The 139,646-nt window shown below is 45.9% G+C and overlaps 6 protein-coding genes and 2 long non-coding RNA genes across 26 annotated transcripts in view; 4 read left to right on the top strand and 4 right to left on the bottom strand.

Moving 5' to 3' along the window:
* Positions 1 to 5,696: 5,696 nt before the first annotated feature.
* Positions 5,697 to 14,457, bottom strand: BAX (BCL2 associated X, apoptosis regulator). The gene is made up of 6 exons (XM_053361342.1): positions 14,246 to 14,457; positions 11,390 to 11,437; positions 10,896 to 11,063; positions 8,457 to 8,592; positions 8,243 to 8,347; positions 5,697 to 6,479 (listed from the first exon to the last, which is right to left on the bottom strand). Exons 1-6 carry the CDS (start codon positions 14,323 to 14,325, stop codon positions 6,378 to 6,380), a joined length of 639 nt encoding a protein of 212 aa, XP_053217317.1. The 5' UTR covers positions 14,326 to 14,457; the 3' UTR covers positions 5,697 to 6,377.
* A 2,117-nt stretch (positions 14,458 to 16,574) lies between these two features.
* Positions 16,575 to 32,814, bottom strand: SLC6A16 (solute carrier family 6 member 16). The gene is made up of 11 exons (XM_053360615.1): positions 32,511 to 32,814; positions 31,210 to 31,367; positions 29,436 to 29,562; positions 28,409 to 28,584; positions 27,478 to 27,588; positions 26,080 to 26,321; positions 24,300 to 24,489; positions 22,389 to 22,590; positions 20,868 to 21,027; positions 20,538 to 20,700; positions 16,575 to 18,752 (listed from the first exon to the last, which is right to left on the bottom strand). Exons 1-11 carry the CDS (start codon positions 32,704 to 32,706, stop codon positions 18,486 to 18,488), a joined length of 1,992 nt encoding a protein of 663 aa, XP_053216590.1. The 5' UTR covers positions 32,707 to 32,814; the 3' UTR covers positions 16,575 to 18,485.
* Positions 32,815 to 32,849: 35 nt separating this feature from the next.
* On the bottom strand, positions 32,850 to 47,068 carry LOC128399313 (uncharacterized). Of its 2 annotated transcripts, XR_008327207.1 has the most exons (5): positions 46,938 to 47,068; positions 41,710 to 41,776; positions 38,769 to 38,910; positions 35,615 to 35,808; positions 32,850 to 33,361 (listed from the first exon to the last, which is right to left on the bottom strand). It is a non-coding gene; the product is annotated as an uncharacterized LOC128399313 (long non-coding RNA). The 2 variants fall into 2 exon arrangements; XR_008327206.1 differs by lacking the exon at positions 35,615 to 35,808 and having other exon boundaries at positions 46,938 to 47,050.
* A 30-nt stretch (positions 47,069 to 47,098) lies between these two features.
* Positions 47,099 to 75,144, top strand: CD37 (CD37 molecule). Of its 3 annotated transcripts, none has more exons than XM_053360617.1 (9): positions 47,099 to 47,273; positions 60,851 to 60,925; positions 61,116 to 61,188; positions 61,999 to 62,123; positions 63,285 to 63,359; positions 65,081 to 65,185; positions 66,162 to 66,371; positions 68,449 to 68,532; positions 74,096 to 75,144. In XM_053360617.1, exons 1-9 carry the CDS (start codon positions 47,205 to 47,207, stop codon positions 74,171 to 74,173), a joined length of 894 nt encoding a protein of 297 aa, XP_053216592.1. In that variant the 5' UTR covers positions 47,099 to 47,204; the 3' UTR covers positions 74,174 to 75,144. The 3 variants fall into 3 exon arrangements, with proteins under 3 accessions (XP_053216592.1, XP_053216593.1, XP_053216591.1); XM_053360618.1 differs by lacking the exon at positions 47,099 to 47,273 and adding an exon at positions 58,001 to 58,156; XM_053360616.1 differs by lacking the exon at positions 47,099 to 47,273 and adding an exon at positions 60,434 to 60,604.
* LOC128399314 (uncharacterized) lies at positions 47,269 to 49,407 on the top strand. The gene is made up of 2 exons (XR_008327208.1): positions 47,269 to 47,357; positions 49,149 to 49,407. It is a non-coding gene; the product is annotated as an uncharacterized LOC128399314 (long non-coding RNA).
* A 2,971-nt stretch (positions 75,145 to 78,115) lies between the features above and the next one.
* Positions 78,116 to 100,803, bottom strand: TEAD2 (TEA domain transcription factor 2). Of its 7 annotated transcripts, none has more exons than XM_053360885.1 (12): positions 100,701 to 100,803; positions 91,180 to 91,389; positions 90,149 to 90,213; positions 89,945 to 90,007; positions 86,593 to 86,718; positions 85,758 to 85,816; positions 85,535 to 85,596; positions 85,301 to 85,434; positions 83,506 to 83,676; positions 82,145 to 82,300; positions 80,240 to 80,395; positions 78,116 to 79,542 (listed from the first exon to the last, which is right to left on the bottom strand). In XM_053360885.1, exons 2-12 carry the CDS (start codon positions 91,325 to 91,327, stop codon positions 79,429 to 79,431), a joined length of 1,254 nt encoding a protein of 417 aa, XP_053216860.1. In that variant the 5' UTR covers positions 91,328 to 91,389; positions 100,701 to 100,803; the 3' UTR covers positions 78,116 to 79,428. The 7 variants fall into 7 exon arrangements, with proteins under 7 accessions (XP_053216860.1, XP_053216863.1, XP_053216865.1 ...); XM_053360888.1 differs by having other exon boundaries at positions 86,593 to 86,712; positions 100,554 to 100,701; XM_053360890.1 differs by having other exon boundaries at positions 82,238 to 82,300; positions 100,554 to 100,701.
* On the top strand, positions 100,740 to 116,874 carry DKKL1 (dickkopf like acrosomal protein 1). Of its 6 annotated transcripts, none has more exons than XM_053360881.1 (8): positions 100,740 to 100,823; positions 105,984 to 106,161; positions 108,197 to 108,331; positions 109,432 to 109,530; positions 114,106 to 114,201; positions 114,718 to 114,865; positions 115,384 to 115,546; positions 116,363 to 116,874. In XM_053360881.1, exons 2-8 carry the CDS (start codon positions 106,024 to 106,026, stop codon positions 116,703 to 116,705), a joined length of 1,122 nt encoding a protein of 373 aa, XP_053216856.1. In that variant the 5' UTR covers positions 100,740 to 100,823; positions 105,984 to 106,023; the 3' UTR covers positions 116,706 to 116,874. The 6 variants fall into 6 exon arrangements, with proteins under 6 accessions (XP_053216856.1, XP_053216857.1, XP_053216855.1 ...); XM_053360882.1 differs by lacking the exon at positions 100,740 to 100,823 and adding an exon at positions 103,877 to 103,934; XM_053360880.1 differs by lacking the exon at positions 100,740 to 100,823 and adding an exon at positions 104,087 to 104,249.
* Positions 116,875 to 118,417: 1,543 nt separating this feature from the next.
* The window catches only part of KASH5 (KASH domain containing 5), a 23,921-nt gene continuing 2,692 nt past the window's right edge, over positions 118,418 to 139,646 (top strand). The window contains exons 1-15 of one of the 5 annotated variants that reach the window (XM_053360739.1): positions 118,419 to 119,124; positions 120,467 to 120,636; positions 121,289 to 121,405; positions 122,251 to 122,431; positions 123,229 to 123,390; positions 123,837 to 123,954; positions 124,346 to 124,396; positions 124,794 to 124,871; positions 124,985 to 125,041; positions 127,638 to 127,697; positions 129,988 to 130,052; positions 132,174 to 132,261; positions 132,659 to 132,766; positions 138,872 to 138,921; positions 139,492 to 139,602. In XM_053360739.1, coding sequence (XP_053216714.1) covers positions 120,561 to 120,636; positions 121,289 to 121,405; positions 122,251 to 122,431; positions 123,229 to 123,390; positions 123,837 to 123,954; positions 124,346 to 124,396; positions 124,794 to 124,871; positions 124,985 to 125,041; positions 127,638 to 127,697; positions 129,988 to 130,052; positions 132,174 to 132,261; positions 132,659 to 132,766; positions 138,872 to 138,921; positions 139,492 to 139,602 — 1,322 coding nt within the window. In that variant the 5' untranslated portion in view covers positions 118,419 to 119,124; positions 120,467 to 120,560. Of the gene's footprint in view, positions 119,125 to 119,662; positions 119,806 to 120,466; positions 120,637 to 121,288; positions 121,406 to 122,250; positions 122,432 to 123,228; positions 123,391 to 123,836; positions 123,955 to 124,345; positions 124,397 to 124,793; positions 124,872 to 124,984; positions 125,042 to 127,637; positions 127,698 to 129,987; positions 130,053 to 132,173; positions 132,262 to 132,658; positions 132,767 to 138,871; positions 138,922 to 139,491; positions 139,603 to 139,646 lie in introns of those variants that run through there. The other 4 variants (XM_053360743.1, XM_053360742.1, XM_053360740.1 and 1 more) reach the window with 4 other exon arrangements.

The raw sequence follows: 139,646 nt of genomic DNA on the forward strand, positions 1-139,646 counted from the left end.
AAAAGCCACCTGATAATCCGGATGACTTTTAAGCACCCACCCACAGCCTCTTCAGGGATGGCACTGCAGACACCCCTGCTTTGAAGATCCTTCCTTTGCTTCCCTGGGCGATGACTCTGTATAAAGAGTAGAAGATGACAAGGATCCAGCCCCAGTTGATCCCCATAGCAAACAGGTGCTCAGACACCTCAGCCAGGAGTTTCAGTGGGTTGTGACCTGCCACGGGTTCTGTCATGCTGAAAGGAGTGTGGAGTCAACAAGCTTAGTGAGGGGCCCAAGACTGAGGTGGGGGAAACCTCAGGCCCAGGGTCCAAATGTGGCCCTCCCGGACTTTCTGTCCGGCCCTCGGTACTCTCCCCGGGCCATGCCTGCTCCCCTTCGCATCCTACTTTGCCTGGGTGGAAAGTGTCCTTGAACTGCAAACATGCCTCTGGAAAGGGATACATATAGAAGTCTCTGATTTTTGCATGCACTGGGCTGCTGCCTTCCTTAAAGCAATAAGAGTAGCATCTGTTGCTCCACCCAGTACTGGACCCCCACCCCAAGTAGGCTGCGAACAAGGAACGGAGGCTGTTGGGGCAAAGAGTTACCCCGTCCCTGAATTAGCAGAGCTTAGGATTTGTGTCTCCGTCTGTCCCCTTTTGCCACTAACAGCCTCAATATGGTTTAAAATCAAAACACAACATCGAAACAATAAAGCGATAGAGGTAAATGCAGCAAAGCCAGTAGCTATATATAAAACCATGAAAGGGCTCAACATATCCCTATAAGCAGAAGAGGGCAGGTCAGAATAAAATACCTGGAGAGGATTTGCTTGACAACTGGAGGGTGAGAAAAGAGAGAAAAATGAATGACTCTGGGTGCTATCATGGAAAGTGTCCTTTCCCTAGCGGCCACCTGCTGAGAGGGAAGGAGGGAGACCCCTGGTGGTCAGGCTGCATTCTTGCATGGTCCATTGTTTAATACAGGGGTACCTCGGGTTACAGACGCTTCAGGTTACAGACTCCGCTAACCCAGAAATAGTACCTCGGGTTAAGAACTTTGCTTCAGGATGAGAACAGAAATTGCGCTGTGGCAGAGGGAGGCCCCATTAGCTAAAGTGGTACCTCAGGTTAAGAACAGTTTCAGGTTAAGAACGGACCTCCAGAACGAATTAAGTTCTTAACCTGAGGTACCACTGTACCATATTGGCTCGAATATAAGCTGTACTCCCTCCCCGCCCCCCAATTCTGATTGTGAAAAGTTAAAAGTGCGGCTTATATTTGTGACCTTACCAAAATTGGCTTGGAGTGGGCTTATCGCAGGATGTTGCCTGGTTTCAGCTGGGCCGGCTCCGAAAATGGCGGCGGGGTGAGGGGATCCCTGAGAGGGAGCCAGAAGGCGGCGAGGAAGGGAGGAGCGTGGGTGAGAGAGCAAGAAGGTATGCTAGGAGGAGTAACAGGAGATGCAGCCGGTGTGCTGGGACTAGTACTATCCCGAGGTGCTGCCTGGCTTTAGCCTGCCGAGGGGCGCATGAGTCCCACCAGCCGCCGCCTCTCTCGTCCCATTGAGGGGCCATGGTGGTGCTGACCTCTGGAAGCACTGCTGCTGGAGTTAAGGCGCTGCCTCCTTGGCCCCCGCTCCTCCTCAGGTATTGTCTTTTTTTCTTTCCCTTTTAATTTTACAGGTGTGGTTTATATTCAGGTGCGGCTTATATTTGGGCCAATACGGTAATATCTCTGTAGTCCTCAAACCAAACTTGGGTTTTCCATTTACCAAGCAAGCACGCACACTCAGGATCTAACACAGATAAAGCATAACTAATCTGGGTTAAGTGGAACCGAGTATTATGTATTCTTTATGTAAGAACACATGCAAGGGTTTGCTAGATCAGATCAAGGCCTAGCAGCCTTTGGCAATAATCCCAGAAATCAGCAGGGACCTTGGTGGTCCATCATATATTAGTCAGTTGGCAGGTTGTACTCATACAGTTTGCTTGTCATTTCCTCCCTCAGACCCTTCCCCCCCTTTATGAATAACTCCCAAGACTTGCAATTTAATTTTAAAAAATCTTTTAATTCATTGCCACACACCAACAAAAAACTGTAACTTCACAGTTAACAGATCAGAAAAGATGTATCAAACTTTTTTTCCTTAAAAAAAATTATAAAATGGGTAATTTGATTTATTTTAAAAAAGTACAGAAACTATTGCGTCGGTAAGGGGTCAATTGCATAGAGACATGTGAATCAACTTCAACTGTTAAGACAGCTGCCGCCACCCTTCAAGTTACAGTACAAGGCTGGCTTCATGGCAGCCAGATGAGATTGCTGTTGGCTGTACCCTCCATTGGGGCCTATTACCCCCTGCTATGCTCCAGGGCTGTGGATCTCTTGCAGGGTATGCCAAAACACAGAAATACACACTGTTAAATGTTTATTTCCCAATGAAATAACACGGCACTCTGCAGAGACAGAGGGGGCAAACCTACTGACAAATTCTGAGGCCTCGCTAAGGGACTTGTGTCTCCCCTGTCTCAATGACATTTTCACTTCACCCCCCGCACCCTGAAACAAAAGCAGCCATTGCTGAAGGCCTCAGGTCAGCCTGAAGCAGATTTTGTAGGAGGGTGGAGTAGGAGAAGGCTGACCCACTGCTGCTTGCTGGCCTTGACGCTTTAAGGACTTCTGCCAACAGCTCACCTCCATTTCAGAAGCAGGTCACGGCTCAGCAGGAGAGACTGATTTACGCCACATTTGCAACATACACTTAAAGCAATGCTATGCCACTTTTAACACACATGGCTTCCCCTAAAAAATCCTAGGAACTGTAGCTAGTTAAAAGCACCGAGAGCTGTTTGGAGATGTGTTTTCCCCCTCACAGAGCTGCAATTCCCAGAGTTCCCTGGGAAGAAATATTGTTAAACCACTCTGGAAACCACTCTGGGAGGGGAATAGGTTTCCTAGCAACTCTTTAACTCTCAGCACTCTTAACAAACTACAGCTCCCAGGATTCTCTGGAGGAAGCCATGGCTGTTCTAACATGATTTAAGAGAGCTTGAAATGTATAGTGTGGGCCTGGTCCCTTGGCACAACCCATCCAGCAGGACCATTTGTGTGTTCAACTCCTCCACCACCATGAGATTAGCTGGCAAATGTGGACACCCAGAGAACCTCTCAGCAGTTGTTTGCCACAGCCCCTTTGGCACTTGCCCAAATAGATGAGCAGCAAGTCCACTGGGCATCAAGAGAACAGCTGAAGATGCTGGTAGAAAAAGAGATTAGTCACAAAAAGAAGAAGAAAATAAAGAATGATGCTGGGTGGGGCTTCGGGAACAGAAATACAGGGCAAGACACACACCCAAGAAGGGGGCAAACCCAGGGTCACACACATATACAGGTCTTGGCATATTTGTAATGCAACCCACAATTAACAATCAAGGCTGCAGAGTAGTTGACACAAAACCTATCCAGACATGAACTGCCCCTCAGGTGGTGATGTTTAAACCCAAGAGTTAAACCCTCCAACGTTTTCTTGCACCATTAACCACGCTTCCTTAATACCCCAGAAGCCCTTAGAAGAGAAACAAACAGAAAAAAACACCCCACATATTGAGATTATCAAAGCACTGAAAACCCATTATCTCAGAATCCTCCCCTCCCCAACCTCCCAGTTCAATTCATTTCCACTTTCAGACTCTACAATCCCAATCAAAGTCATGACATTAAAGACTCCAAATATAAGACTTCAGACGCCCATCATCCCAATCCCAACAGCAATATGCATTTTCCTGTCTGTCCCCCCACCCCACCCCAATGGGGAAAAACTCAAGCCCCTCCCTTAATGACGTTACACTCCCGCAAAGCCAACCCCTGAGGTAACAAAATCCCCCCTCCCAATATAATTATTCAAGTACATTTGGTTCTCCCTGACCCGCCTCTCCCACACCACTATGGGATATTTCATGCTCCAAATCTTAAACTTCCCCCTCCTCGTTTCCCCATCAGCTTCACGACGCAACATAGGGCTGAACCGATTTGCCCAACGGCTGTAAAGGAGGATTATTGGGGGCTTCTAGGTGTCATATCCTGCCCCAATTGTATGTGATGTCAAATATGTGTCCAGCTGGGGGTGGGGGAAGGGATGTATAGGCTGCACCATCACTTTCTGCAAGAGGCACTGTGCGAGTTGCGGGGAACGAGTGACCTTGCAGGTGTTGTTGCATTCCTGTCATCAGCCCCAGCCGGTCTTGGCCAATGGCGGAGGATGATGGGAACTGCAGCCAACAACACCTGGAGGGTTACAGGCTTGCCACCGACACTGCACAGGCCTTGGCAACCACATGAGCCTTTTGCTTCTGCTTATGGAATCACCTAGCCTTCCCTTGTGCCTCACCAGCACACCCTGTTGGCTGAGGGGGATGGGAGCGGTAGCTCAGAACATCTGGAAGGCAGCAATTCAGATACCCAAATGCTGTTCTCTGTTGGACCCTTCTCTGCTGTATGCCATCACCCTCCCCTTCCCAAGATGGCCTCTGAGAAGCATCTGCTGCTGGAATCGGGGACAGAAGCTTTTTTGCCAATTTGACGGTCTCAAGCGGTATTATCCAGTTCCTCAGCAAAGTTAAGCAGTTGAGAAGGCCAAACTGCTCCAGCCATTTACTTGTGCCTTATTTTGAGCCCCTGTTCTTCCTCGAAGCGGGCACATGCACCCAGCTCTCTCCTGGCACCCACGCAGCAGGAGGGATGGCTTGGTGACTGAAAGGTTGCCTAGCTAAGAAGACGACTACAGGAAGTGGATTTTGCCAGTTACGGGGCAAAGCAGGCCCCCAAACCACCCAATATATACCTCAGCAGTTCCAGCAGCATAGCTTTCTGCCACCCTTCACCCCCTTGTGCCAGACAGTCCCACACCTGTCTGTCTCCATCTGCCATGAACAACTTTCTCCGAAACATCAGGGAAGATGCTGACTGGTAATAAGTATTTTTGAAAACCCATTACAATGAACAACTGATGAACTGGAGGAAAGGGGAACAAAGAAGCAGACAGCACCCAAGACTGCTAGGCAAAGACAAAAGCTCTGCCCCCTTACAGTAAGCAGTTAAGTTTCCAAGCACCTGTTGGCAAGAAAGTAAACGCCACGTGTTTCAAGGTGCGCTGCCAGCACGGTAGCACAGGTTTCGGGGTGTTATGTGCTGATATGCAGTCTCTGTGCATGTGGGGGAAAGGAGAGAAAGAGGAGAAGCCACACTGAGCCAAATGCCCCCATCACAGGTAGGATTAAGATATTCCACACTGGCACATGGAGTAGGAAGGTTTGCCAGAACAGTTTGGTGCTTTTCTTCTTCTTTTCTTTTCGCCTAAACCCCTGGAGGACAATTAATCCATTAAAATACAGAACGGAGAAGAGATGAGCAGCGAGATGAGAAAACTCTGTGGGATAGACAGAAACCCAACCTGCAAACCCTCCTCACTTCTTCTGCTTTTTAAGCAACCAAGGCTCTCTCCAGCTTCTGAAAGCTTTTTCCAGGGGACAGAACAAAGCAGGTGAATTTCCTTCTTGCAATGTCTTCTGTTCCACTTGGAGAACAACTGCTTTCTAAAAGCACTTCTCTTGCTTTCTTGACTTGGAGCATATGCATGAGTGCCTCTCTTTAGCACCACCTAGAGTTTTTCTCTAGAAAAACAGATGGATCTGGTAGAATGAAACAAGGCTCTGGAATTCCTACTGTTTTAACAGGTATGGAAGTTTCCTCAAAACAAGGACAGGCAAACAGAAAAACAAAGACCCAACACACAAATCGGTTGCTGCAGAGTCTCTGCCTAAATTCACTTCCTCGGCAGTGCTGATTCTTAGCCGGGTCAGGAAGTTGCCTTGAAATCCTGAAATCCAAACCACTATCATCTGCTCAGACAATTTCTCAAGTTCTGCAGGGAAAGAATTTGGTTCTCTCCTCTTGAGGATTTCTCAATCTGCATTTCTAGAGTGGTCTCACTTGAGTTTGAGAGATGCCACCTGAGAGAGTCATCCTCTTTCTCAAAAACTGAACAGGAATTCAGCAGCATCGACAGACCCTCCAGCAAACAAGAACAGCCACTCAGATCCTTCATTTCATAGTCCAAAAACACTCCATGTCCTCTGACCCTAAGAGGCACAGATAGGCAAAAAGCAAAGCCAAATAGTACACATTCCTTGGGTGAAAGAAGGGTGTGCACTTAAAAAGAAAAAAAAGGCACCAAGATAATGACAGCATTTGTTTTAAAAGCTCCCCTGCCCATAACAGGAGGGGGAAAATCCTAGCCAATTTTCATTCTTTGATTAGAAAAAAAGAGGGGAAAGTGACTCCCCCCTTTGTCATCACAATGAAAAGGCCCCCCTTTGGTGGGGGGGCTGAGGATTAAGACATTTTCCAGAAGGTCAGCGAGGCAGTCAAGACACCTGCGGCAAATACAGCGATGGTCTGCCAAGTGGGGGTGCCAAAGTAGGACAGGAGGCCTTCCTGGAAGGAAAAGAAAAAAGGATGGCAGTAGTGAGAAAAAGCATGCAGAGACATGTCAGAGGCAGTCAAGTCCCACTAATGGCAACTGCGGGAGGGGAGAGGGCTCTTGCGCTCAGGTCTTGCTTGCATGCTTCCCAAAGGTATCTGGCTGACTGCTGTGAGAACAGGATGCTGGACCACTGACTGATCCAGAAGGACACTCTTAACAAGTTCTTAAACAGCTGTCCATGGAGGTGCAGGTTAATTCTGTGTCCAGGGCGGCTGTCTACCAGCTCCACCTGGTATGCAGGCTGAGACCCTACCTGCCCACAGACTGGCTTGCCAGAGTGGTGCACGCTGTAGTTATCTCCCACTCGGACTACCGCAATGCGCTCTACGTGGGGCTACCTTTGAAGGTGACCCGGAAACTGCAATTAATCCAGAATGCGGCAGCTAGACTGGTGACTGAGAGTGGCCGCCGGGACCACATAACACCGGTCCTGAGAGATCTGCATTGGCTCCCAGTACGTTTCCGAGCACAATTCAAAGTGTTGGTGCTGACCTTTAAAGCCCTAAACGGCCTCGGTCCTGTATACCTGAAGGAGCATCTCCACCCCCATCATTCAGCCCGGACACTGAGATCCAGCGCTGAGGGCCTTCTGGCAGTTCCCTCATTGCGAGAAGTGAGGTTACAGGGAACCAGACAGAGGGCCTTCTCGGTAGTGGCACCTGCCCTGTGGAACGCCCTTTAGATGCAAAGGAAATAAGCAGCTATCTTATTTTTAAAAGACATCTGAAGGCAGCCCTGTTTAGGGAAGTTTTTAATATTTAATGCTGTATTGTTTTTAGCACTTGATTGGAAGCCGCCCAGAGTGGCTGGGGAAACTCAGCCAGATGGGCGGGGTATAAATAATAGATGATGATGATGATTATACTGCAATGCTCCATGATGGGAGAAAAGCCCCGTGTTAGTATTTGGATCTGCTCCAATCACATGTGGAAAGGGGCGGAAGAGGGGTACAGTTTTAAACAGCAAAAAACAGTGGGGGGGGATGCCAGCAGACTGTGTTAAACCTTCTCTCCAATCACAAGTTACTGCCCTGCAGCCTCTGCTCCTTCAACGCCACCCCCACCGGCCCAACCAGGTACTCTTCTCTCCAGCTAACCTTGTTAAAGGAACAGAGATCAGTCAAAAGGAAAAAAAGTATTGACTGGGGTGGGGGGAAGGGCTGCAGAAGGTAAAATCTAGGAGCAAGAATTGCTTGCTTCCTATCACCAAAAAGACATCAACAAAAGGCAACGTATATTCAGATTTCCAGAATATGTAAGCTTTTTAAGGTATGATAAACTAATCAGTGAGAAAGGCAGCTGAAGCTGTTATTTGACACCCATACTCACTAAACGGGCTACTCAAATCATGCTGACTACCCAGCAGTCTTGCAAGGCTTCCTCATTGTTCACTTTTAAGGTGCAATCATCATCATCATCACTCTACAAAATTAGGCTGCTGTAAATGAGAAAGCACTGTGGAAAACCAGGAGTGGATTTACTTGTTAAAGGATTTGTGTGTTCACTTTTGGTACTGAAAACACAATGCCTGTCCTGAGCTTCGTGTACACAGAGACACTCTGTCCCTTCATTCCAAGTGTTTCCCACCTGATTCTGGCTGGTATGGTTCTCGTAAAAAAACAACAACCCAAAACTCAAGCAGATTCCATCAGCCTGAAGTCTGCCCACTCCTAGCCTAAGATTTTCTACGCCCCAAAGCATCACTGTATACTCACCCATCCTCCCTGGGCTTGGATCCAGGACAGGACGTGATTCTGGATGTATTCCATGGTCCAGCTGATGATCGTCCTTATGAGCTCTGGTAATTTAGTGCAAATTGCCTGCCCAAGGGTGAGGAAAGGGAAAAAGAGGGAAGAGCAGCCCGTTATTAGATGCACTGAAGGAGAGGCCAGACCAGACGGGGTGGGGCTGGGAACATGACACACCCACCTTGAGGACCAGCTTGCAAGCAAAGTAAAAAAGAGCCACCACACGGCCCCAGTTGAAGGTTCCATCCGAGAACATCTCTGCAGCCACTCGGAAAAAAACTTCCTTGGGAGGATACATCTGAACTTGCTCTATCATTCTGCAGGGGACACAGGATAAGTAGCAGCTCAGGTTAGGCATGCTTCCAGCCACAAAGAAGATGCTGGCAACACTGAGGTTTCCTCCCACACAAACCACAAAGCGCTTGGGCTCAGTGCAGACTCGGAAAAAGAGACACCTAGCACTGAGCTGAGGCTTCTGTAAAAAGCTAACGCCATTTAATAAGTTCGGCAGACATGCATCTGACAAGGCAGAGAGTCAACCACAGAGAAGAGATCAGAAAGTCACCCAGCCGAATTTTGCCCTCTAGACTCCAACCCCATCCGGATAGGCAGTAGTCGAGGAGTTGTAAGATCAGTGACATCAGAAAGACAACCAGTTTCCCCATCCCTACTCCAAAGCAAGATGGTCCACAGTGGGTACCCGGCTTCCTTTGCATGAAATAGAGCATATTAAAACCCGGGTGTAAATGTGCACTCCAAAAAGAGCTCCAGCAAAATTTGAGGATGCCAGAAAAGAAATGTAACCATACCCAGATGCCTAGCCTATGTTATGGGAAGCAAGGGAGCAAAAAAACAAAAACAAAACCCCAACACATTTATTTACAGGTGGAATATGAAACAAAAGCCACCCACAAAGTTCCCCAAAGGCGCAGAAGCAGATTCTAATCAGCATCCTGTCTCCCGTTGCAGGAATGTTTGATGTCCATGCAAAAGGAGTGGAAACACTTCTATTTTACTTGGTCTTGTCTGTCCCCAGAAGCCCCATGCAGTGATGCAGTAAGTTCTCTCTCTAGGCCAGCCTTAAATATTTCATCACACACTAGGGCCACCGAGAAGCAGAAGCCAGGAATGGGTGATGCAGAAGGACAGGGGAAGAGAGGGAGGAGGTGTCAAAGATGGAAAACAAGCTAGTGTCTCAATAACCACTTGGTGAGGAGGAGAATTAGCCTAGCCTAGCTGGAATCACAGCAAAACCTGCCTTCTAACCCCATTTTTGACACTGCGTCACCTGGAGAGGATCTTGCAGGTGTGCTCTCTCTCTCTGTGCTCAAAGCATGCGAACATACACAGCAAGAGGTTCTTGGAATAGAACTGCATTTCATCTGTCCATATCGAGCTGGGGAATCACTTCCAGCTGGCAAGCCAGATTCATTGTGGCTTCTGTGGGCCACATTTGACAGGTGGGTGGGGCCATCTAACCTGTCTAGCACCGGATCTCATATAACATTTGGTGTGTTTGACTCTTGGCTGAAGCAGCACAGCTTGCACTTGGGATCAGATTTAAACGCGGCCAAGTACAAGTCGTGCTGGAAGAGGAAATGGGGAACCTTCCCTGAATAAAAAGGAGTGGTATTTTGGGCAGACGTCCAAATCCATTCAGAATCCCCGGAGTGAACCAAACCCCGGTGGCGAGGTTTATATGCGGCACAAAACCTAAACAGCATCCCCACAGAGAGCTACAACTTCCAGAAGGTTTAGCAATCAATCCCTCTTCCCCGAGAAATACAGTGGTACCTCGGGTTACAAACACCTCGGGTTACAAACACCTCGGGTTACAGACTCCACTAACCCAGAAGTAGTACCTCGGGTTAAGAACTTTGCCCCAGGATGAGAACAGAAATGGTGCGCTGGCGTCGCGGCAGCAGCAGGAGGCCCCATTAGCTAAAGTGGTTAAGAATGATTTCAGGTTAAGAATGGACCTCCTGAATGAATTAAGTTCGTAACCAGAGGTACCACTGTATGGGGATTTTAGGTCTGTTAGGGGAACAATGTCTCCTAATAACTCTCAGCTCCCTTAAACTATACTTCCTAGGGCCCTTTGGGGGAAGCCATGCTTGGTTAAAGTGGTATAATAACAACAACTGTACACTACAGAAGTAGACAAGGTGGATGCAGCAGGTAGCTTTTTTCCACGACACCTTGTATGAGGTATGTCCTCTCCAGAAATGCTCACTGAGTACATGCTGTAATCTCTTTGCTGCCCCAGGCAAATGTTTATTTTTTGTGATTCAAGTAACTTTTTACTGATGTTGTTGTTTTAGTGCTCTTGTTGCTTTGTGCTTTTTTAATCCTACCTGCGCTGTTTTAATCCTGCATCTTTCCAGGAGCTTATGGTGAAGGACAGTTAACAAGTTAAACTAAGAAAAAGCAAGTTCCTCTTCTGCATACACAGCACAGGGATGGGCATTTCCCCTTGCTATCAATAAAGAGGCACAGAATTGGTAGAGGACAGAAAGGCAATTGTGCTTCCGCTGGTTCTACTCCCATTTGCCAATAAACAATACCAGGAAGAAGGGCCTATTACCCTGGTTTCTCGCCCCCACGTGACAGTAAAACGCACCTCTGCAGCTCCATGTTCCCGTCCAGCTCGTCTCCAATTCGGCGCAGGCAATCGCTCAGCTGCTTGGTTTTCGGGTCACAAGCCTCAGACTCGGAGACCCCGAGCTCTGCCATTGTCGCATCAATACGTCCCGAGTCTCCACAGCACTGCACTCGGTCCCTGATAAAGCTGCCACAGAACGCAAGAGAGAGATCATAGGGAAGTCTTCAGCCAGAGAGAGCTAACCCCAATCCCACTGCTCACCAGAGGAAGCCCCAAGCACAAAAGTCAAGGCTTTATGTCCTCCTTCCCTAGAAAGCTCTGCTATAGTAAGGGAACCTGCGCCTCTTCAGATGTTGTTGAGATTATGACTTCCACAATCCCCAAACGTGCTAATGGGCTGATAAATGCTGGCAGCATGAGAACACCGGTGTGGGGCACTGGTCCCCCACCACTGCAGTACAAGTGAGCTTCCAGACATTTCCTGCAGATATGTTTCCGCTCTGAGCACTCACCCCTTGAGAAGAACAGTTCCCGTCTGAAGAATCTGATCTGATCTGGAGCCTGGAAGGAATAGAAGCATGACGTGAAAATAAGCAAGGCAGAGGAGAGATGGTCCCTAGGTATAGAAGGGCAGCACCCTTGAACAACACCAAGCTGAACCACATTTCCGCTTCCCACAGCAACCAATCAAATGCTCCCTCAAAGCCCACAAACAGGGCACAGGAGCAAGAGCCTTCCTTTATTATCCTTCTTTATTAAATCTGTACACCACCCTACATCTCCATTTCCCAGGGCAGTTCGCAACAGCAAAGTACAAAATACATAATAAAACAGAAACAAAGACAGAACAATAACAGCCCCTCCCACAAACACATTTTAAAAGCCATAGAATGTTAATCAGTCGAACTCCTGGTTGAAAAGAAACATTTTCGTCCGGTACCTAAAGATATGTAATAAAGGTGCCAGGCAAGCCTCCCTGGGGAGAGCGTTCCACCAATGCGGAGCCACCACAGAAAAGGCCACCCTCTGGAGCTCTCAGGAATCACATGAAGAAGGGCCTCAGAAGATTATCACATGGTCCTCTGGGTGGGTTCATTCCTTGAGTGTCACGTCCCAGCAACTAGTACTCAGCAACATACTGCATCTGGGCACATAGGTCCCATCATAATGAACAGCTATGTATCCTCCTTGAATTTGCTTTCTTGCGCTTTAAAGCCACAGCAGACATCATCACATCTTACGGCAGTGAAAGGTGTAAGTTAATCATGCACTGTGTGAAGCTGTACTTTTTGTCTGAACGTTCTTTTTTCCAAAGCATATTTTACTTTTCAGTTTAGTTTAACGGGACAACTCCCTGGCCCCGATGCTCTGACACAGAAGACTCTCTGTCCTACTAGAGAAAACAAGAGCCCCAGATCCCATCTGCTCTTACACACTGGGACCACTCCCCACTTCTCCTGGAGATGGAAGCAGGAGACTCACTGAAGCTCAGGAGAAGCTCACAAGACTTTCCTCCCCTACTGCCCCAGGTAAACAAACCCATTTGCCTTTCGTTTCCCTGAGCAGACTCCCGTTTCTCATAAATGTGTTTTTTTATCGTTATGACTAATCATTTGCGTGGCACTTCTTGTTTTTTACTGCTCTGTCATTCATCTTTACAGTGGCTGACTCAGGTGACAGCTTTTGTTTCTCGTTTAAAGCTTGAGACAAAAGTGTTGGGCCCAAGACTGAGACGAGGTCTACACGTTACACCCATCACAAGAAGCTGACTTGGAGCAACCTTCCAGAGTGATTTGGAAAAAGCAGAGCAACTGCAGGCTGATTTTTAAAATCTGGGTCCACATGGCAAGTATATTGTATAGAGTGGCCTGTAGTCATTAGCTGAAATGGGATTTGAAGCCACCTCTTGAGCCACCACTTTATGTACAAGATTAGGATGCGAAAATTGGAGCTTCTCAGTCCCTTTCCTAAATGCTTTGTTTGTATTCTACAGCACATTTACACAGATAATCATTCCACACTTCCTTCACAATCCCACCACAGCTCCCCATAAGGTATCTTAGGCAAACTCCCTGCCCGAGACCAGACAATTTATCCACTCATCTGCCTGCAGAGAATCATAGAATTGTAGAGTTGGAAGGAACCCCAAGGATCATCTAGTCCAACCCCCTGCAATGCAGGAATATGCAGCGGTCGCATAAGGGGACTGAACCTGCAACCTTGACATTATCAGCACCACGCTCTAACTAACCCAGCTCACACAGAGCAAAGAGTTGTTTGACTAAAATATAAGAAACCTTCTTTGCTACCCTGAACAATTCCGCTACTCCTCCATAATAGTTAAGTCTGACACAATGTTCAGTGTGCATCCCTGAACAAAACAAAGCCTGTTATGTGCGAGAGCATTTTGCTCACATACACTGCTTGCCACATGGATCTAAATTTAGGCGGTAAGATTCAAGGAGGCATCTACTTGCCTCTAAATTTACACAGAAGCCCCATAATGCTAAGTTGTCCAGGCACCCCAGAAAACAAACAAAACGATTAAAAGGCAACACAAAACAATAAGAACATGGGTTTTAAAATTAAGAGGACCAGACACTAGCTGTTTGAAAGGCCTGGGTGAAAGGCAAAAAAGATGGTGTTAGGCAAACCCGTGGTGGTAAATGCCTCACTTTGTTTGACCAGGGGCACTTGGCTGGCGAGAAGGACCACCAACTTGACATGAATGACTCGTTTATCAGGGATAACACAAGGAGTTAGGTAAACTCTCACAGAGGACAGATCTGCCTACAACTGCGATAGCTAGGTGAAATACCAGCCGCAGGGGCGGGGGGTGGGTGGGAGACAATATAGAAGATCAGATTCCCCTTGTCTTCAGACCCTAACTTTTGGGCTTCCCAGTAACAACCAGTTTGCCCACCGTTAGGCTGGAGCGCGGAGTGGGGGTAGGAAGAGAAACCTGTATGCCGCCGCCACGTGCTTCTTGGCGAAGGGGCAGATTTAAAATAAACAAACAAATCTTAAATAAAATCGCCCCCAAAATAATTATATAAATAAATGGAGTACAGCTGCATGCCCTGGCATGCCCACGGACTTCACTAAATGGGTGGACCACTACCGGAAGCGGGACACTAAAACACACACACACCCCGGACACACATACCCCATGGTCAGTGCATAAATGAGCAAAACCCTCATTTAACTCTGCGGGGTTTAAGTCTGAGCAGACATACAGAGGGATGGGCGCTGGGTGGGTTCTCTCTCTGTCTGATCCACCCAGATTCTCATGCTCACTAAAGAGGAGGCTTCCCGCCCCCAATTTGCAGTGCTTTGCCTCTCCCCATAACACTCTCCTCCCCATACCTCCTCGGGCAGGTTCACCCCCTTTCCGCGGTGGGGGCTCCGGCGGCTGCTGCTCCTCTTTCCCAGGGCCCGCCGCCGCCATCTCTCCTCCTCCACAGCCACCCGGCTCTGCCCAACCCGCGGCCGGCAGCCTCCCTGCAGAAAATCACGTGACATAGTATATATAGGAGGGGCGGATATCTAGAGCAGCGAGCGCCGAGGGCGGGAGTGGCCCGTCGCCGGCCACGTGACGGGAGGCAAGGTAGCAGAGAGGCGGAAGGGGCCGGAGCGAAGTTTCCGGGGTGGAAGGACGTGGGGTGGGGGTGAGGGGTGAGCAAGAAGCCCAAAGAGTTAGATATAACCGTAGAGGGATACATGCAGGGCGAGCTTCCGGTTCCAGGGGGCCTTTCCTTTCCCCTCCAAAGAAAGACCTCCCCAAGCCCTAGAGATGGGCGGAGGTTTTGGCGGCAGCGGTGTCCGTAAGAAAGAAGGCAGCGGCAAAGCCAGGGCGGCTCATGGTCTTTCTACCTCTGGATTTTGTTTCGTGGAGGTTTTCTCCGCTGATGCTGAAAATGGGAGACCTGTTTGCCTTTATTGAGGAAACAGGCTTCCAGCCTTTCTCAACCTGTGGGTCCCCACATGTTGTCGAACTACAACTCCCATCACCCCTAGCTAGCAAGGCCAGAGCTCAGGGATGATGGGAGTTGTAGTCCAACAACATCCGGGGACCCACAGGTTGAGATTCCGGGGACCTGCAGCACTTATGGCTAACATTTATAGGGGCATAAGGCTCTCTAATCCGGGTTAGATGGAGCAGTGCTTTTTTTCTTTTAAAAGTGGTTAGGGGTACTCACATTTTCCTACTCATATTGAAATACTCCCCCTCAATGAGGCCAAACTTAAGATTCACAAAATCATTAGGGGTATGTTACCCCTGCGTCCCTCCAGAAAAAAAGCGCTGAATGGATGCATTTCCTCCGTTTTTCTTTTATTTTTTTATAAAGAACTTCAAACTTTTTTGTTTAAATAAAAAACCCCAAACCCATTAATTAAATGAAGTCTTGCTATTCACACCACTTCCTACGTTGCCTTTACACAACCAGAATGCACACGAGGGCAGATATGTGTGTTTGTGTGTAACGCTTGAAGTGATTGGCTGCAAAATCCATCACGTGGCACATAAATGCAGGAATAGGGCCGTTGTGAAAGGTCGCGTGGTGAGGGAAGAGTGACTTTGCCTGCTCCATGCTTGGACCACGATGCTCCGACCACCTTTGCTGCTTTACCTGTGAGGCCTTTTGGACAGGGCAGAACTTAGGTGTCTTGGTGCCTGGGGGCAAACGGCATGAAACAAGGCCATAGTTTTATAGTGCAAAATAAAAATAGCTGCAATGCAATGATAAACAAGTATTTATCATTTAAATAGTTATGGCCAGTGGTTTTTTTCTAAAATGGTTTAGGGGTACTCTCATTTTCCTATTCATTACTGAAATACTGCCCCTCAATGAAGCCAAACTTAGATTAACAAAATATTTAGGGGTATGTGTATCCCTGCACCCCCCCCCGAAAAAAGCACTGGTTATGGCTGTGAGAGAGTAGCTGTAAGCACAGTGGCCCTTTACAGCACAACAGGCTATGATTTTTAAAAAGGGGTTGTATTGGTGACTGTATTGGTCAGTTGGAATCTAATGGCATCATCTGAAACATTAGCAGCTGATGCATCTGCTCATCTTCCAAAGTGATCTATGCCATCATCTGCCAGCAATACCCTTCTGCGGTCTACAAACGGCGAAGTCTCTCTCTCTGTAAAATAATAGGAAAGGCTCTTTGTGAAATAATAAAAGGACACCAGGAACAGCATTATCCAGAAAGCATTAGAGAGATATTTGAAACCATACAGGACACTCTTTAACTGAGCTTAATGCCACCACCCTTGAACAAAGGAACTTAAAAATGAGACTGCAACTTGAAACTGCTGGGCTACTGTTGGGGCAAAGGTGTTTTTTCCTCTTATACTACATGATCCAACTCTACAATTCTATGATCTACATGTGCTTATTTGCTCACCAATGCCAGGATGCCTATTATCAATATTTTGTGTGTGTGAAAGGTTACCATTAATAATGTAATTATTACAATCTGTACATTATTTCTCTCACCGTATGAAAATATACTGTATTTCTGTAACTAGAATAACCATGCACCTGATGTAGTGAACTGTAGTTGAAAAATAACACTATAATAACACAACTCTTTGTTTTAACATTTAGGAAACATTTGAGAAACAAATGGAGCAACTTGACTTAATAGTTGATTCCCCCACCTCCAGAGTTGAGATCGTAGGACAAATACTTGTTTCTACTAAATAGCTTTTATTGAAAAGAAAAAAACAAACATTCTTTGAAAAAGTTGTTCTCCTGTGTATGACTCACTTATGAGCTACAGCAAGCTGTGCTCCCCTCGTCTTGTAAGAAACTCAAACCCAGCCACCACCACCAATTGGTTCCTTGCCTTGCTTGAACAGAGAAGTCCCAGAAACAAAAAACTGCATTATAAAGTTCATTGACTGAACCATTTACATGAACCATCCTCATGGAGAATAGTTTAAAAACAGTCTACTGACTGCTACCTTTTAGCCTTGAGTTACAAAATCCAACTGAGTGTTGAAAAATTACTTGACACAGTCTATTCTTGCACTCAGAACCAACCATAAAATGTTATCCCCCCCCCTGCATTTACAACAGTGTAACTTTAAGACAACCTAGACCACGTGGAGTTTTTCTTTAGTCCTGTATCTCATACCAGTCTAAATGCTCAACCAAATTCTTTCTCAACATCACCGTTAGTCGGGTTGTGGAGAATACTGACTTCCATTGAGGAATTTTGCTGGCTCATGTCCAAAAACATGCAACAAGCAGATGCTCTTTCTTGCAACTAAGAAAGAGATATTTACTCAGGCCAATAACTGTACAGGCTCAGCTGCAGATGCAGAGCTCAGGGTTCATGAGCAGGATGAGAAGTTTAGAACCGGATGGAAGCAACCAAGATGTCCCAACAAGTTTCCATGCTCCACCTGCCATATTTTTAAGGACCCAGCAAGGTGCACTCACTCGTAACACTTGGCTCACTCTTTGAGGTCGGGATTGCAAATGTGCACTCTTTCAGGGTGGGTTGGTCTGTTCCTATCAGTGAATGTGCTGCCTGGTTCTAAGCGACAAAACTGCACCTTCCTGTTAGGGCTCCTGTTCAGTTGTTACTGCCTCTGGCTTAACCTTCAGCTTTGGCTGCTCCAAGCACACAGTTCCGCAGGAAAGTTCCCTCGCTCCCTCTTCCCAAGTGACTGAAGTTGCAGTGGAAAGGAGTGATCCCTTCACCACCAACTCTGGATCCCACTATTCAGCCCCTGCCCCCTGTTGCTTCCTCCTCCTGCATCAGTCGGCAAACCCAATCCTGACCCTAACAGTACTGCAGGGTTCTTGACAGAAACTGGCCCTGGGAGAAGGGCGTTTTCATGCCAGTAGCTGCTGAGCTTGAACCATCTTTGGATGAGAATGAGCAATATGGCACCCAAAGATTCATCAGGGGAAAAAAAAGGTCCTTGCCCTCAAGAGGCTTACAATAGACAGTGGGTAAAACAACGGGAGAGAGGGAGAGAGACATGGGATAAATGTGAAGGAGAGCGGGTGGATCCTGTAACAGTGAGTCAATGCCTCATCAGATGTCAAGCTTTCCTTTACTACTGGAATCCCAAGAGTTGTCACTTTCTGCCTCTGGAACATGCGTGGCCCTCCAAAATCAAATTATCTTCAGCTCTCAAATGTTCCTGCACCATCATTTTAGTGGAGGCACGGCAACAAGGCATCGCGATTCTAGCGAAGGGAAACGGGACTCAGTGGCAGCAGTGAAAGCCACAAGGTGTTCTTTAAAAACGATTAATAATCCAGCAGCTTTTCTTGGATTGCCCCCACATCACTTCTGAGGTCCTCTTTCATTTATCTCTTTCATCTCCTTGGTTGCAGAAGGTGTGAAGGAGGCATTGGGGCCAGCTGCATGAAAGTCTTCATGCTCACATCCCTTTTCCCCCCAAAGCTGCACCAGCCTTGTAAGCCATAAACAGCACACTGGGAGTGTGGGTGGGTGTCTAAACAAACATGGTCGCCACTATCAGAGGCTGGAAAACACAGCCAATGGTCAGGAGGATCTAGGAGCCGGAGCAGGTCAGATGTCCTCCAGGTGGTACATTCCAGCTGGAAGTGCCTCCCGTCAGTCTTGCCCATCTTCTGCCTGGACAAGCAAGTACCCGTTGCCTTGGTGCTCAGTATCAGCAGGGCTCTCTCTTTCTGCCACCTCGTCGTCATCCTCTGTGGGTACAGGCGCCATCACCATGCCAGACCGGCTGCCACGCTGGGCAAACCAATCCATCAAAAGCTGCCGGAGAAACATCACTGGGATGGGGAGAGCAGCCAGAACAATGAGGCCTACGAGGAGGCCCAGGGCCCAGGGAGGATATTCCAGCATCTGCTCCTCTGCCTGGAAAGGGAGACAACCAATAATTATTACTGGTTTTCAAAACTGAAATTTACTATCAACCATGTAGGAATGGAAATTTAGTGGGCCCATCTGGACTCTGAATCAGGCTTCTCTCAGTCCAAGATGCACTAGGCCTTCAATGCCTGCACAGCCAGAAAATGTCCCCATCAGCCCTTGTCTTGCTTAGGGAATTGACATTATCAGCAATATGGCCTGTGGTATTCAAACAGTTCTCTTTTTGAGCTGAGAAAAGGTTCAGGAAGGGACAACCAAAAATGATCTAGGGGTTGGAGCAACTGCCCTATGAGGAAAGGTTACAAAATTTCTGTAACATTTAGAGAAAAGGCAAGAAAAGGGGTGTGGCAGGATGGAGGTATATAAGTGCATGCATGATATGAAGAAAGTGGGTAGGGAAAGATTGTTCTCCCTCCCTTGAGGCCATCCAAGGAAGATGAATGTTTCAGGATTAAGGACAGAGAAAATAAATATTTCTTCACACTGTGCATTGTTAAAACTTTAGAATCTGCTCCCACAAAATGTAGTGATGGCTTTAAAAGAGGATTAGACAAATTCCATGGCTGTCAGTGGCTACAAGCCATGGAAACTATGATCTACTTCCACTGAAGAAGGCAGTATGTCTCTGAATATTAGTTTCAGAATCACACGGGGGGTGGGGGGAGAGTGTTGTGCTGACATCCTGTTTGCAGGCTTCCTATAGGCACCTGGTTGGCCACTGTGAGAACAGGATGCTGGACTAGAGGGGCCACGGGCATGATCCAGCAGAGCTCTCTTCTTACATTCTTACGCCAGTTGGGTCTCATGGTTGGCTTCCCTAAACTAACCCAGAGCAAAACCAAAACACTCTTCCAGATCCAAATGGTATAGTCCTGGTAATGGAAGACCTGGTACAGTGGTACCTCGGGTTACAGATGCTTCAGGTTACACACTCCGCTAACCCAGAAATAGTACCTCGGGTTAAGAACTTTGCTTCAGGATGAGAACAGAAATCGCATGACGGCGGCGCGGCGGCAGCGGGAGGCCCCATTAGCTAAAGTGGCACCTCAGGTTAAGAACAGTTTCAGGTTAAGAACGGACCTCCAGAACGAATTAAGTTCTTAACCGGAGGTACCACTGTAATCAAGTGTAATCCATCTCTTTAGGAAGCTTGTCTGCTATTACTGAGCAACTCAACACATGTTCAAAGAGCCAGAGGGCTCCCTCCCCAGAATGACACTGAAAAAAATACTGCATTTGTGGATTAAAGCAGGGTTTCCCAAACATGAGTTTCCAGCTGTTTTTGGACTACAGTTCCCATCATCCCTGACCCCTGGTCCTGCTAGCTAGGGATGATGGGAGTTGTAGTCCAACAACAGGTAGATGCCCAAGTTTGGGAAACCCTGGATTAAAGCTTTAAAAGCCCTAAATCTTGACTCTTTAGCAACCTAGAAATATATCACTATTACTGTTTTGTTACAGAGAGTGGAAAAGAGGCAGTGGATTGGGGAAGGTCACCTAGTGAATCCACTGCAGTTTTCAGCCCGTGACTTGCACTTCACCCCCTTCAGTCCCCTCTTGCACTTCACCCACATTGCCACTTTTATCCCCTTCCTGTATGCACAAAAGCTCACAATGATGTAGGCTTTAGGGTCCCACAGGACTCCTGGTTCTTTATGCAGTGGAGCGGTCCCCAGACTATGCTTAATTTTTTAAAATGAAAAGCGGCAGGGGCAGCTTCTACTGGTCGGAAACATGAAGGGGTGTGACTGGGTGGAGTGCGCCTCTTACCTTTTCTCTGTTCCAGGCCTGGTAGGTGGGCCACTTCATAGCCATGTGCACCAGACTCGCCAGCAGCAGGCACAGCATCGCTCCCAGGCTGACAAAGCGCCACATGTAGCTGTAGATCCTCCAAGGCCGCCAGCCCAGCATGTCTTCTATGTCGCTTAAGAACCTGCGGACGAAGGGAAAAGGATCAAGATGGCAGACGAGGCACCTCAGGTGTTAAGATACCCCGGAAGCACAGGGGAAGAAGAAAAACAGGCTCTGCCCAAAGCCACAAGGTAGACATTCTCTCCCACCTGCCCACCCTTCTCTTGAGAAAGCAGGGTAGAGAATTACCTGTCTGCTCCGTAGATCCAGGCCACGGCAAAAGCTTCAAAAGCCACAACAATAAGCAGGGGCAGGGTAGCCGAGTAGTCGTCAAACATGGACACAAAATAGCTGCCAGACCGTTGCACGAAAACCAGGCCCAGCAGGAATCCAATAATACAACACAGCACTGTGGGAAGAGAGAAAAAGGAGAGTAGGTTGGCTTGGCTGGACACCTGCTGGACCGCAGGGGCCCCAGTGTAGTGGTCAGGTAGGAGTGCTATGAGGAATTATGAAAAATGAAGCAAGCCATTGTGTCAGAAGTGAAAGAATTGCATTGACTGGCTTTGAGTCATTGACATGACTTCTCATCAATCCCACAAGCCTCTGCATCTCTGCTGCATTTTCTCTATGCCTGACAGTCACGTATAAAGCATTCTACACGGACCAGTTGCTTCACCAGGCATCCTGGGTACATAAAAATAAGGAGGTAGCTTTGATGTAGCTTTTGTTAATCTTTAGGTAGATTTTAGGGCCAGGAAACGGAGTTCATGTGGAGGTGATAAAATGCCTGTCTTTTCTGTTTACTGCCTGTTTATGACCTCCGGGGTTTGCTAAATGCATTCTGTTAAGTTGTGGGTGAACATATCAGACGACACAGGGATTCTTCAAACAGCTCTTGTTTATTCACAGGCCAGGACAGAACTGAACTGAAGGGTTCAGTCAGCCTGCTTATATAGAGCTCCAGTACAATGTAACTGTAACAATTTTCTAAAACTATCCAATCACTGAATGTCACTTTCAATCCCTTATTTGCATAACTATCTACAGTATCCCCCTGCTGGCCCAGGGTGAGAACTTCAGTACATAACACATTCCTCCTTGGTTCCTGTTTTATTTAGTCTGAACATGTATGCATGCTCAAATAGGAAATAGTTCTTTGTAGTTAAGAGGCTTCCTCTGATCTGACTTTGTCCCCACATGGGGATTTTTTGAAATGCCCAGAGGAAATCTGATTGGTTCTTACAAACGCTGTGTTAAAGTTCTTTGGTTAATAAAAACGGCCTGGGCCAGGGAGTGGCATGCACACTTTCTCCCAGGTCTTGCCGGTCAAGCCTCGTGTCTATTGTATTAATCAGGGTCCAGTCCTTCCTTTGCCTTCAGAACGAAACACCCCAGTCTTGACAGGAGACACAGGGAAAGATTACAAGAACTTTGTAAACTGAAAACTAGTGTTTGAGTTTGTATTTTTCCTCCTGCCTGCCAGTCCCCTTTCTTTGAGCGCTGTGCCTTTTAGACAGCAATCCTGAGGGCAGGGACTGCCTTATTACTGACCTTTGTAAGTGGGAGCCTTTTATAGCTAAAGAGAGATGGCAATTACTTATTTGAAGTCTTTTTATTGTGCCTTTGTTGTTGTACCTTATTTGATGTTTGTTTTCCTCTGTACAACGCTACAGAATTTTGTTGTTTTGCGAAATAAAACCCACCCACCTCACTCTTTTGCCCCCTGATGGATGTTGTTCCGTCTCTTGGTTATGGCTTCTGCCCTACCTGTGAAGAGGGTCCGCCGGCGCTGGAGGCTGTGGAAGTTGTCCAGCAATGGAGTGATGATCCCTTGCATGTTCCCCAGCATAGTGCTCAGCCCCAAGTTCAGCAGCATGAAAAAGAACAGCACCGACCAGAATGGGGAGGTTGGAAAGAGGGTCATGGCCTCCGTGAAGGCGATGAAAGCCAGTCCTGTGCCTTCCACATCCTGGGAGTTTGAAAAGAAGAAAAATCTGGGAATCATCCACTGAAACGGGCAGGTGACAAGCTTACACCTATGGGAAAGAAATACTTAACGCCTGGGCAATCTGCCATACAGGAAGTAGCAGTTTGTGGCAATCCTAATTGAATAGCAACAGGGACTATGGCCCTGTTCATGGCATAGGCCACGGTTTCTCCAACCTGGGTCTCCAGCAGCTTTTGGACTACAGTTCCCATCATCCCTGACCACTGGTCCGGATAGATAGGGATGTTGGGAGTTGTAGTCCAACAACAGCTGGAGGCCCATGTTTGGGAAACCCTGGCATAGACTAAGGGTGAGGAACATGTGACCCTCCAGGTGTTGTTGGACTCCAGCTCCCATCAGCCCAAGCCAACATAACCAATGGCCATGGATGATGGGAATTGTAGTCCAGCAACATCTAGAAGGCCAAAAGTTCCCACACTAGGTTTATGGGGCTTCATCTATTTAAGTGCTCACTCCTTGGTTTGGGTTTTGTTTTGAAGGCTTTCCCCCTGTGCCTTAAAATTGACTCCAGGAGGCTTTGTGATTGACACAAGGGCCAGCCAGTGCTGTACAGAGCTCTGCTTTGAGAAGCTGGTGAGGCAGCTTCGTGATTGGTTGCCCTTGCGCCAATCAACCCAGTATACCTGAAGAAGCATCTCCACCCCCATTGTTCTGCCCGGACACTGAGGTCCAGCTCTGAGGGCCTTCTGGTGGTTCCCTCCCTGTGAGAATTGAGGTTACAGGGAACCAGGCAGAAGGCCTTCTTGGTAATGGCGCCCGCCCTGTGGAACGCCCTCCAGTGTCAATGAAATAAACAACTATCTGACTTTTAGAAGACATTTGAAGGCAGCCCTGTTTAGGGAAGTTTTTAATGTTTGATGTTTTTAATAATTTTATATATGTTTTAATAATTTGATATACAGTGGTACCTCGGGTTAAGTACTTAATGCGTTCCGGAGGTCCATTCTTAACCTGAAACTGTTCTTAACCTGAAGCACCACTTTAGCTAATGGGGTCTCCTGCTGCCGCCGTGCCACCAGAGCACAATTTCTGTTCTCATCCTGAAGCAAAGTTCTTAACCTGAAGAACTATTTCTGGGTTAGCGGAGTCTGTAACCTGAAGCGTATGTAACCTGAAGCACCACTGTATTATTATTATTATATAATAATAATATTCTGTTGGGAGCCACCCAGAGTTGCTCTGGGTATAAATATACTATGACTACGATGATGACTATTTAATAATAATAATGATGATGATGATGATGATGATGATGATGCAGATCTGGCTTCTCAAAACAGAGTCCCTCAAAGGTGACTTTTAAACACTTTTAAAAACAACTATGAGAGTTCAGGCACAGCTCATACATGCCTCATTCACACAAACATAGCTCGCCAGCCATGGATTGTGGTCTGCTTGATCACCCTATGTATACAGTGTGTATCTGTGTGTTCGTATTGTGTGTGTGTGTGTGTGTACATACACACACACACACTTCAATTCCAGGGAAATTCACTGAGTCCCAAACATGTTGCCACACTAGGCTGGAGGCTACATTTCGACTGACATGGCACAAGTTATGCAAGCCCATCTCTTGCCCCTCGGACACAACCCCAAAAGGCAGCTGCTTCTGACGGCTTTCCCCCCTTTTGCAGCAGCCCAGCCTGCTGTCCTTCCTCCTCCCCAGTCACCTTGTTCATCTCATCCTCTGCGCGGCAGTCACTGATCTTCCACATCTGCAGCCACTCTGCTGTGTCGTTCTGAAGACCCTGATACCAAGCGCTGTACTCAGCAGCCGAGAGGTCAGAGAAGTTTCCAAGGTGGGGCAGCGTGGCAGGGAGGGAGCCGTTTGATGCTAGAAGAGACAAGGTTTTTGTATTCCTGGGGAGAAAGAAAAAAATGGCAAGCAGCGAGGCCATTAATCAGGAATTACTCCAAATCTGAAAACACAAAGCCAACTAGCTGGGTAGGGCATGAGACTCTTAATCTCAGGGTTGTGGGTTTGAGCCCCATGCTGGGCAAAAGATTCTTGCATTTGCGGGGGATTGGAATAATGACAATAATAATAATAATAAATTATTTATACCCCACCCATCTGGCAGGGCTTCCCCAGCCACTCAGGGCAGCTTCCAAACAAATATTAAAATACAGTAATACAGCAAACATTAAAATCTTCCTTAACAGGGCTGCCTTCAGATGTCTCTTGTGGTCCTTTCCAACTTTACAATTCTATGATGTGGTATCCCAGGGCGTCTCCCAAGGGCACCTGATGCCCTGGACTATGATCCATCTCCAAGCTTGCTCCTTCCATCACAGAAGGCAAGAAGGAATGTAATCAACACACTACTTCCGAGGCTCTTCCCTTTGCTCCTCTGAAGGACGGAAGCTTGGGAGCATGTAATGAGCCTTAATCAAACTGAATGGATCCCTGGATGATGCCAAAATAAGTTTCAAGTGAGTAAATAAATAAGAATAAGAATAAGAATAAGAATAAGAATAAGAATAAGAATAAGAAGAAGAAGAAGAAGAAGAAGAAGAAGAAGAAGAAGAAGAAGTTGAAGTTGTGGGAGGGGATGATTGGTTTGTTTTTGTTCTTGCTTTTATTATGTATTTTGTGTTTTTTATCTTGTATTTTTATGTTGTCAACCACCCTGACATCTACAGATGAAGTGTTGGTATACAAATTTAAATAAGAATACAGTCGTACCTTGGAAGTCGAACAGAATCCGTTCCGGAAGTCCATTCAACTTCCAAAACGTTCAGAAACCAAAGCACGGCTTCTGATTGGCTGCAGGAGCTTCCTGCAGGGAGCTAAACGTTCGAGAACTAAGCTGTTCGAAAACCAAGGTATGACTGTAATAATAATAATGAAATGGAATTTCTCCAAAACAGCCCTCTAAATGGCTGTGAATGTTAGGGGACATTCGGCACAGAAACATGTGTGTATACCTTTAAGAAGTTTCTGGGATTAATTGGCTGCAGCTGGCCGTTGCTATAAAAGAAAAAAGCTGAGTTTTGTAGCCTGCCTGCAGGAATAACACCCACCAGAGTTTGGGTTTTTACACCTATGTCTCCTGGAGTCACTCTGTCCTCTGCCACCGGCTGGAAATCACCCTCCAACAGTGGATGGGTAAAATTTGGAAGACTATGGTTGGATACAAACCTAACTCAGCAAGGGGCGGATCTGAGAGCCCCTCCAGGAATTCCGGTGTGTGTGTGTGTGTGTGTGTGTGTGATTCTTTGATCTCCTGATGGCATCAGGGTGGTTATAAACAATCTTGCATAACTTACTTGTTTGCATACATGCTTTCGTGTTTTGTTCAAAAACCCCCAACATAGAACCACTGAACATGAGAAATAAAGCCAAGGTTGTCCCTGCCTGCAGCCTTGTCCTACAGCAGCAGAACCCAAAAGAGCTAAATATGTCAAAAGTGGGTTGGGGGGGCAGGACACAGGCAGGCAGCTACTCACCTCTCCACACAGTCCTGTGTGATCATGTTGGCACGGAAGCCCAGCACGGCAAACACCACAAGCGTGGCCAGCACTGAAGTAAGGAAGTTGATCCCAGACACCAGCAGCCCGTCGATGTGGCAGTTGTTGTGGCGCGGGTTATAGCTGGAGTAGGCAATGATGGTCCCAAAGCCCAGTCCCAGGGCAAAGAACACCTGGGTGGCTGCCTGGCGCCAGACCTGCATGTCTCTCCAGATGGACAGCTAGAGGTTGGGCAAAGAGGACAAGGGTACAGGATTCATCCTCATGAATTCATCCTCAGAAAAGTAGAGGGGTTTTTCCAATGGAAGTAAATACTGGCAAATTAGAACTTGTCAGGAAGTTTGATTCTATGCGTTTAGGCCCAGATCAAGATAATGGTCTCCTCTCACACAACAGGTATTACCACCTTTGTTTTAACTGTGCTTTGTCATCTTAATTTTGCTTTTTTTCCTCATTTCCCATATAAATAGCCACTCTTTATTTTGCAAGCATTTAATTTTTACATAGGAATTCCACTTTTCACAGTGATTTACCTCCACTGTTCAGATTTTTTTCACTCTCTATGCCCATATATGACCTACTTGCCAATGCAAGGCTAGTACTTCATGCATTGATGAAGTGGTCACTATCTGGCAGGTGTTTGCTGAGCCAAATGGATCAATGGTCTGATTCAGTATAAATTAGGTGAAAAGGTAAAAAGTAAAGGACCCCTGGACAGTTAAGTCCAGTTAAAGGCGACTATGGGGTTGTGGCGCTCATCTCACTTTCAAGTCGAGGGAGCTGGTGTTTGTCTGCAGACAGCTTTCCAGGTCATGTGGCCAGCATGGCTAAACCACTTCTGGTACAACAGAACACTGTGACAGAAACCAGAGCGCATGGAAATGCTGTTTACCACCACAGCGGTACCTATTTATCTACTTGCACTGGCGTGCTTTCGAACTGCTAGGTTGGCAGGAGCCGGGACAGAGCAACGGGAGGTCACCCCATTGTGGAGATTCAAACTGCCGACCTTCTGATCAGCAAGCCCAAGAGGCTCAGTGGTTTAGACCACAGCGCCACCAGTGTCCTATGTTCCAGCGTTTTCTATATGCATTCATTAATCTATTACTTGCAGTAATATTGCCTTTTCTTTTGCCGACAGTTTTGTTGCGTTGTTCCACTGGATTATTTTAAGCCAGTTTTTAATTGTTTGGTTTGGATTCGTTTCACTGTTAAACACCACTTTTCTCCAGCAGTATGGAAGTTTTGTAAGTAAACAAGTGAAATAATGCTAGCCCTGCGGTTAAATGTTGGGGGGGAAATAAAGGGAATTTGCATGCATTGGGGGAAGTGGGCACACATGTACAGGAGTGTTATTCCTTTGCACAGAGCTCTTACATTGGGCGTGAACATGATTCTGATCCCATCAACCGCTCCTTCTAGCAGCAGCGCCCGTACGAGGAAGCACAAGAGGACCAAGTAGGGGAAAAGAGAGCTGAAATACAGAACCTGCAAAGGAGACGGGGGGTGAAGAGAGAAAATCAAAACCAGGGACTGACAGCCTGTGGTGAAACAACCATTGGTGCAAGATGCTGGCATTTCATTTCCAAGTTCTCCATCCCAGGTACTCTGACACTGGGACCAGTAGTGGACAATCTTAGAACCATGCTTATGGATCCTGATCAATCTGAAGGCAAAGCATGATTTTAAAACACTATTAATCAGAGCAGGAGTAGGGAAACTTTGGTCAGCAAGCAAATCCTGGCCTGCCAGCAAGGTCCAAGTTGGCCATTTCTTCCAAACACAATGCACCTGTACATTGGCTGATGTCACTTGATAATATCAGCTGAGGGGCAGTAGTGCTCAGCAGGGAGCCGGATGCGGCTTTGCAAGTACCGTATCTTTCGCTCTATAAGACGCACCAGACCACAAGACGCACCTAGTTTTTGGAGGAGGAAAACAAGAAAAAAAATATTCTGAATCTCAGAAGCCAGAACAGCAAGAGGGATCGCTGCACAGTGAAAGCAGCAATCCCTCTTGCTGTTCTGGCTTCTGGGATAGCTGTGCAGCCTGCATTTGCTCCATAAGACGCGCACACATTTCCCCTTACTTTTTAGGAGGGAAAAAGTGAGTCTTATAGAGCAAAAAATACGGTACATCCCATGCGGGGAATGCACTGACAAAGTAGAAACCTGTGGCCAATAGGATCAGACTTTCTGCTGCTCAGCTGGTGAGCAGAGGGTTCTCTCCTGCTGGTCTTGATGAAGCAAAACACTCCCTCCTACCCAGGTCAACTTTTGATGAGAGGAAAAGTGCTCTCGCAACTGACCTTGCCAGAGGACTTGATGCCTTTGATCATTGCCAGGCACACAAGAGCCCAAGCGGCAAAGAGGCAGCCGGTAAGAGCCGGGTCAAGGCCTCCACTCTCGTCAAGGGAGTTGGTCACATGCAAGGCCTCGCGGTACCAGAAGTAGACGGTGGGAGAACTTTGGCCACACTCCGTTTCTAAGATGAGGACAAGGACACACACACACACACACACAGAGAGAGAGAGGTGCAAAGGTTAGGGGCAGAGTGTCGTTGGTGAGGCTTATTTGACAACAAGGAGCTGAGACTTTCGTGTCACCGGCCCAACGCTGTGGAATATTCTGCCAATCAGAGATTTAGCAGGCAACTTCTGTTTCAATTTTTAAATGCCTGCTGGAAACTTTCCTATTCCATCAGGGCTATGCAGGCAATTAAAAATCCAGCTTTCCACAATAATTAGCTTATTTCTGATTTAAACATTTTATATGGTTTTTATTGTGTAGTTTTATGCAGAATTGTTTGTAAATCACTGTTATTTTTAATGAATAGCAGTATATAAATATTCTTATAAATAAGGTAACGAGACAAAAAAATCAAGCTCCCTTTTCCCATCCATACTTTGGTATGGTTAACTGAAGATTATGGGATTTTTAGAGGAGGACAGAATTGAAAAAATATTAGTTTGGCAAATATATATATACAGTGGAACCTTAGTTCCCAAACGGCTTAGTTGCCGAACAAATCGGCTCCCGAATGCCGCAAACCCGGACGTGTTCTCGTTTGCGAATGTTTTTTGGAAGCCAAACGTCTGACATGTCTTCCGTTTGAGCACAAGAATCTCCTGCAGCCAATCGGAAGCTGTGCCTTGGTTTTTGAACAGTTTCAGGAGTCGAACAGACTCCCAGAACGGATTAAGTTCAAGAACCAAGGTACCACTGTATCTCAAGTTCATCAGCACTTTCTGACAATCGAGAGTACATTTTGTCTCCGTAAAATGACATCAAGGCAGCTTTAGCCCCACCCCCTCCTCAAACCTTCCAATCTCTTACCTGGAGCAGTTTGATTGGTTGCTGCTGGGCAATCAGTCCAAGGCAGGGGTAACTGGAAGGAGTTAGCCAGATAGAAAAGACTCCATGCAATGATGACATTATAATACAGGGCAACAAAGGAACAAACCTGAAGAGGAAGAGGAAGAGGAAGAGATCAGCGTCCTTCTCACTCCATCCCCAATGGGCACTGACACAGCTACCTCAGGGGAAGGGGCTGCTCTTTAGTGTCAAAGAGCATGTTAAAACACGTTTTTATGTCATGCGTTCAAAACTGGTCTCCTCTCCTCCCTTGGGAAAAATCAGGCATGGGGGCCCACTGATCTGAATTGGGTTAATCATGTGTTGGGGGGGAGCGCCTTACATTTGCCTCCTGAAAATGGCTTCCAGAAGCTCCCTTGTACCCAAAAGATGCTATTTACAGCAAATAGCACCTTCAAGCACAATTTTTGGCAGGAAAATTTATTGCCCCTCCCTTCCAAGAAATTTTTTCGAAAGAAACAGATGTGGTCTAAGCACGTTAGTTAAAAATATTTTTAATGAGAAATGTCGTTCGATCCTTAGGATCATATTCCCAGCACTAAAATGCAGCTGCTTCGGGGGCGAGATACTGGAGATGTTTAACATGTCTATCCCCAGGAATTTAGGGCAGGATGTTAACAGCAATTGGCAATTATCTCACTGGTGGTTTAATCTAGACAAGGCAGAAGGGGAGAAGCCCTTCGCTCCACCAATTCCATTACTTGCTGCCATCTGGATAATTAATTTGTGGAATTCACTGCCACAAGATATGGCGGAGGTCACTAGCTTAGGTGGCTTTAAAATGGGATTAGACAAACTTGTGGAGGACTTGTCTATCAATGGCTATCAGCTGGCATGAGGGCACAATGGAGCCTCCATGCTTGGAAGAAGTCTACCTCTGAATTCCAGTTGCTGGCGGAGCGTGGCATTAGCAGCAGAGGACTGTCTCTTTCACACCCCCTCTTATGAGTATCCAGTTGGCCGCTATGGGAAGCAGGCCGTGGGACAAGGTCAGGGCTGAGGAACTGGTGTCTCTTGAGATGTTCTTAGGACTCCAACTCCTATCAGCCCCAGCCAGCATGGCCCAACAGTCAGGAATGATGGGAGCTGTATTCCAGCAACACCTGGAAGGCCACACGTTGCCCACTCATGACACAGACCAGCAGTGGGAGACCCTCTGACCTAGTTAGGCCTTCCCAGGCCATTTTGTAAAACCACACCCACCTGTCTTCATTTAAGTCAAGTGTGGGGCAGGTCGAGGTTTGAAGGTGTCGCTGTGTCTTCCAGGCTGTGTGCCTTTGGCAAGCGCCGAAAAGCAGCTGATTACTGGCATTTGCAAGGCCCCTGCCTGACAGCAGGCCTTCAAAGTCTGCTTGCAGGAGCAGTCTGGATTAAAAATTTGCCTGCAAACAAATTTCAAAAGCGGGCGCACTGTGGATGCGAATCAGCTGACTGAATCCAACAGCACTTCTCTGAAAGGGCTTTTTCCCATCAGCTGTTCTGTGCTGAGAACGAGCCCCTTTGAAGTTGTTACCCAACACCATAATGACATCAGGTGATTGACAGGTGGGGGTGCCCACTCACCTGTCAAAGTTGGCCTGTGGGGGAGGGAGAGGCAGTGCTCCAGCCTGCCAGCTGGATCCAATTCCACACCCCCCCCCCATATAGTATAAGAAGAGCTTGATGGGTGAGATTGGGAGGAGGGTGAGCTCAAAGGCAAAAGGTTTTCAGAAGTACTGCCGCAGGAACAACTCACCACGCAGCTGGCAAAGCCGATGCCCACCAGGCGGGGGCTGATGTACTTCCAGACCCCGATGCTGCCCTGCCGGATAATCTGCCCAGCCGCCAGCTCCAAGAAAAACAAGGGGATCCCAATGATGAAGAGAAGCAGCAGGTACAGCAGCAGGAAGGCACCTGGCCAGGATGAGACAGAGACACTCAGCTACAGCATCCAAGCAACACTTCGCTCCCAGATCCCAGCAGTCTCCCCTGATTCCACCAGCCAGTTACCCCCCGAATCAGAAATAATTTAAGGGAGGAAACAGGTGCTCCCGTGAAAGAGCATTAGGGGTCAGCCGGTTGTGGGGTGAGCTCAACTCTCCAACCCCCACCCTTACAGAGACACAAATACGGTCTGTGGCAAACTCCTCCAACTGCTCTCCTCCCCACCCACAAGTGGACTCCAGTTCTCTTCCTGTCTGAAGCGCATGCCATGATTATGCAACCAAATATTTGGCTCTTTCAAAGAAAGAGGGAGGGGGTTGTTTTTCTTTTTAAACACCATTGCTTAAACATGTTCAAAACTGTGGGTTTTTTGGGGACTGGCACAAGGAAGGTGTTTTCGGGATTGGTACAAAGGCAGCACTGTGAAAATCCAGTTTCTGCCACCCCCTCCCTGCAGAAATGGATTCTTCCATCCAAAATGGCCAAGGCAGCTGTACACGCTTCCATAGCAGGCTCAAGCTATGCAAGTTTGTTTTGTAAGCACAGCCTGGCTGTTACCTGCAACACAAGACTATCCCCCTTCCCATTTACCAGGTGCTGCTCACAGTGGCCAAGAAGTACCCAAGACCCGGGTGTTGTATTTGTGTATTGCAGGAGAAGCTGGCATGGTGGGGCAGTTCAGTGGCAGTGCTGAGGTTGCTACTTCATTGTCACACAAGTCCACTTTAGGCCCCCAAATGCCTTGGGCCTCAGCACCTTTGGAATTTAAGCAGACAGCCACTTATGGCAGGGCCTTCTCTGTGGTGGCCCCTGCCATGGCCGTTTCCATCTCCCATACCCTTTTAATAGTGATCTGCTTCTTATCTCTTCTCTTCTTGTGCATCACTGTCAAGGCTGTAACTGCTTTTCAGTTTGTGTGCTGGGGTGTTTTGCATGGTTTCTAAGTTGACATGTTCAATGCCTTGAAAGCCCAAAGGGGCAGAAAGGTGACACAGGCATTTAATATAAGGAGAAGTTAAACGGTACAGATACCCTACTACAAATGAATGAAAAAGGGGACTGTCTTGCTCTACGCCAGCCCCAAGCTTGCAAGAAATGCCCGTATCCACTCACCTCCCCCATTTTTATGGCAGAGGTAGGGGAATCGCCAAACGTTGCCAAGCCCAACCGAAAAGCCAACCTGGGCCAGGATATACTGAACTTTGGACCCCCAGGCCGGGCGGGTATCAGGTTCGTCAGTGAGCAGATCTTGATTGAATTCGCCTTCGGCGTTTGCTGCAGATTCGAGGTCCGCTTTGGATTTCTCCATTGGTGGAGGGATGTGATACACACATACACACACACACAAAAATTGTGCACGCGGCTAAATCCTAGGGCCCTTGCACAATCACACACCTTCACACTTGTCTGTGCACACTTATGTGTGCGACACAGATGTCGCACCCCAAAAAGACTCTTCTCCTACAACTAGCACAGGCTCACGTGCACCATGGGACCAGGGAAACGGAAAGTGAACTGCTAAAAGTGTATACACTCCTTGCACATTAGCAAACCTCTCTCACAGATGTGGGCATTCGTGTGTGTCAATTACCCTTAGCACACAGAACTTCGGCCCTCACACTGTTGTGCAGTCGCAGGTGCACATGCCTACAAAATTCTCTATGGGACTGATGCACTGAAACACGAACTAAGCTCACACACATCACTCGATCAGTTCATGCACGAACATACGGACAACCCACTCATACAAAGAGGGGTTCTCACTTTGCCCGTGCGTCGTCTGTGCCTACCCTCAATCACAGCCAATTAAAAGAGTTTGGACGCTATATGCATACAAAGATTCACACATGTGAAGGTGGGTGGAGACAGTGTCCCGTAGGCTCCGTGAATTGCATATGCTACGAGATGCGCACACAGGCACACACGCTTGCCGACTCCTCTCCAAAGCAAAAAAGGATTCCAGCCTAGAAAGAGAAGAATCAGAGAAAGGAGTGAGTGTAAGGCCAAAGGTAAGATGCCCAGTTGGAGGGTCAGTTAGGATTCCCCAAACCAGCCTTCTTCCACCTGGGAACTACAACTCCCATCATTCCTGTCATTTGGTTATGCTGGCTGGGAACAGTAGGAGTTGTAGTCCAAAAGAGACTCCAAGGAGACTCCAAACCATGGGTTGGGATCCAAAGCTAGTGTTGCACCAAGCAGAACCACCAAAATTAATGGGCACAACTGATTCAGGTTCATTCACTTCAATGGGCCTACTCTGAGCAGAATTTCGGTCAATATAAGCGCATTGCATTGTGTATTGACTTTTAATTACTTTGTGTCTGGAAAATGAGTAGGAAATGTAACAAACTGAAATGGCAAAATGGACAGAGATTTTGCCTGCTCCTGTGCTGTCAATTCCTCTGGCCTGTTCCCCAGAAGCTCTAATAAGAAGTATTTATTACCATGAAATAGGAGTCAGAGCTCTTTGGAGCCAAGAATATCCCAGCACAAAGTGCCTTTCAAACACTTGTTTGGACATCTTCTTACCACTCCTGTCAGGGGATTAAAGTTTCGTCAAACTGTGTATCCTTCTAGGCCTGGAATTATTCAAATTGGCATAAATGCATTTCATTTAGATGCCTTGCAATTTATTTATTTTTCGGCGCCATCTGAAACTTTGCTTGTTTTCCCCCTCTGAATAAACAGGATGGGTATTTGTGGCTGGGGAAAAAATGTTTCTCAAGAAATAAGGATGGAAGTGAACAAGAAAATACAGTTCTCTAGAAGTTGGGGGTGGGAGTGGGCGGCAGCTTCGGGGAGCTCCTGGGGCAGCTGTGCTGAATTGAGACATCCTTCCCCTGCCTTAGCTAGACCACTAGAATCTATCTTCACCCAGATCCTCTTGGTTTTCTACAGATTATAGAAGTTAGCTGCTGTCAAAATCATTTCAGCAGTTTTCGGTAGCCATGAAAGACCTGAAACTCTAAAAACAAGAATAGAGTTCCCAATGTCTGGATCTCATATTAGCCATAGAGCCACATTTTCTCTACTCAAGCACAAATCATACTAATGTCTGGATTTCTTGCCTCTGAGCATCTGGTATTTTACAGCAAGTGTGAAGGACCTCAGGCTTTGGGGTCTAATGTGCCTGTCCAGGCCTTTCTGTCTGGCAGTTGAAACTTCCACAAGGCTCTGCTTCTTATCCTATCCTGACTGTTTTTGTCTGGCTGGAATGAGTCCTTGACAGGTAGATAGATATAGATATATATAGATGTGTGTGTGTGTGTGTGTGTGTGTGTGTGTGTGTGTGTGTGTGTGTTACATACAATTGCTTTAACTGTTTTTAGTTAAACTAAGGTCAAATTCACACTACACATTTAAAGCGCTATGATACCACTTTACATGGCCACAACTTCCCCCAAATATTCCTGGGAGCTGTTATTTGTTCAGGGTGCTGGGAGTTGCTAGGAGATCTGTAATCCCCTCACAGAGCTACAGTTCCCAGAGTGGTTGAACTATTAATCTCTCTTCACAGGAAATGTCTTGGAATTGTAATTCTGTGAGGGGAACAGGGTCTCCTACCTAACAACAGCACCCTTGGCAAACCACACCTCCCAGGATTTTTCGAGGGAAGCCATGACTGTTTAAAGTGGCATCACAGTGCTTTAAATTTACAGTGTGGATGCGGTCTGTTTTGGCCAGGGGCAAAAGTGGGCGGTGCAACAAATGTAAATTTTGCCGTTGCACAGTAGGTTAGCTTCTACACAGACTCACACACCCCTCTCTATCCTCCATCCGGACGTATAAGAGACCTTATCAGAATTCAGGGGCACATTCCACCCATGGAAAAACGTGCAAGGAGGGCTCTCTTGTCCTGCTGCCGCCCAGGTCTCTGGTCTCTCATCTTTGGGTTAGAGAATTCAGAACAAACAGCCTCGGGCCACAATCTCTGCAAAAGTGGTTGCAACTGCAAAATTTGCAACAAATAATCTCCTCCCCGCCCTTCTTTCTGCGTATTCAGATACCCTCTCAAATTTGCCTGCACCGTGTCCCTGCACGAGGCGAGTGTGGGAGGGCCATGCCAACTTCAGCAGGCGAGCAGGAGGCAATGCCAATGGTCATCATGCCTGGCTTTGCGTAAGCGGTGAACTTTTGTCCGCTGCCCCCCCCCTTTTTCCAGCGCCAATGCCAACCGCTCATTATTTCCCACAATGAGGACTGGAGGCTGGACTAACCTTCACAGACGTAGTGGTGGCCAAGGTCAGATATGAAAGGAAGGAATGTGTGCCAGCTCACGGAGTGGGGGCAGGGAGAGAAAGGGTTCAGGAAAGGGGCAGCGTTGGCACAGGACAGCTCCTGCCTGCCTATCGGGCAGTGCCAGCCGTCTCCCTGCAAAGGCTCCCAGGCATGGTTCGGCAGAGCTAATTGCCTGAAATTAAGGGAAATGTTTATATCTCTAGGTCTGCAGACTATGCATGTCATGAAGGCAGTTGCCTTACATACAAGACTTTGCATGTTTGCAGTTCCTTCGTTGCGAAAGATTTTCCACATGACTTCCTATTTACAAAGCTCCCAGAGGACGCTTGGGCTGCATTCACACCTGAATTTAAAGAGCATTTATGGCACGGTGACTTTCTCCAAAGCATCCTGGAGACGGTAGTTTGTTAAGGGTGCTGGGGAGGTTTAGCTTTTTGAAAGTTAAACTACAGTTCTCAGCGTTCTTTGGAGCAAGCCATGTATGGTGTGTATGCAGCCTTACTTGCCTCTATGGCATATGCTAGCATGCGCGATGCTAATGGTGGCTCTTCCCACACCAGGATCGCCACGCTTGTGTATGAAAAGAGTCCTCAGCGCTAGTTTTTCTTTATTAGCTGTAGTTCAGCTCAGGGAGGGAATGGAAGTCAATGGAAGAGCCTTGGCTTTGCAGGTGAAAGGTCTTGGTTTGAAAACTGCTGGAAAAGGGCACTGATAGCGATAAATGGAACCTGGTTAGTTTTGCTATGATGATTATTGGCTTGTGATAAAATGGAGGCAGGCTTTTTTGTGGGTGGCACTGGTGTTGCAAAAAGTGAACCCTGCTGAAATATGGGAGGCCCCATCCGTATTGTCATTCTGCCAGCTTCTGAAGATGCATCTGTTTAGTCAAGCATTTTCCTGGCCTCTTGATTTGAGTCTCCTACTCTGATGGTTGTTTTAACTGTTGCAACTATTGTGCTGTTTCAGTGGGCTTGCTTATTATATATTTAGGTTATGGATATTGTAATGTTGTTGTTTTTACTATGTATTTGAATCACTGGTAGCTACTTTCTTCTTATTTTGCTGTTGGCTTTTGTTTCTGAACTGCCTTGATATTTCATCTTGAAATGAAAGGCGGTATATAAATAATCATCAACCCTGGCATCTCCACTTAAAAAGGGATAAGCTTGCAGATGATGGGAAAGGCCTCTTTCTGCCTGAGACCTTTGAGAACTGCTGCCAGACAGAGAAGACAATATTGGGCTAGATAGGCAAATTCACCTTCCATTCAGAAAACAGAATTGCTGCTGAATGAGAAGTCTATTATGCATAGATGGAGAGATGGGGGATGGAACGCAGAAACCTCTGGTTAGTGTGTGGTTGGGAATACAATGTTGGTATCTGTCTGTCTTGAGAGACAATGGAGTGTGCCTCCAGTGGTGAAGTCAAATTGCTGTGTTAGAAGCACCTAAGTGGCCTCCCCTGAGCGCAAGCCTGGGTAGTTTGTGTGGCGATCCTGGGCTGCCCAGTGACAAGACTTCTCTATCGGCCTCCCTGATGTGCTCCAAAGGAAAGGAAAGCAATACATTTGGCACTAACTTGGCTGCAGGAGTTTCCAGAAGTTAGGCGTATGAAGCACCATCTAACCGTCTTAGGAATTCCACTCTGGATTTGTGTAGGGTTTACTCCTGAGCCTTCTCTTCTCCCAAATATATCCCACAAGGCAGCAGAGGTTTAGGATGAGAGTTTTCCTTCTCCTAGATGGGCTACCTTCCCAGGCTGATAAAGCCCAGCTGCCCCTCATTTCTCTCTACAGCACATGAGGAAATCACCTTCTTGACCATTGGAATACAGCCTACTGTACAAATGTGAGAGTTACCCCCATTGCTCTACACATGGTTGTCTTTAGCCAAAGTTGCCACCGTTTGAAGGACAGGCCATTCAGAAGGATACGCATGAAGGAAAGCAGCCCTTGATTGGGAACAGTTTCCCCACCTTTGTTATACATGAGCAGGCTATGATTATAGTACTAAAATACAATGGTGCCCCGCAAGACGAACGCCTCGCAAGACGAAAAACCCACTAGACGAAAGGGTTTTCCGTTTTGGAGGTGCTTCGCAAAACGAATTTCCCTATGGGCTTCCTTCGCAAGACGAAAGCCCATAGGGAAATCTCCAGGACAGCGGGGAAGCGCAGCGCGTCTTCCCCACTATCCTTGGACCTCCTCCGAAGGCTGGCGGTGGGGCGGAGAGACCTCCTCCCGCCGCCAGCCTCCGGAAGGCTGCTCCGAAGGCTGGCGGTGGGGCGGAGAGACCTCCTCCCGCCGCCAGCCTTCAGAAGGCTGCTCCGAAGGCTGGCAGCGGGAGGAGGTCTTTCCGCCCCACCGGCAGCCTTCGGATGGCTGCTCCGAAGGCTGGCGGTGGGGCAGAGAGACCTCCTCCTGCCGCCAGCCTTCGGAAGGCTCCTCCGAAGGCTGGCGGTGCGGCGGAGAGACCTTTTCCCCGCGCCAGCCTTCAGATGGCTGTCCTGAAGACTTGCGGTGGGAGGAGGGTTTTCCTTCCCACCGCCAACATTCAGAATGCTGTTCTGAATGTTGGCGGTGGGGAGGAAAAACCCTCCTCCCACCGCAAGCCCCGGGAACAGAGGAGAAGCGCTGCGCGCCTTTCCCCTCTGTTCCCGTACCTGTCCTGAAGGCTTGCGGTGGGGAGAAAAGCCCTTCTCCGCACCGCCAGCCTGGCAAGCGGTCTCCATAGGAACACATTAATTGATTTTCAATGCATTCCTATGGGAAACCGTGCTTCGCAAGACGAAAAACTCGCAAGAAGAAAAAACTTGCGGAACGAATTAATTTCGTCTTGCGAGGCACCACTGTATATGTATACTGGACGTATCCAAAGGTACTCTTTTTATTTTTTCCACTTATTCCGCAACCGAGTCCAAGCACTGGAAAAGACAAGGGATCACAGCACATGCTGTGCACAGAGATCTCAGGTTCCACCCTCAGCATCTCCAGTTGAAACACTCTCTACTGACAGGGCTGAAGAAAGGTTTTTCCTTTGTCTGAGATCTTGGCTAGGTGGACCCAATGGTCTGAATCCACTTGAGAAGCTTCATATATGATAACAAATACAGAGGATGGCTAAGTATACTCACATGCAGCGGAGGTATCTTATGTGCTCATCTAAGCATGCAACAGGGGGGAAAACAGTTTACAGCAGCATGCCCACTCTCATTTTCTGTCCTCCCAGTCCTTGGCTTCTTAAGTTCACAAATTATATCTCCTTGGTGTAGCAATCTGTGAAGGTAGACGAACAGCCATAACTGGGTTGTCCATTCAGACATCACTCCAAATCATAGTTAAGCACAAAACACGGTTCGTAAATACATTTTAAGGTGCAGTTTCCAGTTCTATTTTCCCAGTCAATCCAATCGTAAATCCTAGTTTTTCAATTCGAACGGAGCAAACCATAGTTAAAATTTCCTAACTACAATTTGGCAGGATGTCTGAATTGAGACACTGCATTTAATTAGATGTGGGAATGCCTAACTTCTACTCTTGTGTGGCTTCTGTGTTGCTGCTTATCAGATTCCAGCTTTGTTTCCCAAATATATACAATTTCAGCAACAAGGTTTTGCTACTTTTTCAGTCTCGTCTTAAGGCTAGAGAAGAATATCAAATGATAGATAAACTCAATTATGTCTGACAACACAAGATGTTTTATATCACTTAACTGCGATGTAGAAATAGCTACACCTGTGAACTCACTGAATCCAACAAAGTCCCCACAAACACACATTTAATTCTGTAGCATAAATAAAACACATGTAGCTGCATAACAGATTCTCTGAGGCAACTGTGCAGAAGGGGCTGCTGTTAAAAAGCTGCCACTGCACGTACTGAATTGTGCAATGCTTGCAAGTGGCGAACTGTGTGTGGTTTGCCTCAAGGTTTGTTGTTTCACAAAATGGAGTGAGGAAAGATGCTGCGTCCTTGCCATACATTTAAAGAACTTTCCAAGCCCCAAAAGGGCCCTGGGAACTGTAGTTTGCTAAGGGTGCTCAGAACCGTAGCTGTTTGAAGCTACAGTACGCAGCCAAAAGCAGAAAACTAGCACATGGGATGGGGGTGCGGGAGTTCGTAATCCGTTTCCCATGTGTCATTTTCCCACTAAAAAACAACACACAAAGCTTTTTTTGGAGCGGGGATGCCCTGCAAGGAAAAATACGTACACACGCACACAGCACAATGTTTCTGCTTTAGTTTGCAGCCTCCACAGCTGCATTTTGTCAAAAGTTGGAGATAAGCTATGCAGGACTGAGAACGACATGTAGCTCAAGCCTCGCACCTTGCCAGGATCTTGCTTTGTCTGGTGATCTATGTTTAAACAACTGGGCATGGCCCTGGGCTCTTTGTGAGCATGTGTGCTGTGGAACAACACAGCCCTCCTGAGAAGGAAAACTCGAAGAAGCCTCAAGCAAGCACTGAACTTGTTCAATCGGCCAATGCCTTCTTACGCAAAAAAGGTTCTTCCAGTTTACATGACCAAAAGCTTGCTGTTAACGTCATTGGAGGTTTAAAGGAATCTAACTGAACTGAGGTTCTGCCGTTTCTAACTGCATTATAAGACCTGTAACTTGTGGCTGAGCTTGCTTTTCCCTCCTCCCTCCTTTTCTTTTTTCCTTGTGTGTCACATCTGCTTTGGTTATAAGCCCAAGGGCATGGAACGCCTTACTATTAGCGCTGAGGAGGAGCAGATGGCCTAGCAAGCCTGTGCTAGCTACTCCTCTTCCCGTCACACTCACTTATTTGCATTCCCTCCACCTCTAGGCTAGAGGAAGAGGAAGAGGCAAATAAGCAGGAATGTTGAAGAGCAGGGATAGGGAACTTATGGACCTCCAGGGTATTGTTGGACTACAAATTCCATCATCCCTAAACATTGGCCCTGCTGGCTGGAGCTGAGGGAAGCTGGAGTCGAACAAGGGCTGCAGATCCGTCTGTCCCTCCCCATCTCTGCTGAACAAAAAGAACAGCAGCAGGAGGAGGGTCCCTGGTCTTCAGTAGGCCTCAGACCAGATCATGGACCTCAACAGGGGCCTGAAGGGATCAACCCCTGGTTCCAGCCCTGTAGAAGACTGAGCTGCATGGTCTTGAATCAAATCAGCGATGAGAGACCCCAGCTGCATGTGAGGGGAGGGAAAGGGGCCACTACCACTGATTGTGCAAAAATGTGCACAAAAACCACCGAGAACACCGTATTTATTATTATATTTGTTAGTTGCTTTTCTCACAAAGTGACCCAAAGCAACTTACATTAAAACCAAATAAAGAACTCCCAATAAAAATCTAAAATCTAAAAGCGCAGCTGAACAGATAAAACAGATCAGGACTTGCTGTTCTCACCCAACTAAAAGAGGCCACAATTAAGGGCCAAAAACTTGTGTAAAGAAAAAGGTATTCACCTGGTGCCCAAAAACAGATAAGGGTGGCGCTAGGCATGTCTCCCTGGGTAGAGCAGTCCACAAGTTGGGGGGTCACCACTGAAAAGGTCTGATCCAATTAACTTGGTAACATACCCTTTTGGTTTAAATGTATTATGAAAATCCTACAATAAGGAGACAGTTGTACTGTAACATGACTGAAAAGCATGACTTTTACTGAGTAAAAAAAACCCCAGGGTCCTTCTCCTTATGGGTTGTGTTTGGCAAAGTCATTGGGCAAGAAACCAGACTTCTGCTCAAGCAACAGAACTTCTCCTTCCGTCTCCCTGCAACTCCTTAAATCTGCTTTGGGGTTCCCGCGAACCCTCTGGGGGTGCATAGGAGAGGGAGGAGAAGGAAGAGGGGAAGTTCAGTTGCAGGAGCAGCCTATCGTTGTGCAATGACTTCAGCGGATTCCTCCCCCTGCCAATATTTCACAATCTACTGAGAGCTGAGGATGGAGCAAGACACAAGCATCAGACCCCACTATCTCTGAATGCAGGCTGCCACCAAAATAGCTACAAGGCGAAGGTACAATCAGTACCTGCTCTTATCACGTTTAATTCCTCCCATTATGTTTAATTCCTTCTTTCTGTCCGGAGAGAAATGTCCTTACCTTGTTTGTTGCCTTGGAAGTCACAGTTTAGGGCTCAGGACTGTCTGCCACAGCACTGGGTTCGCTCCTTTACAGAAGAGCAAAAACACAGGCAAACATGAGGAGCTGGTCTCCCCAAGACGCTCAGCGAAGGCACGAGGAGGGAGCAGGATAGCACCCACCAGCCTCACCCCACAACATTGACGTATGCACCACAAAATCACATGAGAAAACTCTCCAAGTTACACAAGACCTTACTTTATGGGTCTTTAAAACAAATGTGCTAACTACCATCTTTTGACCCACAGGTCATAAAACCAATAGCATCACCTGTTTACCTGAGGCAACCTTGCGACAAGTATTGGTGATCCCAGCAGCTAGTAGTCAGGTTTTACAGATCTAAACTCAGGTCATTGAAACAAAGTTATGTGGGCAATAGGTTAACTCTCAGCAGGTTTTTTTTTAATTATTGCTTTGTGGGTTTTAGTCATGTAATCTCATTTGTACACCACTTTGAGAATTCTTTTCGATCAAATCGTTTACTTTTTTCCTAAATAAAATAAGTAAATTTTGCAGCGGAATGCAACAGATCTAGAGTAACGACAGCCAGCATGGTGTTGGATTGGAAAGGCGGGCTAGGACTGAGGAGAACCAGGTTCAAATTCCCCACTGGGCCATGAAGAGGCTCACTCTCTCACTCTTTCTGAGCCTCAGCTACTTCACAGGGCTGTTGTGAGGAAAGAAGGTGATGGTGGTGGTGGGATCCATTTGGGGGTGCCAAATTTTGGCCTCGCATAGGGCGCCGTATTACAAAAGATTGCCAAAGCATGCCGCTGGATGCAGTACCCTGAGATGCCTTGAGGAAGGATAAATATGCAAGGTCCTTGAAGGGTGGAATAAGAATGTAATAAATAAAAACAAATAAATATCTAATATTTGGGGCATCACTCTTATATCTTAAAGGACGGGAAGGATATACAAACAGATCAACGAAACATAGAACAGGATAAATTCTCGGAGGCGGGAAATAAATGCGGCCCTCCAGACGTCTCTCTCTGGCCCTGCAGACTCTTCCCAGGCTACACCCCCTTCCCAAACACACTCTCTCTCTTGTGCAGAAACAAGCCTACTGCACAAGGGCAAACGTTGATATCAATTGCCCCGCCCACTTTTGCCTCTAGCCCCGCCCACCTTGGAATGTGGCCCCTGGGACATTGCTCAGAAGGAAATGTGGCCCTCAGGCTGAAAACTATTCCTCACTCCCTGCCCTGAGGACGAGTTATTTTAGCACTCAGAACTGCCAGCCTTCACAGGAGGCTGACTGAAAGAGGCATGCTCAGAGGTGCGCAGGAGCCTTTAATTAAGGGACTAATTCAATTTGCACCACAGCAGGAGCTGCCTCTGTTTACATGAGGGCGACCCAGCACACACACATACACACAAGAGAGTTTGAAATTTGAAAGAAACCTACCATGGCTCACTTGCATCTTTCTTCCTCTATTCCTGTCCCAGCAGGAAGCCTGCCCTATTTAAAGTCCCAGAGACAGGTCCCACCCCCTCTGCCCCCCCTCACTCCCCAGTTAAGCATCATGTTACAAAGTGACCTACAAGCCTAGGCACACAAGCCCCAGTCCCCACTTTAGAAGCAGCCCGGCTTACGCTTCTCCTTAAAAAGCAAGCGGCAGAAATATATGATCAAACCAAACGTCCCACCGTCTCAGGTTAGGGGGCCACGTGGTATCAAGACATCTCTCTCCCCAGAACCACCACACTTTAATAGCTCCTTGAGCTGATCCGCTTCTCGTTCAGTCTAGTTTCTTAAAACTCTGTCACAAGCAAGTGAGGGCTACAGCCCAAGGCCTCACACAAGTAGCCCCCCCTCCCCAATTCAGCTCTGCAAAAAGAGGTACAGGATCAGGCTAGGTGCTGTGCAGGAGTTAAGTTTGCCGAATGAAAGGCAAGCACTTTACAATGCAGTTCAGCAGCACCACTGCAAGGAAACTACCAGTTTAACTCAACTTTACAGGGTTGCGGTGTGTAGCTACGTGCCTCATTTTATCCTCTCGTTATCAAATTAGAAGATACACAGTCGCCCAGTTTGGATGATCATTCCAGGCTTCATAAACCAGAATCTTGAGCCAAAGGTGGCAGAAAATAGGAGAGAAGGGAGGAACACTTGGCTCACACTCTCAGCTTCAGAAACCATGGTTTGCGAAACCTTAGATAATTGTCTGAACCAGGCCATCGGCTCAGTTCGGAATCCCTTGCAGATGACCGCAATGCCTGGAGGCAAACGGTCAGGTCTGTGTATCCACAGCAGTGACCTTAGGAGAAACAACCGCTGGGAGGAGCACAGAGAAGAAATGACATGGTGCATCTGCAGTAGCACAACTGGGTGGCTTCTCCTGCCCCAGCTGTAACAAAACATGTATCTCCTGCATTGGTCTCTACGGCCGCGACAGGCGCTGCAGCCTTCCAGCAGCTTGACCTCCCCACCATAGGTCTCACTGTCTCCCGAGACAGATGGATGCCAGGAAGAAGAATCCTGCATACACACATAATGGAAGTGATTGATTCAGCTAAATATAGGAGTCCCCTTGAAAACCAATTATACCTTAGAACTCCATATGACTTCTGCTCAGGGGCAGCTTCTAACGGCACCCACATCTATGGGAAATCAGAACACACACACCCTCCAGCCAAGGGGCCTCTGGGCCAAATTCTCTCCAGTGCCAGGGAAAGCTCTTTCCCATCTTCTCATTCCCATCCTGGGCACGGCACACCTTCCACTCCCTGGGGACTGTAGCTTCTCCACCCTTAACCCCAAACCACACATGCGGCTGTGTGGTGCATTGTGGGAAGGCCGTCCCTGCTCTCATACGTATGCAAGAACACACGGAGCCAAGAGTCAAGAGCCAAACTTAGACACAACTTAAACCCACCCTTCTTCAAAACCATTTGGGGAGCGGGGAGTGACAAGGACCCATAGTGTACCCATCTCCCCCTATGGCTAAGGGCTGTGGCTCCCCCTATGGCTAAGGGCTGTGACAGAGCACATGCTTTCACCTCAAAAAAGGCCCCAGGTTCTGTCCATGGCACCTCAGATAGGGCTGGGAGAGACCCCTGCCTGAAACCCCCAGCCACTTCATGTAGGCAACACTGAGCTGCTCCTTAGCGGCCTGACTCATGGTAAGTCAGATTCATATTTTCCATATGGGGGAATTTCCATCGGAGAAATACAATAACACACACGCTACCTGTGCCTAAGACCAAATTGTGCCCCATGCAGCAGCTTTTAACCACATCTAGTTTGCCCCCAGCAACCCAAAAAAAAGACCCCTGACTCACACAACTCCTGAGCACTTATGCTCACCAAATCCCCGGGTACGCACCTGCAAACGCACGACTTCCCTGCCTCACACAAGCCCTATGCCACCCACACCATTCTCTCGCATTATGTGGCAGCGAGCACTGAACCCTAACTGGCCAGAAAGGCAGACACTCTGCACATGCTCAGAAGAACTCATATAGTAATATTCTTAGCATTTCCCCTCGACTAATACTCTATGAGCTGGTTAATGATATACACTTCTAGTCAATTTAGATAGTAACAAGTGACTAAAATTTTTCCTATAGGTAAAAGCAACAGTATTGAGGGAAAACCCCACTACAGTATCATTGTTTTGATTTTTCCAGTTAACTTGTGCATGAGTCATGACAACCATCTCAAAAGAATAAGCACTCCCACCTTGTGGGTGTGAGAGAAGGTGGCAGTTCCTTCCAGTAATTAGCTTGCTACTTGTATTTTTTAATACGTACTTTTATTTTCTTTTTACTGGTGTGTTACATTCCTATCCGGCCTTTCTTCCAAGGCACTCAAGCAGTGCACAGAGCACATCCCCATGTTATCCTTGCCTTGCACAACAGCCCTGCAAAGTTGGTTAGGCCAAGAGAGAGCAAGAGAGCAACTACTACTAGCCCAAGATCGGCCAGTGAGCTTTGTAGCCAACTGGGGATTTGAATCCAGTATTCCCAGTAAGACATTTTCACTACTAATTCACAGCGACTCCTGCGTCAAAAACAGTCAGTTCGTTGTAAAATCCGAATCCTAATTTAATCAGGGATGTGCATGCTTTTTAAAAAAAGCTGATTAATATACTGTATAATGAAGTGGAAACCCTTTACACATTTGCCTGTATATTTATGATTTACTAATTATATTTCTATACCACCTTTATCTTCCAAGGAGCTCAATGTGGTGTAAATGGTTCTCCTCCCCCACACTTCATCCTTACAACATCCCTGGGAGGTAGGTTAGCCTGAGAGCAGAGAGTGGCCCAAGGTCACACAATGTGAAGATTTGAACCCTGGTCTCTCGCAGCTCTCAGAATAACACTCTCAACTGTTAATTTACTGCTGCACTTGGTAAAAGTGATTACAGGCATTGCAGCCCAAATTATTCACAAGTTTTGGGACTGAAGATCAAGGAAGTGTCCCAGGAGCCCGAGATCACATACACACGATGTGTAGAAACATCCCTAATCCTTGTCTCCGTTTACCTTTGGAGCCTAGGGACCTTTTCCGCACCCATGCCTGCTCCTTCTGGCCACATCTACTCAATGCCACTTTCAGCATCGGCGTAGCCAGGATTTTTGTTGGGAGGGCAGAACCTCAGTTAGCTATGTATTTTTATTTATTTTTTATTGATGGGGGCTAGCTGCCCCCCCCCCGCTACACCCATGCCACCTTGCAAACTCCCCGCCCCGCCCCCCGCGCGCAGAATTCTCTATTTGTTTTATTCTATTTATGGCACCGAGCGGCCACTTCTGACAGCTGCGTGACAGGCAGCAGCCCAACAGGTGATGCGCAGCGGTGGGAGGTGGAGGAAGAAGCTCATCAGCGAAGGAATGCTTCGTCTGTTGTTCAGCTGCTATTCCCGCCACATGGGTGCTGGGCGGACCTTCTCCTGCCCACCTTAAGCCGTCTCCCCTCCAAACCGCCGCCACGCTTCTCCACCCCCCTCCCAGAGAAGAGGGGGTCGATTTTCCCCTCGCCCCCACTTCTCTGTCTCGGGGAGTTCCGGATCCGCTCCCATGTCCCCTTCGCCCCCCTTCCCTGTCCTGCCTTCTGGGAAGCCCCCGATGCTTCGCCTTGGGGTTTGCTCTCCCTAACCCAATTCATTCCGTCCCCAATCTCGCCTCCTTGCAAGCGGGAGGGTCCCCTTCCTCGCCGCTCCTGCCCAGACCTACCAGCACCTCGGGGTGCGATCCGGACGCGTCCGTTCCGTCGTGACACCTGGAGAACAGGCGAGGGAGCTCGGAGCCTTGCAAGCGTGGCCACGTTGCATCAGCCAAGCTCCCCCCGCGTCCAGAGGCGGGCAAAAAAAGGCTTCCGACCCCGCCCAGCGCCTCGGCACCGCCTCTCGTGTACTGCCGCTTTCGAAACCGCGCTCTTCTCGCAGTGGAGGCCGCGAAAGATGGAAGATCTCTCCCCGCAACCCCGCGCCTCTTTCACACATGCACGCACACACGTGTCACGCGGCAACGGCTGAGGAAGCAGCACATGCCGTACGACGTTCATATTGGGTAATGTTTGGGCATAAGAACACCCGCAGGAGGAAGGGGCACTCCGTGACGTCCAGGGAGTGGACTACAATTCCTATCATGCCGGTAGGGCCTGATGGGAGTCCTGTAACATTTGTATACGTGCCGTGCCTCCCTTTTTCTCCGGTAAAGGAAGAGGAAACGGCAAGAAAGAAGGGGGAATCAGGATAAAAGGGCGGAGGTGGGTGGGGAGGAAGACAGGAAGGGAGAAAACATGAAAGAAAAGAGAAGTAAATTGATGTGCTGCAAAGAATGGCAGAATAAGAAAGATATGTGCACGCGCATATATGCTGGTTTTTACGTGCACACACGGTTATGAAGATTGAAAGGAAAAGATTTCCCTTTATTTTCATCCTTTCTCATCTGTTTCTTTCAAAGGAGCAGCGTGGCTCCTTAGAAAACTCTTGTAAGTTCGGTTGCACTAACTTTGTTCACGCTGCACAGATGTGTCCAGCTGATGATTCATTGTTTTGACATTCTGCCCTTCCTCCGATTAGGAGCACGTGACAGCTAGCGGTATTAAAAAACAACAGAACACACAGTAATAAAAACATACTTCAAAATCTTAATCAACTTCAGCAGCAGCAAAGGCTATCATACCAGCCCTGAAAAAAACAAACTATTTTCCATTTGAACCAAGAGCAGTCAATAGAAGTGTAGGTATTCTGTTTCTACTATGGAGGGCCGTCAAATAATGAGGGAGTTCCACAGGTGGTGTGGTGGTGGGGGCACCACGGAGAATGAGCTGCTTTGTGTAAATGTCCTCTTAGATGCTGGATGTTGTCTCCTGGATGGGACAAGAAGTAGGACTTCCTCTACCCTAAACAAAGCTCCTAGGGTTCCAGGTCATTTAGGGCTTTATATGCAGGTCCCTGCTCCTGCCAACCTAGCAGTTCGAAAGCACGTCAAAGTGCAAGTAGATAAATAGGTACCGCTCCGGTGGGAAGATAAACGGCATTTCTGTGCGCTGCTCTGGTTCGCCAGAAGCGGCTTAGTCATGCTGGCCACATGACCCGGAAGCTGTACACCGGCTCCCTCGGCCAATAAAGCAAGATGAGCTCCGCAACCCCAGAGTCGGTCACGACTGGATCTAATGGTCAGGGGTCCCTCTACCTTTATGCTAACAGCAAAACCTTGAATTATTAGTTCACTAGCAGATAGTGCAGAGCTTTAAGTGAAATGATCCATACTTGCTGCTCCAGACCACCTTCCAGAGTTGCCCACATATGTTAATGTTACACTGCTCTAGGATTTCTTGATTCAAAATCACGTTGAGTTGTATCCAAACATATCCAGAAACTTGAGATTAATTTCCAGAAAGCTGCTTCTTCATCCCGGGAACCATCATGCAAAATTGGGTTACTGTATCTTAAGAGTTGTCCAAATGCATAGGAAACAGACAAAACATCTTTTTCCAAAAATTATTTATTTATATCATATTTTATCTATTTATTACACAGTATATTTTTTCATTACAGTTATATTCCACCTTTCTTCCAAGGAGCTCAAGGTGGAATGCATGATTCCTCTTTTCCCATTTTATCTCCCTGTGTCGTAGGGGAGTCGGTAGCCATATATGTTTGTTTCTTTTTTTCTGTGAATATAATGTAATAACTGCATTTCTTTAAAATTAAAAAGAAAAAGGACGGCGGATGCCAAATCCAGTTATTAATATCCCACATAATGAAACAGATAAGAAATGAGCGAGTTCCTTGTGGGCATTAAGCTCCGTACAGGTTGAACAGGTTTCTACACAAAGGTATTCCAAGCCAGGTATTTAAGGCTATCTGTAGTGGGAATGTGGCTGGACTTGCTGGTTAACTCTTTTTTTTTTTTTTTTTGGAAATATTTTATTAGTTTTCCAAAAATAGCAAAAATAAAACAACAGCAATACAAATTCAAAACCAAACAGAAGAAATTGACTTCCCCCTAGTCCCTTCCTTGGTTCCATTATTTATCAGCATTCCACATGTCCGTTGTAAATTTAAAAACCATTAAAATTACTTATTGTTCATTCATAATAAAATTACAAGTAGTCCTTGAACCTTGCTAATGTATTAACTTGTGTACATTGCTTCTGTATATATGCAATAAAGTCCTTCCAATCTTCTTTAAATTCATTGTCGTCTCTTCCTCTTAGTTTCATTGTCAATTTTGCCATTTCAGCATATTCCATTAATTTAACTTGCCAATCTTCTTTGCCTGGGGCACCTTCTTCTTCCCAATGTTGTGCTAGTAGTATTTGTGCGGCTGTAGTTGCATACATAAATAAATTCTTTTGTAATCTTGGTAGGTCCACTCATGTAATACCTATTAGGAAAGCTTCTGTTTTTTTAAACAAAGGTTATTTTAAACACCTTCATTTCATTATAAATCATTTCCCAATAATTCTTTTACAATCCCACCACATGTGAAAAAATGTCCCTTCTGTTGTTTTACATTTTCAGCACTTTCTTTCTTTAGCTTTGTTCATTTTTGCTAATTTGACTGGAGTTAGATACCACGTATACAGTGGTACCTTGCAAGACGAAATTAATTCGTTCCGCGAGCTTTTTCTTCTTGCGAGTTTTTTGTCTTGCGAAGCACGGTTTCCCATAGGAATGCATTGAAAATCAATTAATGCGTTCCTATGGAAACCGCTTGCCGGGCTGGCGGTGCGGAGAAGGGCTTTTCTCCCCACTGCAAGCCTTCAGGACAGGTCCGGGAACAGAGGGGAAGGCGCGCTGCGCTTCTCCTCTGTTCCCGGAGCTTGCGGGGCTTGCGGTGAGGAGAAGGGCTTTCCTCCCCACCGCCAACATTCAGAATGCTGTTCTGAATGTTGGCGGTGGGAAGGAAAACCCTCCTCCCACCGCAAGTCTTCAGGACAGGTCCGGGAACAGAGGGGAAGGTGTGCAGCGCTTCTCCACTGTTCCCGGGGCTTGCGGTGGGAGGAGGGTTTTTCCTCCCCACCGCCAACATTCAGAACAGCATTCTGAATGTTGGCGGTGGGAAGGAAAACCCTCCTCCCACCGCAAGTCTTCAGGACAGGTCCGGGAACAGAGGGGAAGGCGCGTTGCACTTCTCCTCTGTCCCCGGACCTGGTCCACCGCCAGCCTTCAGAACAGCCGTCCGAAGGCTGGCGCGGGGAGAAGGGCTCTCCGCCCCACCGCCAGCCTTCGGAGCAGCCTTCCGAAGGCTGGCGGCGGGAGGAGGTCTCTCCGCCCCACCGCCAGTCTTTGGAGCAGCCTTCCGAAGGCTGGCGGCGGGAGGAGGTCTCTCCGCCCCACCGCCAGCCTTCGGAGGAGGTCCGAGGACAGTGGGGAAGACGCGCTGCGCTTCCCCGCTGTCCCCGGAGATTTCCCTATGGGCTTTCGTCTTGCGAAGGAAGCCCATAGGGAAATTCGTCTGGCGAAGCACCTCGAAAAATGGAAAACTCTTCTTGCGAGTTTTCCGTCTTGCAAGGCATTCGTCTTGCGAGGTACCACTGTACATCATTTTCATATAACTTTCTTTAATCGCCACACATGCTGTAAATTTTATCTCACTCTTCCATAGTTTTTCCCATTCCTCCATCTGGATATTGTGTCCCACATCCTGTGCCCCTGCCTTGCTGGTTAACTCAGTTGGTTAGAGCATGGTGCTGATAATGCCACCGTCACAGGTATGATCCAGGTATGGGTGCATGTTTCTGCATTGCAGGGGGTTGGACTAGATGGCCCATGGGGTCCCTTCCAACTCTATGATTCTAACATTGCAACCTGTAGTTTAGGCTGGCTAGTTTACGCTTGGCAGGGATTAAAATTTAGCCCATGAGGCCATGCCACACAAACCACAGACACAATTAAAATGCATCTTGTACCTTTGAACACAATGTTGGTAAGCTGGGAACCATAATAAGCAGTAGGCACTAGGGCCAATTTATGGACTGGGCATTCTGGCAAGCTAATGTTGGTTGGAGATATATGTATAATGTATTTGTTATTTATATAGAATGCTTTTAAAACATGTAGCAAACTTCTGTTCTTTCCGTTTCTTAAAAAACTTGGTATAATAAAGCCGTGCGGTTTCACTACCAATAAGGTAAAAACAGTTTCGCTATCAATAAGCTTGATGTGAAGCCAATACGTCCTTTGCAGCTGCCTGGCAACCAGAACAAAACATTCGTGTTTGTTTGTGCGAGAGGGATTCCCCTTACAGAGGGGGCAAGAAGCAGGTTAGGTCTAGCAGATAAGCAACCTGGACTCTGCTACCCACTTTGAAACTACATTCGCAAATGTTCCCATGCATGTGAAGAAGAACAAATATTGTAACACTGCGAGCCTGGATTTTGGCAAAGAAGAATGTTGCTTTCAAAATCCTGTGGGTTTCTGGAGTCTGTGGGATAGGACTGTGCTTCTAAAAGGCAGCTCTGTCCTAAGGAACAATTACAGAGAAGCCAACTCGAAGAAAGCAGCCGCAATGGCAAAGGAGGATTGCAATTGCAGAATTGCAGTTTATGAGACTGAAGGAAAAACATCTCCTTTTCTAAAGCCTCACCTTGTTTCTATTTTTGCTTGTTATGTGGATCCCTAGCCAGGATCCTTTGCATGTGTAAGTATCCCTCCATCCCTGCTTTGTGCGTGGATCAGGGGTGCCGACTTAACTGGGTGCCCAGCAGCAAGCATGCTGTGATGTCATGATGTCATGTTACATTGCACGCTGCAGCAGCGCTTGGAGGCCCCAGAAGTCGTGTCCAGGGCCCCGCGGTAAGGGTGCCAAGCACCCACAACAATTTTTTGTGGGTGCCCGAGCCCCCAGGGCCCCCTGGAGTTGGTGCCGGTGGTGTGGATTAGGATTAGGGCCAGCCCTTTACCTTTAAAAAGCATGTTCCAATCACATCCCTCGAAGAATTTTGGGCACTGTAGTTTACCCCTCATAGAGTTACCATTCCCAGCCATTAACAAACCATTAACAACCATTAACAAACTACCATGCCCAGAATTCTTTGAGGGAGGGGATGTGTTTAGAATGCGCTTTAAAGGCAGCATAGTGTCCCCTCACAATCTGCGTTGCTCTGTTTTGCTATTTGGGTCAGTTTTGAAGGTGTGATACACTACCTATGTATAGGTTTTAAAAGATTTCCCCTCATTATTCTCTGCCTTCCAATACCTGCCACGTTAACTTCCAGCACCCGGCAACAGAAGCACCTGCTTCTTTAAAATTAAAAATATTATTTGCTTACAGGTGGGTGAGAGTGTGGCTTTGTTTTTGCTTGGTGCTGTCTCCTTTTGTGTTATCCCCTTCCTCATGACCATGTGAGTAAATACTCTTTCAATTCTTACCACCACCTCAAGGATCCATGCTTCAGAGCCAGGGTTTGGACCACAGCAGTGTCTTAAAGCATAGGATCTTACAACTTAGCTGGTAAATGCAGCTGTGTTTGTGATAACATGGTTGTTTTCTGTGGCTGGTGGGTGAAAAACAGGTGGATCCATGATGCAGGAGCCTGACTTTGCATCACAAAGCTCTGGATACTTGATCTTCATGTGGGATAACACAGGATTAAGATAATAAGGCAATGGTAAAATCTCTCCTCAATAAACACTCCCTGGTTTCAGGGTATGAGCTCATGAGAGATCTGAGGATCAGACACAGAGGCCTAGAAGGCCACAGGCAACCTGAGATTCCCCACTCGTCTTAGTGTAATACTTTAAATGAAAATACACCTGTCAGTGTGTAGAGATGGGCTCATTGGTCCCAGGAGGTGGGGGACAACAATCTGTCTGAAGTACAGTTGACTGTGGCTTTTTTCTGATATGATTTATGTCACATTTTCTAGAACAACTGTTGCTCAGCAGCACTGCTGTATGGGCGACATTTCCAGCTGGAAGGAAGAGGAATACAGATGGATTTACATAATACTTTTTGCCCAAAGATTGTGTAATCAAATGAGACGGTACTTTTATCCTTCTCCAAAATAAATACAGTTTTGATCTTCAAAGTGCTTGCCAGACAGGGGAAAAAAGTAACCATCTCAGGAAAGCCAAAAGGAGCAAAACGAAACAAAACCCGATTGTTTAAGGAACTTAAAACAACAGCTGTGGGGTTAAGCTGCCCAAAACCTCAAAAAGCTGCAGGAAATATAGAGAGAAATGCTATTGTGAAGGGGATCTCAGTTATCTTTGCTGATGAGAGGAGCGGATTCTACTGTGAGCTGAAAGAGGAGGTAAACTAAAATAAAGAGTGGGCTGATCATTACATGGCGATGGGGGGCTCCTCAGATGAGCTGTGTATTGAGCATTCATCCTGATTTGCTTGCACAAAGCTGTCACGGAGGTCAGACTCTGTCAGGTCTTTACTGAGCATTTGTTCTGATTTGTTTGCAGGGAGGTTATACGTCAGCAAACTGCTCACCTCCTGATGCCTACAGGAGGCCCCTTCGACATTCCACACTTTTCAATGCATTTCCCCATCAATTTCTTAACCACAAAAAACTGTTTCTTTTTCAAAGTGATTTTGTTGTGCTAGGGCAACAGAGCGCTTTAAATATGCAAGCTTGAATTTTCTAGTGTGTGCTTGACTTCCTCCTGCAAAACATTGACCGTTTGGAGGTGCCCATGACGATGATAATTTACATAGTGCCATGAGTCATTAGTGTGTCCTGGCATTTTACAGAGTACTAGAGGGCAGGTCCCTCCCTGCCCCAAGGGATTTACAATATATATTTCTTTTAAGCATAGGCGGGGAGAAATGCTAAAAGTGACTGTTTCAATGACATGTACTTAAGCCAGAGTTTCCCAAACGCCTGAGTTCATTGGCCCCTTAATACACTTATAAAGTTGTGTTCACTCTGGAAACTGTAGTTTATCCCCCCAACAGAGCTACAATTCCTTTAACAAACTACAGTTCCCAGGATTCTTCGGGGTAGGTGGAAAATGTGATTTAAATGTGCTTTTGTCATGAGCTGGCTGGTTGACTGTCAGGAAGAAGAGGATCCTGGCAAGGGATGTAGCTGGGACTAGGACATACCAGGGCAAGCAGGGGATGGGGAAGGAAGTACTTACAGGGTGACGGAGGATGGTGAGGGAATGGGGGTCAATGCACAGGAACCAGATCAGCAGGACCCATCACCAGAGCGAGAGGGACCCCTGTCCCCACAAACATGGCAGGCTCTGAGGCGTAGGGAGCAGTGGGAGTGGCACTCTAGGAGGCTGAGGCAGGCAAGGGTCCACAGCCCAGCTCAGAACAGGTGAGGGTCACCTGCTTCATCAAACCCAGATGTTTCAACCAGCATGCAAGGTACAAGGGGAAAGCTGAGGTGAGATGCTGTGTCTGCTCAACTGCCCATGTTGATGAACCTTGGATTGGATTATGCCTGGACCTCTACTGGACTGTGCTTTGGGTTTGACCCTCGACTGTGTATTCTGACTGCTGGACTTCAGACTTGGCTACTTGGATTGACTCTGAACTGCGTTTCCTGGACTTTGTTTGTGTGGATTGACCCTTGGGACTTGGCATACTGACTTGCTGCCAGGTAAGCTAGGGCTTCAGGACAGCTTTGAACGTAGGGTATGTATGCTGCTAAAATTAACTAATTGCACCCACTGATGCTCAGCAGTATCTGCAGAAGAAATGGAAGACCTTTGAAGTGGTTTCCCCCCAATATTTCAGGGTCAGTAGCAAAAGTGTTTCAATACAATGCAAAGAGTAAACCCCACGATGAGCTTGTTAAACTTTAAGGGCCTCTCTGATAAGCTGAAAAGGATTTCCCCCCTTTTCTCCTTCCCTCCCCCACCAAACCAGCTTCCCCATTTTAGTTTTGTTCTGATTGTGTTGACTTTAAGTTCAAAATAGTAATAGCAGTGATGATAATCATGAAAAAATATATATGAGGGGATCAGGAATCTCTTCATTCTCATGTCCCACGTTGCCCGTCCTGATCCATCGATAGCTTGCAACTAGGTAAGACGCAGACATGAACACAGACCCAACCACCTCGGCTCTGACACTACTCAGACAAGCTCTGCCAGTTCCTCAGAGGAGGATCCATTTGGAGCACAAGCAATGGATCTCTCTTTCTCTCCTAGGCCCCATCTGCACTATACTTCTAAAACAAGATCATACCACTTTAAACAGTCATGGCTTCCCTCGAAGAATCCTAGGAACTATACTTTGCGGGTGCTGAGAGCTTCTAGGAGACTTCACAGAGCAGCAGTTTCCAGAGTGGTTTAATAGTCAACCTGTCTTCTCAGGGAACTCTGTGAGGGAAATAGGAGTCTCCTAATGACATCCTGTGCCCTTAACAAACGACAGTTCCTAAGATTCCTTGGGCGAAGCCATGGCTGTTAAAAGTGATACTGCTTTAAATGTATGGTGCGAATGGGCCCCCTCATTCTCAGGGTCAGCCCTTCTGCCAGGTAGAATTAAGCAGACGGTGGTGGCTCCCCAGCTGTTGTCCTGTTGGAGGACAGAATTGTAGCTGCTACGTGGCCTGCCCTGAGACTGCCAAGTTAGCCTGCTGCCCCCATTCAAGTACCAGTCATGTGAAATCTCAATAATGTGGAAATTAACAATTAGGAAAAGGTTGGGGAAATGGAATAAACTGCCATGTGAATGCAGCCCATATTGTTCTGTCATTTGTTGTGCAACACTTAAGACATGGCCTAAGCAGTTCTAAGCCTGAAATGATTCAGCAAAGCTGCTTGTTAACAGACCACAGTTAATTTTCCAGTGAACTTGTTTTTAGCAACGATTAAAGAAATGACATGCATTCTTAACATGCTGCCTAATCCTGTGAGTGCTTACTCAGTAGAGAGTCCCACAGACTACTTGGGAGTGTAGCCTTAATTGATTATTTGTACAACATATTTAATTTCTATGGAAATGGAAAGCAGAAGGAAGTTCCAACAGAGAAAAAGATGTGTGTTCCAACAGAGAGAAAGATGTGTGTGAATTATTCCACGTAGGCTGAATGAGCTCCAAACCACAGCTCATCTCTTAGGTGTTTAAATTTTGCATTTAAATTTTGAATTTTCTCTAACATCCCTTCTTTTGTACCATGCTCTGTGCTGCTGCTGCTGCTGGTGGTGGTCATTATCAGTACTATCAAAATGAATGGTGATTAGTACTATCAAAGTGAATGGAGGCTTACAGGTTAACAGCAATAAGGTGGTGGTGGTGGTGGTGGTGGTGGTGGTGGTGGTGGTGGTGATGATAATAATAATAATAATATATTATTATTTATACCCCGCCCATCTGGCTGAGTTTCCCCAGCCACTCTGGGTGGCTCACAATTGAGTGTTAAAAACAATACAGCATTAAATATTAAAAACTTCCCTAAACAGGGCTGCCTTCAGATGTCTTTTAAAAATAAGATAGCTGCTCATTTCCTTCACATCTGATGGGAGGGCATTCCACAGGGCAGGTGCCACTACCGAGGAGGCCCTCTGTCTTGTTCCCTGTAACCTCACTTCTTGCAATGAGGAAACCGCCAGAAGGCCCTCAGCACTGGATCTCAGTGTCCAGGCTGAACGATGGGGGTGGAGACGCTCCTTCAGGCATACTGGACCGAGGCCGTTTAGGGCTTTAAAGGTCAGCACCAACACTTTGAATTTTACTCGGAAACGTAACTGGGAGCCAATGCAGATCTCTCAGGACTAGTGTTATATGGTCTCGGCGGCCGCTCCCAGTCACCAGTCTCGCTGCCGCATTCTGGATTAATTGCAGTTTCCAGGTCACCTTCAAAGGTAGCCCCATGTAGAGCGCATTGCAGTAGTCTGGAGTAGTCTGCGGGATATAACTAGAGCATGCACCACTCTGGTGAGACAGTCTGCGGACTGTATAACAGTGCCCCCAGCTCCCAGCCCCTCTAGATGGTCCAGAAGGATGTTATGGTCAATGGTGTCATTGATGGAATCCCTATTTGTCTCAACACTCATGAAGGGTGGAAAAAGCCCCAAATCTCTCCTTAGAAAAAAAAGTGTGTGCCCATGCTTCAGATTCAGGTTTCCGTACCACAGCAGTGCCACAAAGCAAAGGTTTATTTACTTTGGTGTTGTGAGCTGATAGCTTGGTAGCTCCGCAGTGGATATGGAATGTCTCCATGTGAAAACTACGATCACGAGGAAGCGTCTTTAGGAAATGGAGGAAAGTTGCTGCAACGCAGCAGAGCACTGGGTCTTTATTCAGCGTGGACAGTGACTTGAGGAGCAATTAACTTGCTGGTAGATTTGGGTGCTCCCATGTGAAAACCAAGTAGAGCCCTCCCCCTGTACGATGGATCTGTCCCCCCAAAATGCTGGATCTATAATTTTCGCCATGCAATGCGCGGAAATTGGTTTGAGCTGTGACTCTAGTATTATTTCTCAATATAAATTAACGCGCGGAGATGCGAGGCATGGTGCCTTGAACCCCTGGTTTTGGATGTTTTTACTAGCATAATTGGGTTGGGGATTTTTGTGTGTGGCTTCCCTGCAAAAGCCGTACGTACGATCAGGACAACCCGCGCTCTGCTTGTGCCACTTTCAGCATGTGGAGGGCGCAGAGGATAAACGTCATGAAACCAAATACCCCTTGAGAAGCGGCACCACCTTAAAAAAAAAAAAAGGCAGCCCGCAACAAAAGAGGGAGGGGGAGGGTGGCTGGAAACTGGCGGCTGTGGGTGGAACGCTGGAATCTATTAATTGTTAATATACAAGCCCCGCCTCCTTTGCTCCCCAGGCAGCCAATCAGAAACGCGAGGCGCAAATGAGGGAGGTGGGCCCCTTTGGGTGGATGAGCGAAGTTTGGAAACTTTGGACCGTCAAAAGAAGGCGAATTATTAGGTGGTTGCGGGGAGCGGAGCGAGAGGTTGAGATAGCAGCAAAGCAGAAAGAAGAGGCAAAAGGCTGCCTGGGTGATACTGAAAGGTGAGCCATTCCTAGATCGGGTTTTAATGAACGCTGAGAAGTCCCAGGGCAGAACATTGTAGGGTTAAGAGGTCAGTAGGAGATGGAGGGGATAGGGAATAAAAGCGAATAAGGGCGTTTTTTAAGAAAACATCTGGGGTTGGGACTGTTGGCTCATAGCTCAGAGATCCAAACTCGGTTCTCGAATAACATGCTTGTTCGCAGAGCGTGGGGTTAATTTTTGAGTGAGTCATCTATGGGGCAAGTGATGTGGGTGGGCTTGGCTGGAGATGCAAGTGGGCTGCTTATGGGGCAGAAGTTGAGAGGGAATCTTGGGGTGTGATATGTTTTGAGGCCTCAGTGATGGGGGGGCGTTCTCAGTGTCACTGTGAGGCTGGGTGGGATGAAACCAGTTTAGAATAAAAAGCCTGTTTGGCAGAAGAAGAGAGAACTGTTCGTGTAAAAATGAGGCAGAGGTGGACAGTACATGTGGACAGTATGTGTGGACCCAAGGGACTTTGACAAAGAGGATCATGACTTGTTGATTTGTGGTTTAATATGTCATTTTGCTACTGACTGTATATTGAGGAAACCCGGCAAAAACGCCTGTCCTTGTCAAAACGCATGTCTGTCTGGTGTGTGCAAAGTATTTAAAAGTGCCCTTGTGCAAAACACCAATGGAGGTGAAGGGTGGTGTGCTCTTTAAGGTCCAAGAGGCCAGACACTGGTTGTGAACCTGCACATATGAGAGAGCTCCCTTGAACACGGAATCTGAAAAGCTCTTGTGCAACTCGAGACGTTCCCATGAGTGTAAATGTGTCATGGACAGCTTACATAAGTGATCCGGATTGCGCATACTTCTGTATGCATAGCAATGATGAGCGGAGCTTGAACCGTCTTGCTGAAACAGGGTGTGAATGAGCAGATGTGACAGAGGTCTGTGTTTTCACAAATGAAGGTGGCATATAGATGTGTGTGAACTGGCACTGCTGCAGATGTGAGTTATTAGCTCAGCCAATGGAAAGGCAGAGGAGTGAGTCTGTGGGTCTTGTACGCAAGAAGACAGAGATTTGTGAGAGAGTTTATAAGAATCAGTTGCCTAAGGAGCCCAGGAAGTGAGCCTGTCTCTTTCTGAGAATCTACGATGCACAGCACCTTCAGAAACGACCACTTCCTCTTCTGGTCTGCTCTGAGATGATATCATCTGTCCTGCTAGCAAGTCTCAGTTCTGAAGGATCTTTCTGAGAGTAGTGGGAACATGTGACGTACAGTGAGAATGCCTCTGGCCATGGGTAGAGTGTCTCAACATGAACAGATCCATGTTGGCCCTGATCAAAAGTTCATCTACTTCAACATCTTGCTTTATTACGGGGGCCGACAAGATGCCTTCAGGAAGACCACACACAGGGCATGAAGCCTTCCCTGGCTGCTGCTCCCTGACAACATGTATTCAGTAATATGGGTGGGACCCGCAGCAAAATGTTGTAGGCTAGAGTGCTACTGTTCAGAGTTCCAGCCAGCCAACCAGCCAGCCCTGACCTTTCCCAGGACACTCCATTCCAATTTCCCTTGCACCTGGTTTTCCAAGTCAGCATTCCATAACCACTGAGCATGTTCAGCCCTCAGTGGGCTGTTTTGTAGTGCCCCCTCAAACCACTTTTTTGGGGTACTTCTGTAAAACTTCGTGTAGATGTTGCTGCTTAGCTATATAAGGATCCACACTCGAAGAATGAGTTTGCTGCTGGTATATTCTAATCTATCTCTGTCTGTGGATCTGTATAGCTATCTTTAATGAGAACTTCTGCTTCTGAGAATGTAGCTTGAAACTTGCAAAGCAACTTAATTTGGAAAGTTAAATGGTGCCTGTCCTATACACTTGCCGCAGGGGTTGGTTGTCCCTCTGCATTCTCTATTTCTGCTGTCTACCTGCTTTTTTGATAAACCTAAGAACGGTTCCTCATATTGGACTCAGCTGCTGTGAGGCTGCGGTCATAGCTTCAGAGACAATGCAGGCCACTTAGAGACAGTGCAGGCTCAGTTCTTGCAGCCAGATGGAAACCGTGTGGTTTTGGAAAGGGTGTGTGCGTGCGCGCGCGCATCTGGTGGATAGGCGTTCCAACTGACCAGAAAATAAAAAAATATTGGGCCTTCCAATAGCAGCTTTTGATGTGCTGATAAAGCTTCCTACAATGTGGAAATAAAGATTATCCGTTCCTCAAACTGTTTTTAAAGGCATAGCAGGCTAAACAACTGGCAACCCAATGGAAGAATGGGTGGGACTGTTTTATCACATGGAGCCAGTTGTCAGCCGCAATGGGTGTTATCAGTGAGGCCTGGATCAGGCTTGGGGTGTGGAGGAGAGGCCTCCATCCTCTCTGCTTTCTCCTTCCTTTCCCCCACCTCAACCAGCAAGGCCTGGAATGGAACAGGCAACCCCAAGATGACAGCCAACGTTTCCTCAGCAACCGAGTGAGCTGCTGTTATGATTTCATCACTTAGGATTCTAAGTTACGGGAGAGGCCGCAACTTAGAGCTCCTTTTTCAAAAAAAGGAAAATTAAAGAACCCAAATGAAATAACCTTCCTTGAGGATTGATGTGGAGATAACAAACATGGGAGCATGAGGAGGCTGGGAGGGAAATGGGCCCTGCCAAAAACAATCCAAACTGGATTTGTATTTTGTCTCTCCCTTTGACACTCTTCTCCTTCCCCACAGGACGACACAATGTCCCGCAAAGGTTGCATCGCTGTCACAAAGTACTTCCTTTTCCTCTTCAATTTCTTCTTCTTTGTGAGTACCTTTTTTTGGGGTGGGGTGGGGGGGCAGGCCTGATGCCAGGCTAGATGGGCCCATCAGTGTGATTCCCATTTGCCCTTTGGGAAGCCCATTGATGGAGGGTGAGGAAAGATTTAAAGAAACTTGGAAGCAATATGTAGGAACATAGATTTATAACCTTTCCCCCACTCCTTGTTTCTTTCAGCTCCTCGGAGGACTTCTGTTTAGCTTTGGCTTATGGCTACTTTTTGACCGGGACAGTTTTGCGGCTGTTCTAGGTGAGTCTCGTCAGCGTGGATGTGGGTGGGGGGCTCTCAGTCCCGTTTCACATACTCGTCTTTCCCTTCTCCCTCCTGGGTTGCTAATATTCCTCCGTCCCAACTGACACTGCACCCCACCCACTGGCCCCACTGGGGAAATTCTAGGAGAACAAAAAACAGACCTTTCCTTACAGCTGTCTACCAGTGCTTTCCCCCACCTTGGCATCATATTGGTCCTGCTTTCTCCTGCATCTATGCATCTATGCTTTGGGTTTTGCAGGGAAAAGGCTGTGGGGTAGCTCATGGCAGCTCATGTGTAGCAGCATTTCAGTCCCTTAGAACATGCTCCCATAAGCACCTGTTGTTTCACCGAATCCTTATACCAGGGAAAATTTCCAGTCAGGTTGCTGGAGAGAAGTAGGCTTTTAACAAAATTAGGGGAAGGACTGTAGTTCAGTGGTGGAGAATTTGCCTTGTGTGCAGAAGGTCCCAGATTCAACCCCCTGGCATCTCCACGTAGGAGAGATTCTTTTCTGAAATCCTGGGCAGCCACTGCCAGTCATTGTAGACCACGGTTTCCCAAACTTGGGTCTCCAGCCACTTTAGGACTACAACTCCCATCAACCCTAGCTAGGAGGACCAGTCGGCAGGGATGATGGGAGCTGTAGTTCAAAAACAGCTGGAGACCCATGTTTGGGAAACCCTGGTGCAGACAATGGGCCAGTGGGCAGCTTTTCTTCCTAAAAATATTCTCTGCCATCTCTGGCCTCTTGAGTTTCCTGTCAAGACAAGCTGGACTGATGATTTACCTATTAACTCCCTCTCCAGGGTCGGCGTATTATGCCCTCAAGATCTGGTCCTATATTTTCTGTGGGGTTGGCATCCTCACCATGTGGATGGGATTCCTCGGATGCCTGGGTTCCCTCAAGGAAATCAAGTGTATGCTAGGATGTGTAAGTATGTGCAGAGAGAGAGGGGGGGAGAGTCAATAAAAGGAACTCAGGCATAAGGGGTTAAAAGCAAGGCCTGCTGGGAGTTGGCAGGCCTTCTCTGGAAGCAGGACCGGGTGGGTCAAGAAGGCACATGTGGTGGCAGTGGCAAAAGACAAATCCCACTCTTGGGAGTGACTGGAAGAGGGACTGAAAATAAAGCTGCCAGTAGCTTCACAATGTTATATAAATCTGTGGTGTGCTGCTGCATTTGGAATACTATATACAGTTCTGACCGCACCACCTCAAAAAAGAATACAGTGGTACCTCTGGTTAAGTACTTAATTTGTTCCGGAGGTCCGTACTTAACCTGAAACTGTTCTTAACCTGAAGCACCACTTTCGCTAATGGGGCCTCCTGCTGCTGCCGCACCGCCGGAGCACGATTTCTATTCTCATCCTGAAGCAAAGTTCTTAACCTGAAGCATTATTTCTGGGTTAGCGGAGTCTGTAACCTGAAGTGTATGTAACCTGAAGCTTATGTAACCTGAGGTACCACTGTAGTGTAGAGCTGGAAGAGGTGCAGAAAGAGGCAAGGGAAATTATTTGGGTGGGTGGCGCTGCTGGAGAAGGGGGAAGGGCTGCCTACCTGCCACCCCATAGCAGCAAAGAAAATGGGGCAAAGTCGTAGCCTTTATTGATCAGCATCTAAGATGGAGGATATCCCGAAAAGGGAAGGCTCGTGTTTTCTTCTGGATGCCAGCCAGTCACTACAGCAGGAAAGGGTCCTGCGCCTTGAATAGCGGCCCAACAAACAGCCAGGCAGCAGACACAGCATGCTGGGAACCCTGAAGCCCCACGGACTGTGCGAGGGGGCAGGACCCTGCCTAGAAGTAACAGGTTGTCCACCTCATGGAGAAACATCCAGGGGCTGGGCCTCCTTCGTGGGGTGTGGGGTAGATTCTGTACCTGTAGAAAGCAAACACAGAGTAAAAAGCAGCAGTCAGGAAGGAATCCCTGTAGCTGCAGGCATAGAAAGGGTGTGTGGGGAGGTGAGAGGAACCACCATCTCAGCCAGCATCCAGCCTTCTCCTCCCGTGAGAGGGAGACTTGCAGTAGCTCACCTGGCTGGGATGGAACGTTGACGGAGTCTCATCAACCTCTCTTGTTCCCTGTGCCCCGCCAGTACTTCGCCTTCCTGCTCCTTCTCTTCCTGGCCCAGATCATCATTGGAATCTTGGTATATTCGCAGAGCAAAACGGTGAGTGGCACTTGGATAAAATGTGAAACCTGCGTGTCTCATGGGAGGGTCAGCGAGGGGCTGCCTTGGGATTTTCCCCACCGCGGTCCAAATAAAAACATCAGATTATCTATCTTTCCGTTTCTCTCTCTCGCCACGCTTTCATCGCCAGGCTAGATACACGTAATACGTTTAAGGCACACAGGCCAAACCCAAGAATTATGACAACTGTAGCTTACCCTTCCCAGAGCTATGAAACCCAGTGCCCCGAGCAAACTACATATATCTCCCAGGATTCTTTGGGGGGCAGAGGGGGGGAAGCAAATGTGTGCTGTAAATGTGTGGTGTGTATGGGGCCTCCCGTCTGGTCTACACACACAGTGGAACGAGGTGATAAAGTGCAGAGGTGACAGAAGCAACCATACTGTCTCAACTTGCTGGGGGGGGGGCAGCACTTTGTGCGTAATAGTTTCCCCGAAAGTAGATGACTTAGCACATTGGGGAGAATGGGTTCTAGCTCCACTCACTTCCTGTGTGCTGGTTTTTCCACTCACAGAGAGAGTTTGTTTGACACAGGGGAAAACGTTTCAAAGATTCCCCCGCCAGTGTCTGAAGTGGAAAGTGTCATTCTACCCCCTTACAAATCCGCCGCCTCGTTCTTGTTGCGTGTGCTGTCGACGGAGCCTCAGTTTCCTTGCCTGAGCAGAGGAAAGAACAAGCGGGGCACGCGAGAGAGGGCTGCTCATGCCCTTTGATCTCCCGTTCCCTCTCCGAGTGCTTGTGACTCACATGCAGGGGAGAGCAGGGTGAAAGCTGGGGTGAAGGAGGCCCACGCCTCCCTCCTGCCGTGGGTGCGCTTTTGATCTCTTCTCTCTTTTGGCTGGGTGGTGAACTCTTGCTTTTCCCCACCCTTGAGCCTCAGGCTCTGGCTCCATTGTAGATTCTTAAACCCTCTCTTCTACGCTTTCAGGCAGGCTTTAGGTTTTTAAAAAAGCATTTCTAGGCCATTTATTTGGCAGAGTTTTCTCTAAATTAAATTATCCTGGAGGGAGGAGGAATGGCTGTGTGATTGACGCAAGGGCCAGCTATTAAGCTCTGTGCAACCAGCCAGCTCCTATACAGTGGTACCTCGGGTTAAGAACTTAATTCGTTCCAGAGGTCCGTTCTTAACCTGAAACTGTTCTTAACCTGAGGTACCACTTTAGCTAATGGGGTCTCCCACTGCCGCCACACCGGGGCCGCAAAATTTCTGTTCTCATTCTGAAGCAAAGTTCTTAACTCAAGGTACTATTTCTGGGTTAGCGGAGTCTATAACCTGAAGCGTCTGTAACCTGAAGCGTTTGTAACCTGAAGCATCTGTAACCTGAGGTACCACTGTAGTAAACAGGAAAACCCAATGCTCTCACATGTACTTCTGTTTAGGAGTTTGTTGGGCAAGTGTAGATTCAGAGAAGGCGTGCCACTCAAGAAGAGTACATCACCTCTGTTTGGTTTTGAAGAACCCAGGGGGAACCGGGCACCACAATTTACAACCTTGTTTACAGGGGCTTCATTTCCCTGCTGCCTGTATCTGGGCAGCTGGTAAGGAAACAGCCAGCATTCCTTTGGGGGGGCGGGTCATGCCAATCCAAGAAGACACTATAAGAAATTTGCTATAGGGCACTCAGAGAATAGGAGCACCCTAATGCCTGTTGCTGCTGTCGGAGAGCTGACTTTTTAACTTTACTTTCATTCCCATGCAGCTCAACACAAAGGTTGGTGACTATGTCACAGAAATAATTGAGCACTATGGGACATATAATCCGTCCACGGATGAGGAGGAGAGCTGGGATTATGTGCAGATGGAGGTAAGATACTTTCCTCAAGAAGAAATGCCCACCCAAGTTTTCTCTGCCTTTTTGATTCCTCCTGCCATGTTCATGGATGGCTTTTTTTGGTTATTTACCATATTTGTCTATCTATAAGACGCCCGACGCCCCCATGTATAAGCTGCCCCCTATCTTTGGGGACTCAGATTTAAGAAAATGGGGGAGATATATCCATGTATAAGACGTCCCCCTAATTTTTGACATTATTTTTTAGGGGGGGGAACCTAGTCTTATACACGGAAAAATACGGTAATTAATTTAGCAAAATTAATGTACTGCTCAGTTGTGTAAAAAAAAAAAAGCACCCAAAGCAATTTACTAAAAGAATAAAACGAGATTATCAGAGTTAAAAACTATTTGAAACATTACAAAAATGATTAAAAATCAACAAAGCAATAGGCTAAAAACCAGATTGAAACTCATGCCATGCCTAATGCGGAACGGTTGAAGGAGCTGGGTATGTTTAGCCTGGAAAAGAGGAGATAGGATAGCCAGCTTCAAATATCTCAAGGGCTGTCACATGGAAGATGAAGCAAGCTTGTTTTCTCATGCTCTGGAGGGTAGGACTCGAACAAATGGCTTCAAGTTACAAGAAAGGAGATTCTAAGATTTAGGATGAACTTTCTGACTGTTAAGAGCTGTTTGACAGGGGAACGGTCTCCCCCGGGAGGTTGTGGACTTTCCCTCCTTGGAGGTTTTTAAGCAGAGGTTGGATGGCTAATAGGTGCTTTAGCTGAGTTTCCTGCATTGCAGGAGGTTGGACTAGATGGCCCTTGGGATAGGCTGGCGCGCTGCAGGCCCCGTTGTGAGTGCTGCCCACCATTTTGTCACCCGCTCAGTGGTGACACCCGGGGCAGACCGCCCTCATCGCCCCCCTTCCTCTGCCCCTGGGGTAGCTTTCCCTCCCAGCCCCCAGGTCTTCTTCTCATGGTCTCTCTCTTTTGCCTCCCTGCAGCTCCAGTGTTGCGGATGGATCCTCTCCAATGACTGGATGGAGAACAGCATAATAAAGAACTCCTCTTACCACCTCTATCCCTGCTCCTGCCGCGGCAACGTCTCTCAGCCTGGCCAGCCAGGGAACAGCACCACCGCTGCCCCCACCACCAGGCCGAAGATTGCAGGCTTCTGTAACTCTTACGGGCAACCGTGGTCCGTCTATGAGATGGTGAGTCGCTGAAGGCAGGGGAGAGGAAGCTTGCAACACTTATCTGGTCAGAATCCAACCCTTGTGGTGCTCTGAGCTTGGCTTGCATGGCTTGGAGAAAGTGGATAGAAAGAGGCTTTTTCTTCCAACTCTGTTAGCTCTAGAACTCCCAAGTCACCCAATGAAATGGATCGGCAGCAATCCTGGAAGACCTTTAATCTTAATAATTAAAGGTAAAGGGACCCCTGACCATTAGGTCCAGTTGCGGACGACTCTGGGGTTGCGGTGCTCATCTCGCTTTACTAGCCGAGGGAGCCAGCATACAGCTTCCGGGTCATAGACTCATAGACTCATAAAGTTGGAAGAGACCACAAGGGCCATCAAGTCCAACCCCCTGCCAAGCAGGAAACACCATCAGAGCACTCCTGACATATGGTTGTCAAGCCTCTGCTTAAAGACCTCCAAAGAAGGAGACTCCACCACACTCCTTGGCAGCAAATTCCACTGTCGAACAGCTCTTACTGTCAGGAAGTTCTTCCTAATGTTTAGGTGGAATCTTCTTTCTTGTAGTTTGGATCCATTGCTCCGTGTCCGCTTCTCTGGAGCAGCAGAAAACAACCTTTCTCCCTCCTCTATGTGACATCCTTTTATATATTTGAACATGGCTATCATATCACCCCTTAACCTCCTCTTCTCCAGGCTAAACATGCCCAGCTCCCTTAGCCGTTCCTCATAAGGCATCGTTTCCAGGCCTTGGACCATTTTGGTTGCCCTCCTCATGTGGCCAGCATGACTAAGCGGCTTCTGGCGAACCAGAGCAGTGCATGGAAACGCCATTTACTTTCCCACCGGAGCGGTACCTATTTACCTACCTGCACTTTGACATGCTTTCGAACTGCTAGGTTGGCAGGAGCAGGGACCGAGCAACGGGAGCTCACCCCGTCGCGGGGATTCGAACCACTAACCTTCTGATCGGCAAGCCCTAGGCTCAGTGGTTTAGACCACAGCGCCTCTCGCAGCCCCTATCTTAATAATTAGGATTCTGCTATTTGAGGGTTTGGCAAATCGCCTTCCTTGGAAAGGTATCTCATAAACTGAAAGGACCGAAAGGGCAGAGCTTGAAGGACATATAGAAATAGATGGCATGATTTTATTTCTTATATAAATATTGAGGCACATGGTCAAAATGATATGTGCAAAATGTCTGGCTCAGTTAAGGCTATATAGAGCCTTTGTTCACAATAATGATGGAACTTGGAGGCTGAGAGTACTTTTATAAATCTTTATTAAGGGAACCTTGGCGTGAGTTAGCATGTTATTATTATCTCTTTGGAGCTGTGTTGTTATCTTTTCGTACTTTTGTCCTTCCAGGCTGCGATGCTTTATGGTTTAAATTTTTGATTCTTTGTTTTCGGTTCTGTCTGCACATTAGTTGTTAAAAAATCTATGTAAAAATGTGTGCTGGGAGGGGGGAATTGGCAGTCCATTCAGGAACAGACTAAAGGAAACACTTTCCCGCACACTGTGTAGTTAATTTATGGGATGCACTCCCATGCAATGTGGGGTAACTGTGGTGCAGTTTTGACCGTACTAGACTGAACGTAATGGTCTTACCAGGCAGTGATGGGGTGGGGGAAGGGGCCTGCTTTTTTGATTGCAACCTTTTCACTTCACTTACTTCAAAATGCAGTAAGACAGCTCTGCTGCGGGGGCCGGTGATCCTCTGTTTCAATCTCCTGGGAGTGGGGGCTGGACATGTGCCCCCCCCAGTCCTTCCTTGTTGGCAACCACTACTGGGAATGGCCACCGGTTTGGATGGCTTTAAATGGGTAATTAAGCAAGTTAATGGGGAATAGGACTTGGAGTGGCGATTGGCCGTTGTAGCCAAATGGAACCTCCATGTTCAGAAGCAGTGCATAGCTGAATACAGAATTTGTGGTGGGCTATTGCCTTGCTGCCGTGCTCCCGGACTTCCTGGATGCATTTGATTGCCGTGTGGGATGCAGAATGGTGGGCTTGACAGCTCTTATCATCTCAGAACACGCATGCATGCAAGCAAGCAGCCTTTTTTAACAAATACGCCTTTGTCCAATTGCAGGGCTGCATGGACGGCGTCCAGACCTGGCTCACAAATAACATCATCACCATTGTGGGGATCAGCCTTGGGATTGCGCTCATGGAGGTAAGAGGTCTGGGCGAGCTGCTGCAGGTCGGTGTGGCTGCGGTTCTCTGCAGCTCTGCAAGGAGTAGAACTGCTGGCATTGCCAATAGTAGCGGAGGTTGCGGTGGAGCTCCGCCGCTTCCCTGGCCTCCCGGCAGCTGAGTCGCTGCTGCTTACCAGGAAGGAGAGGGCGAGGCAGCAGCAAGGAGACTGGCACAGTGCAAACGCACTGCAGCAGCCAGTCTGGTGGTCCTGCTGGTGTGTTTGCACCACCCCTCTGCTGCCTTGCCCCTCTCCTGCCCAGTAAGCAGCAGCGACTCCACTGCTGGGAGGTCAGGTGAGCGCTGCCACGCTGCCATGCCACCCGCTACTTATTTATGCGATCGGCCCCCCGGGAAGCTGCTGGAGCTATTTATCTTTCATTTGCCCCACCTTGCAATAAGAGGTGCTCACTTCCCAGAAAAACAGAGGCTCTAGGCCTTCAGTTCTACAGCCCTCTATTAACTCAGAATATAAGTGGTCGAGCAAGTGGGGGGGGGTTCTGTGGATGCAGTTCCTACGGAGACCTGAGGGTATTTCTGTTGCTGAGCCAAAAGGGGAAGCATACCAGTGTTTCCACCTTGGTGCTCTGTGGAGCAAAACCACAAGTGGTGCCTGTAAGTGCTGCTCCAGTCTGGACCACTAATTGCTGTTGACTGTGGAATTATGCTATGTGGGTGAGAGATGGTCTGCCCTTTCCCCTCCTCAGCCTAAAACCTTTCTTATAGTTCCTGCAGCTGCTGTGCATGATCCTGATCAGCGCACTAGAGCACAGGGACTTGCATAGTGGTGGCTCCCATGAGATCCTCTACTTCCCCAGCAGGTGGCAGATGGGAGTGTATTTGTATGCATGCACTGATGTGGGTTTGCTCAAGGGCCTGCCTTGGTATATTAGCTGTGTACATTTGTGTTTGTCAGTGCTGGGAGGAATTGTGTGTTGTTGCTGCTGTTTGCTTATTTCCCCTCTGGCTGAAATCCGATTTGTGTGGGCTTTTATTTGTATGGCCTGTGCATGATTTTGGTCTTGTGTGTGTGCTGGCCATTAAAACTGCTAGCATATTGAAGTCATTGTGAATTCCTTGGTGGATTCTTGGCCTGTGCTTCCCCTGAATTCTCAGATTATGGGTTTTTTTTGTGTGTGTTTCTGGGGAGAAGGGGTTCTTCCTGACTGGCTTCCTAGGTTGGGGAGGCAGAATTTGGGGTGTGCTATGGAGAACTCATTTTGGAGGACTGCACTTGGCTCTGCTGTTTCTATAGATTTTTAGGGAAAGCAAACTGCAGCTTCTAGTGCAGCTGCTAAGTCAACTATTTGGTCTGAAAAACACTGAACATGTGGCACACAGCCAAGGCTTCAGTGTTAAGTGAGAGGACATGGTGTTACCTCTTTGGGATTTGGGAGTCTGAGCTTGCCTGGTTGATCTATCAAGCGAGTGTGTTACTAGGTAATTTGCATAAAACTTCAATATGCAGATTGTATAGATGTCTCTGGGAAATTAAGATGGTGGGTGTCTGGGGCCTCCCTGTAACTGTGTGTTGATGTGCCCTAGTTGCCCTATAAGCATTAACAAACAAACAAAACTAAACCAGGTGGGGTGCCGATGGAAGAGCACTTGATCTAGGGCCTCCCACAAAACAACAGGGGCTTGGACTACCTGAGCCGCCCTCTAACAACATCGCTACCAACAGGGGAACCAGAGTTGCCCTTGAATCTGGAAGACCTGTGCAGCATTGCTTCATGGCATGCATCCAAGATCCAGTGTGGTGTAGTGGTTAGTGTGTCAGACTACGACCTGGGAGACCAGGGTTCAAATCCCCATTCAGCCATGAAGCTCACTGGGTGACCTCAGACCAGTCACTGACTCTTAGCCCACCTCACAGGGTGGTTGGGAGGATAAAATGGGGAGCCAAAGAGCCATGTGCACAACCTTGGGCTCCTTGAAGGAAAGGTGGGATATAAGAGGGAGGGAGGGAGTAAATGGGGTGTTTAGCTCCTTCTACTCTCGCCTCCGCCATCCTTCTGTCTCTCATCACTGCCACCTCCAGCGGCTTGGCAGACTCCTGTCTCAGCTGTTTGGGCCTTTATATAGTGCGCTGTGTGATCAACACCTGCCCAGTAAGGGCATGTGGACTGCCCTGCTGGCACCGGCAAGTGGGGTGCTGAGGCCAGCTGTGGCCTGCTTGCATGTTTTGTGTGTTGGCTGCTGCAGTTATGTGGAAAAGCAGGTTGCTTTGTGGATCTCAAGACCCATGCACCTCCCTGCCATGTGTCCAGGCATGCCTGTGAATGCAGTGTTTTGTTTGGCTACACAAAGCAACACACACACCAGGAATTGCATGTTTTCCTTGTGCTCCCTCCCCAAGTGCACTCTCCCAAACCTCCTCTGCCTCTCTGTTTATTTTTTTGCTTATTTTAAACCCTTTTGCTGTTGCCTGCACAGGGACATCTACTTCGAGTATTGGCAAGGTAATTACTCCAGGTGAAGTGGGAAGGCTGAGCTTTGCCTTTGCCTGGTAGGGATTTAGCTGCTGCAAATCTGTGTGTATCAGCGCCTCCTTTCCCCCTTTTCCTCCTCGCAGTCAATTGCCACGTGCCTGCCCTCTAGGCTGCTTCGCAAGGGGAGCCTTGATGCCCCCTCAGAGCAAGAAGAGGAAGTGTTTAGAGTGCCCAAGCCTCTACCCTCCATAAAAGAAAGAGAGAAGGGGAAAGAGAACGAGAAAGTGGTGGAGGGACTAGAAAGAAAATTTCAAAATATAGCTAAAATGCAACAGGAGGGAGTTCAGAGTGGTTATTTCTAGGGAGGGAGGAATTATTACTGATAACCCACCCTGCTCCCTCCAAGATGCACACACCCTTCTGATCTCATCAGCATCTCCTTCCATTCCGAAGCCAGTATATTTAAACACAGCAGCTCTTTGAAATGCCAAGGCAAGAGCAAGTCAAAAACACACACCAAATATCACAAAGCTCCAAATAAAATAAAAAAGCAAAACAAAAGAATAAAACAATATAGAATAATGCATTCACCTGCTTTGCATGCAGATGGTCTCAAGGTAGGACTAAGAGATCCCGGCCTTTAAATCCTGGGGACCCACTGCTGGTGTGTGGAAAATGCTGAGACAAGGGTCTGAGTGTACAGTGCAAGGCAGCTGCCCTGCGTTCCTGGAGTGCTCTCTCTGCTTCCCTGCTTGAACCACTGAATAATTGCCTGCCTGCCTATTCATATCTGGAACGAATGGCAAGTAGGGCTTTACAGGTCGAAGTGCACAGATTGAAATGAAGGCGGAACCCAGCATGCTTCCGCTTCATAAACCGAATCTGAATGTTTTGAATAGACTTGGTCTGAAGCGGAACAATGTCTATTGTCACTAGCACAAGACCAGCATTGCCTTCCAGAGTAGAAGAAAAGCAGGGTGTTTTTTTCATGATGGTAACAAAATAATTAGCACTTGTGTAGTGCTTCTGAATGTTCAGAGTGCTCTGTATGCATTGTCTTGTGATCCTTACGACGTCAGGCGTTGCATGTTTCCATGCTGGTCTGTGGCCCACTCCAGATGCTGTATGTCCTTTTGAGTGCTGTAGATGTGTGTGCATGGGTGCCTCGGCTACTAGACCACCTGGAAATGTGGTGGCCAGGGACTGCATCCTTCTACCTAAGGAACAGCGCTTTAACTGCAAGAATGAGACGGTTCTGGCAAGCCCCGCATTGTGTTGGCCTTGGGATTGCCATGGGTGTGGAGCGCACGTGGCGTGTGTGTGCATGCATGCTCCTACAGATAAACTGCGGGTTGCTGGGCCTCAGGTGCTCATCCTGAAACTCCTACCTCAGCCTGTGCTGAGATGGGCCTGAGTTGTGGTGCAAGTTCTGTCAGGGGAAACAGACTGAGCAACTGTGTAGAGGCTGTTTTGCCAGGAGATGCGAGCTCATGTTCAGCCACTTCCACGAATAACGCACTGAGTGAGGCACTTCCTCTCCACGTGCAAAATGGGTGTTATGATTGTCTGCCTCCTCCTTGGGGTTGCTGGAAGGATAAATGAAAGTGTATCTTTAAAAGGAAGAACCCTCCCTCTGCTGGATAATCTGTAGACAGTGTTAAAAACTTTTAGATATACAGTGGTACCTCAGGTTACATACGCTTCAGGTTACATACGCTTCAGGTTACACATTCTGCTAACCTTGAAATAGTGCTTCAGGTTAAGAACTTTGCTTCAGGATAAGAACAGAAATTGGGCTCTGGCGGCGCGGCGGCAGCAGCAGGAGGCCCCATTAGCTAAAGTGGTGCTTCAGGTTAAGAACAGTTTCAGGTTAAGTACGGACCTCCGGAACGAATTAAGTACTTAACCCAAGGTACCACTGTCAATCGCCAAATAGCACCTTAAACTTGGGTTACGGTTGCCACAACGGAATGTTTGGGCGACTTTCCTCCCCACCCCCCACCCGTGGGATTTATTAATATTATTAATTTCATTTCTATACTGCTTTATATTTTAAATAAAAAATCTCAAAGCGGTTTGCAACACATTAAAGCATCAAATAAAACAACCCATAATAAAAAAAAAATCAGGCATTAAGGAAAATATTTCAGATCCTTCTCTTAAATGACATTTTGCTTTCCCCATATTTATTTACCTACTTAATTCATAGAGGTGGCCTGTAGCAGAAATCTAGGAAGCCAGTGTGGTGCCATGGTTAAAGTATCAGACCTGAGAGATCAAGGTTCAAATCCCCACTCAGTCATGACCTTGGGCCAGTCGCAGCCTCTTAACCTTCCTCACAGGGTCATTGTAGGGATTAACTGAGATGGGGGGTGAACCATGAACTCTTTGGAGAAAAAGGTGGGATATAAATGCAATAAACAAGCTTTTCTGCTGACCTGTTTTGCTTTACCTAGGTCGAGCTAGGATTAGAATACGTCAGAATTTTTGGGGTTCTACCCTTGTTTGAATTTTGGTCATTTAAAATTCTATTTCCTTCTGAGGAGACTGAATAGTTCAGTGAAACGGGGTTTGCAGCCGGCATCCCGTTAAGGCTTTGTTCTATTTTAGGTTTTTCTAATTTTTTTCCCTTAAGCTTTTTGATTTTTATTATTTAGTTGATTTCCACAAGATGATATTTCTAGTCAGTTACTTCTCGTTTCAGGGATTTTCACGGTATTTCATTTGTTTTGTGCGACCTGTTTAAGAAAGCTGGCGGGGCCAGCCAGATGGAGATGTCAGTCGCGAACCTGGCATCATCAGGTCTCCATGTGGTGGCAATTGGACCCGCACTAGGTGGCACCTGGGGGATTTCAAACACTGTAGATAGTTTAAATTCTCCTCCCTCCTTATCCAGCTAGATGGGGGCAGGGGGGGAGAGATAATGGCCTTCTGCTTTCTTCCGTAAACCTGTTTTTAATAAGCCCAGGCAACTCCAGAATGCGAAGGCTGCCCTGGTGTTTCCTGTGAGGTCCACCCTCTGGGTGATCAATGTCCCACGACTTGCTGCCAGTGGTTGTATCAGAGCAGCAACGTGAGCCCTCTTTTAACTGGATCTCTCTCTTCCCACAGCTCTGCCTCATGACGCTATCGATGTTTCTGTGTAGGACCATCGGACCCAACTATGACAAGCTGACTCGCTATTCCTAGGAGTCGAATCGCCCCTTCTCAGAGTTCCAGATTTTATAGGGGGCGGCAATGGAATCCATCCCTTTAAATTCAAAACTTTCCACTTCAGGGCTGCAAGGTGCCTATGGAGATTCTCTACCTAACCTTTCCTTGCACAGAGCTAGGATTGGTTCTACCATAACCCTGAGGAAAGAAATTAAACTCTCAGGAGTTGCAGCTGTCAGGAGAATCCATTACAATACCCTGCAGAACTCTTCATACAGCAAAACAGATGATTTAGCCCTTAAATCTCCCCAAACCATAAGCTTATCCATTCTGAAATTTGATGTAATAATGCCAAAAGATTTAGTCCCGACATTTTTCTGATTATTTTGGCTCTTGAGGGTTCATTTCGTGACATCCAAGGCTAGACCTTGCTTCAGCACTGTTTGGCAGAATAGAGAGTTCACTGCCAGACTCGAGTGGATTACAAAACATAACTTGGAAAGCAAATGTGTGTTTTTAAAGGTGGTTTTTTTACTACTAATAATAACAACCATAACAATTCTATTGACTATTCCGTAAAATTCCTTAATAAGCTCGTTTCGGAATTAATCCTGCCTTCCGTAGTACGAAAACAAAGCTGATGTTAAAATGTTTAAATTTTATTTAGCAGCGAAAGAAAGAAAAGTACTGAGAACTTGGACGAGCCATGTTTTCGAGCGATGGTGCTCAGGTGCAACATTTTAAATTGGGGATGGAAAACCTGTGGCCCTCCTGATATTGCTAGACTAAAACTCTCATAATCTCTGGCCCTCCTAGCTGGGGCTGATGGGACTTGTACTCCAAAAGGGAGTGCCTGTGAAATTCTTTTAACCCACTCAGTTTACACCTTGTACTGTAATGTCTAACCCAGGGATGAGCATCCTCTGGCCCTCCCAGCTGCTGGACTCCCAACTCCCATCATCCCCAGCCATCACAGGCATGATGGAAGTTACAGCCCAGCAACATGAGCCACAGGTTGCCCACCCTTGCTCTGAGTCGCCTTGGCTGGATTTGCTGAAAATGCCTAGGTGAGAACAGCCATTGTCCCCTCCAATCTCCCCCCTTCCAGTCGTTACAAAACTTCCAATCTTTGTTCTGAAGCCCTTCTCTACCCCGCGGCCCTGCTCTCCCCTTCCCATTTTCTGGTTGTTAATTCTGTTATTGCGCATGTTGAGACTGTGGGCTTCCCCGCCATGACAAGTTTGGTCCAATTTTTGTCTCTCATAATCTTAACGCATGCACACCCCAGCTAGCTGCCTGCACAGGTGGGGAACCTGTGGCCTTCCAGATGTTGTTGGGCTCCCAACTCGTCACCTCAGACAGATTCAACATCTGGAAGGCCACAGGTTGCCTCCCCATTCCAACAGTTTGAATGCACTTATCCTTCTCAGATGGGCTCTTCTTACACAAAAGAAACACAAGCGAGCGTAGCCAGCTCTGGTAAAGACGTCTTCATTGTGAACACTTGAAATCGCAGGGAAGGAGGAAAACTTTGCTTGTCTTGGGCATGTGTGTCTGCCAGGCAAGCTCCAGATTTGGGGATGGCTGTGGGGCATGGTGCAAAAGTTAAACTGGCCTCTAGATCCAGCATGTTAGCCTGTTTTGAACAATAAGACCAGAAACAAGTATTTTAAGGGGGACCGAGGGCAGGTATTTGTCATGGGTCCTGCTTGGACACTTCTAGGTCTTGGCAGCTGCCAGGTTCTGCTCTCAGTCCTGTCAGTGTGTGCATGCGTACATTGGTGGTCCCCAGAGATTTGGCTGGAGCTACATAAGCCCCTTCTCCCCCCCACGTCTTGGTAACTATTTGGAAAAGTTGCGCTCAACTCACATCATTTGTCATTACTTTTGTTATTCTGCTCCACTTGTTTATACCTGTACATTGTCCGATGGGAAAGCCCATTTCTAACTTGCTGCATGTGTTGTGTATCTGTTTATGCATAGAAACCACTTGGATGTTTGACATACAGTCATACCTCGGGTTAAAGTAGCTTCGGGTTGCGCTCTGCAGCGACCCGGAAGTAACGGAACACGTTAGTTCCGGGTTTGCCGCTCGCACATGCGCAGATGCTCAAAATGATGTCACGTGCATGCGCAGATGTGGCGAATCGCGACCTGCACAGAGGTGGGTTGCGTTCGCTTCAGGGTGTGAATGGGGCTCCGGAATGGATCCCGTTCGCACCCAGAGGTACCACTGTAGTGGAGTTATGAGGGAACAGAGGTTAAAAGGGAGGATGCTGGTGGAACGAGGTACGCATATATAATTTCACCTTTATCCGTAGCTTGTTGCTTCTTAACAGTATTTGGGGTTGTTTTGTGCATTTTGTGGGTTGGGTTTTTTATTATTATTATCCTGTTTTGTAAATAAATAAATAAAAATCCTTAAATGGCCGTTTTGCTTTGGTTCTTTTGCACTCTGGAGATGTGAGCAAGCTAAGATGGCCTCTAGAAAGAACGACTAAGCAGGCCTCAACCCTAAGAGAACGACAACAATCAAGGAACAGGAGAGGTATAGCTATCAAGGGCATTCTTAGCCACACCTCTTCCTCCCATTGGCTGCTCTAGCTTGATGGCATTTCTCAGAAGGCTCCTCCCAGCCCAAGTGGGTTGTATGTGCCACAGGCTGTTGGGAAGTCGTACCTTGGTCCAAAGCTGGTCTGTGGCAGAACTGGTCCCGACAAGGGAGTTCTTCTTCATCCTGCTGACTTGCAGCTTTTCCACAAGCGGTAAGTGCTGGTGCTTCTTTTGACTTGCCCTACCGTGCCGGACTCGTTGGTTTCTGTGACTGGTGGGGTGCTCCCCAAGTAAAGGTAAAAAGGTAAAGGACCCCTGGATGGTTAAGGGGTTGTGGCGCTCATTTCACTTTCAGGCCGAGGGAGCTGGCGTTTGTCCAGACAGCTTTCCAGGTCATGTGGCCAGCATGACTAAACCTCTTCTGGTGCAATGAGACGGAAACCAGAGCGCACAGAAATGCCATTTATCTTACTGCTGCAGCGGTATCTATTTATCTGCTAGGTTGGCAGGAGCTGGGACAGAGCAATGGGAGCTCACCCCGTCGCGGGTATTTGAACCGCCGACCTTCTGATCGGCAAGCCCAAGAGGCTCAGTGGTTTAGACCACAGCACCACCCGCAAGTACAAAACCCAAGAAAGGGTTAATCCTGCTCCAACCAGTCTGCTAATGAACCCTTCCATCCTGCCTTCCAAAGCAGTCAACCCCACAGCAAAAGCTGCAAACCTACAGGCCTCTCGAGTGAGAATGGGCTGAAGGGGTAACGAAAAATCACTCAGACCTCCGTACTATGTCAAAATAAACTTTATGCAAGATCACTTAATTTGCCCCCTTTCCCACCAAAGCGAGAGACTGCTGCAACCTTGTGAATGGCAAAGGGGCAAGGGAAAAGGACTGTATACGAAGAAAGTACAGCGGTACCTCGGTTTAAGAACGATTTGGTTTACAAACTCCACAAAACCGGAAATAGTGTCTTGGTTTGATAACTTTACCTCAGTCTAAGAACGGAATCAACGGTGGAAGGGCACCGGCGGTGGGAGGCCTCATTAGGGAAAGTGCGCCTTGGTTTAAAAACGGTTTTAGTTTAAGTACAGACTTCCGGAACGGATTAAGTTCGTGAACTGCGTAAACTGAGGTAGCACTGTACATAAATTCCAATTGTGTCTCGTACACCCCACACTTTTAAGCAAAGCTTGGCTCGTTCTTACACTTCGCTCCATCAGAGGCTGGGTCTAAACAGCCAGCAGAACAAAGCTGTGGAATAAACCATGTTACTTCCCCATTTGCAGCTACAGGGCGGCAGCAGAGAAAGCTGCCGTAGGCAGAGTCTGACCCTAATTATCATCTTCATGGACTGGCAGTGGCTCACCTGGGTTCCACAAAGGTCTCTCCCTGCCTTACCTAGAGATAGTGGGACCTGAACCCCAAGGAGGAGTGCAATTAGGAGCCTTTGGCCAAATTCATGGCAGTGGCAAGGAAGGGGTAAAATGGGGTGCCCCACCCACCACTAGAAGGTGGGCCCCAAACAATGGGTGCTGAGGCTATACTGGCCTCCAACAGGAAAGAAAGGTTCTGCACTCCTGTTGAAAGGAACGGTTATTTTCAGCTCAAAGACCGGCCCGCTGAACCTTCTTTTCAGGTGCCGGCCTACATAAAACTCTTGCTAGCAGAAAGCAAGCACTGCAGGCAGAGGCCTGCAGGCGAACTTTTCTCCCTGGGTTTCCTGGTGTTCTTCAAGGGAGTTTACACCTGGGAATAATAACGAATAGAATCGCCTGCATGTAGTCTGTAGTGTTGGCCCCACTGCAGCCGTTCTACCTCCTCATTCTGCTGCGTGTGTAGACAAAGCCTTGAATCTCTTGTGAGGTAATAGGCCTCTGAAAGGTGAACATCTCCACCTCCAGTGCGACAGGGAGTAAGCCCCACTAAATTCTACAATGGGACTCCACCGCCCCCCGTAGGCATGGTTAAAAACAACACCAGATTAGGTGTAGTACACGCAAAGAGAGCCTGCAGGATCAAATGTATACTGCTTTCATCAGGGCTGTGTCACCTCAGGCTGCAAGCAGAGGCTCGCCTTACTGAATGCTTCTCCATACCAAAAACCCCACACACAGAACACTAGCTTTTCTGGGGAGGAACCTACAATCATGTGGACCCTGCTACCTGAGGTGAAGTGGTGTGGCCCACCCCCAAAACAGGTTGATCTCCTTACTCCTAATTCTCACAGACAGGTTAAGTTACATCAAACTTCTGCCAGATTATTAAAAGCAACTGTCCTCGAAAATGCCACGTGTGACAATGGAGTGTGTGAAATCCCAGCCGCACGGAGGGGGATGTTCTCGGTCAAGGTCTGCCATGACATATGTATGGTAGAGGTTAACTCCTGATATCCCACAGCTTGACTGGGAACAGGGTGGGGGAGCTTGCCCTGAAAGCACTGCTGCTCGACAATGCTGTTGCCATGGCTGCGAGCTTCTCCACTGAATAACAGCAGTGCTTCTGGGCTTGGGCCTCGGGCCTAACTTTGTGGCCATCAGGGAGAGAGGAGGATATCCACTGGTAGAATCAGTTGCTGGGTTTGCCGGTGGTTGCCAGGTGACAAAAAAGCCATTATCACAGAAGGTTCCGCAGTTGTCATAGCAGTCCATTCACAGTTCACAGACAGGCCGTAGACCTCCTGGTGGGTGAGGCAGTGAGTGACCCATTTTGGAGCATGGAGGTGGGGTAAAAGCTGTTCATCACTCCCGGCCCAGCCGGTAGATGTGGTGTTGTGCCCCGTGCTCGCTGGCAGACACTTCAAACACGAAGGCCACACATAAAAGTAACTCCTGAGTTTCTTGATCCCGCAAAACCTGTGGAGGGGATGGAGCGTATTCTGACAAGTTTCACAGCAGTGCAAGGGGACAATCCTGCCCATATCTAGGAGCTTAATGAGATTTCTCTAAATCTCTCCCACAGGGAACTTGCTGCAGCCCCCATAACAAATTTGACAGGTGCTGCCATCTTCCCTTCCCTCACCCTTATTGCTGTACCAGGTCTCCACTGCCTTACAGCTGACTCACAAATTGCAAAACACAAGCATTTATTAAGGGTTGCTTCCCAATTAAAAGAAGCGTAAGTCTGTCAATTGAATTCTACTCTGTTCGGTTATGCCTGTGTTTCCACATGAGAAAAAATAGTTACAACCAGCACACTATTACATCATGGATGCACAAGGCACAACCAGCATAATCTTAGAAGAGGCATCACGCCACACTGCCCTTGCTATCCTACATGAAGGAATGTTCCTAAGCTAGAACTTGCCACTGGAGGATTTTATAAGTGCCATTTAGATTCCCCACAATGCATCACCCTGGAGAGCTGAGGGAAATGAAAAGGTTGCCCTGTACTGTACTGACTCTGGGTTGGTCAAGGACTGGAGTTTCTATTTATGGAGAATTCAAGTTTTGGCTTGGCTCCCTATTCTGCCTTCTCCTCCCCCAGGGAAGGAAAGAGAGGGAGAGAGATAGAGAGTGCGCAAATTGGCCCCTCGTTTCCTTCCCCAAATACCTGCAGGATGGTGAAGTTTTCAAGCACACTGTCCATCATCGGCTTTTCTGGCAGCGTTCGCAGTTTGCGGATGAAGTTGATGAGGTACTCGCACAGCGGTGAGCGCTGCAGCTGGAAAACAAAGCGTCCGTCTTCCCAGTGGGGAGGCTCTGCTGTCTGCAGAGTTGGGGAGATGGGAGTGGTTAATGGCAAAGCAGGCATATGAGAGACAGAGAGAACCTAACACATGCACACCACCTTTATCCGAAGGAAGAAGCCACCTCTCTTCCTCCGCCACCATAGGGACAACCTTCTAAAAGGAGCAAGACTCACACTCCTAAACTTAAACGATGCAAAGATTAGTTCGACTGAAATTAAGCCTGTTTCCCCCCCAACTTCCAAGTACTGTAAATCTGTTTGTGGGACGCAAATCTTAACTCCTCAATGTCCAGTAGCTGATACAGCTTAACACTTTCACACTCGCACACACTTAACTTCTTAAACATTCTAGGCCAAGTTGCTCTTGACCCTGCAGATCTTCCTAGCTTCCAGGTCCTTCTATAGTTTAAGACATGCACAGCATTAGGCTGCAGGTCTCCCTTTTTTTAATGGTCTCCATCGGGTGAGTGGGGTACCAGATTCCCTGCATCCAGCACATCAGAAGGAAAGCTTCTGATGAAGGGATGGAGGACCTGCAGCCTTCAAGATGCTGGAGCCGAATTCCCATCAACCCCAGCCAGCCTAGCCCAATGGTCAGGGATGATGGGAGTTGGGGTCCAACATCTGGAGAGCCAGAGCTTCCCCATATCTCTGCCGGAGCAGAAACAGCCAACTTGGTGCCCTCAATATGTTTTTGGACTCTGAAGACCAGTCAGCTTCAGGCCAATGAGCATGGGCGGATGTCCAGCAATGTCTGAGGGGCACCACATTGGCTGCAAGGGAAAGCACAACAGCTCAATGCCGGAACACGTGTTTTGCATGCAAAAAGCCAGAAGGTTCAACCTCCCACACACAATGGCCTGGTAAAAGGATAAGGAAACAGGTGGCCTGAGAGATTCCTGCCCAGGGGCACTGCAAATACCGTATTTTTCGCTCTATAAGATGCACCAGACCACAAGACACACCTAGTTTTCGGAGGAGGAAAACAAGAAAAAAAAATTCTGAATCTCAGAAGCCAGAACAGCAAGAGGGATTGCTGCGCAGTGAAAGCAGCAATCCCTCTTGCTGTTCTGGCTTCTGGGATAGCTGCGCAGCCTGCATTCGCTCCATAAGACGCACACATATTTCCCCTTACTTTTTAGGAGGGAAAAAGTGAGTCTTATAGAACAAAAAATACATTATTTGAAGGGATGAGAACACAGGCCCTTGACACAAATCTGCATATGCCAGTTTAGATGCATAGATGCAAATGTAGTCCCAGCAGCCCTATAAGCAGGGTTTGGGTTTAAGTTTGGGGCGGAGAGGGAAAGGCAGGAGATTTGAGGCTCAAGCTGCCTGGGTCACCCTAACAATGCTTCTGCCCCCACCCAAAATCCTGGAGAGATAAGAGCATGCAGCAATGGGCTAAACAGAGAAACAGGCTGCATGCACACCACACCTCTAAAGCACATGGCTTCCCCCAAAGAATCCTGGGAACTGTGGTTTGCCAAGAGTGCTGGGCAGTGTGGCTTTGTAAGGGGTGAACTACATTCCCCAGGATTCCTCATGGGTGTGGTGTGTACGCAGTGGGTAAAAGGCAACTTTCATTGTGGCCAACGTGGCTACTTTTGCACAAGCTGCTGCACAGAAGCTTCTTAGGCGTAAACGAACCCTGTTCCTCTAGCACCCCCACCCGCCAGTGTGGCAACCCCCTCTTTTCTCCCCATCCACTCCCCCCCCAAGTCCCGTCACCCCCCTGCCAACTCTCCCCTGCCCCCCCGCACCCACCTCCAGTTTTTCCACCACCTGTTTGCCAAAGGAGCAGACCTTGGAGGTGCAACTGAGAGTCAGAGCCCGTGGGCCCTCGTAACGGCTGCTCACCCCATAGAAGGCCCCTCCTGTGCCCCCTGGTTCTTCTTCAAGGAGGGGAAAGCTCAGATCAGCCTATGGTAACAGGAGAAATGGGGGGGAAATGCAGTGTTTTCTTTCTTTTCTTTTTTTCCACCCCCGCCCCGACTGATATAGAAAGCAGGATGTCATACATTTCAGGTAGTACTTCATAAGTGGGGGTGGGACAAGAATGTCTATTCCACAACTACTTGCCACAGCAGCTAAACAAAAACCCCACATGCAGAGAAGTAATATGCCATTGAACATCACTTGCTGGGGCCAGGAGGATAGAGGGTGGGGATCACCTTCCTGCCCTTTTTGTGATCTTCTGAGGTCTGGCCTTGGTGGATAAGACAATGTTCTAAAGTTTACTATTGATGATTCATTTGGGTTGGCCTTGGGGGGTGTTTGCAAGTAACCTTGCATATCCTGTATGCAATTATTACTTCTGTGAACCATTGCAATTCTATTTGCTTGAGGACCTGGCTTTTGTGTGCATTGTTATAGCAATATAACAGCATAGCCATTATTCTACACACAAATAGCAAACTAAGTTCTCCAAGGGCCAATCCTGACAGTGCCAAAATAACATCAGCCATGCCACAAATGGAAGGCTTCGGAAGGCTTGCGTCTCCTCCAAGGTTTTCAACAGTAGGAAACATCTTTAGGAAATAAAAACCCTACACGGAGGGGAAATCCACCAAAAACATGGCAACAAAGACTGAGCATGCTCAGTAGCTTCAGAATGCTGACAGGCTGTTGTTTGGAGTGGTGGGAACCATGTGGGAGGGGTCATGGCTGGCGGGTACGGTAAATAGGAGCACCCTATACTGCAACATTTTATTACAGGCTCAATGGCATTTTTCTGTAGCTGTAAAGATGGTTAGAGCAGCTTTCAATTAGCTAGGAGCAGAGACCAAAGCTCCCTTGCAACAGTTTTTCTGGCTGGGACCCGCCGGATCCTATTTGAAGCTGGAAGGCGGCTAATGTGCACAGCTGAAGCAACAACAATGTACTCATTAGGTCAGTATTCAAAATGGCTCATTTGCCCCCTCCACCCAAACAGTGATGGAGCCATGCCAAGCTTTTCTAGGAGATCTGGCCTGAATGTACCCAGAATCTGCTTTATCTGCTTTGAACCACCAAGGCAATCCACCGGCCCCAGCAAACTAGCCAGGTAAATATCTATACATAATGCAGCAAAGGAGCTTTTGCCTTCCTAGCTTGTTGGGGATTGAGGGAAGCAGGGCGATTCTCACCCAGAACTTGACCAAGAAGAAGGCATGAGGAGGCCCCTGGTCATACAGGTCTCGTAGCCCACCTCCCCGCTCAGGGAATTTGTCGTAGATTTGGCGTACGTCCACCGTCTCCAGCGGGGAGTCAGAGGCGGGTGTCGGGTCGATATGCACAAAGCGGTGTTGCTGCTTACACTGCCGGGAGGAAAGGGAGGAAGTCAGAGACGGAATGATGCAGACTGGCACCAGCTGCCCGAATTTTGATTTACTGAATCGCTTGCCAAAAGAAGCTAGAATGCAAATAGCATTTTTTAAAAAGTGCTTTACAACTGCTTTCAATATGGTACTCATGCTAGTCTGTTGCTGCACCTTAAGCTAAGGACTAACACATTTTATTATGGTGTAAGCTTTTGTGGACTAGGGACTACTTCATCAGATGCAAATGTTACTGCCGTGATCCTCCCAATTAACTCAGTAAAGCAGGAATACAATATGTGCAATTCTGATATTGCTGGGTTGTTGTTGTTTTTAAGTATGACATGTTTATCCTGCTTTTCCCTCCAGTGAGCTAAAGGTAGTACACAATGTTCTCTCCCCTCATTTTATCCTCACAATAACCCTGTGAGGTAAGTCAGATGGAGAGATAGTGACTAACCCAAGATTACCCAGCGAGTTTCACATCTAATTAGGGATTAGAACCTGGATTGCACCAACTCTAATAAAACACCCTAACCAGTAAACCATACTGGCTTGTGGTCAGAGGCTGAGAGACAGCAACTTACTCCAGGTCACCTAATAAGATGAGCCTTCAGGATCAGGCCAATGCCCCATCTAGTCCAGTATCCTGTTCGCACAGGATACGTTCATGGCAACGATGAGATCTGAACCCCAAATTTCCTGCCCTACACAGGTCAAACTTTTAGCTACTTCACCACATTTCCGTCTCTCCAAATTTAATCTTGAGATGAATATCAGCCTACAGTGGTACCTCGGAAGTTGAATGGAATCCATTCCGGAAGTCCGTTCGACCTCCAAAACGTTTGGAAACCAAGGTGCGGCTTCCGATTGGCTGCAGGAAGCTCCTGCAGCCAATCGGAAGCCGCAGAGGACGTTCCAAATAACGTTCGCAAACCAGAACATTCACTTCCGGGTTTGCGGCATTCAGGAGCCAAAACATTCGACTGGCAAGGCATTTGGGATCCAAGGTACAACTGTACTGGTTTCTTAAGCTTAGCTTCTCCACTTGCTGCATGTACAGTGGTACCTCGGGTTGCATACGCTTCAGGTTACATACGCTTCAGGTTACAGACTCTGCTAACCCAGAAATAGTGCTTCAGGTTAAGAACTTTGCTTCAGGATAAGAACAGAAATCGGGCTCCAGCAGCGCGGCAGCAGCAGGAGGCCCCATTAGCTAAAGTGGTGCTTCAGGTTAAGAACAGTTTCAGGTTAAGAACAGACCTCCGGAACAAATTAAGTACTTAACCCGAGGTACCACTGTAGTTTCTTATACTCGTCCCTCCATCCACTTCTGTTTATCAAGCCCTGCCCTTCCTCCAAGGAACTCTGGGCAACATAAACAGAGCTGTCCTATTTTATCCTCTTAAATAACCCTGTGAGACAGGTTAGGCAGCGAGACTGTGACTGGCCCAAGGCCACCCGCTAAGCATCTCATCACAGAGTGGAGTCTTGAAACTAGATCTCCAACACACGGCTGATTACATCATCAGGCCAACTCCCAAACCTTTCAAGACAATGTAAGGGGACAGCTGGCACGAGGCACAAGTGTGCGAATGGTGTTAAGTATAGGTGCACATCTCACCGCATCTTGTTCTGCCTGCCGCTCCACAAACGCAGTGAACTCCACCAGCCGAAGCGTTTCCGTACCAATGTGGCTTCCCTGCCAAGAGGTAGCGCTGGGGAGGCGGGGGGCTCTCCCTGGGGGCGCGTGGTAACCTGCCGAGCCGAGGGAGAAGGCACTGAGGCTGACTGGCGCACTCTCACCCCCCTCCCTGCCTCGGAGGAAGGCAAGTGGTTTAGGAAGACGGTGGCTTACCTGGGACAGCAGTGGGTGCTGGGACTGGGATGGGGTATGGCGCTTGGAGGATAGGCTTGACGCTAAGGGTAGGAGGGGGAAAGAGGAGAGTCAAGATATGGCTTTTCAACAGGGGGGCATTGCAACACACACACACACACACGTGTGTGTTGCAGAAATGCTAGACAAATTGCTGCTCCCAGCAGTGCGTGTGTGTCAATGACTGAAAACAACAACAACTTACTCTAGAGTGTCTCGGGATTGGCTTGCATCCCCTGTCCAAAACTGGAAGAACTCTGTGGACTGGAAAAGTCAGAAGAGTTAAAAACTGCACTACATACTTAAGTTAGGGCTGCAACATTTATTCTGTTTACTCTGAACTGATGAAATCAATTTTTAAAACCGTTTAATTGACCAAATTCAGTGGAGAGTGATTATTAAAACAAACAAACAAACAAACAAACAAACAAACAAACAAACAAACAAACAAACGTTTATAAAAACTAAGACTGCATCTTGGAAGAGGCACCCTCATACATCGAGGAGAATGCCTCTTCTGTGGTGATGATGTCTGTGAAGTCATCTTATCTAAAAAACTTAGGAAGCATGCTTCTTGCTTCCAAAACATAGTTTTGCCTAAATGCAAATATAATTGACCAATGCTTGTACATATGATCTGTCAGCTGAAGTTTCATTTATTCAGCAACAACTCTTAACTTAAACACCATTTAATAATAATTTCCTCTCTCCAGGAAAGAGCTAATGGTCTAACACAGAGAATTCTTTTGAATGTCACCAAACTACAATTCCCAAGATTCCTTGGGGAGAGTCGAGAGCTAAACTGGCAGAAACCTTAATCTAAGTTTTTAGTACAGAAAGAGAACAGGAACCGGGAACCTGGGGGCTTGCAGGTTTTGCTAAACTATTGCTCTCAACAGCCCCAGTGGACATGGTTAATTGCTGGGGATTATGGGAACTGCAGTCCCACAACATCTGGGAGCCCACAGGTTCCCCATTCCTCATGTAGCATTACAGCCCCATAGAAACCCCACCTCACAGCCCCTCTTCCACATGCTTACGGTGGTGCTGGGTGGGTAGTGGGGTTCTGACAAGCCCAGTTTTTCCTGGAGGACCGTGGCAGATACGAGTTGAGCAGAAGACATGGCTGCCATAGTCTGAAGCGCTTTGTCCTTTGCTACCTGGTCCTTGAAGAGAGACAAATCCTGGTTTGCAAATGCCCGTTCCCTTGCGCAGGAGTTCTCAAAACATCCTACCCTCAAGGCCTCCTTTTCCACACTGATTTCTCTACTGAGGAATGCCTGCATATCAGCCGTGAAGGGTCTGAAAGTTTCAGGGGGTTATGGGGTACACAATGACACACATAACTTTGACTGTGGGGGTAATGTAATTTCTTCTGGGGCTATCACCCCACAGGAGACATTTGTAGGGGACAGGGTGCCATATAGGCAAACCGTCAGTCATCACATGTCTTCTCATTGAGGAAGCCGATGATGAAGGGATCACTCACTACTGGAGAACAACTCTCATCATGCCAGACCACTGGCCATGTTGGCTGGGGCTGATGGGACCTGGAAGCCAGCAGTGCCTCAAGGACAGTTGGTTAAACACCCCTGTTATAAGGTGTTCACCCTGGAGTGCCATGGGGTTAGCCCCCTTGTGAGCCATTGAGTTACAAACAATAGTATAATTATCATCATTTACATGCTGCCTTCCCTTCCATTATGGAATTCAAGGTGGTATATATTGGCATTGGCCAGACCCACATCTGCTTAGCTCCAGAAAGGGGGCTGCATCAGTTGCTGAGGCTCAGACCACACCCTGAAGAAGTGCTTAGAAATCACTGCACTGGACTCCATTACGAAGAGAGGTTGAGAGAACTGGTAGCCCACCAAAGTGGAGACTGAGAAGAGACAGGATAGCCACCTTCAAATATCCTAAATGGTTGCCACATGGAGGATGGAGCAAGCTTTTCTCCTGCTCTGGAGGGTAGGACTCAGACCAATGGCTTCAAATTACAAGGAGATTTCGACTAAATATCGAAGGAGCTTCTGACAGGAAGAGCTGTTCGACAGTGGAACGGACTCCTTAGGGAGGTCAATATCAATATTGTCCTATTAAAAAATCTCCTCAGAAAACCAGGATTCCTGGTTTGCAGTCACACTTTGTTCTTCCCCTGCTAATTACTAAGCTTTGTTCAAATCTCAGAAGAAGAAGAAGAAGAAGAGTTTGGATTTGATATCCCGCCTTTCACTCCCTTTAAGGAGTCTCAAAGCGGCTAACATTCTCCTTTCCCTTCCTCCCCCACAACAAACACTCTGTGAGGTGAGTGGGGCTGAGAGACTTCAGAGAAATGTGACTGGCCCAAGGTCACCCAGCAGCTGCGTGTGGAGGAGCGGAGACGCGAACCCGGTTCCCCAGATTACGAGACTACCGCTCTTAACCACTACACCACACTGGCTCTCCTGACCTATCCCCTCCAGCCTACAGGGAAAAAAACCACCATGGTGTTTGGCACTAAGAAGGCGGCTGATAAGACTGAAGCAATGAAGAGTCCCTTTAACTGCGCCTTCAGTGTCCCTGACATGGTAGCAGTGCTGCATCACAGCTATGGTGTGGGGGGGGTTTCAAGTGGGCTCCTTTTACTTGCTGAAGCCCTTCAGGGCTCCTCTTAGCATCGATCAGCGAGGTTTCCTTAAAACAGGCCCACCTGCTCAGGGCAGCTGCCTGCACTGGGCCCCTTTCTGTCTGCTTCATGTTGAGAGGCGCTCAGAGCAGCTGCTAGGGAGCCATCATTGTTAATTCCTCCCCAGGGCCCAATGCAATGCTCCAACATCAGGGATGTAGGAGGGCCAAGATTAAGATGGATGTCTCCCCTTGCTTGCTGCAGCTGCTCAGAGCTCCTCTCCCAGCTCCAAGCAGGACAGGTGGGACGGGACGACAGTCTTGAAAAAAACAACATGCTTGGTCCAGTGCAGGCAACTTAAAGAAAACCAGCCCCCTGCAGATGCAGCACAATGCTACTTTGGAGGTGACAGGGCTTTGGGGAAGTTAAAATGGTGGCTACCTCACTGCAGCTGGGAAGAGCTCTTCTCACTTGCCACCACAGCTGCTTGCCCCACTTCTGTTATCCGGGAAACTCAAGGCACTCACATTAAAGCCCTAAATGGCTAAATATCCTAAATATCCCAAAGTGTGCTTTCTTTCCTCAGATGTTGAGGTCGGCAGCGGGGGCTGTCAGATGTTTGGGGTGGGGTGGTAGCAGCCCAAGAGAAGGCATCCCCTGTAGCAGCCCCTAGGCCTGAAGCCTTCATTATACAGTGGTACCTTGGTTTTCAAACTTAATCCGTTCTGGAAGTCCATTCTAAAACCAAAGCATTCCAAAGAGATCCCTGCTCCTGGTTGCACGGGAGTAGGAGCTGGATGGGCCTGCTCAGCTGGGGAAGTGTAGGCTCTGTCACACTTTCCATTGAGGGATTCACGCCTCACTCCCCCCAAGGAAGAAGTTTAAAGGAGCTCCACCTCAGCATCAGAGCCCCTGCACCACCTGAAGGCAGCCAGGTGGAATAGTTGCTGGGGTGGCAAAGGTGGAGGCAGCCCGGCAGCTGCATCTGAGAGCCCCTAAACCACTGCTGAGGCAGCTGTTGGGCTGTCTCTGCATTGGCACATGATGTTCCTTTAAACTTCTCTATTGAGGTGAACACAGCCATATACCCCTCAATGGAAAAGTGTGATGGAGCCTGCACCTCTCCATGTGAGCAGCCCCAATCCAGCTCCTACTCCCATGAAAGCAGGAGTGGGGCGGGGATCTCTCAGCTGGGAAGCGGAGGCTTTCCAGTCCCCAGCTGAGCTGCCCCATCCCACTCCTATTCATGTGCAAACAGGAGCAGGGGCACTCAAAACAAAAGTGTGGCACTGAAAAAGGAAGTGTAACACTCAAAACGGAACAGTTCTGATTCTGAAAAAAGTTCGCAAACCGGAACACCTACTTCTGGGTTTGTGGCGTTCGAATTCCAAGTTGTTCGTGAACTAAGCTGTTTAAAAACCGAGGTACCACTGTAGTTGCCACCTTTGACACCTGAGAGATGTGTTTTCAGGAACCACCCTATTCCAGTGACTGTGATTTGTTTTAGCTGTTTTTAATGTTGATGGTGAATGATGGGTAATAAACGGAACACATAATAATAAAAAACAATTCCCTCAGAGACGGGGAGGGGAGGGGGTTGATTGATGGCACTTTCCCAATAATTTCCCTCAAACTTAGAGCCTGTCCCAAGTACCAGCAAAGCATTATGGGACTTTGGGGGGGGAAATATGTACCCCCTTACTACTACTCCTTCAGTGGGACAGGTAGGGAATCCAGAGGTGCAAGCTTGTCATAAACATTTCAGGGAATGCAGGGAAGGGACTCACCTTGAGCTTGGCCTGAATCTCACGGGTTTTCCGCCGGGCCAAAACCTGGATGTGACTGGAGACCTGTGGAAGGAGTTGGGGGAGAGACTTAGCAGGAAACTCTGTGGAGAGAAAGGAGGAAATCTCACCAGGCCTCATTCTCCCCACACACCTCGGATTTATTTCCTGCAGTCTTAGGCTTCATGTCAAGCCCATCACGTTTACCTGTTTCCTTGTCCGTGTTTTGCCTGTCCTCAGTTTAATGTAGCGGGCAATGAGTTCATTGCGGCCTGAGAGGGAAGAGGCAAGAAATCAGGAAAACAACCCATCCAACTTGAGCACAATATACAGAGGTGGCATTCCCCCGCCTCTCTTGACCGTGCTGCTGACAACAGTGATAAGTTGCCACACGGGGCAGGTCAAAGCATGCTGAGATTGCAGCCTCCCCAACTCTGCACGTGCTCAGAGACACCACCCTGCTAACTTCTGAATCATCTGGACTGTCAGGTCACGCCCACTGCAGACGTTTAAAAAAGGTGGGCGGATGCAAACCTGACCCCTCCTCCAGCAGACCTTGCACACGGTTGTCCCCCATCACCAAAAGTACACCCCACACTGCCTCTAAAGACCCCAGGGTGCTTTCTGTGCTTTTATCTTCACAACAACCCTGTGAGGTGGGTCAGGCTAAGAGAGAGTGACTTGTCCAAATGCAGGATATTGATGCAGAAGTTCCTTAAAAGAAAGGGATGGTACAAATTGTATAACTGAAAATTGAACTGTCATTAGCCGCTCGCCTTTGGAGAGTAAGAACTGCCTCCAGGTGAGGTCCTGTCATTATAGGTCTAGCGTGGCACATTGTAGGGCCTCTGTTTACAACGGAGCATGTAGCTCCCTCATTTCTCTTCCTGGCCCTGCTGGCTCTTTTGTTTCTTTTCTGTCCCTAAAGAGAGCCTTCTGCACAGCATCTGTGGCACAGTACCATGGAGGCTGCATGTGAGGACCACCTCTTTCCCCCTCTCAGAGCTGGAAGGGAAAAGGCACTGCTAGCGGTGTACCGCAGGAACACAGCACCATCAGTGGCCACCTTCCCAGCTCCTTCCATTTCTTCAGGGAGCTAGAAAAACGTCTTCTTTTTTTACCTCACATATTCTAAGCCCATTGCTACTCATCATATATTATGGCTTGCAGGACGATCCCCAAAGAGAACCAAGGACAAGGGCAACCGGTCTAATGTGTCAAAGTTAAGTCCCACCTACCGTACATCTTCCCCTCATCCGAAAGAATGATCTTCCGCCTCCCACAGGGTGGGTAGATGGCCAGGGCCTCCTGGAAACTCTGCTCAATATCAGGGCTCCAGACCCCTTCTGCATCGTTGTCCAGACCCTTCTCCCCAGCGTCCCCCATCTCCCCAGAGGGGCTGGCCCCCTCACCCCAGCTGCCAGGCTCTATGGTGTCAGGAGGGTTACCTGAAAGAAAGCAGAACAGGCGGCGATCAGATCTGAGGGATGGAGGAGTGGAAAGTTTCCTAACTGACAGAAGATGGGCAACAGCTCACCTCCATTTTCCCTTCCTTCCCATTTGGTTGTTTTTACCTGTGGAAAGCTTGGTGTCATATAGTTAGTCCTAGACCAAGGGTGGGGAACCTGTGGCTCCTGGACTCTTAACTCCCCCCAGTCCTAGCCAGCATGCCCAATGGTTATGGATGATGGGAGCTGGGGGTTCTCAATAATATCTGAAGGGCATTGGAAACCACCTTCCCAAGTCAGGCTATTGGTCCATTTAGCGTAATTATTTACACTAGGTAGATAATATTCTCTAGGATTTCAGACAGAGGACATTCCCAGCCTACCTGGGATAGCTCAGATGGTATAACATGAGACTCTAAATTGTGGGTTCAAGATCCACGCTCGGCAAAAGACTGCAGGGGGTTGGACTAGACGACCCTCGTGGTCACTCTTCCAATGCTACAATTCTATGCAGAGGACTGAACCTGGCACCTTCTGCATATTTATTTATTTATTGCCTTTGTATCCCAAGGAGGTCAAGATGGCGTACATGGTTCTCCTCTCTCCTCATTTAATCCCCACAGCAACCCTGTGATTGTGGTAGGCTAGTCTGAGAGAGGCAATGACTGGTCCAACATCATCCAGTGAGCTCCATGTCCAAGTAGGGATTTGATCCCTGGTCTCCCAGGTCCTAAAATGACACTGGGATATGCCCTATATACAGTGGTACCTCGGGTTAAGTACTTAATTTGTTCTGGAGGTCCGTTCTTAACCTGAAACACCACTTTAGCTAATGGGGCCTCCCGCTGCTGCCGCACTGCCAGAGCACGATTTCTGTTCTCATCCTGAAGTAAAGTTCTTAACCCGAGGTACTATTTCTGGGTTAGCGGAGTCTGTAACCTGAAGCGTGTGTAACCCAAGGGACCACTGTACTTCTATTGCGAGTTAAGTTGCCCATTCCTATGCTGACCAGAGAACTGATTGGAAGCAGCAAGGCAAATAATATTTGTTGTCCAGCATTGTCTCAGCAGCAGTGCCTATCAGATGCCCCCGATAAACTTTTAACTAGAGCACAAAGGAACAAAAATCCCCCGTTCTTTGATCTCTGTCTCTCGTAAACAGAGGTATATTACCTCTAATAGCAGAGGTTCAATTTAGCAATGAGTAATAGCTGCTGATACAACTACCCTGTATTTAAAGAGTATTTAAGTGAGACAGCAAGGCTAAGGACCATCATCTCAAGTTTTAGCTGTGACAAGGAAGGGTTTCGACACCGGCAGATGCTCACAGATTTCCAACTTTTTTTCTTTTTCTAGCTTCTGTAGAACCCAAGATCTGAGGCAAAAATGTGCAGCCCCCAATTCTCAATTTGTTTCATGGGGAACAAGCCTTCTCCTACTTTTCAATGTTTGCAGCCTGTGAGTGAAATCCCACCTAAATGACTGACATTTAGGAAAGCGGTTCAAGCCATTGAGTCAGAGGCTAGAGTGAAACTCCCATTATCATTATTGACTATTGGTTTGTGATGCCTTGACTGCTCCTTCACTGCTGCCCAATAGAAAGTTCAAGTATGTTGGATTTAGTGTAGCTGTGATTAGGCAGTAGTATGTCAATTAAAAATTAGCAGTAAGTCAGGCACTCATGCCCTAAGGACTTATTTCATATGGGGGGGGGAGTGATTTTCTTCTCAATTTGTGAACATGGTATAGCATAATAGACCCATATTGCAGGGGAAAGGACTATGGCCGAGATTGTGGGTTACGCCTGCCCTGCCAAGTACTGTTGTTATGCCCATTTTCCTGGAGGAAGTAAAGAGGTAATGTACGGCAACCCTGAAGTGCAGTCCCATGTTGTTAACCTGGTTTTTGGGGAGTTGCTGTTTTTAGTGAAACGCAGTGAGGAGAGGGCTGTGAAGCTGATCATAGCAGCAGTGCAATTAATTAAAGTCTGGAGGAGGTGAAGGGAGGCCAGGCACAGGACAGGGTTTCTGTGGGCAGTGGAAAGATGTTATCTGGGTCCAGTTTCACCCGTAGGTAGACAGCAGGCCTACCTATTGAAAACTAACAGAGCAGTAGATCTAAGATAGAAGTTTCTTAAGAGGCCTGATCTGCCTAGGCCTCACCACTGCTCAGCCACCAGATCTACTAGGGAACTATAGTTTGTTAAGGTGCAGAGAGTTGTTAGAGACTCTTATTTCCCTTGCAGAGCTACTATCTTCCAGAGTTCTTTGGGAAGAGGGATTGACTGTTAAAACCACTCTGGGAATGATAGCTCTGGGAGGAGAATAGGGGTCTCTTCTCCGCACTCTCAACAAGCTGCAGCTGCCAGAATTCTTTAGGGGAAGTCATGTAATAAAAAAATTAAGGTATATATATAATAAATGTTCATAAATGTGCCAACCAAGCACAAACATAGATATGTGGACCACATGACTGGAGCAGCACAGGAAGACCATCCTGAAACCATTTTGACTCCCAAACTAACCAAATGTTCTCTCTGCAAGGAGGGATGGGGTGGGGGAACCTTCCCATTGTCTCAGGAATTGGGAAATCACCATCTCAAAGGAACGGCCAGACTACCAGGAAAGGCAATCAGATAAGGCATTATCAGATAACCTGGCAGACAGGAAAAACAACATTCAAATTTCTGTTGTAGACCACCTTTTCTGTGATGTAGGTATGATGTTTGGGGGGGTGGTCTTGAGCTCCAGGGCAGGGAATTTAAAATGTCTATATAAGGGCAGACACACCTTTGTTCTTGGTCCTCCTCCATCTTCCTGCGTGTGAGGGGAGCACCCTGTTGCAACAGCTTTAATAAAGATCAGGCTTATTAGCTGCTTTGCTTCTCAATATTCTCTGGTTGGCCTCTGTTATTTTCTCCTACCAATAGGGAACCCACATAAGGACTCTATACGGGCTCTTGGATACCCCATAAGGGAAGAGGGGCAGATTTTGTTTACAACAGTCACAACTTTTTCAAGTGGTATCATAGAGCTTTAAATGTATTTTGTGAATTGTTTCTATTCATGGTAGAGGAAGGGAAGGCTAAAAAACCATTTCACTGGTTGGGGAGAAAGGTGCTGAGTACCGGCTAAGGTGTAAACCCTACACAAATCCGGAATTGAGTCTCTAAAATGGTTGGATGGCGCCTTGAACGCCTCCTTCCAGCATCTCCTGCAGCCAACCCAATACCAAAAATATTGCTCTGCTTTCCTTTGGACAACATCGGTGAGTCCAAGCAAGGGGGGTCTTGTCTAGGCAGCGCAGGACCTCCATACACACTGCTCAGGCATGCACTGAGGGGATATCACTTCAGTGCGGCTAATGCAGCAGTTTGAGGTTACCCCTGCAGGCGCACTCCATTGTCCCTTGAGACTGACAAGATGCCAACAACGTGATAGTATTGAGGTGGGTGGATTGGCCTTTGGCATCAATATCTATATGGGGTGGGGGGTGTCATACGGACACAGAGCAACATGGGGGAAAGCAGCACCACTGACAAATAAAACAAATGGAGCCAAAGTGGCAAACCTCTTAAGGGTGCTGAAGAAAACAGCATGTTTCTCCATGGGGGGGATCTAATTGACAGTTGTTAATAGCAAGGTTTGCTTCATTTTGGGGAGGCGTGGCCAGTCAGTAGACCTTAGGTCTACTGTAGACCCTGAAAGCCTTTGGCCACCGCTGGTGTTGGTGGGAGTGAAAAATTTGTACTGGATTGGAGAGGCAAGCAGGGTTGAAATGTAAAGAGCAAAAACTGGGTTGTTGTCGTTGTCTGAGTGGAAAGTCCAGCATAGGCCAATTAAGTCTCCTCCAGAGAAACCAGATTGAACGGGGAAAGAAAGAACGAAAAGGTGTAGGCCTCTCCTGTCCCCCCGCCCCTCACTGTTCCCTGTCAAGTGGAAACCCGGTTCTTTGCTGGTTACGCCAGTACAAGTGACCCCTGGGAGCACAATCAGCAGCAAAACAAAGAGGCCTTCCAGCATGGATTACGTCTTGCTTTAAAAGACAGGAAGGGGGCTGGCTCTTTAATCTGTGATCAGATTCCCCCCACCCCGCCTTTTAGGATTGTGGGCCTTTATTTCCTTTGCTAACCCTGCACCACGGCTGCCGCCAGAAGGCTCCCAACAGCTGCAACCTTCCCAGACGGATAAAACTTTTTACGAAGAAAGGCACTTCCCTGGCGTGAGATTAATCACAACCACAAACTTCCTCAGAACCAGGCCAAGGACATGTGTTGTGGAAGTCAGAACAACTGATTTTGGTTTTTTTTGCTTTTGTACCGAGGTTTTCCTCTGATTTTTAAGTGGCGAAGGGGCGGGGTGAGATGGGGAGGGAACTAGGCTTGCCTGACAAACTTCCCATCCACAACAAATCCAGAGGGAACAGCTTCCTTCAAGTCTTCTCTTCCGGGGGGGGGGGGGTTGGCTTGTCCCACCCAACTGGATTTCCTGTACTGCTGCAATCTCGAAACCACTTATACTATTTAAGTGATTTTCAGAGTGCAGCCTAGTTTTGGGAAAGCTGAGCCGTAGAATCATCAGAAAGAAAGGCAATTGGATGTTCTTTGGCAACAAAACAAAGGTTCGAAAGAAGGACAAACATTGAACGGATAATTCAGACAGAGGGAGAAAGGACGCCTATAACAGTTGCGCACAAGTACCATCTCCGCATAAACCAATATGAGTATACAGTGAAGAATATTGTCATCTGGACAATCCAAACTGAAGCATCTCGCCTCAGACATTAGGCAGACATTTTGAGCTGACATTTAGTTGATACCCCCACTTGCTCTGGCATATCTCCACACATGTATGGAACAAAGGAAAGGAGAGGGTATCCATATTGCATTGCACAAATGCGAAAGAAAGAAAAACTGCTTGAAAGTGTTATTTACTGAGAAAGAACCAAGTGCTTGATATATAAACTCTGTTTGTAAACAGCTCTGAGACACTTGTAATAGCCACTTGTCTATGGCAAAAAGGAAAAAAAAAGTTGCCTTCATTCAAGCAGACAGAAGAGCTTTTGTATACTATGAAAGAGTTGGTTCTCTCTCCCCTTTTGGGCTGTCAAGGGGCCACAAATTGCTAAACATAGGTATTGGCAGGCAGACATACATTTAAAACACATTTTAAGCATACAGCTTCCTAGGAACTGTAGTTTAAGGGGAACTGTAGCTCTTAAGTGAAAAGTAATTATACAAATCAGTGTACAGAGTATCTATGTTCAGTATTCGAGTACTTTTTTTCTCTTAGCATTTTCCAGCAGCCTTTGTTTCTTTCCACCACGTTCCACAGCAAAATTATGCTCTTTTGACTCTGCACTACTGGAATTAAAGGTATTAAAAATGGAGCCTATGCCTGATAAACTACAGCTACAATTTATATCAGATGGGAGTAAATCCCATGAACTCCAGCTATTTCTGAGTAAATTATATATTTCATATCCCACTCTTCCTCCAAGCTACTCAGCTAGCTAACATACATGGTTCTTTCCAGACTCTTTTTTTATCTTCTGAACAACCCTGTGAGGTAGGTTAGGCTGAGAGGTAGTAGTTGGCCCAAGGTCAGCTAGCATGGTTCCTGGCAGGATAGATATGTGAACCTGGGCCTCCCTGGTCCTAGTCCAACTCAGTCTTCCCCAACCTGGAGTTGATGACAGTTGTCTTGCAAAACAGCTGAAGCCACTGCACCACACTGGTTTAGGGACGCGGGTGGCGCTGTGGTCTAAACCACTAAGCCTCTTGGACTTGCCAGTTCGAATCCCTGTGACAGGGTGAGCTCCCATTGCTATGTCCCAGCTTCTCCCAACCTAGCAGTTCGAAAGCAAGCAAGTGCAAGTAGATAAATAGGTACCGCTGCAGCGGGAAGGAAAACTGCGTTTCTGTGGCTCTGGCACTTGTCACAGTGTCCCATTGTGTCAGAAGCGGTTTAGTCGTGATGGCCACATGACCCAGAAAGCTGTCTGTGGACAAATGCCGGTTCCCTCGGCCTGAAAGCGAGATGAGCGCAACAACCCCATAGTCGCCTTTGACTGGACAACTGTCCAGGGGTCCTTTACGTTTTACTGGTTTAGGATTAGATGGCATGGTTCAAATCTTACCTGGGAGTAAGCATACGATTGAGCTACACATTTTACTATCTATGTACCTTTCTAATAAAAACCATTTTTCCAACAGACCCTGCAGACTGTTATTTTGGAAGGCGCTTAATGCAAGTGGTAAACCCGAATAAAGCTAAAATAAACAAAAGGAATATGATGCACAGAGAAACAGCTCCAGCAATTGTTGTTGGGGATGAAGTTTTCTTTTTTTAAAAGGAGGAGTTTATGAAGACTCCATTTTGAGAACAAGCCAAACTGAAGGGTAGGTCTCATTCAATGCCTTTGTATGCCACGAACTGAGGAAATGCTAAGATAATTTTGATCCTGTGTAGAGCCTGCAAAATGGAGTAAAATTTCAAAAGACAAAGGTGGGATCTAGACTTCCCATTCAAAAAGCTTAACAGTTCTGCAGAGTTTGCAGCAGACACAGACAAAAGGATCAGTCGCAGGTAGCTCCGAATACACAACTCCAAAATGCCTCAAATGCAGTGTTTTGATTTGCTTTCCACAAAGGAAAAGAAAAAAAAGTTGCATGGAAGTTAAGAAAAGCAAGCTGCCCTCCACAAAGCAGCAATGGGCCCCAACCTCATCCTGTAATTTGAGAAACGCATGCACCAATGTGAAAGGTCATGTTTGTTTTTGGAACAAGTCACATCAAGGTCTTGTGCAAATGGAAACTGCTGTATCCAACCTGCCCACCCCCACCCCTCTCATACACACACATTTACTGGCCCATCCTTGCTTGCAGGCGCTGCAGTTGCAAAAGCCACAACATGAAGCATACAACAGTTTCAGCGCCAACACACCTGCTCACTAGATGTGGAACACAGAACATTCAATCACAACGCCACCTATACACGCAAGACAGGCAGACTGGCAGACTGGCAAATTTTCCTTACGGCTTAACAAAACTCCCCCAGTGTTACCTGTTCCTGAGAAAACCAGCCTGAAATAAGGCAACCTTTGGAGACACAGGGTTGTAATTTTAACCAAGTTCTACTCAGGATCAACCCAGCTGAAATTAATGAGCCCAAAGTTAATCATTTCCATTAGTTTCGGTTGGGACTACTACACCGCGAAGGGCTAGCGTTGGACGCAACACAAAAGTCTGTTTTTAAAAATACTCAAAGATGCTTTGGGCTTGAATGTGAGGAACTCAGGGAGATTACAGCTATCCACCCAAAAACTTTTTCCTGACTCTAGCGAAGGGCCTTTGACAAAGTGGGGTGGGAGCTGAGAGGGAATTGAAGCACCTAAAATAAAGGGCAGGCAGATGGCAGCTCTACTTCTCAGTAATGCCACCAGGGCAAGACTTTGGGGGGAGAAGGCCAGTATTCCTGCTCAGATGAATGGGCAGAGAACCCCCAAATGTGGAAGGGGCTGCCGACATGTTGACAAAAGTAGCACACATTTCTATCTACAAGGACTAATAAGTCCCAGGTCTTATTAGTCCTTGTAGATTAACCTGAGTGCATTGTGGTTGCCCTAGTCTTTGTACTGTATAGTTTTGCTGGACAGCTTGAATGCTTATTGTTACAATCCACTGAGGACTCTTATTCAGAAGCTGCCTTATAGCAGCTTTGACCATTGGTGCATAGGGTGCAGTACTGTTCACACTGACCAGCAACAGCTCTCCAGAGTTTTGGACAAGGGAATCTTATTGTAAGCTGGTTCTCCCACTCACAGGCAGCAGAAGAGAACTGGCTCCACTTCCCGAACCACCATTTTGCATCTGGCTCTGGTTGAGGGATCTCAGGGTTGCAGTAAAAAATGAAGTAGATCCTTCAAGCCTGAAGTTGGATCACCATTGCCTTAGAACCAGGATTGCCAGATGACACTTCTATATTTCAGATCTTGGCCATCCACAACACAGTAGGCGTGACATACGTTTGAACTTTTCCCTTTCACAGAACATTTCAAAAATGAGCCTTGTTTTGGCCTGTGTGGGCTCAGGTATTTCCTAACAACACTAATCAGGCAGCCCACAAATCAGAATTTCTACATTTTGATTTTTAAAAAGAGGGTTTTCCTTGCTCAGAAGTCTCTGAATCATCACTCACACACAGATATCTTTGAAGGAGGGTACTCCCCCCCCCCATGTTTACTCAGAAGTAATTCCCATTGTGTGTGGCTTAGAAGTAAATGGGCAGAGGACTTCAGGAAGTGTTTGTTGACCCCTTGGGGCAGTGGGGAATGTATAGATCAGGTAAGATAAAGACTGCCCTCCCTTAATGGCTGACATTGTGAGGGAGAGAGGAGATGGGGAAAGTTAAAACACAAACACACACTACATCCCTTCCAAGTGGAGAATCAAGCTTAACAAAATAAAATTTGGAACAAACCCATCTCCGCCCTCCATTGAAACTCGCTATCAAAACGACACCGAATCACACAATTGCCCCCTGCAAGCAACCTCATGAACTCTTGGCTTTCAGACAAAAAGTTATAGCCCCTGTCCTTTACTCAGACAAAGAGAAACTCACAGGCACACAATCAAGCTATTAAAAAATGTGTGGTACTCCCTCCCACCTCTCTGCTTCGAGATTTCACATTCAAAAACGTTTATATATATTAAGAGGGTTAACGGCGCCAACCTACTACTTACGTGCAAAATTAAAGAATACAGCGTGAAACTCACACAAATTACTGGATATTATGACGATCTTTTGGAAACATAGTCCCAAGCAATCCAGTGACAAATATATATATTTCAATACCTATATATCAGTACCTATACATAAAATAAATTAAAACCACAATATATTTATGTACGCATACAGAAACCCTCACGCTTCCAGTCTTCCACTTCTTTAAATTAAAATTAAAGTACGTAGTGGTAGACTTTTCCCACAAAAGAAGAAAAGTTGCAAGCAACGTTTTTCCTCCCTGCAAACCAAAATCAAAAGCTAAATCACAGCTCACCACCAGATGCACGTTTAAATCGAAATCTTCCCTGTCAGGGCTTGCTCCCAAGTAGGAAATTAAACAGAACGAACGATTGGGAGGAGGGGAGGAAATATTACTTACTTTCAGAAGATACCCAAGAGGCCGGTTTTGTGCGCGCTAGTGAAGGCGGGGGGGGGGGGGAGAGAACGTAAAGGAGAAACTTTCCCTGAACTTTGCTTTAAGGGGGGGAAGGGGGGCGTGAAAGAAGAGAGAATAAAAGCTCTTCACCGCTAGGGTTAATTTTGACTCATCCAGGAGGTTCCTGCCCACTCCTTGGGATTGGAAATGGGAAGAAGAGCAGCGTGGTGGTGCGCGCAGAGGAGCAACAGGCCTGCGTGGTATTTTGGAAAGGTGACAGTTTTCCTCTGGAATCCTTGGAATGAGCAGAGGAATTAAATTAGCAGCAGTGAGTCAGTTCCACGAGGGGAGGAGCCGAGGGCTGGAAGGGGCGGAGTTCCGTGTTCATACAGGACACACACACAAAAACACACGCACACACCCCGCCAAGCAGGAAACGGGACCAGGAAAGGGCGCGCGATACCTTGCTTAGGGGACCGGGTGATAATGTTGCAAAACAAGGAACGACGCACAAGTTAACTTCCTCAAGATCTGGGCAGCGTCCCTCGTTTACATTCTAAAGCAAATTCGTGGAGGATAAATTAGCCCTAAATTGCTTCAGAGGCAGCAAGTCGTGGGAAGACCAGAGCGCAGGAAGCCACAGCAAAGGGCTTGCGTTTGTTTGTTTTCAAGGCCTCCTTGTAGGCTTCCCAGAGGTATCTGACTAGCAGGTACCAAAAGCCAGACAGAAGCAGCTGGCTATGAGGAAATCATCTTTCCTTAGCAGGTCTGAAAATTAGGTACAGTGATACCTCGGGTTACATACGCTTCAGGTTACAGACTCCGCTAACCCAGAAATAGTGTTTCAGGTTAAGAACTTTGCTTCAGGATGAGAACAGAAATCGTGCTCTGGCGGGGTGGCGGCAGCTGGAGGCCCCACTAGCTAAAGTGGTGCTTCAGGTTAAGAACAGTTTCAGGTTGAGTACGAACCTCCGGAACGAATTAAGTACTTAACCCAAGGTACCACTGTAAATACAACCTTGGATGGACAACAGCACATGACATATTGCACCGTGCCATGATTTATTTAACAGAAATAAAGCCAAAATGGAGAAAAACTAAATACACCCCACAAACATACCTATGGTACATCACAGAAAAGGTGGTCTACAACAGAAATTTGAATGTTGTGGTTTTTCCTGTCTGCCAGGTAATCTGATAATTGGTCTGGCCATTCCTTTGAGATGGTGATTTCCCAATTCCTGAGACAATGGGAAGGTTCCCTCACCCCCTCCATCCTTGCAGAGAAAACATTTGGTCATTTTGGGATTCAAAATGGTTTCAGGATGGTCTTCCTCTGCTGCTCCAGACATGTGGTCCACATATCTATGTACAGTGGTACCTCAGGTTAAGTACTTAATTTGTTCTGGAGGTCTGTACTTAACCTGAAACTGTTCTTAACCTGAAGCACCACTTTAGCTAATGGGGCCTCCTGCTGCCGCTGTGTGGCCACCGCACGATTTCTGTTCTCATCCTGAAGCAAAGTTCTTAACCTGAAGCACTATTTCTGTAACCTGAAGTGTATGTAACCTGAAGCGTATGTAACCTGAGGTACCACTGTACGTGCTTGCTTGGTACATTCATGAACATTTATTATATATATAAGACCTTAAATTTTTTATTTCAGAGGAGAGAAGGTTGTGCTCTACTCCTAGGCTTCTGATTTCCCATATGAATTTAGCGAGAGGGTTTGGAATGACGAAATCTCTCCCCTGCCCCCCCTCCAGTTCACACACATGCACACACTTCCCAGGCGGGGAGAGTCATTTCCTGGATTTTTAATCATGGTGGACTTTTGACAATACGGTACATGTCAGTTTCACTGGAATCATAAGTCACCACCTAATGGTGACATGGCAGAAATGCAGCCATTGTTCTTATGGAAGCGAGTAGCTTCCAGGCCATGAGAACCAGTCGCAGGAATCCAATGTTTATATTACAGGGCTGCTATACAGTGGGTTCCAAACTTTCTGCCCCCAGAAAACACTTTAATCTGTGATTTACTTTCTTTGTTATTTTGTTTTTGTGGCAGGACCTCTGCATATCTGCTACAGTACCTCCACACTGTGGAGTATTCTGGGATGCATGCTAGCATGCAATTTTTCAGGGTGTGGTCCGCTCTTCTGATGTCTAGCTGTCACCCTGTGCAAAATATTAAGAGTGATTCTAAACAATTCATTCAACTCCCTGCTGTGGCTGTGTCCTGCAGGAGAAGACTTTAGGGTTACAGTTGCCAACTTTGTTACTGGACCCTGCTCCTGTGCTCTTAATGGCAGCTTGTTCTGCAGCTATTAAAGGTAAAGGGACCCCTGACCATTAGGTCCAGTCGTGACCGACTCTGGGGTTGCGGCGCTCATCTCGCTTTATTGGCCGAGGGAGCCGGTGTACAGCTTCTGAGTCATGTGGCCAGCATGACTAAGCCGCTTCTGGGGAACCAGAGCAGCGCACAGAAACGTCGTTTATCTTCCTGCCGGAGCGGTACCTATTTATCTACTTGTATTTTGACATGCTTTCGAACTGCTAGGTTGGCAGGAGCAGGGACCGAGCAACGGGAGTCTGATCGGCAAGTCCTAGGCTCTGTGGTTTAACCCACAGCGCCACCCACATCCCTGTATTAGCAAGTGATAATACAGTACTGTACTTAACTTGCTAAGTAAGGGATTGCTTAGTGGGCACTGTCACCAGCTAATAATACCTGCAAACCACACTGCTGTGAAAAGTGTTTCTGTCTGGTTAGTTAGCAACCCAGTTCAAGTCTCTGAGGAACACAGATTGAAAATGACCGTGGTACAGTAATTAAAAGCAACCTTCCCCCGTCTGGGGCCCTCCAGATGTTTTTTGGACCACAACTTCCACCAGCTCCATAAACAGCATGCTGCTCTTCAAAGATCTGTTGCTATCTGAGTTTTTAATAGCACTACTTGGGCTCATCCACATTTCCGTTTGTCCTGTTACCTAGAAAGCAGAGGCTTGAAGAGTTTTCTGCTTGACCCACACTTTCTAGGCATGAATCCGAGCAATTTCCCCCTTGCCCTGCTCCTTTCCCAGGGAAAACCTGCACTTCAGTGCTAAATTGGAGCAAAATAAAACACAAATTGCCACTCTTCTCCCGGGGAAAAGCAAGGGGACAAGAGGAAGCGTGGGGGTATGTCAGGATTGACTCGAAACATGACTTCCCCAAAGTACCCTGGGAATTGTAATTTAAAGGTGCTGGGACTTGTAGTTCTGAGGGAGAAACTACAGTTCGCAAGATATTGAAGGGTGGGCATATGCTTTACATGTATGGTGTGTAGTCAGCCATAGAGTTCTTCCTGCTCTATTTGATGCCCACTGGAAATCTGTGAGGTAAATTTGGCCAAGAGGCTGTCCCAAGATCACCCAGTGAGGTGCAGGGCTGGGAGGGTGTTTTGAACCAGTGTCTCCCAGGTCCTAATCCAACACTTTAACCACCACACTATGACCACCATTGGCCACTATGACTTAATAGAAATTCCATGTCCACAAGCAATATGCCCTTCAGGCCCTGTGTGTGGCCTAGATGGACCTAGGGCTGATCCAGCAGGGATCTCCATAAGTCCTCCTTCGAAGATGTTTTCTTTCAGTCCTGTGCTTTTAATGTTGAATATCTTGGCCTTTATTGTGTGCTGCTTTTCCTTTTTTGTAAGTTGTGCTGGGTTTAGCAGCTGGGTTTAAATATGTGGATGATAAAGAGATGTGGGGATCTGGTCCTTTGGATTACTGGAGGCAGAGGGAGAAGACACTGAGGTGGACGTTTGTGCAATCCTAACCATATCTACTCAGAAGTAAGACCTATTGAATTTAGAGGTGCTTACTTCCAGGTAAGTGGAGTTAGGATTGCGGCCTTCACCTGCCTTCCCGGGCTTTGAAGGCCAGCCCATCTGACCTAAAAGCCTTGCTTCTTAATATTCTGCAGTAGGGGCTGACTGTTTCCTGAACGGTGAGGGGAAAGCGCTCTTGACATGATCAGACGTGTCTTTTATTGTTACTTCATATGTTCCGTCTAGTGCTGAACTCTCCAGGATTCACGTTATGTTCCGGAGTCAACCCTAGCTCAAACTAAAGATTGCAAATAGGGTGACGGATGTGAGGCCCTCTAAATCATTCAAGGGACCTCTGGCAGCTTATGGGAAGGCTGTAAAAAGACACCCCACACATACACTTTATGGGTCTGTGTGGAGAAACAGCTGCTCTGTCCTGACAGATGCCAGGCAAAGCTGGCACATTCCGGAACCGGAACCTTTTTTCAAATGGGCCTGTCAGAAACTGACCGACAGGGAGTTCTGCTTAGTTACAGGCTGGCTAGTGAATCGAGGGGGTTAAGAAGAGGTGGGCTGCAGCCCCTGTGTGGGGCAGAGGGGTGGCTGACCCCGAAGGGTGTGGGTGCCGAGAAGGGGTGGGTGCGAGGAGGGTGGCAGGCCAATATCAGAGGTGATTTTAGGGGATGTGCTGGACGCTGGTGCCATGGGGAGGGGGGCACCACAATAATGGTTTAAATGGAGGGGGGGGCAAATTTTAGTATCGTATTTCTTTGCTGAAACTTGAGAGCCCTGTTTTTCCTCATAGACCACCCTCTGCTGGAACACACTTAGTCTGTCTATTGGTGCCACCACCTCAGGGCAGATCCACACCATACATTTAAAACACACAACTCCCCCCCTAATCATCTTGGGAACTGTAGTTTGTTAAGGGTGTTAGGAATTGTTGCTCTATGAGCATGGTAGCTACAGCTCCCAGGAGTCATTGGGGGAAATAACGTTCCATAGCTGTCAACCTTCCCTTTTTTGGCGGGAAATTCCCTTATTCCAGCGCCGTTTCCCGCTGCTTCCCACTGCTATCCCGTATTGTTAGATATCCCGTAGACTGTCCCTGGGACAGGTGAGGCTGCTGATCCCTTATTTTCAAATCTGAAAGTTGACAGCTATGTCATGTTCTTTAAATGAGTGTTAAATATATGGTGTGGATCTACCCTCAGTGTTTACTGCACTGACTGGCAGCTCCCCTTCAGGGTTTCCAACACCTGGTGATGCCAGGGATTGAGCCAGGGACCTTCTGCATGCACAGCATGTGCTCTGGCCCGACCCATGGCCCTTGGGAGCCCCAAAGCACCTGTAAGGCTACAGGATCCCCATCCTTGCTTTTTTCGACTTGGTTTGCCTGGGATTTGGGGGGAAAGGCCTCTGTCCCTTTGGGCCTCTAAGCACTGGTCCACGTGGGCTGTTCTGGGGCAGAGCAAAGGGACGAAGGGTTGTGGGGTTGGGTGGACGCCTGAGTGCAGGAGGGGAGGGTCTGAGAATAGCCGGCAGGGGCGGTGCCTGCTGGGTTAGCTCCTCTCTCTCCGATATTTCCCCTTCTCTGCTTCTGCCTTTTGCGCAGGTCTGGCTCTGGCAGCGACAGAATCAGGGATCGGCCCAAGATGCTGCTGCCGCTGGTGTGGGGATTATGGTGCCTGACAGCTCTGATGCAAGGAAGGAGCACGGCATCTGCTGCCTTCCTGCCCCCCAGCGTGGAGAGGCTCTTCAAGGAGTTTCGCAACATCTTTGAGCAGAGCAGGGTAAGGGATGATGATGATGAGAGAGGGAGAGGGGGAGCCTCAGATCCACACACACCCATTCCACATAATAGAAGGGATGCTTCAGATGCTCGGTGAACATCTGTAATGAGTTGGGGTTTTTTTAAAGGGAGGATTCTTGCAATAATCCTGGTATCCTCTGGCTGATTTGGTCTGCGACTCCCACCAGCTCCAGGTTGGTGGAGGCTGCAGTAAACACTGCACAGTATCTAGGAATTCTGGATGGAATCCGCCCATCCTTTACATTTAAAGCCCAAGGAAGATCTCAAACAACTTTTCTCCATCTCGTTCTCATTATCATCTGATTCCCCACAACCTGCTCATTCTTTTTCTTGCTCATGATGCACTCAGGTTGCATACGCACAATACATTTAAAACACATTTTCCTTCTCCAGAAAGGCTGGGGTGGGGGGAGTCCTGGGAACTATAGTGTATTATTGGTGGTGCTGGAAATGGTGGCTCTGTGGGAGTAAACTACAGTTACCAGGATTCTCTGGGGCATGTCGTGTGCTTTAAATAATGATGTGTTCACAGTTAATGTTTGTTTGGGTGTGTGCTTTCCCCTGGAGGTGGATGAGAAAGTGTTCCAGTGCTAATTACATTATGGGAATTTAGAATAGCATCAATTCCCAGCCTTTGGGAATGTAAAATGTTGATTTCTCAGAAGTTCACAAGCAAATCTCTCATGATTTTAAGGTTCAAAAGCTGGGGTTTGGGGGTTAAGAATGCCTAATTCCACATATTTGGAAAGCACAATCCTTAATTTCTGCTTTGAAATTTGAATGCTGAAATTAATATTTTGTGCTGGCATAATAAACCTGTTAAATCTACTCTTGTGAGCAATTTGAGACTCGGTGGTCTTATAGAAGTCTGCATCAAAGTCCTGCCCTGACAGCACAACAGCTTGTGAGCTTTTTGTGGGTGTGGCATCTTGTCTTGTAATGGTTAATTTCAATTAATTTCCAGACTTCAAGTTTAAATCTAAATTGTTTCTGCCTTGCTGCAGAAATCACACTGACCTGTTTATTGTTTTCCTCCATGAGAATTCTAAGAAGCTGCGGAAAGGGGAGGGTTCTCACCTGCAGGCACTGAGGATTCTGCTAGACATCTTGGGCCTTGGCAGTTAAACAGTTAAGTGGTGTCTGGCCAGCCATACTTGAGAGGGATTTCTCATCTGAAAGTACCCTTTGATGAAATTGACCAACTTCGAACCATTAAGGCTATCATTCTTGGCAGCTGTTCTTCAAATTTGTTTTTTTTAAAAAAACACATTGTTATTTATTTATTCAAAAATAAACAGAAGACTAGTAAGAAAACAAACTTATGTTTATTATTATTTTAACTGATTCCTCTGATGAAGGCTACTTTTTGGAGAGAGGGAGAAGATGCTGTTGGGCTTCCAGACCTGTTTATTAATCATTCAACTTGATTTCTTTGCATGAAGTTCGTGGGGCGGAACGACAATTATGGCTCTTTAGTGATCATTTGTTTGTTTGTTTGTTGGAGAGGTTATACGGTGGTTGTGTCAAGCAACTGTTGAATCATACTTTCCCCATCACCTTCCTTCTTGTAAAAAGGTCAAATTAGGATGGGCGAGAGGGTATCTTGCACAAACAGTGAGCATTTTGGGGGTGGGATCCAAATGCATCCCCAGAGTTTAGGTTTGCACAATTGAAGTGCAAGTGAAATTCACTTTGAAAAAGAAATGGACTTTTTTGTGGCTAGGAAAGTGATGAGGAAATGAGCGGAAAGGATAAAATACTGGAAGACATGCAAACACTCCAAAAGCAATTGGAATGAACACAGCACTAACACTCATTGTTGTATAACCTCCCTGCAAACAAATAAAAATGAAGACCGCACATAATCTACCAAATAAATAAAGACCGCACATAATCTAACCTCTTTGTAAGTTTTGTCCAAGGGAATCAGGATGCTCAATAAACAGTTCATCTGGAGGGACCCTCTGTCTCCTTTCCCTACACAGTATAATGATCCGTTTTTGTCTATTGTGTAGGAGGATGTGCTGGGGAAAGACCAGCTTGAGCCCTCTGTGGATATCAGCAAGCTGCCCTCAAACTATCACAATGAGGAGAAGCACCAGCGGAAAGTTGGGAATGCCACTGTCTACAGCCACCATGAAATCAGCAAAGTGAGTGAGCTATTGAAAACCAAAACCAAAATGAAGAACCATGGATAACTAAGCTCAGTCTACCTCACTGGCTGGCAATTCAATACCTGGGGGATGCAAGTTCTGATCAATATAGCTGGTGGTGTCCAGGCCGTCCCTATCGTTGGGTAGCCATTTGGGGACATCAAATTCTAGACTAAAAGGCATTTTGTCAGTAACATATAAAATATATGCACAAGGCAGCAGAGGACGGCTTAGATGCTCAGCCACAGTCAGCAGAACCCCTTTGGCCAGCCTGGCATAGATCTTAGGTCCTGGACTCCCCGTTGCTTATCTGGCAAGGCTGAATCTTGACATGGTTCTTGAAGCAAGTTCATGTTTCCTGTCAGCTTTCACCCATTCTGACAAATGGCTCTCCGTGTATATATTGCAACTCAAGCAACCAACCATCCCAACAACGCCATGGAATAATCTTTTCCCATGTATTCTTTCCCTCCCACAGTCCACCATTGGTATTATATTCTGGTGCATGCATGTCTGGAGACTATGGATTCATTAGTTTCCATGGGTCTAATCTGTGTAGGGCCCCATTGGCACTGTACATTTAAAGTGGCATCATACATTAAATTTAAACAGTTAGACCTTCCTCCAAAGATTCCTGGGAAGTAGAGTTTGTTAAGGGGTGCTGAGCACTCTTAGGAGACCTCCGTTGCCCTCACAGAGCTACAATTTCCAGAGTTCCCTGGGCAGAGGAACTGACTGTTGAGCCACGTTGAGAACCACAGCTCTGTGAGGGGAATAAGGGCTCTTTCCAGGTGTTGTTAGACTACAACACCCATAATCCATGTCCCCTGGCCATGTTCTCTAGGGCTGACGGGACAGGCATAGGCTCTCCACCTCTTTCCTAAGGGGGTCGCAAGTCTAGTGCAGGCACTTGAGGACACCCCCTTGCCCCTGTGAAGCCAAGTCAACTGTCCCCATAGCTCTGTGGAGCCTCGGCCATAAGGATGTTTCTGCCCTCAGCCATGATGCCGCCTCACAAATGTTTAAAAGTAAGGAGGCTTCTTCATTTGTTCTGTTGCTCCCATGCAATCTTAATGTTGTTCTCTCAAAATATGCAGATGACTGATAACCGTACAGGCGAGATGGTGTTTTCAGAGAAAACGGTGACTTCTATTGAACAGGCAGACGCCCGCCCGGAGGAAGAGGAAGAGGAGGAGGTCAGTGTGCGCTCAGGAGGGTGACAAGCCCACTCACCTTTCCTCAGCTAATTTTTTGGTTGCGTGTGACTTGGTGTGTGTGGCAAGCTGTGTGTTAGATTCTAGATGCGTCCCTCCAGACCTCTCTGTCTGGTCTTTAGACCTCTCTCCTTCTGCGGACATACTTCATATCCCCCTTGCATGTCTATGCCGGGCTTGAATATGTCTTAGAACTCTGATCATGCCTCTAAGTTCCCTGGATAGAGAATAGGGAGGGGTAGAAACTAGCCTGATCTACACAGGTGGGTTTTTACGCTGGGAAGCTTATAAGTAGGGATGGAAGGCTGCAGTTGCCCTGTGCTATCTGTCCCCAGCATTTGATACTGGCAGTTCAGTTCAACTATCATGGCCAATAAACCTTGTTAGACTAGTATACCTCTGCTTTCCCCAAACGGAGGGATGGGTGAACTTCTGGACCAGGGGTCAGGGAATGATGGGAGGTGGAGCCCAGCAACATCTGGAGGGCCACAGGTTGCCCCCTCTTTCTCCCTATTCCCGTAGATTGGTCTTTTCCCTATCCCAGAAATTCCTCTTCCTCTGACCCCCTCTTCTCTCCTGGAGGGGGTAAAAGAATGTGGACCCCCAGCTTGGAAACCCTCCCACTTCTCATTCTAAGCATAAAGTCCTTCTCAGGCTGATTCCCACAAACCACTGAGGTAATATCCTCACCCTGGTTGCATTTTATCTGTATCTTTCCAGGAGAAAAAGCCAGTGGCTAGTCAGGAAGAAAATGGCGCTGAGGCAGACAGAGAGAGCACTGGGCTCAGATTCCTCAAGCTGGGCCCACCCCAGCCTAGGCCTAGGCTGACCTTTCTAATCTTCCGCTTGCCCCAGCACCTTAAGAGCAAGCCCATCCCCGAAGCCAACTGGGAAAAGGAAGAGCCGGCCACTGACAGGAGGCACAGGCTGCTGGCCATTCGGAATGGGCTTTTGACAGCCCCCCACCCCATCAAGAAGAAGGCCCTGCCTGTCACCCCAAACCGCAAGCTCCTCCCACGAAAGCATCATTTCCTTTTCTTCTGGAGGAAAATATAAGGCAGGAGGGAAACCTCCAATTTGCCTAGGCAGCAGAGAATGTCTCTGGTTTCCTAGCTATTTCCTTTTTCACATCCACAGGGTGGCAGGCTGGGGAGAGAATCCTCCAAAAGGAGAAAAGAGTTTCTCTCAAATTCTTGAAATAAAAATCTTTCCTTTTGAAAACAAAACCCTGAGAATGAGCAATTTGTATTTTTCTTTTCTAATGTTATAGAATCAGGTTCCTGAATACAGAATAGCTCAGATAGAACCACCTGAATCCTGGCTGGGATTCAAAACAACAACAACAACAACAGCAAATCTTCCTGTGCTACCACTGCATGTAACAGTGCACATAGGCAACATACACAGGTCTCTGCTTGCAAGGAGCTTACAATTTAAAATCAACAGTGGGAAAACAACACAGGGAAGGAAGACACATTTGTGACTGCTGTGAAATGTTCTTAAGCATTGCTACCATCACACCCACACCATACATTTAAAGCACACGACTTCCCCCAAAGAACTCGGGGAACTGTAGTTTACCTATCACAGAGTCCAATTCCCAGCACTGTTAACAAACTACAGCTTACAGGATTCTTATCAGGAGCGGCATGTGCTTTAAATGTATGGTGCAGATGTAACTGTGGAAAAGGTAGGTGTTGAATTTGAAGGGAAAGAGAGAGGTGGCAGCAGTTCCACCCCACACATAGCTGGTAGCAAGGGAGTATACTGGTAATTCTTATTATTTCCACAATACCGTAATTCCCATAATTCTTCTTACACCTGTCATATTGTCACTGACCTACAAGCTATAGTAATTACCAGCAGTGTTTGATATTACACCCTCAAACTGTGAGCAGTTTGTCCTGTTGGTTTCAATGAGAGCAGCCCAACTCCCCCACTGAAATCAAGGGCCCGTCAGGTTACTTCAATTTTGCTCTCCTCTTTGATTACGCCCAGCCCTGTTCAGAAACAGCAACATTTGGCTCTAAGAAAACAGACTAGAATCGTCTCTGTGCAGATATATACACCCCCCCCTTTCTGGCACTTTCTTCTTGTAGCAGGCTGGGAAATGGTTAGACCTAAAAGCTGGCCTGTAAGTTAAATCTGTCTGTGCTGGGGCATTCAAAGTTCTGTGCCAAGGTAACCCATTTCCCCCCATCAGTCTTGGTTTCAGGCTCACTGTCTATAATCAAAAGGCCTCACAACATGGAATAAAACATTACATCCCCAAATATATATGAAATTTCAAAATAAAGATATGCAGAATCATTTCCACACAGAACAAAATTTGGTATCTGAGCAGCTAGATAAAAACATGGAGTTAAATTGGATAGTCACCAGCCCAGGAAACAGCAATCGACTGAATAAATTTGTACTGATTGATGCTCAACATTAAATAAAGATATTCCATATGCAATAGAATCAGAGTTGGAAGGGACCCTGAGGATCATCTAGTTCAACCCCCTGCAATTCAGGAATATGCAGCTGTCCCATGCGGAGATCAAACCTGTGACCTTGGTGCTATCAGCACCATGCTCCTTTGTATTCCCCCCCCCTGTAAAAACAATAAAAATTAAATCATTTTTGTTATTGTTTTTACAGAAAAACACGAGAGAGAAAATAAACAAGAACAAAATTCCGCCCTGCTTGAGACAGAGTAGAGCAACTTGTTAATCTGATAACAGGAAGCAAATTCTTGTTAAAATCTGAAAACTCAGTATATGACTAGCAGCTTCAACAGCAACCTTGTTCTTGGCTCGCTATATAGTTCCGTACCAAGAAAAGCTGTACTCTGCGACTGGAATAAATTACAAAACAAAAAATAAGCCATACGTTTCTGTGCATGAATGATGGGGAGAGGCAGATCCATTGGAAATCACTCACCCAAATGAATTTCTGAGGTTTTATCTGGCACTTCACTCTTCCTTTCAAATCGAACAGGTTCACACTTGCATTGAAAAAGGAAACCTGAACTAAAAGAGGTTTCCCACATTATGTCTTCTTTTTGAAGAGAAAACAACAAACCACCAAGAGATCATTATGCATCTGACTGTCATATCAGACCATACTTAAAACTACGGTATTTTCCAGCTGTGCTTTATGTGTGTGTGTACTGTATGTAAGAGTAAGAATTGAAACAATTCTCGAAATGGGTGCTGTACATTGGAAGGCGACACTCAGCATCCTGTGTTCGCCACACTTGTGAAGGATTCTTGTGGAGATAAATGGCACAAACATTTTAAGACAAACATCTGTGTGCTAGAAATGCCGCTTCCAAACTGAGGTAGTTTGCAGGAGAATTTGTGGCATGTAAGGCAAAACAGCTGGTGTGCCTGAGAGGGATAAGAGGTTTATTTGCAATTTTCCGACTGTCTTTCATGTGCTCCAAGCACTGCTTGTGTGGGTGCTTTCTTTTTGTCTGATCTGAATTCTTCCACGAGGTGGGAGAGGTGACGAGATAGACTCTTGGGGCTGCTGTGTTTTTGTTTTCTTTATTTATTACATTTATAACCCCCTCCAAGGAGCTCAAGGTGGCATACTTGGTTCTCTTCCTCCCAATTTTATCCTCACAACATCCCTGTGAGGTAGAGAGACTGTGGCCGGCCCACGGTCACTCAGTGTGAGTTTCATAGCCAAGTGGGAATCGAACCCTGGTCTCCTGGGTCCTATTCCAGCACTCTAACCACTACACCACACTGGCTCCAAGTTCCACACAAGTGTTGGTAACATTAAAAGCTTTATCAATGGGCTTCTCTACAGTTCTCTAGCAGGGCTCTTGATGAAGGCCTGCAGCAGAGCTTCTCCTAGTCCAGGAGCAGCAAAGCTCAGGCTGGCGACCAAATGTGACCCTACAGGCCTCATTAAATAGCCATCAGGACTTTCTGTAGGCTGCACACGCTCCCTATGAGTTCACCAGTTCTGCTCCACAATCTTCTTGAATGCTTTTGCCAGCTTCGGAAGATGTGTCCTTGAACTATGGTCGTTGCTTCCCTGGATGCAGGTTGTATAGGAATCTGGCCTTTGCAAGTCACCGCTGTTGACCCCACCCCTGGCATGCGGCCCCTGGAAGGCTGCCCAGAAGGGAATGTGGCCCTTGGGCTGAAAAAAGTTCCCCCACCCCTGTCTTAGTTCAAGGGAAGCAAGGAATGGGAGAGCTTGGAGCCTGTGCTTAAGCACACAGTTAAATTCCCTACGACTGTATACAATGCTAGTTGGGAATATACATGGGAAACGGAGCTGTTTATATTCCGGTGTGCATTCAGAAATAAAGTTTGCAGTAACCATTAATATTCCAAAAGGAGTAACACTCTATTACCTTTTCTTACATGTAGAGCTATCTATGGGAAACTTACAGGTTTGAGCTGAGGTAGGGAGAAGTCCCATCCTAGTAGCCAGCTAAGATGCTCTACAGAAGCCAACTGCAGTCTTAAATTCAGCCATTACCCAGCAACGAAATAGGGAACTTGCTAGTGCAATGATCTTGTAGCCCTTTTTAAATATGTCCTTCCTCTCCAGCAGGAATGTGTGAGTGACAGTGACTGCCAAAAGGACCAGTTCTGCTTTAAGTCCTTCCTTGCTTCCCGGTGTCAGCAGTGTAAGGTCAAGAATACAGTGAGTACGCTCAACTTTGCTGCCAGAACTGTCCCTGGAAAATATTTCTACTGCAGAAAGGGGTATTCTAAAACGAGAGGCTCCAAAGCAAAAGTCTTTCCACAAGAGTGCTGGCAACCTGCAGTCCTAGGCTGCATGTGGCCCTCTGCCTAATTTCAAAAGCTCTCAGATGTGATCAGTTCAGGCCTCTGGCAAGAGGAATCTGCCCGTCCCCTGACAGACAGCCTGCTGGCCAGGAAGAGAGCAAGAGCGAGAAAGAAAAAAAAAAGGTATCAGAAAAAGAGAGAAAAGGTCCTGTGCAATTTTGGTATTAGTCTGCTCATATTTTGAAATGCAAACACAGAAGCTGGCCTTTTGAGTAGCATATCCTGAATAAATAAAATAAGGCAGGGTCTTTTCACTGGTAGTGCCTTGTATTTTAAATGAATTTTCTAGTTTTGAGCTTCAAAGAATAAATGTTGTGTCATCATGCTTCACCTCCTAGATGTTGTGTCGTCATAATGCTTTGTCTCCTAGATATGCTGGAAGGACAGGGAATGCTGTCTGGGATACCTCTGTGTGTGGGGCAGGTGTGCAAAAGGAGTGAGCCGTGGTGAGAGCGGAACAAGATGTGACCCACGCCAGGACAAGTGTGCTCAGGGGCTGTGTTGCACTGCCAGCAATTGTAAGATGGTTTTTATGTACTCATGCCTCCGGCGTGATAATCTACTTCCTCCTACCCTCGTATTTGGTCTGCTCATATTTTGTGATGTTGACTGCTTTACTTGGAGTTGCGTGAAAGCTTTTTAACTGAAAGTACCAATTCCTGGGGACTATAATCCAGACTCTCACACCATGGTCCTGATATAACCCCTGTCCTCATTCTCACAATCAGTAAGCCAAGTGCAGGTATTGGTTATAGCTTCTGTTTGGTTTGGGCTACTGAAACAAACCACAAGACTGGATTTGCACATAATGCTAAGAGACTAACTATGGTTTAACTCACAAGGAGAGGAGCTAAGCGGCTGAATTTTTCTAAATGTGCACCAGTATAGTAGCTCATTCATGCCACGACATAGTTTGTCTTCGTGTTACGTGTGAACCAATCCAGTGTATCTTGTATAGCAGATATTACAGGCAGATTTTACTTTATGGATTTTCTTCACATAATCCTTTATAATCTTTGTCCTATCTCCAACACAGCTCTCTCGTTCCCAGTCTGCACTCCTTATCCAAAGGAAGGGGAAGTATGCCAGATTCCCACCAGTTCCCTCTTTGGACTGATGGGTTGGGGCAGCCTCACAGCCTTTCCCAAACCTAGCCAGTATTGCCCATGTGCCCAAGGGCTGAAGTGCAGAGCTAAAAGGTAAGGAGGATTCTGTCTCTGTAGAATTCTTCACAAGAGAAAGCTGCAACTAAAGCAGCTGCAAGACTGTCTGTTTTGCATTGTTTTAGTTTTGTTTTAAGTGTATCTGCTGTTTCTTGCATGTTTTTTTTTTTGCTTTGCTTTTTATTGTACATCACATTAAAACAGTTGTGCAGAAGGCAGTTAATAAATTAATTACAATAATAATACCCCAATAAACTATGTGCTAATAAAATTGTACTCTGTTTTGCAAGACTGATTTAAGATAAAATAAATGAAGTTTTATATTATTGCATTTGCTCCACATATTGTTTTAGGATACTCTGCAAGATGCAATTAATGTTGATTGGACTGGGATGATACCCCCCCCCGTATTTTTTCATTTATAAGATGCCCCCATGTATAAGACGCCCCCTACTTTTTGGGACTCCAATTTAAGAAAATAGGGGGGAGATTGCCCCGTGTATAATATGACCCACAGTTTTTCACATAATTTTAAAGTAAAAAAACCTAGTCTTATACACAGAAAAGTACAGTGTGTGGGGTGTGTGTGTGCTCAGTGCTTTTTTCTGGGGTACACAGGGGTACACATACCCCTAAACATTTTGTGATTCTAAGTTTGGCCTCATTGAGGGGCAGTATGAGTAGGAAAATGAGAGTACCCCTAAACATTTTTTAGAAAAAAAGCACTGTGTGCCTAAATATATATTGTTTGTGTGTGTGTGCGCACGCATATATATATATATATATATATATATATATATATATGAGAGAGACACTCATTCAGTCTTGTCAATCGGTTGCTTTCTCTCCTAGATATACAACAGTTTCCACATGTGAAAATCCAGAGAACAGTGTGGATATTAGTAGACCAGACCAACAGCTCTCTTTCTACCAGCCAATCCTGATGCGGCGTGACAAAGTGGATGCTTATTATGATGACTCTGTGCAAGATGGCCAACTGGCATTAGTCAATCTGCCCAGAGCTCCTTATTCCATGGAAGATATTAGCCAACCAAAGGGGCTCAGTGAAGACTATGACGAGAAAAGGCAGTTGCCATGGGAGGAAGATATGGCTGATCCCAAACAAGCAGATTTCCAGGAACTCAAGCAATTGGCCAATGAAATGGGGCAGTACATTGGGCCTGGCTTTTACTAATTACAATTGTTTTTGGCCCATGATTTAAATAGCTTGTTACTCTTCAATGCTCACAACCCTTTTTATGCTTCTCATATTAATCTCTGTATTTTCCCTTATAATCCACTTATTTCTAGATTCCATTCAGCAAAAAAAAAAGTTTTTGTCAATTAAATCATTCACACCACTAGCTGTGCAAATGTTGCTTTGTTCGCAATGCAGATTTATTTATTTAAGCTATTTATACACTGCTTAATTACCAAAGTCTCTTATTCTTTACACCAAAGAAATTTATTCAACAGTGGGAACTGTTAAATATTTATAGCTAAAAAGAACATCTGCATTCTGAAAATCCCATCTTCTGTACACTTTTAGGGAAATGGTTCAGCTTAGGCAGGAAATGGTAAGAGAACTAGGAAGCTGAGGAGTTACTTTTGGGAGACTTGCTTATAGTATACATTGCAAGGCGTGCAATCCTGGGTGGTGTATGGAGTTCATGGGCTGTCCCCCTCAAAAGGAAAGCAGAGCAATACGTTTGGCACCAGCTTGGCTGCAGGAGTCGCAGGAAGGAGGCATACAAGGCGCCACACAACTATTTTTAGTACTCCACTCTGGATTTGTGTAGCAGGGGCGTAGCCAAGGCCCACCCCCGCAATCAATACAAATACTTAAGCTTCTGTTCCCCCTGACATGAAGCCTTCCCCCTCCAACATAAATCCTGGCTACGTCCATGTTGTGTAGGGTTTACTCCTGAGACTTTTCTTCTCCCAAAGATATCCCACAAGGCATGCAAGCATTTTTGTGTGCTTTCTGTTGTTGTTTAGTCGTGTCTGACTCTTCGTGACCCCATGGACCAGAGCACGCCAGGCACTCCTGTCTTCCACTGCCTCCTGCAGTTTGGTCAGACTCATGTTTGTAGCTTCAAGAACACTGTCCAACCATCTTGTCCTCTGTCGTCCCCTTCTCCTTGTGCCCTCCATCTTTCCCAGCATCAGGGTCTTTTCCAGGGAGTCTTCCCTTCTCATGAGGTGGCCAAAGTATTGGAGCCTCAGCTTCAGGATCTGTCCTTCCAGTGAGCACTCAGGGCTGATTTCCTTCAGAATGGATAGGTTTGATCTTCTTGCAGTCCATGGGACTCTCAGGAGTCTCCTCCAGCACCATAATTCAAAAGCATCAATTCTTCGGCGATCAGCCTTCTTTATGGTCCAGCTCTCACTTCCATACATCACTACTGGCTTTAACTATACGGACCTTTGTTGGCAAGGTGATGCCAACAAAGGTGTGCTTTTTATTTTACAGTAAATTGTTCTGTTCTCTTCAGACGAAGGATGGTATAGAAATTAATAATTAAACCAATGAGGAGGGTGCAGAAAACAAGAGGGCTAGCTAGCTACATGGGCGTAGCCAGAAATTTTTGTTAGGGGTGGGGGCAGAACCTTAGATTTGTACAGTATTGATTAAAGAGAGGCAGCTGTCCCCCCCCACCTTGGCTACGCCCATGGCTGGCTAGAAATGTTTGGTGGAGAGTGAGCTAGCCAGCAGGCGAGCACATCTTTCCATGGTGGAGAAAGGTTTGACAGAGGAACTTCCTGCCTCTCCACCTTCCTAAGGAAACACCGACGGGCCTAAGGAACAGGCGTAAGCGTCGCCGCTTCCGCGTTTTCCCGCCTTTTCCCCTGCGTCTCCCATAGCAACGCCTCGGCGCGCGAGTCCGGCTTTCCGCGTCTCCCGCTGTCTGGAGGCCGCGGCGGAGGAATATCTCCGTCTGTGCTTCGGTTCTCGCTGAGACAAGGTTTCTGCGTCCGCGTCTCTTTCCCTCGCTCGGACGCTTCGACCTCGGCTTCTCGGTTGGCTTCTCTCCCTCGTGTGAGGGGCTGCTCTTCCTCAGCCTCGCGAATAAAGGCTGCTTGAGAGAGCTGCGCGGTGCGAAAACAAAGAGTCCCCGCTAAACGGCCTTCCTGCACGCCCCCCTCCCCCTGACGGTAGATTCCTTTCTGTACAAATCTGCCCCGTTTCAGTTGATAAAAGGGCACGATAACGCCCCTCTCTCTCTTCGCAGGTGAACATTTAGACCTAACCCGTGTCGTGGCCGAGGGTCTCCAAAAATCTCCCTCCCGTGGATTTATAGCCTCCCAATTCCTAACGTTGCTGCCAGCTCGAGAAGCAAAAGCAACCCGGCCTCGCTTAAGCCGTCTGTTGGCGGCCCATAATGGCTAAGCTGCTACGCTGCAAGCTACAAAGCATGCTCGAGCTATTTATTTATTGAAATTTTAATTATTGATTGAATTTATTTTCCTCCTTGAGGAGACCAGTTGCGGCAGGCACAAGTTCGAAAACAAAGCTTAAAGCCACATAAAATATCCCGAAATCCATTGCCATTGAAAATGTCTTCAAAAAAGCAGCCACGGTTAAAAAGATTCTTCCGTCCAACGACCTTGGGGTTTGTACCGACTATGGCTACCAGTCCTGTATCCCTATATCTTGTTAACTGAGCTGCCTTCATAGGCGGAACAGCCAAAGCCAAACTTTTGGATCAGGAAACAGCTTTCCTCCTCACCTGCCTCAGACCCCTACCGCCATCCACAATAAATCAATAAAAACCCCAAATTACTCCCCTTTCAAATGCAACCTGGCCTTCCATAGCTATTAATACATACTCTTTTACCAAATAAACTGTTACTTTGGATTAAATACAGTGGTACCTTGGGTTACATACGCTTCAGGTTACACACTCCACTAACACAGAAATAGTGCTTCAGGTTAAGAACTTTGCTTCAGGATAAGAACAGAAATTGGGCTGTGGCGGCAGCAGGATGCCCCACTAGCTAAAGTGGTGCTTCAGGTTAAGAACAGTTTCAGCTTAAGAACGGACCTCTGGAACGAATTAAGTACTTAACCTGAGGTACCACTGTACTGTGGCTGCGTACAGTTGATAATTCTGCATCCAATGCCCTCCCACCGCTGGTTTGTGAAGCAGTGAATACGCAATCCATATCAATCCTGTCTTGTTTCTCATGCAATCATGCATCCCTTCACCCCAAAAAACAGCTTTCTGAATTGAGAAAAAGAAAGATAGATGTGCCAACCCCATGCTTCACCTCCATAGAATATGCCATTCACAGTAGGTTGGACTCCCCAATTAATTTGTTCGAACTAAAACCACACCATCATAGGAGGGATCTCAACCTAATTATACATTATTTTGATTTAAATAAACCTAAATTTGGGGGTCACTCCACATATGTGAAATGGCAATTCATATAGTCAATCCAAGGTCCACGACACCATGATACAGCTGAAAACCTGTGCCTGTTGTTCTCACACAGCACAGAGTGCCCTGTAGGAGAGAAAATACTGTTTTCTAATATAATTCTGATGTTAGCAAATAAAACCTTCCAAATTAGTCAACTACATTACATCCACGCTACTGCCACACAAAGAGATATGAAAGTAACTCCCTTTTTTATCATTCTATTTCTTAGTGAAATGTTTAAGCCAGGTTTAACTTTCACATGGCAGTCCTATATATGTCTACTCAAGTAAGTACCACTGAGTTTGATGAAGTTTACTCCCAGATAAGTGGGTATAGTGTTACGTAGCCTTAAAGTCTTATGAGCCTTCGAACAGATGAAGTTGTGCATTTGGTGCAGTCCAGATGAGTTTAATTTGAGGTAATTCACCTAGGCATTTTGCTACTTTTACAAAGCCTGGCAAATTAATTACCCAAGTAGCTTTTTTGCTTCACAGATACTGGAATTATGTTCTTGTTTTGCTTGTTGCAGGTACACACAGAAGTGACCTTATAATCTATTTTTCCTGGATAAGAACACACCTGTGGAACCAAGTTCTGATTGTCAAAGAACTTACCTGTGTGTGATGATGGAGGATATTTATTACAAGTCACTTGAAAATGAAGCAGTTGGACAGTTAACTGCATTCTTGTCGAGAGAAAGTAGGCATTGGTCATTCTAAGCTGCCAGTCATTTAACAGTATTGTAACTGCGTCAGAAACATCTGCTCCTAGAACCATTTCCCCTTCCTCAGGGCACTTCCGGACTGTTGCCATTTTTGGTTGGGATTCAGTCACATATCAGCAAATTCGATGTTTGATGTATTACAGTATTTTAATATTTTTTTGGAAGCCGCCCAGAGTGGCTGGGGAAGCCCAGCCAGATGGGCGGGGTATAAATAATAAATTATTATTATTATTCAGGTCACACAATTATAATTAATAAGGAGGAACAAATCTGCTTCCCCAAAAGATCAGACTTTTAATGAAAAGGAAAGTGATGGGGAAATGCACTGGAAAGTTTGAATTAACACTTGCTTTGAGGTAACATAATAAATCTCCCTGCAAACAAATCAAGATGCATGCTCAGTAAAAAGGTCATCTGGAAGCGCCCCAGTTCATATGATTTCCACCATAGTTTTCCCCCCCAGCTGATTTACCAAGGTTTTATCAAGCAGATTGAGATGCCCTCACCTCAGTAATGGGATTGTAAATACATTTCATAACAGCCCCAGAAGGATGACTTGGTCTGCAGATAATCTAGGCTTAGGAAAAAAAATCATTTATATAAATATTACTTCCTCATGTTCCTTAGCAATGCCACAGGACAGCATTGGCGTCAGCGGCAAGAATATCACCCTGAATGCAGGCCAGTGCTCCGAAGAACATGTTCTGAAATGCACATTCAAGGCCTGTGATCCAGAACAAACAGGTAGAAAGTTTTGAACTATCAGTCTTCAAAACTGCTGGGAGATCAGTTTTTTGTTAAGATGTGCAAACACCTTTCAGAATAGTTTAGCATCAGGTTATATATTATAGACTCTTGGCTATATGTCATTTTGTCAGTGAACCTAACATCACTGTATTGAAGAAACACACAATTCCAGGTCAACTTTAATGACAATAAGTCCTAGCAGAAAGATGGAATACTTTCTTCTTCTTAGACAAATTTTTATTGACTAGGATGTGCAAAAAAATAAATACAAATCATTCATTGATAGACATTATCCAGGACTCCTCCCAGTACTTCAAAGTTACATAAAATTATTTTACTTAAGGTATAATAGAAAGAGAAGAAAAGACAAGAAAATAAGTGATAATAAGAAGGAAGTGGGTGGGAAAGGGAACCAGTGGTACAAAGCTACTATTCCTTTAAAAATCCTATTTTTCTTGAAAGTTGGTTCCTGATAAGTTACTCATTTTCTTTAATCATGGAGACTAGAAGCTAATGGATTAAAAATTAAATATAAATTCACATTACTTTTCAGACCAAGCAAAATTGCTTTGTGAGCTACTGCTATGGGGTATTTTAAAACAATACAGATATGTAGACTAGTTTATATATACAGTTCATATATTTATGACTGACGGTTTTATCAGTTACAAATGCCTCATTTCTTCTAAACTGGAGAAACAAAGACGTATAAAACGTATCATAATAGCTTGCATTGGTAGATAGCAGAGACATCTAAATTCAGATTTATTGTTCTATGCAGTTTTTATATTTGAGTTTTTTACCTACCTGTGTAATTCTGTCTACCTGAATTCTGGTTATAGGAGAGGTGTCTGTCTTCCGAATCATTGAATACTTGCAGGAGATGACAGGGCAGAACTGTGAAGACTGGAGGTTTCGGTCTCTATATAAGAGGTTGGACCCTCAAGAGAGAGGGATTGCTGTTGATTTTTCTACCTTCTGTGCAGTTATGAAAGATTGGATCGCAGACTGTCGACAAGAGGGGTTAGTAATTGTAGTAGTCAGATATTGCCTTACACATGGCCTTGGTTTCAATATTAAATTCCCTGAGAGATGTCTGTATTGTTAGTATTCTAAGGGAACCTGAGGCATGGTGAATTTTCTTTTAAGATGATGAGTAGTTAGAGTAGGGATGGTAAACCTCAGGCCTGGGTGCCAAATGCAGGCCTCCTTATCTGTCCCTCAGAACTCTCCCCAGGTCATACACCTTCTGGAGCCATGCTCCTCTCCTGCCCAATGTATTTTTGCCTGGCCGGAATTTGTGCTTGAATTCTAATGCTGCTTGCTTGCATGCATGGATGAAGGGTGGAGAAGATACATGAATCTGTGACTTTCTCAACTTTTAAGAAAGCATAATAGTAACATTAAAAAAATTGCAACTCTGCATCAGCCTTGTCTACAATTCCCATCATCCCTGACCGCTAGCAATGCTGGTTGAGGCTGATTGGAGTTGTATTTTTTGGGGACACAGGTTTAGGGAATGTTGCTGTACATGTTGTGCTTTTGAAATTAATCTCCAGCTTCACTAATATAATAATTTTGTCCTTCCTGCCTTGGGAGTTCTGTGAGGCCTAATATAAATAGATATGCAAAACGTTTCTTACTTCGGATTATTTTCTCTCTTCCTCTTTAAAGAACAGTCTTGGTGAAGGCTATCTAACTTCCTCTGATCACCTGCAGAGGAAGGAAAAACAGGATTTGATGTAAATTTATTCATGATGTAAACAAAGGGAAAATATAATTCTGGCTTATTTTCCCACCTGCTTTTTTTCTAACAAAAGGGAAGATGCTGTAGACCTAACAAACAGCATCCAAGATCTGCAACATGGCAACAAGCAGCTAGCAGTGCAGAACATCAAGCTGCAAAAGACTATTGAGGCTGCAGAAGAGCTCAACTCAAGACTCTCTGAGGAGATATGTGACCTGAAGGGGAAGCTGAGAGGGTAAATGTTGGAAGTGCTTGACTTGGTATCATTAATTATGACTAATACAAGAAGGCAAATAGTAGAAGATTTAGTCAGTAATGAAGACAGGGCTGTAGGAAGTGGGGCAAGAGCAAGTTGTGGATTCACTTCTATCTGGAGCATGATTAGGTGGATCCTGCCAACCAATCATACTGCTGCATTGTTCTAGGACCAATCAGACTGCTGCATTCTGAATCCTATTGTTCTAGGACCAATCAGACTGCTGCCTTTTGGATCCTATTGTTCTAGGACCAATCAGACTGCTGCAGTTTGGATCCTATTCAACGCAGTACATAACACTTTTACCTTTCAACCCCCTGTTTCGTCTCCAGTTTTTGGGTCTTTCTCACATAGCTTGATGATAGTGAAGTTTAGAGGTAGAATTCAGATCATTATAACTAAACAACCACCATTCTTTATTACAGCACCCAGCCAGCCTTGGAACAAGCTAGGGTCATGGCAAATGAATTAGAGGATCTGAAGGTTTTCTCAAAAAGTCTGGAAGAAGAAAATAGTAAACTGCACACACAAGCCCGACAGCTGGTAGGTGCTTCAGTTTAGTTTCTGGTAAACATTCCTGTTTTGTAAAGCTTACACACCGTTGTCTCAATTTGTTTGAGTTATTCAAATGACATTTTGGATTTTGGCTTGGAGAGTTTTTATCTCAGCCAGTTCTTCTGAAACAGAGAAGAAAGGAGTTCATGTAGTTGAATACACATGCAAATGTGTTGTGCATGTGGATAATTCTGTAAAGCATGTTTGATGAACTTGTGACAGCTGGCTTTTTAGAACTACTGTTTATTCCTGTTTGGATAATATATCTGCACAAGAAGCTTTCACAAACCAGGTTATTCTTCTGCTGAAAAATGTTATATTGGAATTCTGGATCCTCATACAGGCTAATCAAACTGTAACGTTCCCTTCCAAACTTTAGGTAAAAGAGCAGCAGTTCCTTTCTGTTCAATTGGATAAAGTGCAGGAGATGGTGAGCAGGGGCGATGGGGACTTTAAAAAAGTAAAACCAGCCATGTCAGCTGTAGGATAACACAAATGTAAGAAAATGAGGCATGTGGTTCAGTGCAGGTTACTGCTGTTTGCACTTGTGGCATTACAGTAGAGGTGAAATCTCAGCTGTCAACTGCACAATGGAGAATAAGCATCCATTACATACAAATCACTGCATGTGTAATGAAATTCCATACAAGAAACAACATGTCCTCCTCCAGGATATCATCACACATATGCACACACCATGATATCCTTTCAGAATGGATGTCTTCCTTATTAATCTAAAAAAAAACAACCCAGAAGCTGTGTAATAACAAACTGATGCAGCACATGGGAGATAGTAATTTTAAAAGTCTGTTGCATTTGTCTTCTAGAACAAGAAACTGCTTCTGGAGAAAGAAAGCTCAAAGTGTAAAATCAAAGACCTGTTTACAAAGAAGGCTAAAATGAAGGTACTTAAAAATATCCATGTTCAACTAGTTTGTCAGATGACTGCTGTTTTTGTAGTATGGATTTGTGACTATAACTTGAGGGCAGCTATTTGTATTCTGCTTTCTTCTTGCAGTCCCAGATCTCTGAATATGAAAACCTTATCTCCTGCAAAGATGCTGCCCTAAATGAGGTGAGGTATACATAGGAAAAATGACAAATTGGAAGTCTGAAATTAAAGTGCTATGATGGAGGTGAGCGTCTGGGAGTATCTCTTTTCCTGGGTTCAGTGACACTGTGGGTGATAGTAGCACCACATATTGTTCGTAATGTGGTTAATTTTCAAGTTGCACACCTCTTTGCATGGAAGAAAAGAGTTCTTGCTACCCTGTGAACACACTGGGTTTAATTACAGGTTACCCATTGAACAATTTTGTACATTGGTGAGTCCATGGACTGAGTGGTAGTTTCCAGTGGTATGAACAGGGAGTCATTTGCAGCACCCACCTGTGTCATGAGGACAATTCCCCTGTATTTCCGTTGGGAAAGAAGCTATCTGAATGAGTACATGACATCATGATAAGTTGCTAGTTTGTACGTTATATTGCCACCTAATTAAACAAATCTTAGTTGATTAATTGTGATTAGTTACACAACTTTTATTTGATTGATTATAGTTCCACATGGGTAAAAACAATAGTTTTAAAGTTATATATATTTTTTTTAATAAAAATTTTATTGGTTTTTCCACATATAATATAAGACAATACAAAAGACAAACACAAACAAACACACATATAAACATGTAAAGTTTCGTAGATTTTTTTCATATACCCAATTTCAGCGACTTCCCCATGCCCCCCTTTTCTGCATCTCTATTTTAAACTTTTTTTCCAGCAACCCCTGGTCCAAATTATTATTAATTCCTATCTTTAACTCTTATCCAATCATTTATCGCTGCAAATCTGTTATGCTTTACCCATGACATTTTAACACTCAATAATTTTGCTAGTATTTTTAAGATAAAGTTTAAATTTCTTCCAATCTTCTTCCGCCGTCTCTTTCCCTTGGTCACGGATTCTGCTCGTCATCTCTGCTAATCCCATGTAGTCGATCACCTTCGTCTGCCACTCTTCCAGTGTGGGTAGTTCTTGTGTCTTCCAATACTTTGCTAGTAGAACTCTTGCTGCTGTTGTAGCATACATAAAAAACATCCTATCTTTCTTTGACACCAATTGGCCTACCATGCCCAGGAGAAAAGCCTCTGGTTTTTTATGAAAGGTACACTTAAGCACCTTCTTAATTTCATTATATATCATTTCCCAGAAGGCCTTAATCCTTGGGCACGTCCACCAAAGGTGGTAGAAAGTACCTTCAGTTTCCTTGCATTTCCAACATTTATTATTGGGCAAGTGGTAGATTTTTGCAAGCTTGACTGGGGTCATGTACCACCTATAAACCATTTTCATAATGTTCTCTCTTAAGGCATTACATGCCGTAAATTTTATGCCGGTGGTCCATAACTGTTCCCAGTCAGCAAACATAATGTCATGACCAATGTCCTGTGCCCATTTAATCATAGCTGATTTAACCATTTCATCCTGTGTATTCCATTTCAGCAGCAAGTTGTACATTCTAGTCAGATTCTTCGTATTGGGTTCTAACAATTCTGTTTCTAATTTTGACTTCTCCACCTGGAAGCCGATTTTCCTGTCCTGTTTAAAAACTTCATTTATCTGATAATAATGTAGCCAATCTCTTACTTTAAACTTCAATTTCTCATAACTCTGTAATTTCACATTTCCACCTTCTTGTTCTACAATTTCCCAATATTTTGGCCATTTAGAATCCATATTAAGTTTTTTAACTTCCTTAGCCTCCATTGGTGACAGCCACCTAGGAGTTTTGTTTTCCAATAAGTCTTTATACCGACTCCAAACATTATATAATGCTTTCCTTACAATATGGTTTTTGAAGCTTTTATGAATTTTTACCTTGTCATACCATATATATGCATGCCAACCAAATCTATTATTGAACCCTTCTAAATCCAAAATGTCTGTGTTCTCAAGAAGTAGCCAGTCTTTCAGCCAGCAAAAAGCTGCTGCTTCATAGTAAAGCTTTAAGTCCGGCAGGGCAAACCCCCCTCTTTCTTTTGCATCAGTTAATATTTTAAATTTTATTCTGGGCTTTTTGCCCTGCCAGACAAATTTCGATATATCTTTCTGCCACTTCTTGAAACAGTCCATTCTGTCCACAATCTGCAATGTTTGAAACAAAAACAGCATTCTTGGCAAAACATTCATCTTAATAACAGCAATTCGGCCCAACAAGGAAAGTCTCAAATTTGACCATATTTCCAAATCTTTCTTAATTTCTGTCCAGCATTTCTCATAATTGTCTTTAAATAGATTCACATTCTTAGTTGTTAAATTAACCCCTAGATATTTCACCTTATTTGCTACCATTAGTCCAGTTTCACTCTAAAGTTATAATTGATTAAACATTATGGTCCTATTTGTATGACTTGATAATCTTTGAAGTATTATATGCACCCTTCCTCTAACGTTTTTTACAGCTTTGGCTTGTCTCTGTATTCAGGGATCACTAGGTGTCACTGCAACCTCATCGCTAGACATAACTTGGTTCTGAAAAGAAACCATCCATATTTTGAAAAATTAGTTTGGTGACAGAGCTTCTGTAAGATTATGGTTTGCTTTGAGATGAGGTTGAGTTACTTTCTTGTTTGTTTGGTTTTTATTATGTTTGATTATGTTTTGTGTTTACAGAAAACAAAACACGCTGAAGAACTAACAGTCACCTTGGATGAATACAGAATGGTAGTACAGGTAATCTGGGACTAGGAGGAATCTAGAGTGATATATATTTTTTACAGTCTAGGGTGAACAATTATTTATTTATAAAAATATTTATATACTGCTATTTATTTTTAAAAAAATGTAAAACCATACAATAAAAAACATGTAAAAACGTTAAGATCAGAAAATAGTCAACTACTATGGAAACATGCCTTCTTAATTGCCTGCATAAGCCTGATGGACTAGAAGAGTTTTCAGCAGGAGCTTAAAAGTTGAAATAGAAGGCACCTGCTAAATCTCTGTTGTCAGAGTACACGATACTGGGCTGATGACACTAAAGTCTTGGGTTTCTTGTTGTCAAATGATCCTCACCAACTTGGGAAACAACCAACAATGTTCCAACAATGCTCCTGAAGATCATCTCTGTCACCAAGCTGGGATATAAAGGTTCAGGTGGTCCCCAAGGTACTCTGGACCTAAGTTGTCCAGGGCTTCATAAGACAATATGAGGATCTTTATCGCAGCTTGACAGTAGATGGACAGCTAGTGCAGATATTACAACAGTGGTATCACATGTTCTCATCCAGATGCCCCATCAGCAGACTGGCAGCTGTATTTGGAGTTAGTTAGTTGTGTATTAACCAGAAGTATCCCCCATCAAATTCTATGACAACAGAAAAACCAAGTCAGAATTGGTAATAATGATAAGGAATGGGAAATGATGAATAACAGGTTCACAGTTGTAGATCCCAAAGGCTCATCTTCGGTCTATGACAGATAGCAGAGGCTACCCTAGGAAAAGGGACACATAGACTACTGGATGGGGAGCAGTATGCATACAGTGCAAAAACTGCTAACATAACTCTTTGATATTTAAACAAATGAAACTGAAAAGTTTCACATGATGTGGAGTTAACATTGAAACAACATAACATAAATGTTCCCAAGGCATTAGAGCAAATTAAATGTTTTGGAGAAGTGGCGGGTTTTAAAATAGACACAGAAAAGACCAAGATGTTAGTCAAAAACATGGATAAGCAGTCGAGAAATTTGAGGATTTGGCTGACTGTGAGAAATCTCAACTTATTTAAAGATAATTATATTAAACTGTGGAAAGAGATTTAAAAAGAGTTGGCAATATGGTAAAGGATGACGCTTTCCCTACTAGGTTAAATTTCAGCCATCAAAATTAATATACAGTGGTACCTTGGTTCTCAAACTTAATCTGTCAAACAGACTCCTGAATCCATTTGAAAACCAAGGCGCAGCTTCCAATGGCTGCAAGAGCTTCCTGCACTCAAGCAGAAGCCCTGTTGGCTTCCGAAAAACATTCACAAACTGGAACACTTCTGGGTTTGCGATTTATTCAGCAACTAAGCCGTTCAGGAACCAAGGTACCACTGTACTTCCTAAAATTATTCCAAACGATCCTGATCATTAATAATTTAAGCTGCCTCAAAGAATGGAAAAAAGATATGATTTGAAATTTACTGCACATTGAAAGAGAATCACATGAAAATGATCCATAGATGGTATCTAACTCTGAGTAGGTTGGCTAAGATGTATAAAGTAGAATCAGATTTGTGCTGGAAATGTAAAGAAATGGAGGGAACCTTTTTTTCATGTGTGGAGGGCATGTAAAAAGGTTAAAGAGTATTGGGAAATGATTTACAATGAGATGAAAAAAATGTTTAAAACAACTTTCCCAAAAAGATCAAAGGCATTCTTGTTAGGAATAGTTCAAGCAGAAGTTCCCAGGTGTCAGAAAAAATTATGTATGCTGCAACAGCAGCTCGTGTTTTATTAGCCCAAAAATGGAAAGTGAGGGCGGTCCCTTGTAAGGAAGACTGGCAATTTAAGATGATAGAATTTGTGGAACTAGCAGGTCTAACATATAGAAGAAGAGAGCAAGAAGAGGAGTGGAAACCTTTTGTTGAGTATATGGAAAATAATTGCACACAGCTGAAAACGCTGGCAGCATTAAGATAAATTCAACAGGTTAACTAATATTCGAGTATTGTACGATTGGAGAACTGACTAAAATGGTTATAGTAAAATATGCAGGTATAATAGGCAAACAAAATGAACCATGGAAGGGGAAGGAGGGAAGCCACTGATTAAATGGTATTATGTAAATTGTTTATTTTGAAATGTTAAACTGAAAATTCAATAAACATTTAAAAAAAGAAACACTGAAAAGTTTATAGAATTGTACACAAGACCTTGCAAGGTAGACCCATACAGACTTCCCCACTTTACTTTGTGCTAGTATAGTAGCTACCATACTTATGCATCAGGTTCTCTTTGTGATCTCCATTAGGAACTGAAACTGGAGGTTAGCAGACTTCAAGAACACCTGTCCCAATCCTATCAGGACCAATATGTGTAAGTGTTGCCAGAATAAGCTAGGTGTTTTGGGGAGTGGTTAGGATACAGCAAGCCCAGATGTATCTCGTATAAAGGAAGGTGTGGTGTCTAGCCAGGGAAAGCTCTATGATTTTTGTTACAGTTGCCTGTAAAATCATTATTGTGTTAAACTAAGAATTATCCTTTCGGGACAGTGAAATGCTTTTGAATTTTCCAAAAAAAATAAAATAAAAAAAAATCCCCAAAGCAATTTCAAAATGATTTAATTATTTCATTCTTTTAACTGGCAATTGTCAAAATTCTCACTGTTTATGATTAGCTTGAATTCTGTATGAATCATATTCTAAGAATATACCACTAAGTAAGCTATTATGTTTTTGAGGATTGTTAACAAGACCTTTTCATTTAATTTTAATTGCATAAAATTAAGCTTCTGAAGCGTATGGGGTTTTATCATGTATTGTTTAATTCCCTTGTATTTGGAAGTGCTAGTTTTAAATTGTGTTACTTTACCCTGAGGTTTAGTGATGGTTCAGGATACAAACTTTAACTAAATGCATAAATAAAATTGTTATTTATATTATTAATAGTAATTTTTCAATACTTTTTCAGTAGTGTAATATTAAGCTCTGGTAAAGCTGTTAAAATTGAGTGCCCCCTGGAGGCAGATATTCAGACAGTGAAAGCAGACAGCTTTTTCCTCAGAGGGGACAGTTCATAGTTGCATGATCTGTCCAAGACTAAATGAGGTTGTTCATATCATCCTTATTGCTCTCATTCTGTTCTTGTTCTTCTTTTTTTGTTTAAAGACTTAACAAGTCCACAAAGCAGCTGAGCAGGGAGCTGGAATGTTTAGGGAATGATTTCTTTGGCCCCAGGTAGTTGTACCTTGGGAGTGCTCAAGAAATGGAACAGATGCAGCTTAATTTGCTGTCTCAAGAGAAATTAGTTTTGTCCTCTCCGAGACCTGTCCATCTCTCTCTCTTACGCACGCACATCATGTTCTGTGACCCAGTTCTTTGTGACTAGCACTAAGAATCTAAAATAATTTGTTCTGACTTGCTAGGGAGACACTGAGGTCAGGTCTGGGTGTGTTACGAACATGGATAATTTTGCTTTGCACTTTATTGAGACAGAGGTTTGCACTTCTACTAAAGGAGTCATTTTGATTTTTAAAATCAGAGCTGGAAAAATATATATTAAGGTGATCTAATCTACCTCGCTATCCTAATGTTATCCAGACCTAAACAGTCTTTGACAGATACAAACAGAAAATCTTTTAAAAACAAATTGGGTTGCATCCAAGCTTACCATCTTTCATAACTGACTGATAAAACTTCATATCTCCTGCTGCAATAGTAAATGGAAAAAGTGTTTTGTTTTGTTTTTATTTCAGTGCTATTGTGGGATTATAATAACCTTTTTTTTTAAAAAAAAAAAAAAGGAAGGCTAAGCTAAAAAACTGTTTTGGCACAAATTAACCGATTAAGAAATGATTCCAACCAGAAAGGCTGCATGTGTTTTTATAGATTCATTAAAAATAATTGTACTAAAACACACCAAGCAGTCCTGGAGAAATATTTTAATAATATTTTTTAAACTATAGTTGAAAAGGTGTTTTAGTGTGAATTAAAAGAGTAATTAAAAATATGCATGCTATTAAAGTAGCACTGACCGGAAAGGGTAATAGTGAAGGTGTGTGAAAGAATAGATACATGATGATAGGTACACCCACTTGGCATATCACTGTACAGCTTTTGAAAAATACAGAAGAATAGTACTAAGGTGATCTACCCCTGTGGAGATTGTGATAGTATAGTCTGAGCAAAAGACAGAATCACCATTGGGAGAACCCAGGAGGACAATGATTTGATAACATCATGCAGATGACCCATAAATTGTAAGTGAGCAAAGCATGAAAATTCCAGAGGAAATTCTAGTGTAGAAGAGTACTAATAGCGTTGTTAATTTTTATGTTGTTATTTTTATGTTAATGTTTATTGTTAATTTTGCTTTGTTAATTACAAGGTAAGTTGTTGATCCTCAGTTATGTGGCCAAGGAGGTTCATGTAAACTCCCATTTTAATTGTTTGCAGTTCTGTTTGACACAATGAACTGTTAACATTCTTTTTGATGCAGGCTGCCAGGAGATTTCCTAGAAAATGTGAAGACCTGCTCACAGGTCCCTGCACAGCCACTCTGGATGGAAATTGAAGAATCACAGAGAGTAAGACTCCACAAATGAGTATTGCTTCTTGGAATGTCTTACCATTGCTCTCACCATAAATGGAAAGGATCTCAAGACTTAACTCGGACAAACCCAGAGTCTTGGGTAGATGCTTGCTGTACAGGGTTACACATTTATCTAGTTTGAAGGGAATTGTTGCTCAGCACTAGTGATGTTGCAGGCACTATCCAGTACCGCCTGTGATACTCACACAATTACAACACTCGTAGTAGCTGTTGTTGTGCTAAATGGGAGAAAAATAACATTTTGCCAGTAACAAGATATTACACTTTTGTGTATTGGCGAAAAGCAGTACCTGTGTCACAGAAGTGTATGTTGAAGAAAGACTTAAGATTTATTGGACTATAAAATGATGATAGTCCCTTGCTGTCTTCAGCAGCAGTTTGGCGAGGAGGCTGATTTGCCTAGTCCTTTGTGTGGGATGTTGACATCTTTGGTGACAGATCCACTGGCTTCAGGTGACATTGGATCTTTGGCAGAAAGGGTAAGTGTGGAATTCACAAGTGGTAAGAAAAATAACGACAAAGTTTTCTTCCTTTTATTACAGAGAACATGTCTGCTGAATTAAAGTTACCAGTATGCTGTTAGTAATAGTCAAACTAGATTGACTTCACACCAAGCAGCACTTTAAGCTTTGACCCCTGTTTCAAAAATGGAAAGTCTTTTCAAAGACTGATCTGACCACCCCATCCCATAGCACACACCTCTAATTTTCTCAAAATAACTTTTTACCTACTGATATCTGGAGCTAGCTCAAATTTTGTGTTGTTGGGCCAGGTGCTGTATATATTTATTTTTCTAGAAAACAGAGCATGATCCATAGTCTTATCTTTCATTACCTTGGTAGCCTTTCTCTGAACTCTAGTTTTGAGGCCTGCCAAGATATACTTTAATACTAAGGACCCAATGTGCGGTGTGACTCATTATCTCAGCAGCCTCCCACTGTTCTGTTTCTCTCTGTCTACAAATTGGAATGCAACATAAGCAAAAGCACCAAGAATACTGTGGCTTCCAGCTGGTAGACATGCATTTTCTGTCACATCAAAGTGTGGAAGGGACTTGTTGCCTTTTTGTTGCTGTAAACATGTAGGAATTTGTGTAGGTGTAGAGTTATGGTGCTGAAAATATGAACAAGTCCCCTGCTCAGTTTAAGAAAAGTGCATGACCAGAAATCTTATGAATTGGACATTGTGGCTAATGCCTTTGGGGTGGAGTCAGTTGTGCTCTCGCTTGCCCTGTTTGTTAAAGGGGTTTTGTGAAATCAAGCTGTTTCTTTATTATGCAAGCTGCAGTAGCATTTTGTTGGCAATTGGAGGGGAGGAACTGAGGACTGTATGGGTGGGTGTTGATAAAGCGTGCCCTGTCCTTGCATCTTGAAAAAGACCCCTGTTAACTTGGGCATATACTAGTGGACATGAATGTGGGGGCAAAGAAAGCCATGTTAGATGTAGGAGCTGGAAGACGGCAAGCTGCACAAGGCAAGCACACTGTCTTAATCTCATCCTCCTATTTAAAGAGCATTTGCTATCCAGTTGATTGAAGGGAAGATGTTGTTTGTCATGTTGTAGTGAAGAGGAGCCTTTTCTCCTACCTCCATAGTCATATATGAGCCAGATGCTGACAGTTTAAATGGGTGTGTGTGCCATGGCAAGTCATAGAAGCAAAGCCAACGCTGAAAGTTTGGAGAGAGATATGGCCCATCAGCCTCATTTTCAAAGGAAAGCGGGACTCCGGCATTGGCACAAGAAAAATGAAAAGCCCATTAGCTTTCCTGTGGGGTGCACAGGCTACACAGTCTGTGTTCAATTACAAAACGGGCACCAGTGGAGCTAACAGGGACATGATTAGCAGTAGGGAAGTTTAGTATGAATACTAACAAAAAGACATTAGCTGCTCAGTATCTAAGAAAGCAGGTACTATTTTGAATAATACAGTTCTGGAGGTTATGATAGTTTGCATTAGTGAGATAGTTTCACCACCCCCCCTTTCTTGAGGTAGACACTAACATCAGAAGATGTCTGGAAATGCTTACTTAACATGTAAATGACCACACACAGCATTTTCTGAGCTTCCTTGAGGCTGCAGTTCGGAATCTCAATAAAGGTAGATTTTCAAGGAACAGTTTTCAGGATTCTGACAAAAATCCTGAAAACCATATGCCTCCCTGAATTAGTTTGCAGGGGGATTAGACAACATTGTGTGAAGCAAGTGTTATGCACTTTGCAGTGCATTTTCAGTCACATTTCTTATCACCAAAGTCTGGAAGTTCAGCTGGAACTTGCTGGAACTCTGTTCCGGTACCTCTCAGGCGGATGCCAATGCCATTATAAGAGAACAAAAGAGGCATTCATGGTGGGTTCTGGCACCTTTTCCCCCTAGAAAAATAGCACTGGATGTCACCAATCAAAATTGGTTGCATAAGTCTTTATCTCTGACCATTGTTGCCATAAATCAGGCTTTAATTCCTGTTTAAACTAAAAAATCAATGATACTGTGAATGCCGATAAGGGAGATGTAGCAAAAGGAAAGAATTTAAAGGCAAAAATATATCCGATCTTACATTTAATGGAAAAATCTGATCCTGGTTGTGGCGCTTTCAGGAGAAGAGGAAAAGCCTATGATGGTACCAAGACAGCTAAACTGTCAAAAAAGGACAAGGCAATGGCAAGTTTTATGCTGTTAGAGCTAACTTCTCAACTTGACAAACTGAAGCAAGATTTAAAAAATGATCTGCAGGAAGAGTGGAAATCGGCCTTAAAACCTATAGAAACTTCATTGGATTAGACAGAATCACAATCTTGGATGTTGCTGCAATAGCAAATGAAACAACTAAAATGGGAATTAAGCATTATAAAAGAATTTAAAAGCTATCTGACTGAGCTAAAGACATCCAGCTTTGTAAATGTCAGACAATGCTTTGCACCATTTAAATGTTAAAATAAGAGGCTTGGAAGAGACTCAGAAATGTTTGATACTAAATCCTTCATTTTATATTGATTAATCAAATAATGCCTGCCTGCCATTACTGACACTGACAATGCTTATCACTCTGGTGCTAGTTTGCAGTCCAACAACAACGGACTGAGAGACATCTTGGTAAAATTTTCACATCTTTCAGCTAAAGAAATCATTTTGAACGTGATCAGAGATAAAGGAGGTCTGGAATGGGAGGGCACCAATATTCTAATCTCTGTCCAGCTACACACAGTTGGAAGCAGGCTTTAAAAAAATATACAGATCAGTGGCATAAAGCAGGAATCCAGTATTGCTGGGGTTTCCCCTTTCAGTTAATAGTTAGAATCAATTGTGTCACCCATCTTATCACAAATAATAATGAAGCACATAACATACTTTATTTACCCAGCCTATCATCAGCATCCCAGCAGGGAGATCAAAGCTCAGATAAACTTGTTGGTGGCAAGGAAAAAAAATTGGTATAGAAGAGGAGAAGTCCCTGGATGCCAACATCCAGGTTTGGGGCAAGTACTCTGGTGAGATAACCCCAGCAGAGATTTAAAAGCACAAAATATGCAGCAAGGTAAAGCATGGCTGTTAGACCTTTAAAACATGCCCTTCTAAGTTCCTTCCAAAGTTCCCCTCTTCCCCTAACATAGAAAAATACCAATTCCCCCCCCCCCGAAGTTTAAAGAATTGTCCACCATACAGGGGGATAGTTTTGTGAATAGAGTCTGTTAAGATTTCTTATACTTATTCCTAACTATATTAGCTTTGTGTGACAGTCTAATGCCTGTGAGTTCTGTGGATGAATTTTGGATGCTGGGTGGTACATTGAAGCATAAAGCTTCAGATTTTGAGAAGTTAACCCGCAGGCCTGATAGTATTGTGAAGTTGTTAAGCTCTTGAAGTCTTGCTGCTCCCATGTTCAGCGGGTCAGGAGTCATAATCATTACGGTAAATCATCAGTGAAGAGTCCAATCATATAGTTTTGTTTTCCAGTTTGAACTCCATTGATGTCTGGTGTTCTAAGGCATATAACTAATGGTCCTAAAGCTAGGATGAACAAAAAGAAAGAGTGGACAGCCTCTCTTCATTCTATTTAGACTAATGAAAAATTCCTTCTTTACAATGAGATAATGTGTCTCTACCACATTGTATTTGCAAATTACCCTTTCCTAGGCCAAAGAGTTGTTTTTCCATCTACCCAAGTGCAAATACGGGAGCTTGTACCTTGTTGAAAGGTAATTGCTTTTCTATTAGATGAGAAAAGGATCAAACAAAGAAGAAGAAAAACCTTTATCTGAGTCTAGTGCCTTTTATACAAAAATCACAATTACTTGCCATGTTGGGTTATTTACTGCAAATGGGGCTTGCTTACCGTAACAGCCACCACCTGACTCCATCATCTCAACATTTGTTTGATTGTACTGGATTTTAGTTAAAAAAAACCCCCAGAAGCAGATTTTCCTTTTCTGAATGATGCTGAAGAAGGCCAAAGATTCACATCAGTATGAAGACTCATCACTCTTTCCTTCCTCTGTTTATAGTTGATGGAACTAGATACCCTTCTATTTTCCCTTCATTTTGTGGGAACAGCCTCCATCATTGGGTTGTTCCGTCCTTGGAATGAGGCAGCTGAAAGTACATGTATGCCAAGAAACCATACTCCTTCAGTGAAAGAGATAGGTGTCAGCTACACTGCCTTGTGGATTACCAACCTTTTAGTTACAAAGATGGTTGGACAGCACTTTGTATGCCTCCTTCTGGCAACTCCTGCAGTCAAGCTGGTGCCAAACGTATCGTGCTGCTTTCCTTTGGACTACATCAACGAGGCTGAGAGGAGGGTCTTCTTGTTTGAGTAGCCCAGGGCCTCTATACACAGCCCAGGCTTGTGCCCCAGGGAGGTCACTTTGTTGCTGCTAATGCAGTGGCTTGACTTCACCCCTGAAGGCACACTCCATTGTCTCTCGAGACAGATGGATGCCAACAACAACTAGGCAGAAGCAGTCACTCCTTTCTCCCATATTTTTGTGGAACCTTTGAAAAGCATTGGTGTACATTCTTGGTGATGCCAACTTATCTTCATCATTTTTCTGCGGTGAAGGCGACTCCTTAAAAAGGAAAAAATGGCCAGTTTATACCTTAAATAAGTCAATAATAAATAATAATACTTGCTCTAGACTGTCCTGCTTTAGGCAGCAGGTGTGTGTGATGTGTGGAGGAGGAATTGTATATTTTTTTTAAAAACACCTGTGCGTGGAATGCTAACATGCCAGTGAAAAGTGTTCAGTACTTTCCATTAGAAATGTTATTTTTCTATACGCATACAGAGAGGTTCCCCCTTATTGCTGGCATCTGTCTGTCTCGGGAGACAATGGAAGAGTGTGCCTTCGGGGGTAAAGTCAAACTGTTGGAGAGTTACAGCACCAGCTGTGGTTGTAGAGAAGAGAGAGACGTATTTTACTGCTGCTGAGGTAGATGAAGGCGTTTGATTTGCTTCTGCAGGTGCATCATGGCATTTTTTCTCTGCACTCCTGCCAGCAGTCATTCCTCTTCTGGTCCTCATGGGGGTTATTGACCTCCCCTGAAACAGGAAGTACAACAGTCCTAGAAAAATATTAGTTCTGAAACAGGCATAAGATGGCCAAAGGATTCAAAATAAATCTCTCTTAAAAGTGGCAATGGGAAGAGATTGCACCCACCATTTGGGTTTGGGGACTAAGCTGTAGTACAGGCATAGGCAAACTCGGCCCTCCAGATGTTTTAGGACTACAATTCCCATCACCCCTGACCACTGGTTCTATTAGCTAGGGATCATGGGAGTTGTAGTCCCAAAACATCTGGAGGGCCAAAGGGGGAAGCAGGATGAAAGAACCAAGGAAGAAGCTGCAGGGCAGGAGTGGGGAACTCGTGGTCCTCTAGAGTTGCTGGACCCCAAACTCCCATTAGCCCTAGCCAGTAAGAGATTATGGGAGCTGAAGTCCACCAACAACTACAGGGCCACAGGCTCCCCACCACTACTGAAAGATAAAGAGCAAGAAATTGTAAGATACTGGAAGTGATCCTGGATATAACTGGAATGTTACTTACAACTGCAAATTACTTACAACATTTTATAAGAAGTCTGCTTTAGGGATAAGCATAGGAAATGCACTTCAGGTGATATGTTTGCTAAAGAAGCCTTTCTTTTCCACGACAACTTTCCTTATGAAAGTTCGTTAACATTCTCAAAGAGTTTGATTTCAGCTACATAGTTAGCTACAGAGCATTTGATGGGTTGCAATTGCATGATGACTTTGCATACTGTGAAAAGCACGTTCAAGGCTGTGTAAAATTGTTGGCGGGGGGGGGGGAAGGTTGCACATAGTCTAGGTATAGCATTTGTACCTGCTGTTCTGGCAGGAGTTTGTTCCTTTTTGAATTGCTTTGTGGAACATATTTCTTAAAAGCATTGTGAAGAATTAAAACTTTCAAATTTCATGAGGAGTCATTTGGTGTATCAAACACACTGCAAAGTAACAGACTCTCAGACAGGAGAGAAATAAGAAGGAGGCTAGTATGTAGACATAATTTGTTTAATTTGCATTAAAAAAACATCTTCATCACACCAATCAATTTTGTTTTCCCCAAGGCTGTGTATTCTACCTTTCCAGAAACCACACTGCTCAGCTCAGCAGAATCGTAAGTGTGCATGTTGGCCCCTACCATAAGGCAAGATGAGGTGGTCTACTTTAAGTACAATGGATGAGCAACAAGCAGCTTGTTTTTAGGAGGGCACGGTATCATACTACACTTTGTAATCATGTTTCTAATCAGCAAAACACGAGCATAATCTCCCACACAGAAGGTTTAAAGAATCAATTTCAAATAGGTCAGTCTAGAAAGTAATATGAAACTGAAAATGACTTATATAGCATATGCTCCAGGAACAGTTGGTTTCTTGCACTGTTTCAAGGACTGTCTGAAGCTGGGATATAGGCACAAGCCTGTTCCTGGATTAGCCCTAATTGTAAGGAAAAATAGAAAGAATATGCCTTGCTGCCCAAATCCCTGACTGTAATCCTCTCCAGTGTACAGTTGCTGTTAATACCAGATGCATAGTGGTGAAATCAAATTAAAGCACCATGTTCAGGATGAGATGAATTTTTAAACTTATGCATATGCTTCTGTGGTGCAACAAATGACAGGAAACAAATGTTCCAAATGAAGTATTTTGACATATGAGGTGTTTTAATGTGCTTGGCTCTTCAGAGATTCTACAACAGCCTCTCAGGAACAAGCCTTAGTCCCAGTGTGTGGCGAGCTAATCCCAACTGTTAGGGAGAAGTCAGATGAAAACTTGTTTGAAATCCTGCTTCAAAGGTCAGGAACTACTGTAGTTGTCACAGACAGTTTTGACAAGAATG

This window comes from Podarcis raffonei, chromosome 13, assembly GCF_027172205.1.
Source record: "Podarcis raffonei isolate rPodRaf1 chromosome 13, rPodRaf1.pri, whole genome shotgun sequence".
NCBI classification, from domain to species: domain Eukaryota; kingdom Metazoa; phylum Chordata; class Lepidosauria; order Squamata; family Lacertidae; genus Podarcis; species Podarcis raffonei.

What these genes read in the sequence shown, in the direction of transcription:
- DKKL1 (XM_053360878.1), top strand. Translation starts at nt 104,858, where the DNA reads ATGGGCCTGTCAGAAACTGACCGACAGGGAGTTCTGCTTAGTTACAGG. An exon ending in AGGAAGAGGAAGAGGAGGAG is followed by an intron (nt 109,531 to 114,105) that starts GTCAGTGTGCGC and finishes CTTCCTCTCCAG; the next exon opens with CAGGAATGTGTGAGTGACAG. An exon ending in AGTGTAAGGTCAAGAATACA is followed by an intron (nt 114,202 to 114,717) that starts GTGAGTACGCTC and finishes TTTGTCTCCTAG; the next exon opens with ATATGCTGGAAGGACAGGGA.
- TEAD2 (XM_053360885.1), bottom strand. Translation starts at nt 91,327, where the DNA reads ATGGGGGACGCTGGGGAGAAGGGTCTGGACAACGATGCAGAAGGGGTC. An exon ending in GGATGAGGGGAAGATGTACG is followed by an intron (nt 90,214 to 91,179) that starts GTAGGTGGGACT and finishes CTTCCCTCTCAG; the next exon opens with GCCGCAATGAACTCATTGCC. An exon ending in CAATCCCGAGACACTCTAGA is followed by an intron (nt 85,597 to 85,757) that starts GTAAGTTGTTGT and finishes TCCTACCCTTAG; the next exon opens with CGTCAAGCCTATCCTCCAAG.
- BAX (XM_053361342.1), bottom strand. Translation starts at nt 14,325, where the DNA reads ATGGCGGCGGCGGGCCCTGGGAAAGAGGAGCAGCAGCCGCCGGAGCCC. An exon ending in GGGAACATGGAGCTGCAGAG is followed by an intron (nt 8,593 to 10,895) that starts GTGCGTTTTACT and finishes TGTCCCCTGCAG; the next exon opens with AATGATAGAGCAAGTTCAGA. An exon ending in CTTGCAAGCTGGTCCTCAAG is followed by an intron (nt 8,348 to 8,456) that starts GTGGGTGTGTCA and finishes ACCCTTGGGCAG; the next exon opens with GCAATTTGCACTAAATTACC.
- SLC6A16 (XM_053360615.1), bottom strand. Translation starts at nt 32,706, where the DNA reads ATGGAGAAATCCAAAGCGGACCTCGAATCTGCAGCAAACGCCGAAGGC. An exon ending in CAGAGGATGAGATGAACAAG is followed by an intron (nt 22,591 to 24,299) that starts GTGACTGGGGAG and finishes TCAAACTCCCAG; the next exon opens with GATGTGGAAGGCACAGGACT. An exon ending in TGGATCTACGGAGCAGACAG is followed by an intron (nt 20,701 to 20,867) that starts GTAATTCTCTAC and finishes CTTCGTCCGCAG; the next exon opens with GTTCTTAAGCGACATAGAAG.
- CD37 (XM_053360616.1), top strand. Translation starts at nt 60,449, where the DNA reads ATGGGTGTTATCAGTGAGGCCTGGATCAGGCTTGGGGTGTGGAGGAGA. An exon ending in TCAAGTGTATGCTAGGATGT is followed by an intron (nt 62,124 to 63,284) that starts GTAAGTATGTGC and finishes GTGCCCCGCCAG; the next exon opens with TACTTCGCCTTCCTGCTCCT. An exon ending in TATATTCGCAGAGCAAAACG is followed by an intron (nt 63,360 to 65,080) that starts GTGAGTGGCACT and finishes ATTCCCATGCAG; the next exon opens with CTCAACACAAAGGTTGGTGA.